The 121,896-nt window shown below is 54.9% G+C and overlaps 4 protein-coding genes across 27 annotated transcripts; 3 read left to right on the top strand and 1 right to left on the bottom strand.

Annotated features, from left to right (window-relative positions):
• Window positions 1-230: 230 nt before the first annotated feature.
• Window positions 231-56,056, top strand: PLA2G6 (phospholipase A2 group VI). Of its 21 annotated transcripts, XM_070253970.1 has the most exons (20): window positions 231-400; window positions 9,391-9,423; window positions 9,524-9,777; window positions 24,559-24,774; window positions 25,830-26,013; window positions 27,786-27,973; window positions 30,406-30,502; window positions 31,708-31,890; window positions 35,899-36,007; window positions 37,097-37,258; window positions 37,957-37,991; window positions 38,078-38,132; window positions 39,104-39,182; window positions 41,568-41,731; window positions 43,606-43,756; window positions 52,380-52,516; window positions 52,909-53,063; window positions 54,285-54,452; window positions 54,988-55,061; window positions 55,237-56,056. In XM_070253970.1, exons 3-20 carry the CDS (start codon window positions 9,569-9,571, stop codon window positions 55,379-55,381), a joined length of 2,511 nt encoding a protein of 836 aa, XP_070110071.1. In that variant the 5' UTR covers window positions 231-400; window positions 9,391-9,423; window positions 9,524-9,568; the 3' UTR covers window positions 55,382-56,056. The 21 variants fall into 21 exon arrangements, 20 of the variants coding, with proteins under 20 accessions (XP_070110071.1, XP_070110074.1, XP_023487369.1 ...); XM_023631601.2 differs by lacking the exon at window positions 9,391-9,423 and having other exon boundaries at window positions 270-400; XR_011433539.1 differs by having other exon boundaries at window positions 298-400; window positions 9,391-9,777; window positions 52,814-53,063.
• A 796-nt stretch (window positions 56,057-56,852) lies between these two features.
• On the top strand, window positions 56,853-84,389 carry BAIAP2L2 (BAR/IMD domain containing adaptor protein 2 like 2). The gene is made up of 14 exons (XM_023631605.2): window positions 56,853-57,060; window positions 58,207-58,282; window positions 59,179-59,265; window positions 59,770-59,831; window positions 71,398-71,469; window positions 71,697-71,813; window positions 72,638-72,784; window positions 79,193-79,345; window positions 79,638-79,776; window positions 79,940-80,159; window positions 82,522-82,608; window positions 82,904-83,111; window positions 83,679-83,722; window positions 83,895-84,389. The coding sequence occupies exons 1-14, from the start codon at window positions 57,010-57,012 to the stop codon at window positions 83,968-83,970; spliced, it is 1,539 nt and encodes a 512-aa protein (XP_023487373.1). The 5' UTR covers window positions 56,853-57,009; the 3' UTR covers window positions 83,971-84,389.
• Window positions 84,390-86,413: 2,024 nt separating this feature from the next.
• Window positions 86,414-90,989, top strand: SLC16A8 (solute carrier family 16 member 8). The gene is made up of 4 exons (XM_023631052.2): window positions 86,414-86,636; window positions 87,385-87,528; window positions 87,750-88,577; window positions 90,417-90,989. The coding sequence occupies exons 1-4, from the start codon at window positions 86,423-86,425 to the stop codon at window positions 90,746-90,748; spliced, it is 1,518 nt and encodes a 505-aa protein (XP_023486820.1). The 5' UTR covers window positions 86,414-86,422; the 3' UTR covers window positions 90,749-90,989.
• A 2,021-nt stretch (window positions 90,990-93,010) lies between these two features.
• On the bottom strand, window positions 93,011-114,742 carry PICK1 (protein interacting with PRKCA 1). Of its 4 annotated transcripts, XM_070253786.1 has the most exons (14): window positions 114,574-114,742; window positions 112,047-112,174; window positions 111,647-111,744; window positions 110,443-110,554; window positions 103,926-104,054; window positions 101,719-101,785; window positions 100,408-100,497; window positions 97,907-97,960; window positions 97,326-97,388; window positions 96,474-96,607; window positions 95,991-96,083; window positions 95,109-95,159; window positions 94,350-94,494; window positions 93,011-93,850 (listed from the first exon to the last, which is right to left on the bottom strand). In XM_070253786.1, the coding sequence occupies exons 3-14, from the start codon at window positions 111,685-111,687 to the stop codon at window positions 93,576-93,578; spliced, it is 1,254 nt and encodes a 417-aa protein (XP_070109887.1). In that variant the 5' UTR covers window positions 111,688-111,744; window positions 112,047-112,174; window positions 114,574-114,742; the 3' UTR covers window positions 93,011-93,575. The 4 variants fall into 4 exon arrangements, with proteins under 4 accessions (XP_070109887.1, XP_001501339.1, XP_005606682.1 ...); XM_001501289.6 differs by lacking the exon at window positions 114,574-114,742 and having other exon boundaries at window positions 112,047-112,356; XM_005606625.4 differs by lacking the exon at window positions 114,574-114,742 and having other exon boundaries at window positions 111,994-112,107.
• Between the last annotated feature and the right edge of the window lie 7,154 nt (window positions 114,743-121,896).

The following is a 121,896-nucleotide window of genomic DNA, read 5'->3' as shown; positions in this document are numbered from 1 at the left end:
CATTAACAATAGGTTCAGACATCAGGCTTCGACCATTTCAGGAGGCGGAGGGCGAAGAAGGGTGTCTCCTGCCCCGCATCAACATGTCTGCCAACGAGCCGTCACCGGGCCCTTTTCCGCCCCGCACCGACATGGCCGCGCTCCGCTGCAGAGGATTGGCTCCAGCCCGAAGCCCAGGCCCCCTCGGCCGTGGGAGCCCCTTCCATTGGGCAGTTGTGAAAGACGGCGGCGCCCCGCCCCGCCTTCCTCGTGCGCAGGGCTCGCGGCGCGGGGGCGGGGCTGCCGCCGCGGCCTGGGCTTCGGGCTTCGGTGATTGGCGGAGAGAGGGGGAGCCATCACGTGGCCCGGGGCCCGTTTGTTGGCGGAAGTAGAAGGAAGTAGAAGTGCTGAGTAGGCTGAGGTGAGTGACGCCGTAGGGGAGGCGGGGCCTGGGGGGCCCTTCCCAAACCTCTTCCCCGCCCCAGGCGCTGTGGTCTCCACCCGGCCCCTCGTTCGGATCTATCCCGTGTTCCCGTTCCTGAGGCATGTCTTCCGTGGCCCCGTGTGTAACCCCTGAGTACCCCTAGTTTTCTCCCTTTGGTCCCCCAGCGTCCCCAACTCCCATCCCGTGACCGCTGTTGTCTGCTGTCGAACTTGTAGCCCCAGGGACCTCAGCTTCGACCCTGGGGCCTCCTCAGTACCCCAGCCTCCCCTGTGTGTCTCCCCTCTATCCCTCACTTCCTGGGTGGCCCCCCTCGTCGTTTCCCCCATCTCTCAGTGCCTCTTGGTACCCCCAGCTTTCACTCTGGGCCGCATTGATTGTCCCCACCTTCCTTCCTGTGCCTTTCTTAGTGCTGCCGACTTTTCTGCCTCTGTATTCCCACTCGACCCCCCACGTCGCCTGTCTCCCTTCTGCGTTTCTCCATTTGTCTCCGCTGTTCTCCATTTTACTGTTTCTAACTCCTTTTCTGACTCCCTGCTTCTCCCTGCTTATTGTCTCTCCTGCGCGTGCAGATTTCGTCTGCGCCTGCTCCCTCCTTCCCCACAGCCTCATTACCCCAGAGTCTGCCAACCCCCAATCCTGTGTCCACCTCCTGCGCCCACAGGTGACCTGGAAGCTGGTGACAGGGAGCGTGTGACCCGTGTGGCCATGTGACTGGGACGGGCAGGCCCGTGAGTGTGGGACAGGGAGGGCACAGGGCTCAGGGATCTGTGCCCGTTTTTTTAATGGACTATTCACATGACCCCAAACAAATACCTTCCCTTAGCACGTGGGTCTTTCCCTCACCTGCCCTCTTCCCCGCCGGCAGGATGTTGGGCAGGTTTGGTTTGGCAACACAGATGCCCCACCCTTGGGCTGAGTGCAGTGTTTTTGTTATTGTCTCTGCCTTAAAATGTTCCTGGAGCTGGGTCCAAGTCTCAGTTTCCTCATCTGTGACAGGGTGATTGTATTTCCTGCCCCTCCTAAGGCTGCCATGGGGTTCAAAATGGGAGAAAATGTAGAAGGCAAACCTTTGTAACCAGTGTGGTCCTGTACAAAGGTGTGGTCTTGCTGCTGTGTCGTAGGTGGGAAAGCGAAAGGGATGGAATGAAAAATCAAGGAGGGAAAGACAAGGAGAAGGTCCATTGCCTTTCCTTGAGCATTTGTTTGTATTTATTGATCATCTGTGAGTCAGGCTCTTTCATATGTTATCCTTACTGTTCCTTCCTTCCTCATTTGTTTAACAAACACTAACGGACTGTTTACTGCCTTGTGGACTACCCTTGATGTAGCCAATGTTATTCTCATTTAACATAAGGAAGAGAGGGCGGAATGAGTTGCCTGAGGTTACGAGGATTGGTGAGTTGGAGCTGGAATCTGAACACAGTACTTTGTGACACCACAGCCTGTGTCATTGCCTGCTGAGAAAGGGTCATTACTGTTGTCTCGGGGCCCAGGGCGCTTTTTCTCCTTTTCACGGTTACTGTCTCGTTAGATGACAGTATCCCCCAAAGGGCATTTCCTTCTCACTCAGCACAGTGACATCACTAAGAGACAGAGGAAGGAGGAATTTAAATGCTGTGTGTGTGTGTGTGTCTGCACATACGTACCAGGTGTGTGTGTAGGGGGGTGAGGGGCTGTACCTAAGGGGAGACCCTGTGTTATGGGCTTCACTTCGTACTGGGTGGTTCCAGGGAGAACATTTTAATAGGTCTGTGCCTTAAATGCCTCTCCTCTTTTTTTATCCATTCTCGTTTTTTTTGGTGATCTCATCCAGCTCATAGCTTTAAGTACCGTCTCTATTCTGACAACTCCCGAATTTATCTGTCCAGTCCAGTCTGGACCTTCCTCTGAATGACAGACTCACGTATATAGTTGCTTGCTCAGCACCTCAATCTCAGGCATTTCAAACTTAAAGTATTTAGAATTAAGCTCTCGCTATGTAGCTCCTTCATCCCTTCCCCCACCCTCCTCCCAAATCTCTCCGTCCCTCTCACTTTCCCATCTTTAGGAAATGGCAGTATTCTTCTTTCCGTTGCTCAGGCCAAAGCTGTGAGATTCTCCTTGATGCCTCTCTACACCCTGCATCCAGCAGAGTGGTCTGTTAATGTCGCCTCTTTGCTTCAAGCCCTGCCATGGCTTCCCCTCTCACTATCCATGCCTGACCCCCTGTTACCTCTCTGACCTCATTGGCTTCCTTGCTGTTCCTGGCATTCACCAGGCATGCTCCAGCCCCAGGGCCTTTGCGCTTGCTCTTCCCTCTACCTGGGAAACTCTTCACCTAGATATCCGTACAACTTTTGCCCTCATTTCCTTTAAGTCTGTATTCAAGATCAAGTTCTTGGTGAGGACTTCCATGTTCACCCTATCTGAAATTTCCCTTTCCACCTGGACACTTCCTGTCTCCCTTCTCTGGTTTATCTTTCTCCTCAGCACCTAATCAGCATCTAGAACCTATGGATATGTTTTGCCTGTTTATCTTCTCTGTTGTCCCCTCTCGTATTAAAATATGAGTTCTCGGAGGGCAGAGGTTTTGTCTGTTTTGTTCACTAATCTGTTCTCAGCAGTTGGAACAATGCCAGCCGCAGAATAGGTCCTTGATAAATATTTGTAGAATGAATCATAACATGAGCCACCCTGTACCAAGCCACCGGCCCACAGATCTCGTCAAGTTCCTGGCGTCTCCCAGTGTCCTTGGGAGCTCAGCAACACTTCCGGAGCGGTCTGCCCCCAGCTGCAGTCCAGCTAGGCGGAGGGAATGAAAGAGACACCTTTTCCTTTCTCAAAAGGGCGTGTGCCTCTGGCTCGTGCGAACGGCAGTACCTTTTAGATGAGGGCCTTAGCTTTTCGAGTACAGGAGACTGAAAATCAAGCCTCGCTCAGCCACTTTCCGTTCAGGCTTTCTCCTGAAGCCAGTTGGAGGATTACGAGCCGGTGCTCTGAATTCCAACTATTTGGCTTCAGATCCTGGAAACTTATAGACCCTCCTGTGCCTCAGTTTCCTGAGTGTGATATGGGAGAAGTAGTGTTCTATCTTCTCGTACGCGTGTTTTGAGGATTAAATGTGATGGGTACCTCAAACACTTGGCGAGGGGCCTGGTGCGCGGTAGGGGCTGGATGAATGCGGTGGTGGTGTTGGGGAGGAGGTGACGGGAGTGGGCCCTTCCTCATTCCTCACTCGCTGACGGAGGAGTTTGGGGTGAGCTGTAGAGTGAATGTCTGGAGGGATGTTTTGTTTTGGAGGCGGCCTTGGAGGTCCAGATGGGATCAGATCCGATGGGAGATGGAAATGACATTGGACTTGACCTCTACTTAGATGCACTCTTTCCTCACACGCTAGTTGAGTGCCTACTGTGTGCAGGCCCTCTCCCTGGTGCTAGTCAGGAGTTTGAGGAAGAAGGCACAAGTCCAGCTGCCAGGCAACACTTCCCATTTCCTCTCTCTGGGCCTCAGTTTCCCCATATGCCAAACAGGGATAATGATCGCACTGTCCGTATCTCATGGGCATTTTCGAGCTTCAAGGCAGCTAACAGATGTGAAAAGCCTTTGCCAACCATAAAGCGCGGTGGCCTTGTGGGAGGATGGAGGCCAGTGTGTGGTGACACCCTCACGTGCTGAGGTGCAGGTGGCAAGAGCTGCAGGAAGGAAGTCTGTGTGGTCAGCACGGTGCTCTGATCGGACCCCGTGTTCTCAGCCCATCCTGCCAGGGCAGTGGGTGGGGGAGCCATCAGTTGCACCGGAGCGTCACTGTCCTGTGCCAGTTGTTCCAATCATGGGACATCCTGTTGTAAGCAGCCAGGGCTCCTGAAGCCTGACTTCCGAGAGCAGTTGTGCGTGTGTCCCAGAATCCCTCATGTGGCCGTTCCCGTGAGATCAGCTTCCTGGCCCGGCTGCTGGGGCTCCTGTCACGCACCTCCCAGCCGCTGTCCTGCCCCTCCAGCCGGGCTTCGGCAGGAAGGATGCAGAGCACTTGAAAGCTTCTCTGCTCGGAGTGTGAATGAACTCAGCTTCGAGCACCTGGGCGGTATCTAAAGCCAAACTTTCCAAACCAAAGCCCGGTGCCACCCCCGATGCCATGAACGTTCCCCCGGTGCAGGAGCAGGAGCCTCTGAACACTTCCATCATGTGACCTGCTGGGGCAGCTGAGTGGGCGGGGGCAGGGGGTGCGATCTGTTATCACCCTCGAGGGGAGAAGGGAGGGGATGTCTCAGAGGTGCCGGCCCTGGGGGCTTCTAGTTGGTTAATTCCCCAAACATTTATTAAATGCCCACTGTGAGTGCGGAAGAGCATGCTAGGTGGGGGCTGGGCAACCCACACCAGCAGATCCACTGTCATCGTCACAGGCTGGGGCTCCGGTGGGGGGCGCACTGGACACTGGGGTACAGAGGAAGGAGCACGTATACCTGGGGCCAAGCGGGGGAGGCCCAGGGTGTGACTCTTGGAGGAGGTGGCACATGAACCGAGTCTTGAAGGACAAGAAGGGGCTTATTCATTTGCCTAATGGGCCTTTCTTGGGTGTATGCTCTGAGGCAAGTGGAGAAACTGGGGAAGACAGTGTAGGCGGGGGTACACTGAGGCACGATGTGGCATGCTCCAGGGGTGTCGCTGGTGCAGCATGGCTGGAGTGGCAGTGCAGGAGGTCGGCTGGAAGGGTGGGCCGGGCCAGGGCACATGGACGCTGGCATCCCTGCTCTGGGGCATGAGCTTTCTCTGGGAGGTGGCGGGGAGCCACTGTAAGTAAGCAGCCAGTCCGATTTGCATCCTGCAAGTCCAATTTGCATCCTGCGGTAGGCGGGGAGCAGGTGCGGGATGGAGGATGGACCTGGCCCTTGCCCTTGGGTGTGTGTCTGGAAAGGGTGCAAGCTGGAAGGGAGGTGTCGCAGGAGGGGTGGATCTGGTGCTGTGAGCCATCACAGGGGCCGCTGGGCCTTGAAGGACGAGCAGAGGCTTTGGCAGGAATGGGGGCGGAGGGGGGTGCCTTCCGGGTAGGACAGACCAGGATGTTTGAAAGCCCGGGGTCCCTCTCTCTCTGGAAGAGAGAACCGTCCAGAGCAGGAGAGAGGACGGGGCCCAGGGCCCAGGGCTTTGCACTTCCTCTCTTGCCTGAGACCTGCCTCAGGTCCTTCAGGGAATTTGTGGCTGAGGAGGAACCAGGTATTTGGGGACTGAGTTCTCCCTAAGCGCCTCCATAACTGACCCCCATGCTCCCCCAGCCTCCACCGCACTTCTAGAGCTTTCCTGGTCTGTAAATGAGCAGTAAAGAAGCTACTTCACAGGGTGGCTGTGAGCATGGCTGGCATAGCAGAGGCTGGACAGATGGCTCCGTGGTGGCCAGAGTTCATGTTGTCACAACAGTAACCATAGTCCCCTTTCTGTGCTGCCCAGTCCTCATGAAAACACTCGTCCCGGGTGGATCACGCAGGCTCCTGTCCCCCGCCTGCCCACCGTTCTCGTCTGCTCCATCTGCCGGGAAGGCCTCTCTCCCCCGGCCCCACTTCAGAGTTCGGCTCAACACCACCGCCTCCCGCTGTCCTTTCCTGTCTCTTCCCCCCACGGGACTGTGTACTCTTTGAGATAGGCGCTGGGCTTGGGTCCCCCTCTGAAGACTCATTTTATGGACCCAACTAGCCGCTTCTAGAAACTCACCAAAGAGTCTGTGTGTCGGGTCCGGTCTCCTCTGATCCTAGTAAGGGGTTTTGTTTGTTTGTTTTCTTCTTTGGTGGAAATCAATACGTCCCACTTTAATTTGCCCTTTGAACACCCACAGTCTGAGGCCTCTCTGGGCCTCAGTTTCTTTATCTCTAAAATGGGGGCAACAGTGCTTGTCCTTCCTGCCTCACTCCTCCTCCAGGGGCGCCTCACACCCAGCGGACACTGTACGTCTTCCCTGAAGGAACCCAGCAGGCAGGCTGGGCCTTTGACAGGGGACGGGCGAGCAAGGATAAGAACAGGCCCCAAATATCCAGCCTCACTGGAGGGGAGACCAAGTTGACACCTGGAGTGGATAGGCAGACTTGTTGCCGTCACTGTGCCCGCAGAAGCTCTTGGGTTTGTGTCTTACTGCTTGTGGCATTTGAGAGAGTGGCCTGAAGCAGCCTAAGGTGCCCAGGAGTGTATGGTCCCTATCGGGGGACCCTGGTGTCACCTACATCCAGGGAGCGAGCTCAGGCCAGGAGCCCTAGAGAACACTTGTCAGTCCTGAAAGCCCCGTGGGGAGGTCAGAGGGCAGGCAGCTGTGAGAAGGGAGGGGGAGAGGGAGGGAGGGGTGAGGGGCTATGCAGGGCAGGCGAGTGGGGAGGGCCCACCTCTGACCCGCAGCCCTCCCCCGGCCCGCATCCTCCCACAGCTGCAGCTGTGCGGGATAGAGCCTGAGGGCAGGGGTGTGGGACAGGAGGAGGAGAGAAAGGAGTCATGAGCCTTCCGGGTGCTTTCCCTGTCCAGGATGTGGCCCGGTGGCTTGAATTTCCTTTCTTCACCTCGTGACAACAGTGGTCACTATTTGTGTGCCTGCAGTGGGCCAGCGTCCTGGACACTTTCCCTCCACTCTGTCCTTTCATCCTCACACCTACCCTGGCAGGTGGGAAGGGAGCCTGCCTGTCCTGTCCCTGGCCGCGCTGCTGTCCGTCCCGGGGCCCTGAGGAGGGTGGCTCCCCTGTGGGGAAGGGTGTCTTCCTTCCATCCAGCTGGACCCCTGGGTGACTCTCCTCCCTAACCCAGGTGGGCTTGTGGGTGCTGGCTGCTGCCCACTCCCCTGCTTCCTGGGAGCGCCGCCCCCTGTGGCCTCTCCTCTCCCCAGCTGCAGCCCCCAGGGGCTCAGCCTACACTCCTGCTTTCTTTAAAACATATAATCATTTTCCATACCCCTTGGAACATGGGGAAAAGAAAAAAAATTCCACATAAACCCAATACCCTCATCTCTCCCAATACCCTCATTTACCCTTAGTATTTTGCTATATTTTCTATCAGTCTTTTTTCTTTTGCTGCGCATAATTTTTACTCAGTTAAATTGCATAAATTGTGTCTTAACAAGCTTTCCTTGGGCCAAGCTTTGTGCTCCGGGTAGGTGTACAAGAGGCAGCAGCTGCCCTTAAGACGCTCCACGCTCCGACTGCAGAGTCAGCCCATCCGGGCTCCAGTCCTTTCTCTTCCACCTGCCGCAGGCCTGGACCAGGTTCCCACACGCTTTTCCTGAGTTGTTAGAACTGTCACGGTCACAGCTTTTAATGACCACATGATGTTTCTGGGGTAAATGTATGAAAATTTACAATTCCTCTGACGCTGGATAAATTGAAGCTGCTTCTGTGTCTGTGCCAAAATGAAAGTTGTTATAACGCACGTTGATGCGCACACCGTGTCTTCCATTTTGGGAGGTTCTCCTGGGACCAATTGCCACACCTTCCCTTGGGTTCCCCCCCTCTCACCTGGCTAGGGGAAGGGGTGCAGGCCCCCAGCTCCTCCATCCTTAAGTTCCCGAGTGCAGAAGGAAGAAGGAAGTTGACGCAGGTCCAAGCATCCTCAGATCATCCGCATTTAATCCTCACAATGCAAGGGAGGTGAGCACTGTCCTCATTTTAAGGGAGAAACTGAGGCTCGTGGTCTGCTCCCACCACATCTTATTACCAATCCTAAAAGGAAGGACATTGCAAAGCTTTGGGGCATTTTCAAAGCTCTGCAGTCATGGTTCTCTGAGCCGCAGATTCCTTATCTGGAAAAGGGGAGTGATTGAAGTAAAGAGGCTAATAATGTTTATTGAGCATTCACTATCTGCCGGCTTCTATTGTTGGGCACTGTTACGGTCCCCATGTTACAGATGAGGTAACTGAGACACAGAGAGGGTAAGTAACTTGCCCAAGGTCACACAGCCGGTAACTGGTGAGCCCAGGACTTGAATGCAGTCTTGCTGCAGAGCTGTGTGCTCAGTGCCTCTGCCTCATGCGGTTTTGTGAGGATTAAATGAGATGGTCACGTGAAGCACTTAGCTCGGGGCCTGCTGCCTCGTTAGTGCTCAGTAATCGTCTCTTGGTGTAATTCTCATTGTTGACCCTACTCCCTCTCTAGATGATTCTTTGTAGGCCTCTTGCTCTTCCATTTATCCCTAAAGTTGATCCCCTCCTCAACATGTAGGCCAGGGTGTGAACTAATGTCCACTCAGATGTCCATTATCCCCTGGGTGCCTGTACACTCTGTCCTCAGTGTCTGACCCCCTCTCTTGGCAGTGAAATCCTAGCACAGAAGCAAGGGCGGCCTCCAGCTGATTGTCACCAGGCTTTGGTGGCACTGCCTTAGGAAGGCAGTGTGCTTTCTGGGACCCAGGAAATAATGAGACATCTACTTCTGTCATCCAAACTGGGGACAATTTCCACAGCAGAAACCGTGACCCTGTGAATATGAAACAGAGAATTTCCTCCCAAACACGTGTTCACTGTTTCTAAGTCTCTGCATTCACTCTCCTTTCCGAGGAGCTGTGCTCTCTCAGAGCTCCCTGGGAAACCAGTGGTGGCAGGCACCAAAGGTTTTAGACAGATGCTCACAGACCCCCTGTCCCCTTGATGGAGAGCAAGACGATCCTGGTCCCCTTGCCATCTGGTAGATAGGGGACTCTGGTTTTGTTGGTGGAATTGAAATGACCCGCGCCAAGCTCTCTGAGTTCCAGAAAGTCGACTCTGTATTTGTGGTGAGCAGCGGGGGCCCCCCCCCCCCCGACCCCATCAGCCCGAGGCGGGATCGCCAGTCATGGGCGTTCACAGCTGTCTCTCCTTTGATCAGTGCGGCTCCGCACTCAAGATGAGGAAACTGAGTTTCTGGGGGAAACTGGGTCAGGGAGCAGGACACTTCTGGTCACCTTTGCACAGTGGCAGCTCTGTGACTTCCCACCAGACCTTCTTGCCCCCCGCTCAGTGCTGTTTCTCTTTCTTTCTCCTCCTTTGCAGGTCCCTCCAGGCCCAGAATCGGGAACAGCGCCGGTGGGGTGCCATCTGGGTGTCTGTGCAGGAACCCGCTGCACCTGGTGAGGTGGGCATGGGAGACCGGGCACAGCTGACCAGAGACCCCGTTTTCTTCCAGACTGAGGGGGAAGGCGGTGGGGCCTCCGCACCTGCCCCGCGGAAGATGCAGTTTTTCGGCCGCCTGGTCAATACCCTCAATAGCGTCAGCAACTTGTTCTCAAACCCATTCCGGGTGAAGGAGGTGGCTGTGGCCGACTACTCCTCGAGCAGCCGGGTCCGGGAGGAAGGGCAGCTGATTCTGTTCCAGAATACTTTGCACCGCACCTGGGACTGCGTCCTGGTCAACCCCAGGAACTCGAAGAGTGGATTCCGGTGGGTAATGGTCAGCTGTGACACACACTTCTTTCCTTCGACTCCTCCCAGAAATCAGACTGGAGGTGCCTTGGAGAAGCAGCTTCTTTGGGTCTACATGTGAGGGGTCTGGAGAGGGGTGGCGGAGGGGGACTGCTTCCAGAATGGAGGGAGGAGCTTCCTAGACCCCGCACCTTATGCCCATCGGGGCCCTGCAGCAGGCAGGGTGTGGGGATGGAAGACTGGGCTGTCCTGCCTCAAGGCTTGGCTCACGCAGGTGGAGTGGGGAGGAAGGACGCGCGTGCTGAGAAGGGTCAGGTCAGGTAAGGCCCAGGGGTCACCAGTAGCCCTGATCTTTAAAGGCAAGATGGTCTTGGTAGGGGTTGGCCAAGGTTTGGTCAGGAAAGCCTGTAAGGGGTGGACAGCTGTCACTCCCCAGGGCATGCTGGATCTCCCATGGGCTAGAGGAAAGAGTAGGAAGCCAGGACAGCACTGAGGGTACTGAGCCAGCTGCAGGGCTGGCTAAGAAAAGGGGAGGGGAGTGGCCAAGGACCCCAAAGGCAGGGTCCAGAGGAGCTTGGCGGACTGTGTTGACTTGGGTTAGTACTGAGAGCCCATCCTCCACTCGTCTGTCCAGCTGGCTTTTCCTGTCCTCCATCCATTCAGCAGGCCTCCAGCACCTCCAGTGTGTCCGGAGCCCCAGCCCTGGGCTAGCCCCAGCTGGGCTGTGAGATGACAGAACATGCTCTGTGCCTTCAAGGAATGTGCAGTCCTTGGGGAGAGGCCACCTGCCAACCAGGCGTTATAATACCATGTGAGGAACAGTGGGGACACCAGGAGGTGATGGCTTCCTGATGGGCTGCTCCGTGCCTGGAGAAAGAGTAGGAGTGTGTCTGGCAGGACAAAGTGGATAAGGTCATTGCAGACCTGAGAGGCATGGAGGGGAACCTGCAGGCAGCTGGCTCTGGCTGCATCCCGGGTGCGTCCAGGGCTCTGGGGAGAGGCGGGGCTGGAGGGAACCTCCAGGGTTCATTCTGATGGAGGAGGCGTGGCAGCAGGAGTCTCAGAAAGTGGTGAGCTGGCAGTCAGTGTCCAGCCACCAGGAGAAGAGCAAGGCAGGGGATCAGGGCCCCAGCCAGTTGGGAGAATTTAGGGCCTGGCTCCAAAAGGAAACTGAGGCAGAGGTGCCTACAGTGGGCAGTTGGGCAAAGAACACAACTCCATGGCCAGGCGAGGTACAGTTTTGACACAGCAGGACTAGTCCAGACTCTGGGCACAGACAGACCTGAGCGGCTGGCCCTCCGCCTGGCCTTGGTCAGGATGGGGTGGGCTTCCACCTGCAGCGCCAGAAGCCCTGCACAGGCCTGCAGCTGAGGGCTGCTGTTTGGACTGCGCAGCTGGCCAGGCTGTGGGTCCACTCTGGGGATGGCCATTTGTCCTTAGGTTTGAGGTGCCCTGCCCTGGGGGCTTCACCACCATCCACGTTCACATCATCTCTGAGTCACTTGCAGTTATCCTTTGACAGGATTTCCGATTCGTCTCAGTGAGCTTGAGCCCTACTGCAGGCAGACTTCCATCCCAGGGGGTTAAACCCTCTGCCAGCAGTTTATTAGCTACACCTGCACTATTGCACCCTTGATTGGCTGGCACTTTGTAGTTTACAGGCTTTCGCATGTGGTCCGTTAGCACACCCTCCAACGGCCCGTTGAGGTACGGAGGGCAGTGTCGCATCTTATGGGGATGGATGAGAAAACCGAGGCTCGAGGGTGAGAAGTGATCCATCCCGGCTAGCACAGGAAGCCGTGAAGAAACGGAATCTGTGTCTTCTGGTTCCTAATCCATTTCTCTTTCTGTGCCGCTGTGTGTTTTCGTGTATTTAGACCAAATAAAGAGCATTACTGGGTGGGGCTTCGAGTTAAACACAGGTCTCCTCTCAGAGTTCCTGACGTCCCTCACTTGCCTCTGGAGGCTTTTTCTTTTTCTTTCCAACCTGCTGTCCGCCCTCCCTCACCCCTTCAGCATTTGCGTTTCAGCAAATGGCATCACCATCCATGTACGTGGTTGCACAATCCAGAAACCTGGGAGTGATCTTGAGTCCTCGGACTCCCTCACCCCCAGATCCAGGTCACAAGTGTATCTTGGGTCTGCTTCTTCTTCTCTATTAACTATGCTTAGGTTCAGCGTGAGTGATAGAAAGCCCAACGTAATAGTTGTTGAACAGGATAGAATTTTAACTCTCTCCTAAGTGGCAGCCACGGCAGGTAGGGCTGGTGTGGCTCCTCTGCTCCTCGAAGTCCTTAGGGGCCCAGGCTCCTTCCGTCTTGTTGCTCCACCATGTGTGACCTCCATTCTCTAGGTCTCCATGTGGTCCCAGGTGGCCACACCAGATCCAGCCATCACATCCAACACTTTAGCCAGCAGGATGGTGGAAGGGCGGGGTAAGAAGGACTCTTTCCTTCTTTTTAGGGACACTTCTCAGAAGTTGCACACGTGCCTTCCACCTAAATCCCATTGGCCAGGACTTAGTCACATGGCCACAACTAACTGCACAGGAGGCTGGGAGGCGTAGCTTGTATTCCGGCCATGTGTCAACCCAAAATCAGGGATCCTCTTACTCTCCATTTTGCCGCCAGCTCTCCCCAGGCCATGGTGGGCAGCCCGTGGACTCCTACTGCACCTGCCTCCCAGCCCGTGGCCCCGCCTGCCGTCTTGCTCTCTTCCCCTCCTGGTCCAAGGTGCTATCAGAATGATCTTTCCGGAGGGCGAATCTGATTGCTCTCTCCTGTTTAACTCCTCAAGGGCTTCCTATTTCCTTAACAAATCAGGTGCTTATCGTGGCCTAAAAGGGCTCCTCATGGGGCCTCGCCTCTCCCTCTGGTCTTGGCTCTTGCCACCCTGTGCTCCTGGCCTTTGCCCTGACTCTTACCTCAGCCTAGAACACTTTCCCCTTCTTTGCTGGCCTCACTTCTGTCTGCCTTCCTGGCCTTCAGGCAGGAGCAGATGCTTCTGCTGTGTGTCCCCAAAGCACCGCATCCCTGTGCCCAGTAGAACGCCATCCTGGTAGACCATAACCCCTGAGGGTGGGGGCTGGGTCTGCCTCGTTCACCCCCTGTGATTCCCCCGCACCCAGTAGGGTGCCTGGCACATATATCAGGTTTGTGAGATGAATGACGTATTGCTTCAGCTTTAACAGTATTTACTGAGGGCCCCTGTGTGCCAGGCTCTCTGTCCCAGGGGGCTGGGAGACTGGGATTCTGGGCCGTCAAGGGAGTGAGCTGAGAAGCAGGAGTGGAAGTTGGAGGGTAGGATGCTGGAGATGAGGTTATGAGGAGTTGCAGAAATGGTAATGCCAAGCAAGGCCTAGGGTGTGACCCAGAGAGGGCTGTGGTGGGCGGGGGCGGGGCGCTGTGCCAGGGCCCAGGGGTTCTCACAGGGGTGCTCACCGCAGGGGTCACCCCACTGCTCTGAACACCCTGCAGTTTGTAGAGAGAAGACTCGGTACAGTAGACTTGCTTAGTGTCTTCTCCTTTATTTGCTAGAGGGCTTTGGACTATCCCCAAAGTAGTTAAGTGTGTTAGAGGTGGTTGTCACGGTCCTGCTTCCAGCCTCAGGCTCCAGGTACAGGTGTTCCTGTTGTTTGTGGCTGCTGTCATCTGGCAGGCATAGCTTCAGGTCAGGGAGGGAATCAGCATCTTCTCAATCCTCAGGTTTTATTGCCTAAGGCCTGGGAGGCCCACAGAATCCCTGCTGGGTGGAGAGTGGGACCCGGCTGATGCCGATGGCATCAAGAGCACCAGTGACGTCTGCGTCCTGTTAGTGCATACCACGTGTGAGGCACTGAGGTCTCCATATTAAGTCCTTTTATCCTCACAGCAGTCCCAGCAGGTGGGGGTGTTATTGACCCCATCTCACAGAGGAGGAAACACGGCTCAAAGAATTTAAGTCACTTGCCGAGGGTCACACAGCTGGTCAGTAGCAGAGCTGGGTTCAGACCCAGGCATTCTGGCTCCAGAATCTGCCTCCTCCTCCTCCTGCACCAGGGCCGCCTTGCAGGGTGGCCAGATGGGCGGGCTCAGCTTGCCTGGGCCCATCCTGCGTCCCCCTTGACATATGGTCCAGGGCCCTGGCCCTTCTGGGGTGAGCCCTGGAGGGGTCACTGGGAGCATTGCTGTGTACATCGTGGTAACGTCCATACTTCTGTTCCTGATGCCGATTAATCATTTACTGTTGACATTTCCTCGTGGCATATGATGTTTGACGAACCCTGCAGCTCCTCACTGGTATCTCAGCAGAAGCGGGCTGCGCGTCCCAGGAATCCTGGGAAGAAGGATCAGAGCGTGTGCGACATGTGGTCTTTGCTTCTCGAAAGGGGTCTGCCTTTGAGGCCCTCTGCACTTCTGCAGTGGGACTGTGCCGTGAAACTGCTCGTCAGGAAACCTCAGATGGGCTGGGTGGCCTGTGTCCTGGCCACATACCTGTGACTTGCTCGTTCACCCATTTGTGCAGCGCACAGCCCATCTTCACCAAGCAGAGCTGGATGCGGCAGGTCTCTGCCCTCATGGAGCTGAGGCAGTGGCCACAAAGGTGGCTCTGAACCCGGCCTCCGGTGGGATAAGTGTTGTAACGGGCTCGTATAAAGCTCTTAGGTTCTGAGACAGACCTCACCCCGCTCCACTGCTGTCTTTGCCCTCTCTCGTCCCTCTGCTAAGAATGCTGTCCCCCTCCTTGGCCCACCTCCCTGGGGCCCGTGCCTGAGCCTGTCCTCAGCCCGGTTCTCCCTCAGCACTGTCCGTGCTTCCCCAGCGCCTCTCGCCTTGGATGGCCACATGTCTGCATATCTGCCTCCCCCACTAGACCACAGAGCTCCTAAGGGACAGCGCCCAGGTCTGAGTCGTTTCTCCTGCCGGGGATGGCCAGGTCCTCAGGAGGTGCGCGGTAGAGATCTGTGGCCTGGACGAATGAATCCGTGGCACTGAGGTAAAAGTGTGCTTGACAGGAGGAATCGCAGAGGCTTCTCTGGGGTGCTTGGGTTGGAGATGGACCCTAAAAGGTGAGGAAGATTGCAGCAGGAGAAGGCATGAGAGGGAGGACGCTGCAGGGGGTGGGGACATCACACCCAAAGGCATGGAGGGGCAGATGGAGGGACGGACCAACGGATGGACAGAGGAGCACTTTGGAGAAGCAGTGAGGAAGGGCTTGTGCTCGGCTTTGAAACTGGAGAGTGAGAACTCCTCTAACCTAATGGCACTTGGCTATTATTTTTGGTCCAGGACCCACTGGAGAGTCCAGGGGACCCTCTCCTCCCCCAAATGCACATCCACATGTTTGCACACAATTTCACGAGGTTCACAGGCCCCTGAGGCTTATCCACAGGCCACTCCTACCAAGGCTGAGGCTCCCCAGAGCTGACGCCAGGTGGCTTTACTCTGGGGGCTCAGTTCTGGAAGAGAGAGACACAGCCCCATGAGTCCTCTAGATCCTCAGCCTTCTCTCTGCGGGGTCACCTCCTTGCTCTAACCCAAACCGCGCTCTGCCCTGAGGACACTCTTCCCCTGCAGGCCTCTCCAGAGTTCCTCTCCCTGTCTGTCTCCCACTGGGCCTGGAGGTGGGACAGGGTCCTCCTTGCCCCTCAAGCTTCAGGCTCACATCATCCTATGCTACCACCCACTCTCTCTGCTGGTGGCAGGCATCTGCGACCATGGGGCGCTCCTCACATCCTCAGAGATAGGCGCCCTGGCTCAGAGCTCCCCATCGCCATCACTACTCCTGTCTTGACTCTTGGTGATGGTAATACTCATGGGGTTCCCCTCCTCACACCCAGGGCTCTTGGTGCCTGACCCCTCCTGGTCCACGTGGCCGTTCCCTGGACCTTGTCATCACCAGTAACAGCAGCTCTTCCTTAAATACGAGTTTCAAGCACCCCCCGCTTTCCGCTCTCTGCTTCCTGTCTGTCCAGCTCCTCCTCTCTCGTCCTCTGGATGCCCAGTTCCTCTACCCCTGCAGACGGGGCTGCTCCTCCCACCTTCCCAGTCCCCCTCCCTTTCCTGGACTTCACTTCTTCCCCAGCGTGAACGCCATGGCCCATCGGTGTGATTACACGCTTGCACACACTCTCTGCCCTCCTCTTGCTCCCTCTCTCCATCACATTTGCTTGGGGAAACCCTGGCACCAGTTAATCCCAGTTCTCCGCCGTGGCTGGAGGAAGAGCCCTCCACGCCACCGGGCTGCACTCTCAAATCACGACGTGAGTTGCTGGGGCCGTTCTCCCTCCAGGTCCCCACCATCTCTCATCCTCTTCAGGGCGTCGTTTCAGCAGTTCTTTCCTCTTTGCTCCATAATTTCCCCTCTTTGCTAGATATTTTCCATTCCTGTACAAATGTGCTGGGGTTTTTTCTTTTTAAAAATAGTCTCTTTCTTGCCTCCACTTGACCCTCAGGCACTGCCTGTATTCAGCGATCTTCCATTCCTGTCCTCCTGTTCTCTTTAAACTTTTCAAAGATAGTGACGTGTAATACCCACATGGGAAAGCACAGCTTCGTGCTTTCTCGCAGATACCTCTGCAGCCACCGTCCTGTCAAGAATGGGACTCTGCAGCAGCCTGGAAGCCCTCCTTTTTGTCCCCTTCCCCCGAGGAAACGTAACGAGCAACTTGACTTTTATGGTAATTGCCGTTGTGTCTGGCTGCTTTGCTCGTTATTTTGTCTGTGAGGTTTGCACGTTTTCGTGTGCAGCTGTGCCACTCGTTTTCAGTGCAGTGGCGTTCCACTGGGCAACCACGTCGCAACTTTATTCATTCATTCTAGTGTTGATGGGAACTAGGTTGCATCTAGTTTTCATGGTGCGTATCTGCCTGCATATCTGTTAGGCATCTGTCTAGGAGCAGAATTGCTGGGTCAAGCCCTACGGATCCTCAGCTTTAGCGGGTCGTGCCCACGTGTTTTCCTACCCGGAGCAAATGAGGTTTCTTCTTACTTCACATCCTCTGATACTTGGTGTCGCCAGTTTTAAAAAACTGTCGATGGGGCCGGCCTGGTGGTGCAGCGGTTAAGTGCGCACGTTCTGCTTCAGCGGCCCGAGGTTTGCTGGTTCGGATCCCGGGTGTGGACCTGGCACTGCTTAGCAAGCTGTGCTGTGGCAGGCGTCCTACATATAAGGTGGAGGAAGACGGGCACGGATGTTAGCTCAGGGCCAGTCTTTCTTAGCAAAAAGAGAAGGATTGGCAGCAGATGCTAGATCAGGGCTAATCTTCCTCAAAAAAAAAAAAAGCGTTTTTTCCCACTGCTCTAGAAGGCCACCTTGGTCATAAATCAGGTGTCCCTCTATGAATAGATGCGTTTCTCGTCGCTGTTCTATTTTTCTTTTCTCGCACCAATACTATGCTGTCTTAATTCGTGTAACTTGATAGTAGATCTGGATATCTGGTAGAACGAGTTTTGCACCTTGTTCTTCAAGATCACTTTGACTATTCTTAGCTCTTTGCATTTTTACCAGAAAAAAGAGCCACACATAAAACAAGTGAGCAAGCAAGCAAACAAAAAATTAAACCTTTGGTCTTGAGATTTTGATTGGGATTGCATTGACTCAGTTTGGTGAAAATTGACAACTTCATATTATTTAGTCTTCAGTCTACGAACCTAGAAGATCCTCCCGTTTCTTGAGATTTTCTTTAATTTCTCTCAATAATGCTTTGTAGTTTTTTGCAGAGGAGTTTTATTTTATTATTTATTTATTTATTTATTTGAGGACGATTAGCCCTGAGCTAACATCTGCTGCCAATCCTCCTCTCCTTGCTGAGGAAGACTGGCCCTGAGCTAATATCCATGCCCATCTTCCTCTATTTTATGTGGGACGCCTTCCACAGCATGGCTTGCCAAGCGGTGCCATGTCCACACCCGGGATCCGAACCAGCGAAGCCCGGGCCACCGAAGTGGAACGTGAGTGCTTAACCGCTGCACTGCTGGGCGGACCCTGCGCAGAAGTTTTAGACATATTTTGTTAGATTTATTCCTAGCGTTTGAAATTTTTGATGTTATTACATTTAATAAATATTTATTAAAATTTAGTTTTCTGTTTGTTTCTGTATATAGTCATGGAATTGATTTTTGTATATTCATGTTGTATTCAGCAACCTTGCTAAACGCATTTATTAGTTTTTTGTTTTTATTTTTTCTTCATTTGTTCTGGTCAACTCTTTTATTTCTTTCTTTCTTTATTTTTTGCTGAGGAATATTGGCCCTGAGCTAACATCCACTGCCAATCTTCCTCTTTTTGCTTGAGGAAGATTGTTGCTGAGCTAACATCTGTGTCAGTCTTCCTCTATTTTATGTGGGATGCTGCCACAGCATGGCCTGACAAGTGGTGCTAGGTCCGTACCCAGCATCTGAACCTCTGAACCCCAGGCTGCTGAAGCGGAGTGCGCAAACTTAACCGCTATGCCACCAGGCCAGCCCCAGGAATGGTGTTTTGTATATGGCTGTTGGGTCAAATTTACTAATTATTCTGTATCCAATAGGGATTTTCTTTCGGTCTGATTGTTGTGTAAGTCACTAGTGGAGGATATTAAAATATCTCACGTGATTGTGGATTTATCTAGTTCTCTTAATTATGTCAAGTTCGACTTTTTTATTTTGGAGCTTTATTATTAGGTACATATTAATTTATAATTATCATATTTTCCTAGTGAATTGAAACTTATCATTATGATTTATCCCTCTTTTTTCTGGTAATGCTTTTTGCCTTAAATTCTACTTTGTCTAATATTAATATAGCTTCACCAACTTTCTTTTCATTAGTATTTGTGTAATATATTTCCTTATATCTTTAATCTTGGAAAGAGTATATGGTTGTCTTTTTCTTCTATTAGCCTGTCTGTTATTCCTTATGTTTATTTGGAACATTTAGTCTGTTTATATTTAATGTAATTCTGATATATTTGGGTTTAAATCTGCCATCTTGCTGTTTGCTTTCTTTTTTTTGTTCCACTTGCTTTATTTTCTTTATTCCTTTCTTTCTTGTCTTCTTTGCATTTATTTTTATTTTTTGTTTCACTTTAGTTAGCTTTATTGAAATACAACTTATGGAAAATTAAAATTTACCAAGTGTATCATTTGATGAGTTTTGGTGAAGGTGCACACCCATGTAACCGTTGCACAGTCAAGATCTAGGACATTTCTGTCACCCCCAAACTTCCTCCTGCACCTTCACAGTGGGTCCTCTGCACCCCCCGCAGCCCTGGCAAACGCTGCTTTTCTTTCTATCACTGGAGTCTTGCCTTTTAATTATACAACATGTATTCTTATGAGTCTGACTCTTTTTTTTCACTTAGCATGCTTTTGCAACTCATTATTGAGTGTTTGCTTATCGTTCCATTTTTTCCTCCTCTCTCTTAGCTTGGAAGTTATTTACTCTGCTATTATCTTTTAGTGATAACTGTTGGGAGACAGTTCTCCAGGGGTCTCTCATGTTTCCGTACATCTTGCGAGCAGAGACACTGACTACCTTTGTTCCAGGCTATCTTTACAAGGATGTTTGTATAATATACAGCTTTGGAAGATAGAGCTCGGGTCTCCCTCTAGAGCAGAAGATAGGTTTGCTTGCTCTCCCGTATAATAAAGATACTGTCTTCCTCCAGAGCAGAGCTTAGATAGATTTGCTTATTGACAATATAAAAGACTCAAATTCCCTTCACTCAGGGTTTCTCTGTTTGAATGCAACACGAGTAGGTGTCACCTGACCCTCTTCATGTCACCCTTTGGGAACTGGCTCCCAGGGAATTGGCACAAATGCTGATTCTCTGGCTACTGCTCTTGCTGTGAGTAATAAATTGCCCTTTGTCTTTGATCCAGGAATCTTGTGTCTTCGGCCAGCATCCATGAAACTGTGTCAGGCCAACTTGTTAGTTTGCAAGTAGGGTAAAATCTGAAACCCCTCACAGTTCTCGATACAACCTAGAGATTGTAACACACATCCTTGGCTTTACTGAAGGATAATTGGTACTTTAGCCTCTTTCAGAACAATGGAAGGGTCTTAGAACCCTTTAACTTTGTTTACCCCCCTCCAGGCTTCTATGCCGTGTGTTGTTTTTAAGTAACATTTTTACTTTAAACCCAACAAGATATTGTACTGTCAATATCTATTTAGATTCACATACCTATTTACCATTTTCATGGGGCTTCATTTTTTTTCCTGCGTATTTGACCATCAATCTGGAATTAGGTTCCTTCTACCTGAAAAAATCTTTTTATATTTCCTGTTGTTGAGGTCTGCTAGTGACAAAGGCTCTCTCTCTTTCTCCTTTGTTTTTTTGTTTGTGTGACTAATGAAATGTTTTAATTTTAACTTCATACTTGAAGGGAAGTATGCTGGGTATAGAATTCTCATTGGCATTTATTTTCTTTTCGCTCTTTAAGGATATCATTCCATTATCTCTGGCTTCCATTGGTTCTTTTTCTTTTTTCTTTTTGTGAGGAAGATTGGCCCTGAGCTAACATTTGTTTCCAATCTTCCTCTTTTTGCTTGAGGAAGACTGTCCCTGGGCTAATATCTGTGCCAATCTTCCTTTGTCTTTTATATGTGGGATGCTACCACAGCATGGCTTGATGAGCAGTGCTAGGTCTGCACCCAGGATCTGAACCTGTGGACCCTGGGCCACCAAAGTGGAGTGTGGCAGCTTAACTACTATGCTACCAGGCTGACCCTCTGGCTTCCATTGTTGAGAAGCCAGCTGTCGGTCTAACGACTACCCTTTGAAGATAGCTTTTTTCCCTCGCTATCTTTAATATATTCTCTTTGCATTTTGTTTGCGAGAGTTGTAGTATGGCACATGTGTCAGTTATTGCTGTTTTATAATATGTTGACCAATATGTGTCATTCTCAGTTATTGCTATGTAACAAACTACCAAACTTAGTGGCTTAAAACACATTTGTGGGCTTATTTAGCCCACAAATCTGCAATTTGAGCAGAGCTCAGTAGGAAAGCCTCAATACTACTTTACATGACATTACCTGGGGTGGCTTGTTTGCAGAATCCACTCGTAGGATGATTTACTCATAAGTGGCAAGTTGGTGCTGGCTGTTGGCTGTTCATCCAGGGCTAAGGGTCCACAGCTGAGTCATCTCCATGGGTTGCTTCAGCTTCCCCATGGCATGATGGTGGGTCCCAAGAGAAAAGAGATAGAAGCTTCCAGTCTCTTAAGGCCTTAGTCCAGAAACTTGCGTAGCATCGCTTCTGCCATATTCTATGTAAAGCAGTTACAGAGCCAGATTATAGGGTAAAGAGACAGATTCCCACTGCTCAGTGGGAGGAATGTCAGAGAATTTGAGGGCCGTGTTTTAAAACTTCCACAGGGTCTCTAAGTGTGGATTTCTACTTATTTTTCTTTTGAGGGGGAGGGCTCAAAGGTATTTTAAATCAGTAGAATAATGTTTTTCATCAATTTTGGAAAGTTCAGAGACATTAACTCTTCAAATATGGCTTCTGTCCAGTTCTTTTCCTATTCTGTTTTTTGTACCTCCACTTATATGTATGTTAGCTTTTTCATTATATATTCCATGTCTCTTATCTACTTTCCTATACTCTCCATTCTTTGTCCTTCCATGCTTTCTTCGGTTTGCTCTTTTCAGACCTATCTTTCTGTTCACTGGTTTTCTCTTCAGCAGTATCCAGTCTGCTACTGTACCTAGCCATGGAGTTCCTAACTTTGGGAGTTGTATTGTTTAATTCCGTAATTTCCATTTGTTTCTTTTTTTTTCCCCCAAGGAAGATTAACCCTGAGCTAACATCGGTTACCAATCTTCCTCTTTTTATGCTTGAGGAAGATTAGCCCTGAGCTAACATCTGTGCCAATCTTCCCCCACTTTCTATGTGGGTTGCTGCCACAACATGGCTGACAGGTGGTGTAGGACTGCGCCTGGGATCCAAACCCATGAACCTGGGCCACCAAAGTGAAATGTGCCAAACTTAACCACTACGCCACAAGCCGACCCCTGTTTGTCTTCTTTTGTAGTTTAAAGTTCTTTGCCAAAATTCTAAATCTTTTTTTTTAAAGATTTTATTTCTTCCCTTTTTTTCCCCCAAAGCCCCCTGGTACATATTTGTATATTCTTAGTTGTGGGTCCTTCTAGTTGTGGCATGTGGGATGCCGCCTCAGCATGGCCTGATGCCATGTCCGCAGGCAGAATCCGAACCGGCGAAACCCTGGGCCGCTGAAGCGGAGTGCATGAACTTAACCACTTGGCCACGGGGCTGGCCCCTAAATCTTCTATTTTATCCCCTTTAGTATTATCACAGTTAAAGTTTATGTCAGATAACTTCAATATTTGCAGCCCCCCACTTGTAGATCTGTTTCTGTTGTATGTTGTTTCTGTTAGTTTTCTTTCATATGGTCTTACCTCCTTGTGTGCCTGGTGAGTTTGGATTATGTGCTTGACCTTGGATTTGCAAACATGCTTGTAGAAATAATTTGAAGCTTAGCTTGATGTTTCCTTTGTATTTGCTTCTCCCAGGTACCTGGGAACGCTCTCAGTGAGGATACCTCAGTCCAGTTTCTGGAACTGAAATTATTTGAGGCTGAGCTGCAGTCCCTGTAAGGGTCCATGTACCTGTGGCTTGCTCTTATCCCTGGGGTGTAGTTCTTCAGGATCCCAACCCGGAGTAAGAGGTGGTCACCAGGGCTCTCACCTTGCAGACCCCTGGCCTCCATTTCCTGTCCCCTGAGTCCGTGAGGTTGTTAATGCTACTGTGTATCCCTCCAGCCTCTGAAATGACAGCAGCCCTAAATGCCAGGCTCAGTCCCTGGGTTTCCATGATTCCTTCCAGCCTGGCAGTTTGTCACTATCTGATTAGGTATCCATTGCCTCAAACAGATGCTTTTTATCTTTTGTCCAGCATTTCTGGTTGTCCCCAGTAGGCAATCTGGTTCCCGTTACCTAGTCTGCCATTAACACAAGTGGAAGTCCTCAGAGAGATCCCATTTTCTTTTGGTTTATTCCCATCAGCATTCAAATGCCTGATTGCTCTTTCCCCATTAGCTGTCTTTATTTGTCCCCCTCTACAGCAAAACTCCTCAAAAATATCATTTGTACTTGCGGTCTCCAATTTCTCACGTCCCATTCTTGCTGAAACCCATTCCAGTCAGGCTTCGGTTCCCGCCACTCCAACAAAAGTATTCCCGTCAAGGTCACTCCTGCCTCAGTGACACCGAGTCTGATGATCAGTTTTCGGTTGTCCTTATATGTGACATAGCAGCAGTATTTAATGTGGAGCACTTCACTGTTAAGAGGTTGAGGAGATGAAGCCAAAACCAGCCACGGCGAGTGAGGAGTGGCCCTTCCTTTTCCTCTTTTCCTGCCTTGTCTTTTCTGTAGCGCTTGTTGTCTGGTGGTCTAGTTAACATACTTGCTTATTTTGATTTTGACCTGACTCAGCTGCTCGATCTCCCCTGTAGAACACAGGCTCTGGGAGAGCAGGGCCCGTTGTCTGTTTTGTTCACGAATTTGCCCCTCTGTTTAGAACAGTGTCTGGCACAGCTCAGGCCATCAGTAGATGTTTGCTGAGCAGCTGCTCTCTGGGAAGGAGCAGGCGGGCCCTGTTGAGCCAGCACTCTGAGCACTGCCTCCGCTGGACCCTGTGGCCACTGGGCTTGTAGAGGACTGTGGGACAGAACCTCTGGTGTCAAAAGCCCTGGACAGAACTTTGAGTAACCGTCACTGACAAGTAATTGTTACAGTTTTTAAAGTGCTTTTACATCGCTATCTCATCTGATCCTCACAGCACCTCTGTGACGTAGGTGGGACAGGTACAATTAGTCTCATGTTTCACATGGGGCTCAGAGACAGAAGGGCTTTTTCCAAGGGCACAGAGCCACTTAATAGCAGACCTTGGACTCAAATACAACTCTTGAAAAATGAACAAAACTTTTTTTTCCTGATTATAAAAATTATATAGATGCATTGTAGAAAATTTAGAACCTACAGAAATGGATAAAGAGGAACATTTAAATTATTATACTACCATGCACATTTTTACATAGTTCTTTCCAATCATTTTTGTTTACACAGTTTAGATCAGATTGTATCATACAAACTTTGTATCCTGCTTTTTTTTTGGTGAGGAAGATTGGCCCTGAGCTAACATCCATGCCAATCTTCCTTTCTTTTGTATGTGGGGCACTGCCACAACCTGGATTGATGAGTGATGCATAGGTCTGTGCCTGGGATCCAAACCCATGTACCCCAGACCACCGAAGTGGAGCATGTGAACTTAACCCCTATGCCACTAGGCTGGCCCCTGTATCCTGCTTTTTTAACCTACCATTACAAAATAAACATTTCCCTGCTTTTTTGACATCTCGTTTTAATGGCTGCATAATATTCCACCACCTAAATGTACCATAATTTATATAATATTTGATTGCTGGGCATTTAAGTTAAACAACACTTATTTACTTCCTACTATGTGTGAGGTGCTGGGGACTTGAGATGTGACAGTCAAATTAGAAAGTGGATATATGACAGGGCTTTGGTAAAATAAAATATGAAAGCATCACATGATGATATTTAACAAAAAAGAAAGAAAAAATCTTTTCAAATAAAAGGAAAGTCCCAGCTCCATTTAGATGTGTGTAGGTATGTGAGGGGCGGGTCGGGGGGTGGGAAGGGAGTCTGGCTGGAGCGGGTCAGTCGCAGCCAGGGGCAGGCAGTGACCCATTTATGGGCACTAAGGCTTCTGATTCTGGCAGGGGTGTGGGCCGACAGTCCTGCCCGACTCCTTTCCATGTCTTCCTCCTCCATCCCGGCTTCCAGACTCTTCCAGCTGGAGGTGGAGGCCGATGCCCTGGTGAACTTCCAGCAGTATTCTTCCCTGTTGCCGCCCTTCTATGAGAGCTCCAGCCAAGTCCTGCACGCCGAGGTCCTGCAGCAGCTGAGCGACCTCATCCGCAGCCACCCCAGCTGGTCGGTGGCCCACTTGGCAGTGGAGTTGGGGATCCGAGAGTGCTTCCATCACAGCCGCGTCATCAGGTGGGTGGGGGGGACCTTGCCAGGACGGGCAGGAGGACAAGACCATTGGGACAGGGTGTGCACCTGTGTGTGCGGATGGGTGGGGCCATGGGGAGTCTCTCGGTCCTGCCTCAGTTCCTCTCCATAAGGTCAAAAGTTGCCAGAATGTTTGACTTCAGAAAGGGCGGCCTTGCCTCGAGGTTAGAGCGGAGGAATGCTGACCACAGTCAGGAGGAGAAATGTAGCATTTCCGCAGTGCCTCCCAGGCGCCAGGCCCGTGGTAGCTGTTTTATATCCACCATGCACTTGAATCCTCCCAGCGCCCCCATGAAGGATCGTCATCCCAGTGAGGTTGTGTGACCTGTGCAAGGCCGCTCAGCTGGAGAGGGCTGAAGAGGCTTCAGATCCTTGCCGTCTCCTTCCAGAGAGCTGGTTGCCCTTCTGGAAGCTGGAGCGCTTCCTTCTGTGTGTCCGTCCGCCAGCACTGATATCAGTGGAGGCCCCCTGGTGACGGCGCGGTGCTGGCTCAGGACTGCAGCCTGCCCTCTTGCCCGGAGGCAGCCATACCTCTGGTTCTCTGCCCTGAAAGCTCAGTTCAGCTCCCAGGCCCTGAGCTCAGAAACATTCACTACCCTTGCCAGTTTATAGGCGTCTTCTTGGACATCGTGGCGTTTGATCCCACAGCAGTTCTGTCCATTTCCTGGGGCAGGCACGGCAGGTATTGTTTTTATTTTTGTGTAGATGAGGGTGTTGAAGCCTAGAAAGGTTAGTGAACTGCCCGAGGTTGGTGAGATTTCCGCCTTCTGCAGTCCTTTCTATGTCGGCTCACTGCCTGCTGCAGGCTGGTGTGACCCTAGGGCACATCTCTCATACAGGTGTGCAAACAACTAAAAACTGATACGGATCACATCAGATGCAAATGAATTGTGACTCAGCCCTTGGTTTGAACCCGCCAGCTCAAGCATGGCGTGGATGCTCTTGCGCTCTCGGCCCCCTTCCCTCTCCTGCACTTGGGTTTCTCAGAGCCCCGCCCACCTGGTGCCATGCCCTCTCACCTGCCCGACCCTCACCCACAGCTGCGCCAATAGTGTGGAGAATGAGGGGGGCTGCACCCCCCTGCACCTGGCCTGCCGCAAGGGTGACGGGGAGATCCTGGTGGAGCTGGTACAATACTGCCACGCCCAGATGGACGTCACCGATAACAGCGGAGAGACTGCCTTCCATTATGCTGTCCGGGGTGACAATTCCCAGGTGCTACAGGTGAGCAGGGCTGGGGACACCTCACTGGGTTCAGGTGTCACTCTGGGCCCCTCACTGTCCCCCCTTGGTCCGTGAGGCCTGAGCTCCCTCATGGAGGGTGCACCCCTCCTCTCCCTCCCCACACTTGTCAAGGAGAGACATCCTTGGGCCACTTTGCTCTGACAACCTGGGCAAAGTCCTCCAATGCAACAAACTAAACTCTAGGCCCAGTCCAGTCCGTCCATTTAGTTCCGCTTTTCCTGAGCACCTGCTGGGAGCCGGACCCCTGGGCCGGGTGAATTCATCTCAGCCCGTGCCTAGAGGCGCTCATGGTCCATTGGGAGCTGAGCTTAACTTTTTACGGGAACTCAAAGCAAAACAAAACAAAATGTGGATTCATATCTATGATTCGTGCTCTCAGCGGAGGGAACTCTACTTCCGTTGTGGAACTCCACTGTCACTGAGAACCCAGTGCCTGGCGCAGTGGCACGTAGAGCCTGCCTCGATGTGCACAGGGGGCAAGTGCACTCTCTTATCAAGAGTCATGTACAACTGTGGCTGTCCTTTATTGCATGCTTGTCTTGTGCCTACCCTGTACTGAGTGTCATATGTGTTCTAGTTAATTCTCAAAATACCATTTGTTGGGTAGGGGTCATTATCCTCTCCTCACCAGAGAAACCGAGGCTCAGTGAAGTTAAGAAATGTGCCCAGGGAGGGCCACTGAGCTGTCAGTGGTGGGGCTGGCCCTTGAATCCAGCCTCCCCACTGTGGCCTCACCCTGCCAATAGGCCTAGCTGGTCACACAGGTACACAGGGGTCATAGTGAGCCTATGGAGACAGCATTCAGCCACAAGTGAGGCAATAAAAGCCTCTTGGCTCTCTTTTTATTTTATTTTATTTATTTATTTATTTATTTATTTATTTTTTTGAGGAAGATTAGCCCTGAGCTAACATCTGCCAATCCTCCTCTTTTTGCTGAGGAAGACTGCTCCTGAGCTAACATCCGTGCTCATCTTCCTCTACTTTATACGTGGGACGCCTACCACAGCATGGCTTGCCAAGCGGTGCCATGTCCACACCTGGGATCCAAACCAGCGAACCCTGGGCCGCCGAAGCAGAACGTGCACGCTAACCGCTGCACCACCGGGCCGGCCCCTTGGCTCTCTTTTTAATACCAGTAGTTTTTTAAATTGAAAACATACTACCTGCGCATAGCAAAAAAATTCAAGCAAGACAGAGGGTATGCAGTGGGAAGCAAGAATCACTCCCACCAAGGCCCCAGTACCCATCCCTGGATACAGCTTCCTGTTAAGTTTCTCTTTTTTTTTTTTAAAGATTTTATTTTTTTTCCTTTTTCTCCCCAAATCCCCCCAGTACATAGTTGTATGTTCTTCGTTGTGGGTCCTTCTAGTTGTGGCATGTGGGACACTGCCTCAGCGTGGCTTGATGAGCAGTGCCATGTCCGCGCCCAGGATTCGAACCAACGAAACACTGGGCCGCCTGCAGCGGAGCGCGCGAACTTAACCACTCGGCCACGGGGCCAGCCCCTAAGTTTCTTGATTCAGAAATTTTTCCTGCATGGCATAGTGATGCCACACCAGCCCCCAGCCAACGCTGGCACCGCTGGTGTCTTTTTTCCCTCCAAGCCTCCTCTCTCTGTTGCTTCCCTTGAAGTTCCTATCAGTGCTCTCGTGGAGTCAAACTTCCCTCCCCCTGAGTCCCCAGAGAGAGAGAATGTCACGGTGGGTGTGAGGGAAGCACCGTGCTCCTGCCCACCCCATGTCATGTGTCAGCTCCTAGGGAAGAATGCCTCAGCTGGCCTGAACCAGGCCAATAACCAAGGGCAGACGCCGCTGCACCTGGCCTGCCAGCTGGGGAAGCAGGAGATGGTCCGTGTGCTCCTGCTGTGCAATGCTCGCTGCAACATCATGGGGCCCGGCGGCTGCCCCATCCACACAGCCATGAAGTTCTCCCAGAAGGGGTAAGCCTCCCTCGCCCCCCTGCCCCACCCCATCCCGCCCCGCCCGGTCAGCTGGGCCTCCAGCTCTCGCCTGGCCAGTCCTCACGCCCAGGTGAGCAGTGGCCTCCACAGGCTTGTTAGATGTTTATCAGGTCCTGGCGCCAAGGGCTGGCCTGGCTCAAAGAAGGTGCGTGATGGATGTGTAGTGGGACTTTATCTCGGTTCACAAACTCCACTGGGGAAAGAATAGAACATTTTTAGTTGTTCTATAATGCACCTTAATTTCTGACCATTAACTTCCCTCTCCTAAAGTGGAGAAAACCAGTCTCAATATTTCCCGGGGTCCCCCCTTGCCACCTCCTCCAGCTGGTGCTCCAGGGCTGGTGTCTCATGCAACCCCAAGTCTTGGAGGGGCCCACCCAACCTGGGTCCCCTTCCCCCCGAGCCCACCAGCCTGATCTGAACCCTGCATGGCTGCAGTGCTCTGTGGCTTCTGTGCCCAGTTCGAAGCCCAGGAATGCTTGGCAAGGTAGCCCAGGGCCCCATCTGTTTAGATGTGTCTGTTCTTCCTGGCTGGTGGCACTGCTGGGACACAGGTGCCAGGCCCATGTCTTAGGGAGGTCCAGACCACTGTGTCATTTCTTCCCTTTTCCCCAGACCTGAGAAACCCTGGTTTCCAGAAAATTCTTCTCCATGTGGAGTATGTGCATGTGTATGTATGTGTGTGCTCGTGTGTGTGTGGCTGGGGGGGATGTTAAAGAGATGACTATCTCAAAATATTACCCAGTGGACACAGCATCTAGAGTGAATGAATGAATGAATGATTCAGTCAGTCCCTCAGTCCCGGGCACCGTGCTAAGCGCTGGCCTTACAGAGATGGATAAGGGAACAGCTCTGGGACAGGGACAGAGAAGTCACCTAGTACCTTCCATGGCTGCCTGCTAGACAGGCAGCCAGAAGAGAGCACAGAGGGCTGCACTCAGGTCGGGGGACAGGCACTCTCGCCCTCCTTCAGGTTTTCCTTCCTCTGGGGTCTGCACCCACCTTGCTGGCCCCCTGGCACTGCCATCCCCTCGAAGGTCTGGTCCAAGCTTGGGCAAACCCTCCTTTCCTTGATTCTCCCTAGCACAACCAAGATGAGCTAGAACTTTCAGAAAGGCTTGGCCAAATGGTTGGGGATGGTACCAACACCGTGCTCACCCCCAGGGGTCAGGTTCCACAGCTGCAGGTTGCGACCTGAATGGACACTAGTGACGGGGGCTGCTCCTCTATACCCGCGGGCTGGCATGGCAGCCCTGCTCTTGCTGGCTCCAGCTGCCCTAAGCTTGCCTGTCCAGGGCCTGGAATTCTGGGTTCTCCCTCCTCAGGCACCCTCAGCCATGTTCCCTCTCTGCCCCACCCAGGCCTCTCGGGTCAGCTCCGATCATGAGAGGATCATTGGACATCACTTGACACAAGTCGTCTCATGCTGTGGGCAGTGGGCGTGCCCTCCTGCTGCACAGTCACATTCCTCGCAGGGCCCCTGAGGGGCCGTCCCTCTGCCCCCATGTGTTAGCCAGCACAGCTGTACTCTGAGAATCACAGAGTGATTTGGGTGACTGAGACTGCTTCCGGCCCAGCTCCAACCTGGGAGCCCCTCTGCTGTTTGTGTCAACTCGGCTGACATTCACAGAGAGCCAGGGTGGGGCCTGGGACTCCAGTTTCACTGAGCATAATGTCCTCAAGGTTCATTGGTGTTGCGGTACGTATCAGAACTTCCTTTTTAAGGCAGAATAACGCTCCATTGTGTGCATGGGCCACATTCTGCTTATCCATTCATTGGTCAGTGGACACTTGGGTTGCTTCCACCTTTGGGTGGCTGTGCATAATGCTGCTGTGAGCATGGGCTACAAATATCTGTCCAGGCCCCTGCTTTCAGTCCCGTTGGTTTTATACCTCAGAGAGGAAAGCAGCTGCCCTCTGAGCTGCCCTGCCTGCTGCTTCCTGCAGGATGCAAGTCCCCGCATGGGACACCAGCAGTGGAGGGGCAGGGGAGAGAGGGCGGCTGTGTGCCAGGCACAGAACCAGGTGCTGAAATGTCTCGTCTCCTTTAATCTCTCCCCCGGCCTGTTAGGACTGTCCCCACATTGCAGACCAGCTCAGCCACTTGCAGAGGTCACCAGTGAGGGAGCTGGGCTTGACCTCAAGCCTGTCTGACTGTAAAGCCAGCACCAGTGCGAGAGATCATTGCTCATTGGAGTCATCAGGGAAAGCTGCCTGGAGGAGGGGACATGAGCTGGGCCTTGAGGGGCTCAGTGTACCCCTGACATACCATGGTATACATGTTGGTTGGTTTTGTTGCAATTTCATTTGCAGAAACTCCCTAACCAAGAGGTGTAGCCCCGAGTCTGGCCTCTTCCTGCACCAGGCCGCCCCCGACCTTCCTCACTACCCTGCGGCTCCTCTCTCCCCAGGTGTGCTGAAATGATCATCAGCATGGACAGTAACCAGATCCACAGCAAAGACCCCCACTATGGAGCCAGCCCCCTCCACTGGGCCAAGAACGCGGAGGTAGGTGGAGTCTGAGGGTGCCCAGCGGGTGGGAGCGGGGCAGGGCCCCGGTCCTTTGTTCCTCAGCTCCCACAGGCAGGGGTTCCGAGAGGACTCCGAGGGTGGCACGTGGGTGGTTGACCTCATAGTGGGCCCCCAGGCAGGTGAGCCCAAGTTGAGATGACATCCTGGCATTGCCCTGCTGCTCGCTGGCATGGTGACGATGTCCCCTCTGCAGTTTCTTCCTGTACGAATGGGGAGTCCTATGGCCTGCCTTTGGTGGTGTTGTGAAGTCAGCGAGTAGTATGTGAGGAAATTCTTCATAAATTGTCAGATGCCTCGCAAACATAAGGTGATGGGTGACGATGATGGTGGCTCCAGCTGCATCCACAGAGCATCTGGCTGGGCGTCTCCTCTGAGACCTGTCCCGGAGCCATGCTCCGCACCCCGGGAGGGTGGAGGCCTCTGGTCTCTTGTCTCCAGGAAGCACAGCTCGGCAGTGCTCCGGGTGCCCCCAAAGAGCATGGCTTGCTCGTCAGCCTGGTGGGCCTGGAGGGAGGAGATTACACCTCTGCTGGGCACCTTCTTCGTGCCAGGAGCTAGACACCAGTCAGGCCCTTTCGTGTATGTTTCCTCATTCACTGTCACCCACTCTGTGAGGTGGGGACTTGCATCCCCATTTCACAGCAGAGAAAACTGAGGTGCAGTGACCCAGCCAGGCTCAGACAACTGCGATGAAGTGGGGCTGAGCTTTGGGCTCCAAAGTCCAGGCTCTTGAGCATGGCCCCAGGCCCCCCGGGGCTGCTGGGTGAGCAAGGGTGTGTGCTGCTTAAGGCCCAGGGAGGGGTCATACCTGTGCTGGGTCCCAGGGAGGGTCACAGGGAGTGGGGCACTTCTGGGACAGGGCCCAGAGGAATGCTTGTAGGGAGAGATGGGGTCCTGTGCGCTCCAGGAAAGGACCCAGAAGCTTCTTAAAACAGTCAGCACATCCTCAGCTTTTTGTCCCCTAGTTCCTGCGGTGCTGATGGAGTGGGAGCCAAGGTCTAGGGCCACCCCCAGACCTGGGGCCTGCCTCCTCGGTTCTTCTTGTTGCTAGAGCTTTCCAGAGGCCCGGTACCTGAAGGCGTGTCAGGGAGGAAGTGGCAGTGCCCCGATGCTGCCAGGTGCTGCAGGTCGCAGCTGCTCCCGGTGCCCCACTGACTCGGGCCTGACCCTGCCTCCCACAGATGGCCCGCATGCTGCTGAAACGGGGCTGCGACGTGAACAACACCAGCTCTGCAGGGAACACAGCCTTGCATGTGGCCGTGATGCGCAACCGCTTCGACTGCGTCATGGTGTTGCTGACCCACGGGGCCCACGCCGATGCCCGCGGAGAGCACGGCAACACACCGCTGCACCTGGCCATGTCGGTGAGCCCGAGCCCTGCCGTCCTCCCACGCACGGCCCCAGCTGAGTGCACATGTGGTGGGGATGCCTGAGGACCGGCAGGGCTGGAGCCCTCCCACGCTGCCCTTGTCCTCAGCTGCTTAGAATCTTCTTACCTTCTGAGACTCAGTTCAGACCCTGCCTCCTCCCTCAGGAAGCCTTCCGTGTATCCCAGTCAGCCCAAAATCACGTCTCCTTCCTCTGCGCTCTGGTACCCCTCACTCTCGTGCCTGCCACTTGACACTTGCGTGGTGTGAGAGGGAAAGTACAGCTCTGGCTCCTGCCTGTGACCTTGGGTAACTCACGTCACCTCTGTCGGCCTTGATTCCCTCCTCTGGAAAGGGGAGGTGCAGGGACCCGGGTGGCAGAGTGAGGGGAGTAAACGGTAGACGGCTGGTCTGAGGAATGTCTAATAACACGCAGCTCCTGGCGCGGAGTGAGCCTCCCACGGATGTTCCTCCTTCCCGGCACCGTTAGGGGAAGACGTCCATCTGCATGTTGTTCTTGCCTGCCCGGTGGACCGTGGCTGCTGGAGGGCAGGGCTTGCTTGAACATCTCGGTAGCCCATGGGAGGTGTTGGCCACGTTTTTTGGTTTGTTGTAGAACACGGTCCCTGCCCTTAGAGCCCCTGCCATCTGGCTAGACGACTACGGCACGAACATGGTAAATGCGGGGAGGGAGTGTCACTGCGTTACAGGCAGGGTGTGTGTGTGTGTGTGTGTGTGCTATAGCAATGTCACATGCACACCAGTCTCGGAGGGATAGAATCGGAGAGACTCTGGGACTCTAAAAGAAGTAGATTTATGACAAATTCTATGACATCTTGCTTTATACCAAAGGCCATAACCATGGAGGAGATACTGTTGCCCAAGAGGCGGAAACTAGAAATGAAACCGTGGACGTTTTTTGCACTGAGTGGGCCCTTAGAATGATCTGGTTCAGCAGCTCTCGAACTTTTTGGTCTATGTGGTCCCTTTATGCTCTTAAAGATACCGAGGGGGGCTGGCCCCGTGGCCGAGTGGTTAAGTCTGTGCGCTCCGCTGCAGGCGGCCCAGTGTTTTGTTGGTTCGAATCCTGGGCGCGGACATGGCACTACTCATCAAACCACGCTGAGGCGGCGTCCCACATGCCACAACTAGAAGGACCCACAACGAAGAATATACAACTACGTACCGGGGGGCTTTGGGGAGAAGAAGGAAAAAAATAAAATCTTTAAAAAAAAAACAAAAAAAATTACCGAGGATCCCAAAGAGTTTTTGTTTATATGGATTTTTGTGTGTCTGTATTTACCATATTAGAAATTAAAAGTGAGACATTTTCAAAATACTTATTAATTCATTTAAAAATAATAATGAACCAATCACATGCTAACATAAGTAACATTTTTTTATGAAAAACAACTTTATTTTCCAAAACAAAAAATAACCGGCTGAGAAGAGTTGGCGTCGTTTTACATTTTGGCGAATCTTTTGAGTGCCTGGCCTCGGAGAAGATGTTGATTCTCCCATCTTCTACTACGTTCATTCTGTTGCTATATGTTGTTGAATGTGTGCTGAAGAACGTGAAGAAAATCTGGCCTCGCCTAGATACGTAGTTGGACAAGATGTGTAGCTGCGCCTTTTCAGATCCTCGAGAATGTTCTTCCTCGCTATTACACTGAAACTGGATGGGGGGTAGTTTCTGACAGGTTGGTACCAGTGGGCGCTCTAAAACCATCTCCGTGACTTTTCACACTTTGTTACCTTGAAATCCTTTGGCATCTCTTGCGCTTTGCATGGATCTTTCTACCCATGCACGATTTCGTGTCGTCCTTGGAAAATACTGGTTCACCAGGTACGCATGGCTTCCAAATGTTGACTCATTTCCTTATACAGTTTCAAAACCCCACATCTGTAAATATCACCACCGATCTCATCAGAAAAGTCTTTCAGTTTTGGGAAACTGTCAAGCCCATCACGTCACATACAAGTTTTCCGGAATTCCAATTTTTGTTTGAAAGCTGGGGTTTTATCATTGGCACAAAATACTGCCGGTTGTTTTTCTTGAGGTGACACACTCACTGCATTCGCTTTTGGGAAATTCTCCTAAATACCCGAGGCTGAACAATGGTGGTCTGTCTGTCGGCTGTTCTCTCAAGTAGAGACGGTGTTCCGTGGGAAGAAGCAGCTAGTTCTGCTCGCAACTCAAACAATCGCACGAGTGCTCTTTCTCAGGACAACGTCATGCGTGGGTACACCACAGAAAGCTTTGTCCATGCTCTCCACGTTATGACACTGAACACGCAGTGTCGCAGTTGAAATAATTAACAATTCTTACTGCTTCATCAAGGGCATTCTTAAGTGGCTGGCTTTTTAATTAATTTCTTTGTCTTTTACTGTGAGCGCGTGGCAGAGAGGAAACCATGATGACTGTTGGTTTGGCGCCACTGCCTTGCTTGGTGCTAGGCACCAGCAGTTTTATCCACCATTGTTTTTACATCATAGGTGCAAAAGGCAAGCAACATCTTTTTTTTTTCTTTTGAGGAAGATTAGCCCTGAGCTAACTGCTGCCAATCCTCCTCTTTTTGCTGAGGAAGACTGGCCCTGAGCTAACATCCATGCCCGACTTCCTCTACTTTATATGTGGGATGCTGCCACAGCATGGTTTGCCAAGTGGTGCCATGTCCGTGCCTGGGATCCGAACCGGTGAACCCCAGGCCGCAGAAGCGGAACGTGTGCACTTAACTGCTGCGCCACCAGGCCAGCCCTGGCAAGCAGCATCTTGATATTTTTATGAAGACAGTTTTAGTCTGGCAAACCCTTTGAAGAGTCTCATGCATCCACGGGTCCACGGATCTTACTTTGAGAACTGCTGGTGTGGTTCATGGTTTCTCATTCTTCAGTCACTTGCATACCATTTTCACAGTTTTTGGCACATTCATGAACCACTTTTATAATTATGTACTTAATCATTTCTTTAAGTCGGCTTGCTTTTAAACTTACTTAAATTTATTTTGAAGGAAATGTTATACAGTCACGTGCTGCATAACAAAATTTCCGTCAATGATAGACCGAGTATATGACGGTGGTCCCATAAGATTAGTCCCAGAGAGCCTAGGTGTGTAGTAGGCTGTACCTTCTAGGTTTGTGTAAGCACACGCGATGATGTTCACACAAAGACATCGCCTAACAACGCAGCTCTCAGAATGTGTCCCCGTCGTTAAGCGATGCAGGACTTTATCACTACCGTAAGCTGTAAACTGGTGCCACAAATAGAAGGTAGCTAGAAATAAAGTGCATAACTCATGATTAAAATGCACATATTTAGCTGTGCCCATATAAATCCTCGCGGTGCATAAACAACTGTTTGGAAAACTCCATTCCATCTCTTCATTCTCCGGGCAAGGGAGTCAGGCCCCGAGAAGAGGGAGGTGGTAAGACCAGAGCTCAGGCCTCCAGCAGCCAGTCAGTTGGTTTGTCCTGGGAGCCATGCCCTGCCCTGCCGCCCAGCCTCCAAATGTCCACTGCCCAGTGCTGTGTGGAGGGGAGCGTGCCTCAGGGCTGCCACTGGGGGACTTGTACTTGGTTACCCCCTCAGAACTGGCACCCTGGACCGGATGGGTCCAGCCTTCTCTTTGCTCACTCACCCTCTCCCTGCTACTCCTGAAAGCGATCAGCAGCTGACCCTTCAATCTCCCCATGGCTCCTGGGTCAGGGGTCATAGATGCATTGCTTCCTTCAAGGAGGAGCTGGTGGGGTGGGGACTGGGGTGGGTCACTTCCAGTTCCTGCCAGGGTTGATAAACCCTCTCCTGGGGATGCTCGTAAGCCTGTTTGTCAGGGCACCACCTTCAAGCGTAGACCTTGGAGGGGCTCAGGTCAAAGGGTTGCAGTGTCTCCCTGTGCTGATGAGAGCCCCACCGGGCTGATGGGTAGAGTGGAAGAGGCCGAGGGTCCTTTTTCTCTTCATTTCTCTGAGCTGTGGCTTATTTTCCCCTTACTCCATCCTTAACAGAAAGACAACGTGGAGATGGTCAAGGCCCTCATTGTGTTTGGAGCAGAGGTGGACACCCCAAATGACTCTGGGGAGACTCCTGCCTTACTAGCCTCCAAGATCAGCAAACGTATGTGCTCTGCCCTCTGGGACCAGGTTAGGGGCGGGGGTGTGTGCAGGGACTAGGGAGGAGGGAAGTCCCAGGCTTCGGGTGCCAGCGTCCTGTCCAGGACCCGCCCCCAGTTGCTCCCTGCACTGAGTGGCTGGGGGGCTGAGAGGGGAAGCCTGCTCTGCCAAGAACAGGGGTCCTGACCGGTAGAAGGAGCCCGCCAAGGAGCTTGCCAAACCAGTATCCTCTTCTGTGGGGCCCCCATCCCACCTCAGGGTGCCGGGACCCCCAGGGCGGGGGGATAGGCAGCAGCAACAGCCCTCTTCCCCGCTCCTGGGAATTCACTAATAGGACCACTTGCAAGAACAACCATGGGTCGACGCGTGCGCTGCACTTTGCAAGTACGTGTGCATGCCCTCGTGCACACAGGCATGCTGCACGCACTGCATGCTCGCTCGGCGAGCCTTGGCTTCAGGGCTGGAACAAGCAGATCCCCCTCCTTAGAAGACTGGAACCCCCTCTGGAGGTCTTCAGGGAGCTGTGGAGGTTCCTGTGGGTATTTGCCTGATAGTGTGTGTGAGCGTGCATGTGCGTGCATACAAGCGTGCATGTGCGTGCATGTGCGCACTACTTTCTGTGGCATCCTTTTCAGTTATCCCATCCGTCAGATGGGAGGAAATGCCCACTGGCCAGCTGGTTAGTCCCTTTCCAGTTCTGAAAGGGACTCTCCATTCAGCAGTTGTGAAAATTGCTGACCATGGAGGTGGGAGTCCTGCTTTCTTGACTGGAGTCAAAGGGGAAGAGGGAATTCCCAAAATACCCGGGCAGGGCCACACCGACCTCCTTCTTCCCTTTGCCCTGGTTGAGCCCCGGTGCCTTCTCTGGCCCTAGAAGCTGCGTGTGCCCCAGGAAGCTGCTTTGGTTGTAACAGACCAGAGTCAGCACACCTGTCGGGGTGGGGTCAGGCCTCCAGGGCACCCCGGTTCCCCCATGTCCCCAGGCATCCTGGTGGATAGGAGAGGGGACGTGTGTGGAAGGAGTGGCCTCTCACTTGTATGTTGACATCGTTTCTGATCCTGTGTGATCTCCCCCTCCCCACACCATGAGAAGTTGTCACTAGGAAGGCGCTCTTAACTCTGCTGAGAACTGTAGGGGCCGACTGCCAGTTGCCACTCGTCTCGGTGGTCCCCGTGCAGCAGGGCTCCGCGGCAGCACACCACCGTGTCTCCCTGGAAAGATCTCAGCCCCCACCGATCAGCTTAAATAACCTAGGTAGGCCTCTGCCCTGTCACGGTCCCTCCTGTCCTGCTGTCCAGCTGGTTCTCAGGCACTTGGGGAGAGCAGTCCTGATCAGAAGGAAACAGGCCCCAGGGCAGAAGTCGCTGAAGGGAGCTAGGGAGGGTGGGGCGGGATCTGTAGCCTCTGGAGGCAGCCAGCAGCCCACAGAGCCCTGAGGCCGGCGGTGGGGGGGGGGGGGGGGGGTCCCTGGCTCATGGCCCACAGTCCATCTTCCCTGAGAGGATGTCCTGGACACAGGTCTCAGGTCTGGGCATCCCCATGGCATCCATGAGGTGGGCGCTTCTGTGGCCTCTCGGTGTCCCCTGGGAGCTCAGGGTGGGCGGTGAGGAGCGCTGTCGCTGGCCCTCTGGCTTCAATGAGGAGTGTTTCTGCCACACTGCTGAGTCTCCGTCAGGCCTGAGGCCCGCGTGCTCCCCCGTCAGCCCCTTCAGTGACCTACAGGCTTTTGACTGTGGCCAGACAATCGGCAGTCTGCTGTGTGCATCATTACTGCCTGTGCAAACGGCCCCTTAGGAGTCGGGGGGCCTTTCTCTGGGCTTTCTGTGGGCTGGCCCACCCAGGGCCCTAGATTGTTTGGGAGCAGGGTCCCCTGAATAGGGCAGTCAGGAGCTGACCCTTGGCAAGCCAGCTTTTTTTTTTTTTTTTTTTTTTTTTTGCTGTTGGCGAAGCAGACTCCAGCACCTCTGGACAGGACAGCCCAGCCACAGTCAGTCCTTCTGGCTCTGCCTCTCTCTGCCCCTTGCCCATCCACTTCCAGGACCTGCCCCCAATCTTTATCTCTCAATTTTACAGGCAGTCAGTCACCCAAACCAGGCTGGATGGTGGGCCTGGGCACGGCATCAGATGGGTAATGCCCTGGCCCTAGAGGGCCGCAGAGCCTGGCCACACCCGCTAGCTGTAGCTCTGCTTCCCTCTTCTTCTCTTTCTCAGCTGCACACCCAGACACATGCTCCCTTCCTTACCGCCTTCTCCCCGCACTCGGTCCACTGCCTCTCCCGGCTGGTCGCCTGCTTATCTGGTCCACTCTCTGGCCACTTGCCCTGGTTGAGGGGACCCCGCCTTGCAGCCTGCCTTCCTGCTTTGCTGCTTTCTGCTCCATGCACAGTGGTGGGGAGGGTCCGACAGAATCTGGATGATGTGGCATCGCTGGGCCAGGCACCTGGGGCTGGGCTGCTTGTCACGAGGGCAGCTACTCCATTGGGTGGACCTTGGGCACAGGGGAAAACGTGAACAGAGTGGACGGGTACATCCTAGGCCGCTGAGGAAATTTCCAGACCTGGGATCAGGACCGGGGGCATCTGAAGAATGGTCGGGGTATCTCCCTTCATTCATGGAGTTAAACCCCGAGGAACGTCCTGACTCAGCCATTTTGTCTAAATGACCTTGGACGAGTCAAGTAACCTGTTTGAGCCTCGTCTGTGGGTTGGGAATGATGCTTCTGGTGATGGCGGGTGTCGGCAGTGCCGGCCCAATGCATGAGCGTTCTGTGAACTGCGAGGCGCAGGACATGACAGGGGCGCTTGTGCTTCAGGGCTTTGGGAGGACGGCGTTGAGGAGAAGCCGGGGGGGCCGGGCAGGGGGGCCCCTTCCCAGAGCAGTGGGCTCCCCTTTGCGTTCCAGCCCGTTTCTCCCTGAGGGGCCTGTGGGCTCTGGATTAGCTGTATCCTGGGACAAAGAGCCCTTCCTGGGGGCAGGAGGCAGATGCTCCTGCTAGGGGAAGTGGTGGGAGGGCGCAGCTCCAGTTCGCTCTCAGGACCCTCGGGGTGGCAGGGACCGGCCCCTGCCTGGCCCCAGCCCACCCTGCCCTGTGCCTCGCAGAACTGCAGGACCTCATGCACATCTCCCGGGCCCGGAAGCCGACATTCATCCTGAGCTCCATGCGGGACGAGAAGCGGACGTAAGTGGAGGGGGGAGGGGGCCCCACAGGGGGCTCGGGCTCCTGTCTAGTCGTCACCACAGCCCTGCGTGGGAGCTCACATCTTCAGTAGCTCACAGCCAAGAGACTGAGTCTTTAGAGAGCCTGGGCCTGCTGCTTCACCAGTGACTGTGCAGGCTCTGGGTCACACAGTAAAGCTGGCTGCAGTCCTGTCCCTGCCCTCTGTGGCCCTGTCGTGGTTTGTCCAGGGAGATGGCCCCGATGCCCCTGGAGAGAGACCTCCGTTGCTGAAGTGCTGAGCCTACTTGCCTCTGAGTCCACCCCACTCTGGACCCCTCCTCCCTCCACAGAGCTAGTGGGGTGGACTGGTTTCCCAAGCACCCGCTGGATACGCAGGCCCATCCTGGCAGGCAGGCCTGGGTGATGGGCACAAAGAGAAGAAACCCAAGCGCTGTCCTGGAGGACCTTCCCTGGCGCCCAGAATCAGTGCCTGCCGGCTCGGCAAATTACCAGGACAAACGTGTTTCCCACTGACTATGCTTTGCCCGCCCCGCCCTTCGTAAGACAGTTGGCTTCTTCTCTGTTTATTGCTATCCCGTGTTCCTCACAGCCCTCCTGGGGGGTATTAGTAGCTTTGTTTTACAAATGCAGAACATGAGTCCCCGAGAGATTAAGTGCTTCCCTCAAGGTCACACAGAGTGAGTGTCCAGGTCTTTGAGTCCGTGCCCTTTCTGTGACTGCAGCCTCTGTTCCGGCTGTGTCCCTGGTCCAGCCCTGCAGGGAAAATTCCCTCCCGGAAGCAGATGCAGCCCCTCTCCGTGGGCCAGGCAGCCGCACCTCGCCACTCTGCTTCTCCTCTCCTGAAGGAGCCGCCTCAGTTGGCATATCCCACTTGTTTCACGGCCGCCCTGTAATATGTGCCCTGGGGGTGACTGCCCATCAGCGTTCTCACCCTTGCCTCCCACTGCACATGCTGTGCACACCCACACGTCTGTGCAGGGATTAGGAGGGTCCCAGAGGGATTGGAGGAGAGGACGCAGATTTCCCACCAAGACCCAGGGAGTCTGCCTGAGCCTGAGCACCCTCCCTGGAGGTGGGGCTGAGGCGAGAGTCAGGACACCCCTGTGGGGACCGCAGCACGCGGGTCTCTGAGTTACATAGCTCAGCCCTGCTCCCTGGGTCAATCCCTCTATTGCCAGCCCCGCGTGCTCGGAAGGGCTCTTGCATGTTTGCTCTTGCCCCCCTGGCCAGGGGCCCTGCAGGCCTCCAGTGACAGCACAGCCTCCCCTGCCACCCTCTGGGCTTGCTGTAGAGCTGGGCAGCTTGTCCAGGAAAAGACGAAGGAACCTGGAGGCGGGCCACACTGGCCGCCTTCATTCACCAGCTGCCTATTGGGCACGTCCCATGCACACTGGATCCGTAGCATTGCACAGAGCAGAGCTGGTCCCTGCCCTCAGGGCGCTTCCAGCCCAGCTGGGGAGAAAGACAGTAAACAAGAGGACAAGAAATGGTTCCTTATGGAAGTGAAAAGTGCTTTACCCTGAGGAGGTGGCTGAGGCAGCAGCGAGCGGAGCTGGAGGGTCCTGACTGCGTCAGGGCAGGCTTCTTCCAGCAGTGACATTTAAGATGAGGAGGAGACCGACAGGAAGCTTCCGGCTCTGAGCACAGACTGTGGAGGGCTTCCCCTGGGGCAAGGAGCTGGGCATGGCAGGACCCAGGGAGGCATGTCAGGGCATATTGGAGAGTGGGGGACTCAGGAGTCAGCAGCCCCAGGTCCAGATCCCGCAACATCACTTAGCACCCGTGTGACTCTGGTCGGCCACCTAACCTCAGCTTCGTTCCTTCATTCCTGCACAGACATGTGCGGGTTAACAGGCAGTGCCTGCCTCAGTGGGGTTTGGGACATTTAAATGAATTCATACTGGTGGAAGCCCCTCACAGCCTCATAGCTCCTGGCACATAGAGGGTCCTTTCTCTTCCCTCCCCTGCTGCTCCCCTCCACCCATGGAGGGTCCTGACCCTGCTCCTCTGCCCATTCCTGGCCAGCTGTAGGATACCAGCCTGTTGAAATCAGACTTTTGTCTGGCGTCGGCTCCTGGTACTGGGAATCTAGACCTGTCCCCAGGGAGCTCCCTGTCCAGAGTTGGGGGACAGACCCAGGGTTCTGCTGAAGTGGCGCCTGGCCAGTGAGGCCTTCCCTGCACCTGCCCCCCTCACCCTCCTCTGTCGCATTTTTCACTGCCCCCCCCCCTCCCCCGCCGTGTCACACACAGGCTGTGAGGGCTTGGTCTTCACATGCTCACGTGGCTGCAGCTGCCACAGTGCAGATGCTCAGGGACATGGGCTCAAGTGCGGGAGCCGGGCTGTAGTGAAACCCGCTCTTTCCCACTGCTGTCCCCACTGCAGCCATGACCACTTGCTCTGCCTGGACGGCGGGGGTGTGAAAGGCCTGGTCATCATCCAGCTCCTCATCGCCATCGAGAAGGCCTCAGGCATCGCCACCAAGGACCTCTTTGACTGGGTGGCAGGGACCAGCACCGGGGGCATCCTGGCCCTGGCCATTCTGCACAGTGAGGGCAGCCCCCTGGGCAGTGGGGGCGGGGCAGGGTGGGGTGTGTAGACCAGCCCTTGGAGCGGGCTGAGTGTATCTCAGATCCTTGCCCAGAGGGCCGTGGGGGAGGGCAGCACTTCTAAGCCCTTTGTGGGGCGCCTGAGGGTGTTGGGGTCTAGGGCTGGCAGGAGAAGGGCTGGGGGGTTGGGCTGGGGTTTGATGCCCCCGCCCAGCCGTGGAGAACAGAACCAGGTGCCCTTCCTTTCAGTGTAGGAAGCATTTTTGTATCCGTTGCATCAGCGGCTCCTCCCCATGCCCCTGCGAGCCAGGCACCACAGGGCCTTGAAACCTGCTGGAAATAAGGCAAACTATTCTGATGGCAGGTGGAGCAGATGGTCTCAGGGGTGAAGAGCCACTAAGTCACAGAATGTCAGAGACCTAGTCTGCACGCTTCATTTACCCGCTGGGAAATTGAGGCCGTAGTGGAGAGAAGTGACCCAGAGTCACAGAGGCCATCTGAGGGGTTGCTGGGACTGGGCCAGCCCCCTAGACTCCCAGCCCAGCTCTTCCCAAGGCCACAGGCCACTGGTGCAGTGTGCTTTCACTGCAGCTTCACGAAGGTGACAGGGCACTTCACTTACTGGACAGACTTCTGAGTGGGCCTTGTCTTGACTCAAGTGGGGTCTCCTTTATGGAGCTCTCGGGGCTGTGAGAGTCTGCCCTTGGGGGCCCCTCCCAGAAGAGGGCCCAGCCCCACCCCGGCAGGAGTCGTCCTCCGCCTCAGCCCCCCTGACCAGCAATCCCTGCCCTGGTTGCGGTTGGGTTCCATGCTCTCCAGTATGTCTTCCAGACCTGAAGGCACCAGGAGAGGGACCCCCTGCTTCGGGGACAGCAGTGCCTGCCAGCCAGGACTGTGCTGGGTGCTAGGGACATGGGGCTGAGCCAGGCGCATGGTCAGGTCGGGGAGGCCCAGGCATCTGGGGCTCACCTTGGAAGGAGGCCATGGCCCGGCAGTCCAGGGTGTGCAGGGACGTGGGGCAGAGCCAGGCCAGGTGGCTGCCGGGAGCAGCGTCCCGTGGGCCTCTGGGAAGTGGAGGGTCTTCGGTGAGCAGGTTGCCAGGACTTGTTGCCCAGCAGTTTACTTCATTTTGATGGTTCTCCCCATAGCCCTGTGAGGCTATAGTTGGGGAAACTGAGGACCAGAGAGGGTCACCCAGTGAGTCAGAGCAGAGCCAGGACCAGGTCTCTCCCTTGGCCTCAGGGGCCCCATGGCCCCTCTCTGGTCTTTGTTCCTGTCTTCCTGAGAGGCGCCATCTCAGGGGCCTGCCTGCGCCCCATGGGGCAGGGCACAGTGGGCAGAGGTTCTAGCCTCTCCTCCACGGTGCGTCCCTCCCTTCTGCAGGGGACGTTTGTCCCCCTTCCAGGGCTATGGGAGGGATCTGAGAGGCCACCTGGTGCAGCCTCCCATGGGCAGAAGGCCCCTCTCCCCAGCCCCCTGCTGCCACCTTTGGCCGGTGAGGCCCACAGCCTGCCCCTTTGACCCTGTCTGTCCCCGGAGCCTCAGAGGACAGGGCAGGCCCTTCTGTTCCTCGACAAACAGTGGAACTAGATGTGGAAGCTTTTTCACTTTCAGGGCCCTTTTTAAAGGAAAACAGTACAAAATTATGAATGCAAAATTAAGGACAGAGCCTTGGGGCTGCTGAAGGGGGGCTTCTGCCTGTGTGGGAGGTGGCAAAGAGGGCCCGGGAGCTCCAGCTGGCTTAATCCGCCCCTCTCTGGCCTCCTCCGGCCACCACTGGCCTCTGGTGCCCGCAGCTGGCCTGGGCCCAGGCCCTCGGTCAGGGGCGTGGCCCTCGTGTCACCCCCGCCTCCGGCCGACCCCCTTGTTCCTAGGCAAGTCCATGGCCTACATGCGGTGCTTGTACTTCCGCATGAAGGATGAGGTGTTCCGGGGCTCGCGGCCCTACGAGTCGGGGCCCCTGGAGGAGTTCCTGAAGCGGGAGTTTGGAGAGCACACCAAGATGACGGACGTCAAGAAGCCCAAGTAAGCCTCCTGGGCGGGAGCCGGGCGCCCCTGCGCGGTTCCCTGGGGACAGGACTCCCTGCCTGGTCTGACCAAAGCTGGGGGTGGTGGAGGGCAGCTGCTTCCTTGTCAGCCGGGCTTCTCCCTGAGAGCACGGGTGCAGAACACCTCCACCTGTGTGTCATGCTTTTCCACCCAAACTGCACATCCCTGGGTCAGAAGGGTCGGTTCTGGTCCACCACACTCGGGATCTTCGTGTTGAGCACAGCTCTGCCCCAGGCACTGTGTGTGCGCGTGGCGGTGATGCACGTGACCAGCAGGTGGGAAGGCTCCCGGTCCGGTTGGGAGATAAATCACCTGAGATGTGGCAGGCCTGCAAGGCAGCGTGCCCTCAAGAGCTTCCAGAAGAGCCTACAGCATGGCTACTTCTTTGTAGTCCTCCCTTCCCCAGAATGACTTTGTTGTCTGTCTGATGCCCATCTCATCTGCCAGACCGTGAGCTCCCTGAAGCAGGAACATGAACACCTTGTTTGTCCTGTAGCCCCAGCATCTAGCCCACGGCCTGCCGCAGCGCAGGCCATTGAAAAGTGTTCATCAACTGACCAACCATCAATGGGAGCAAGAGGGAGAAATGACTGAGGAGGAGGTAGTCAGGGAGGGCTCCCTGGAGGAAGTGAAGTACGAATGAGGCCTGGAGGGTTGGGGAAGATTTTTTTCATATTAAAGCTTGTTTTTTTTTCATTTTAAGAATAATATATAGTCTTTTAAGAAAACTGGGAAAATACAGAGAGTAAAAAGAAGAGGAATGTGTCATCCATGATATATTAACCATAAGATAATATTTTGGAAACATTTTTGTATATTTCATCCTAGACATTTTTTTCTTTTTTTAATGGTGACATAGAACATACGTTTAGAAAAGTACATAAACCAGCTCAATGAATAATTAGAAAACAAACACCCACTTGACCACCAGCCAAGTTGGTAAGCCCCTCAAGCGTGTTCCCCCCGCCCCCTCAGGGTAGCCCCTCTCCTGACCCGTGTGAAGCAGGTTTCCCGGCTGTTCCGTGCAGTTCCACTACCTGCGCGTGGAACTCTGAACAGCATGGTTTTGGCCTTGCGTGTCCCTGGGTGTGGACAGAATCGTTTGGCGTGTTCTCTCTTCTTTCCGTCAGTGTACGTCTGTCATCGTGCTCTCTGCTGTTGGGTGAGGCTGTGCTTGGTTCGTTCTCGCTACTATGCAGGGTTCCGTCCTGTGACTACACCCCACGGTTTATTTCCCCGAATGCCTTCGATGGACCCTTGGGGAGTTGGGAGCTCCTACAGAGCGCGGTGGTGGACATCTGGGGACATGTTTTCTGACCCACACGTGTCCCAGCCTCCCTGGAGTCCACGCCTAGGAGGAGAGTTGCCGAGTCTCAGGACGCGTGGCCTCAGCGCCTACATTCCGCCCAGCTGTCTTCCAAAGTGGCGGCCTCTGTTTTCACCCCCATCAGCCGGGTCGAGAGGCCTGTTGCTCTGCATCCTGGCCAGCGTTTGATTGTCCTCAAATGTTTTTATCTTTACAAATCTTTGAGGGAGTAAGATGGTGTCTCTGCTGGTTTGAATTTTCATTTTCATGATTACTGGGGAGGTTGAACACCTTTTCCAATATTTAAAGGCCGTTTGAATTTCTTCTTTTGTAAAGTTCCTCTTCAAATGTTTTGCCTATTTTTGGCAAAATTGGGTTGTGTGATTTTGGAGTTAGGAGTCTTCTCTTAATAATCTTTTTTATATTTTGAAAACTAGTCCTTTGATGAGTATATAGATTTGAAATCTTTCCTCCCACTCCCTGCCTTGTCTTTTCACTCTCTGTGGCGTTTTGTAATAAGAGGATGTTCTTGAAGTGATAGAGTTTAGAAATGTTTCCATCTTGTAGTTTGTACTTTTCACGTCCGTCCATTCAAGAACCCTTCCCTATCCTGGGGCAGGAGCCATTTTCCTGTGTCAGGTCCGAAAGCTCTCCGGATCTGCCTTTCCTGTTTCGGTCTTTTATCAACCTCGAATTGGTTTTTGTATCAGGAGCGATCCAATTTCATGTTTCCACCTGAATAACCGGTCTCCCAGCCTCATCTGTGAAGTCTGGCTCTCCCTCGCCGCCTGGAGGCCTCCCTCCCTCACGGTGGGTCAAGGGCCCTTGCTCGGGTCTCTTGCTGGCTGAGCTCTGTTCCGTGGGCTGGACGTCTGTGCCTGTGCCCAGAGCCCGGAGCCCTAACTCCACAGCGTTCCAGTAAGTCCTGGTGTCGGGGGCAGCCGGGCCTCCCACCTTGTCCTCCTCCACGAGGACCATGGCTAATCTTGGAGGCCCTGTAGAGGAGTGGTTAAGAGCATGCACCCTGTAGCCTTTTCTTCTCGAAAGTGGGAATAATATACCACCTGCTCCCTGGGGTTTTCGTGAGGAGTAAAAAAATTATTATTTACAAAGCACCTAAAAGGCTTCCATATAAATTGTAGAATCAGATGTCAAATTCTACAGAAAATCAAATCCTGGTGGGATTTTGGTTGAGATTACATTGAATCTGTCAGTTTATTTGGGGGAGAACTGACATCTGAAAACACTGAATCTTCAATTAGAGAACTTAGTAAAATATCCCATTTGTTCAGAGTTTCTCAGTACAGTTTTATGGTTTTATCTGTAGAGATCTTACGCATCTGTTGTTTTTATCTGTTTAGGTATTTCATATGTTTTGTGCTACTGTAAATAATACATTTTTAAACATTTTGTTTTCTAACTGTAGCTGGTGTTTAGAAATACCATTTGTTTATTTACTTTAAAATTTTTAATTGCGGTAAAATACACATCACATGAAATTTACCATCTTAACCTTTTTTTTGGTGAGGAAGATTGTCCCTGAGCTAACGTCTGTGCCAGTTTTCCTCTTTTTGTATGTGGGACACTGCCACGGCGTGGCTTGATTAGCAGTATGTAGGTCCGCGCCCAGGATCTGCACCTGCAAACCCCGAGCCGCCGAAGCAGAGTGCGAACTTGACCACTCCGCCCCGGGCCAGCCCCCCATCTTAACCATTTGTAAGTGTACGATTTAGTGGCGATAACTGTATTTACACTGGTGTGTAAGTGATCTCCTGAACTCTTCCATCTTGCAGAACTGAAACTCTTGCACCCGTTAGACAACTCCCCATCCCCTCCCCACAGCCCCCGGCGACCGCCATCCTACTTTCTGTCTCTGAGTTTGACTGCACTGAGCACCTCATGGAAGTGGAATCGGACAGTGTCTGTCTTTGTGTCTGGCTCCTTTCACTGAGCATAATGTCCTCAAGGTTCATCTGGGTTGTAGCACGTGTCAGAAGTTCCTTCCTTTTTAAGGCCGAAGAATATTCCATTATATGTCTGTACCACACTGTGTCTATCCCTTCGTCTGTCGATGGACGTGTGCACCGTTTCCACCTTTTGGCTGCTGTGCACATGAGTGCACGACGTCTGCTCGAGTCCCTGCTGTCCGTTCCGGGTGCCTCTGCAGAGAGAATTCTGATGGGCTCAGTTTGCTAAGATCTAGTGCAGGATTTTGCATCCATGCTCATGAGTGAGCTTGATCTTTGTTTCCCCATTTGGGGATTGCTGGGTTTTGGTTTTGGGGGAGTATTTCCTCTTTTGGTGTTTTCTGGAAGAGTTAGTATAATAGTGAGTTTGCTTTTTCCTTGGATTTTTGGAGAGTCTGCCAGTGAAGTGCTCTCCGCCTGGCGTCTGCTTGAGGGACGGTTTTCGATGATGGGATTAATTTCTTTGACAGTTCTAAGACTGTTAGGGTTTCTAAGTGTCTTTTTGAGTTGGTTTTGGTTTTGTTTCTCTGGGAACGTGTCCATTTGATCAGATCTTCAAATTCACTCGCGTAGAGTCGTCGGCAATATTCTCTTACTCTGTCCCAGCGTCTGCAGCATCGCTTGTCATGCCCCTTTTCATTCCCCGTATTTCCGCCGCCTGTTTTCTTCCTGATCAGTCTAGTCACAGACTTCTCAATTGGGTTAGTCTTTCAGAAAACCAGTCAGCTCTCTATTGTATGTATTCTGTTTCATTAAATTTCTGCTCTTATCTTTATTCCTTCTTGTACTTTCTTTGGGTTTACTTGGCTGTTCTTTTTTAAACTTGTTGAAATAAATGTTTTGCTCATTGATTTTCAGCCTTTTTTCTGTTCTACTGGATATGTGTATATATTATATATGCACGTAGCTGTATGTGTGGGTAATCTAAACATTTTCCTCTCCGTACTGCTTTAATTATATCCTGTAAGCAGATTTATGATTGTTTGTTTCAAAATATTTTCTAATTTTCATTATAACTTTTTAAACTATAGGTTATTAAAGTGCATTTCTCAGTTTCTAAACTTAGGGGATTTTCTAGTTATATTTTTCTTATTAATTGCTTTGTGGCCAAAGGACATGCTCTATATGATTTTGGTCCTTTAAAATTTGTCAGGACCTGGTTTTTGGCCTTTACAGTCAGTTTTTGTGCATGCCCCATGTGTAATTTAGAAGAATATGGATTCCACATTTGTTGGGTGCCAAGTTCTATACATGTCGATTAAGGCGTATTGGCTAGGAATGTTGTTTAAAATTTCCAAATCGTCCATATCCTTACTAGTTTTTGTCGACTTCTGTCAATTATTGAGAGTGATAGGTTGAAATCTCCTACTCTGGGAATTTTTGCCTTTTCGCCCTTTAGTTCTGTCAATTTTTCTTTTAATATTTTGACACCATGCTAATAAGTGCATAGAAATTTACGTTTTTGTGTTTTTTTCTGGTGACTGGAATCTTCTATTATTAGGAAGCAGCCCTCTTTGTCTCTAGGGATGCTTTTTGTTTTAAAGCCTGTTTGTCTGATATTAATGGAGTCATCCCAGCTTTCTTTGGTTCTATTTCCATGGTATATCGGTACTTGTTTTTTCATCCCAGCTTCTGGAATCCTGTGTTTTAGATGTATCTCTCATAAATAGCCCATAGTTGGATTTGTTCTTTGTCTAATCTGTCACTTTTTCTTTTTACCTGGAGCATTTAGTCCATTTATAGATTTTTAATGTGTAGTAATATATTCATTTAATTTAACTACTTAGTTAAGTCTGGTTTAGCTGATTGGTTTGACTCCAGAACCTAGTTAGTCTAATAGTTTATATGGCTGGTCCATTTATATTTACGTAATTACTGGTATATTTGGGATGATATATGCCATCCTATTTTGTTCTGCATTTCTTTTTCTCTTTCTCACCTTCTTTTGGAATTACTGAATAGTTTTAATCATTACATCCCACCTCCCCCCCCCCCCAGTAGTTTGAACTCTATGCACTCATTTCTTTTTTTTAGTGCATGCTTAACTTATAACAGCCTAAATTTAATTGATACCATTATCTTCCCCTCAGATGATAAAGGATTTTAAAATACTTTAATTCCATATTTCTTTCCCATCTTATCTATAACTGTTTTCCCATATTTTAAATCAATCTTGTTTTTTAAGCCTCACAAGACATTATTTTATTTATTTATTTTTTTGAGGAAGATTAGCCCTGAGCTAACATCCATGCCCATCTTCCTCTACTTTATATGTGGGGCGCCTACCACAGCATGGCTTGCCAAGCAGTGCCATGTCCACACCCAGGATCCAAACCGGCGAACCCCCGGCCGCCTAAGCAGAACGTGTGAACTTAACCACTGCGCCACCAGCTGGCCCTCTTATTATTTTTTGAAGTTGGCTTTCGTTTAGTTTTAGCCAGTGGTGTGCTGGTAAACCAGATCTTGAGGGGAAGAAGCCCAGATTTGTAGTGTTTGCCAATTCCCATGGCATAAATACTTCCACCATGGTCGGTTTTAAGCTACCAACAGCTTAACAACCAGCTCTGAGATTTAGCAATAGGTTCTTAAGGCCAGTCTGAGCTGGCTGCAGCACACCATTGGGTATGGATGTGTGTGTGTGTGTATATGTGCACACGGATGCATATGCGTATGTGTATGTATATGTGTGTATCACCTCTTTGCTCTGCGTTCTTTCTTGCATCTCAGACTTTCATCTCTGACCACTTTCCTTCTCCCAAAGGACATTCTTTTGACTTTCCCTTAGAGAAGGTCTGCTGATGGTGAATTCTCCACCAGCAGAATTGTTTGAAAATAGTTTTATTTTACTCTTATTCTTGCTGGGTATAGAATTCTAGGCTGGTGATTTTCTTACAGGACATGCAAGATATCATGCTATCATCTTTTAGCTTCCATTGTTGCACTTGCAAAGTCACTTTCAATCTGTTACTCCTTCGAAAGCAAAGGGTCTTTTTTCTCTGGATGTTTTTGTTTATTTGTTCCTTTGTTTTTGGTGCTCTACAGTTGTCCTATGATATATCTAGATGTGAGTTCCTTCTAATTTATCCTGCTTGGGAATTGGTGGTCTTCTTAAGTGTTTAGATTGGTGCCTTTCTTCTGTTCTGGAAACCTGAGTCATTATCTCTTCAACCCTTGCCTCTTCCTAATTTCCTCTCACCTCTCTTCTGGACCATTAAACATATGTTAGATTTTGTGTATCTTCCATGTCTTTTAACTTCTCCTGTATGTTCTCTCATTTTCTCTCTCTGTGGTTGCATTCTGGTTAATTTCTTCTTACTTGTTTTCCAGTTCACTAATTCTCTCTTTAGCTTTATCTAATTTTTCCTTTTAACCCATCCATTGAGTTTCTTATTCTCTTGTATTTTTAAAAAAATCCTAGAAGTACTCTTTGGTTCTTCTTCAAATCTTCTAGGTCATTGCTTATAGTTCCCTATTCCCTGAAGATATTATCAAGCTTGCCTTTGATGTCGTTACACATTGTAAGCACAGCTGTTTTATAATCTTTGTTTGAGGATTCAGCTATGTGCAGTCTGTGTAGGTATGTTTTGCTGTTTATGTTGGTTTAAGCTGGTTCTCGTTCATGGTGTTTTATTTCATTGTGTGTGCCCCAACACTTTTCTTCTGAACTGTGTAGTGGTGTTCCTCAGTGTTGAAAAATAATATGCGCAGTTTCTGTGAGGCCCAGAATGACAGTATCTTTCTTCAGAGTGTCTTGTGTTGTCTCTTCTGGGTACCTAGGCACACTGCCATCTGGGGCCACTGTAACTGAGTTCTTGGCATGAAGGTTTTGAAACTCCCCCCAGGTGATGTGAAATTAGACTGAAAATTCACTGGAGGGTTAGTTTGTGGTTATACATTTTCAGGGATTTTTTTTTCTACCTCCTTTGTCCAGTGGCAATTTTCCTTGCAGCCTCTAGGGGTAGGAAAGGGGCAGGTTTATTTCTGGTTCACCCTTATCCAAGAGTGTAGCTCTTAGGGGTCCCAATCTAATGTGGGGGTCACCCATTAGACCCTAACATTGGCTGGGCCCGGGGCTTTGACTTTTCCCCCCGGTCCCTTGAGGCCATCAGCACTGAGGTTCAGATTTCCTGAGTTTGGTGTCTGCCTTCAGGTCCCAGCAGGGTCTGTGTTCCATTTACCCCTCTGGGTTCTTCCTTATCCTTAGGGTTTACCCTCATCTGTCCTTTCTGTCTTGGCAGGTTTCTATGCTTTTAAAAATATTTTTTAAAAGATTTTTTCCAGCATTTAATTTTTGGTTCAGTGGGAAAGTTGTTGAAATAACCTCTCCGCAATATTCCCAGAAGTGGAAAACTAATCTTTTTTCCCTAGGTTGAGTGTTTTGTTCCCTTTCTTTTATATTTTTCTTGATGACATCACAAATACATTTCTGTGTTGCTCTGAAGTCCTTGCCAGCATAACTTTGAAAGGCTGCAAAACATCCCATTGTTTCCTTACCCCTTCTGTTCTTGCCATTTAGATGGGTTCATTTTTCACTATAATAAATTACACTGCAACAAATAGCCTTGTACAAGAAGCTTCCAGTTGTAGCTAAGATTATTCCTTTAGGACAGATTTTCCGAAATGGAATTCCCAGATCAGGGAGCCAGGGTCTTAATACATACTAGTTTCTGAGGGGGCTGTGCCCATCTCCACTCCCCGCAGTATTTGAGGATGTTGCATCTCTCAAGACAAGTAGGAGTCGTCTTTAATAGGTTTGTAGACGGACAGGTGGAACACTGAAGACGTATCAAGGTGACACGGTAGAAAGTCTCTTCCACTCCTGTCCCGGGGCTGCAGCCCCCAGCGGCCCCCGCCGCAGAGGCAGCGCAATGTTGCAGGTGCTGCCGGGGCCCTTCCAGAGCTAGCCTCTGACCAAGCAGATGGGTACACAGGTTTCTTCGGGTTTTGTTTTTAAATAAATGGGGGCATACGAAACACCGAACCGTGCTTTTCCACTTAGCCATGGGTCTTGGTGCTCGCTGCCTGTCAGTCCCTGCAGCCTTCCTCGGTCGTTCTCACACAGACTGCTGTTGGGGAGCCGCGCTGCGAGGGCCCGTCCACGGCGGGCGTGTCAGTTGTCTCCAGTCGTTTGCTTTAACAGCCGATGCTGCTCAGCCTGTGCATGCCCACCCCCCCGCGTGTGAGAGCGTCTTAGGACGAGTTCCCAGAAGTGGGATCACTGGGTCTAAGGATCAGGCCACTGGCAGTTTGAATGAAGATTGCCAGAGGTGGGCTGCGAGGGGGGTCGGGGAGTGACCTCAGCCGTCTGCTCTTTGTTTTTCCCCAGGGTGATGCTGACGGGGACGCTGTCGGACCGGCAGCCCGCTGAACTTCACCTCTTCCGGAATTACGAGGCTCCGGAGTGTGTCCGGGAGCCTCGGTTCAGCCAGAATATTAACCTGAAGCCTCCAACGCAGCCCTCAGGTTAAACCACGTTTGATGATCTGTGGGAAGCGATTGGCCGAGAGGCTGCGGGGGGGCAGGGGACGTCGTGGGCTTGCCACCAGGCACACCCTGCCCACCACCATCCCACCCACTGGCCTGATCTTCTCTCGGGAGTCTTTATCAGCTGAGGGAGGCAGCGCTGGGGAGCTGTCAGGGCTCAGGCTGGCCCGAGGAGCCTCAGCCACACCCTGCCGTCCACCAGGCCAGCGGGGCCAGATGGCATGGCCTTGTCGGTCCTGCTGCTGAGCAGTTCTGAGCCTCTCCCTCTTCCCGCAGACCCGCCCCCCGACACACACACACCGAGATGTGAAGCATGCGGGTTTCATACCAGTCCCTTGTGCCACTGGGCCACCCTCCTCCCCCACCCCCAGACCAGCTGGTGTGGCGGGCAGCCCGAAGCAGTGGGGCAGCCCCCACCTACTTCCGGCCCAACGGGCGCTTCCTGGACGGCGGGCTGCTAGCCAACAACCCCACGCTGGATGCCATGACCGAGATCCATGAGTACAACCAGGACCTGATCCGCAAGGTGAGAGCCACCTCAGGTCAGAGGGGATGTGAGTGCCCACTGCAGCCACCCCTGTTTCAGCAAATGTTCCTAAGGATTGACTCCAGTTTATGTGTTTATTCATTTGTGCACTCACAGCAATTTTACCTCACTCTTGACCCTGCTTGATTGGCGGCGTCTGCCTGAAGCACTGTGCTAAGAGGGATTCTGAGGCCCAATGTAGACTGAGTGGTGAAGAGTGTTATGGTCACTTAACAGTGTCTGCTGTGAGTGGGGAGGGCAGCACGTGTACCAGTACATGCCAGTCCCAGTGTTAACCCCTGTGCCCAGCCTGGGCACACACGCCTGCCCTTAAGGAGCTCACATCCAGGGCAGACAGTCTGTGCACAAGGACATGCCCCTCCAAGTGCCTCGGGTGCTATGACAGAGGACTGGGCAGGGGCCCAGGAGGTGGATCACCTCTGCTGAGCGGCCGGGGGCTCAGAAAGGGCTCACAGAGGAGGGGACCCCATCCTGCGGCCTCTGGGGAGAGGGCAGTGCAGAGTCCATGATCTAGAGGAAGAGAAGTGGCCCTCAGCCCGAGGAGCTTAGCGCAGAGGCGGCTGAGGCCCCACATGCTGGGAGAGGCAGTGCAGTGCAGTGGTGTGAGCTCGGGCCCAGGAGCAACTTGGCCTCCGGGTTTGGGTCCTGGCCCTGCCTGGGCTTTGCTTCAGCCCCTGCAGGGGTTGCCGACGCTGCCTGCCTGGGGCCCCTTGTGAGGCTCCCACGCGCTCTTATCTGTATGGGGTTAGGGTCAGTGCCTGCCCCCAAGCATGCTGTGAGCTTGCTGGCTGTCCTTATCACTGTGGTCATCATGAAGCCCCAGATGCAGGGGCTCGGCAGTGGGAGAGGCGAGTGCCCTCTAGGGGCCAGATGGGGCACGGTGGGCTGCCTGGAGGAGGAGGGACGTGGTGAGAGACTGGGATGGGGACGGCTCCTGGGAAGATACAAGCCACCTCCCCTTGTGGATGCGGAGCCCGGGTAGGAGTGGCTCACCAAGGTCGTCCAACAGATTGGCAGCAGAGCATGTTCTGGAGCAAAGGGGAGAGGCAGCGCAGGCTGTGCTCCTGCCCCAGGAGGCCTGTCCCCCCATCACGCTCCCCCAGGGCCCCAACCAGCGGCTCTCACCCCTGGGTGCCCCTAACCATGGAAAGGTCCACCCAGGGGAAGGTTCTCCAACCACCCCTGTCCTGTTCCCAACAGGGCCAGGACAGCAAGGTGAAGAAGCTCTCAGTTGTCGTCTCTCTGGGGACAGGGAGGTCCCCGCAGGTGCCCGTGACCTGTGTGGATGTCTTCCGTCCCAGCAACCCCTGGGAACTGGCCAAGACTGTTTTTGGGGCCAAGGAACTGGGCAAGATGGTGGTGGACTGTGTGAGTCTGGGCCCCTCCCCAGGCCCCCTTCCCTCAGGGTCTCAGCCCCAGGGTGACACCTTCATCCTCTTTCTGGGGGCCCCTGGCTGTCGAGGAGGCTCTGTAAAGCCTCTTCAGCCAACTCAGTGCGGGGGGGGGGGGGTCCCTGATTCAGTCTCAGTGCTGGCAGGGACCCTACAGCAGGGCATTTCAAGTGTCTTGTACCTATGGATCCCTTCCTTCAAACACAGCCCCATGTGGAAGCCCAGAAGGTCAGATGGACAAGAGCTGCAGGGGGCGGGGGACGCGGGGGCCTATCCACTCAGCCCCGCCCCCCCATGCTCAGTGACCCTGAACGGGCACTGCTGAGCCACCGGTGAAAACCATAGACTGTGCCCCTCTGATTGCACAGCTGGGACATCGCCGCAGCCCAAGGAGGGGACTCGCCCAGTCTCTCTGCTGCTGGGTGGCTAAGCCAGACTAGACCCTGGGGATCCCAGGAAGGGACCGTGGGTGCCGTGGGTGCTGGGTGCTCACAGGGGCTACTTCTCGCCAGTGCACAGATCCAGATGGGCGGGCCGTGGACCGCGCCCGGGCCTGGTGCGAGATGGTCGGCATCCAGTACTTCAGGTGAGGGCTTGGCCAACACTGGCCCCCGGGCCCCAGCCCCACACCCTGGCCTGACCGGACCTGGCGACCTTCCCCACCTCAGCCCAGGGCATGGCCTTCCCTTCCCCAAGTCCTAGCTCTTGTCTTCTGCCTGGGCCTAGCATCTTGGGTGACCCCTCCTCCTTGACCTGGACAGATTGAACCCCCAGCTGGGGACGGATATCATGCTGGACGAGATCAACGACTCGGTGCTGGTCAACGCCCTCTGGGAGACGGAGGTCTACATCTATGAGCACCGGGAGCAGTTCCAGAAGCTCATCCAGCTGCTGCTCTCGCCGTGAGGCCACCAAGCCCCCAGCCGCCCCCACCCCACCCACCTGCCCAGCCCCTGCTGGGGAGGCCTGGCGAGCTGGTCAGGGCTGAGCCCAGGCAGCTCCATGTCCACAGACCGGCCTCAGAGGGGCCAGGCTTCCTGCCCGAGGCTGCTCCTGAGGCCTCTCTCCCCTCTGTCCCCACCTTCTGGCACTTTTTGTCATTCCAGGCTTACAAAGCCTAGAGCCTCACTCTGGCCTCTCCCTGACTGCCAAGGACAACTGACTCTCAGGCCCGTTGCCCTGTCGGCTCTAACAGTAAGGGCACCCGGGCGTGTCCCCAGCCCTGCCTTGCCCCAGCCCGGCCTCCCAGAGGGCCCTGGGCTCTTCTAGATCCCCGGGGGAGTGCAGCGACCCCTGCCACCCTCTGCCCTCTTCCCTGGGAGCAGGGCTGAAGCAGGGGCTGTCGCCCACCCCGTCAGCAGGGAAAACCCAGGCTCCAGGAGTTGGAGCCCCATTCGACTTTGCTCCTCAACACACGCCCAGCCACCTGCACCCCTCAGAGCTGCCCCACCCCGCGAGCTCTCCTCAGCTCTCAAAGGTCACTCCTATGACTTAAGTTATTTTTCCCGACAGGACGTGGTTTATGATGGGGAGGGGCGCCAGGGGCTGCCTGCAAACTGTGAAATAAACTGTCTGATCCCAGGTCGCCTGTGTTGTGTGCACTGTTGTGTGAGTGCCCGCTCCCTCCCACCAGCACCCTCAGCCTTGACCTTCAGCCTTGACTGTCATCCTCCTGTGCCCCCTCGCACAGATGCTGTTTCTTGGGCTCCCCGGAGTGGGGACACCTCTTCTCTTCTCCAGGCCTCCCCAAATCAGGCCTGTGAGGGTGTTCAGAGGTGGCAGCCAGGCCCACCTGGCCCACGGTGTGGGGCAAGGGAGAGCCCCATTTGCCGAGGGAGAGCCCCATTTGCCGAGGGAGAGGACAAGACCCAGAGAGGGCAGGCTGCTCAGGCCAACCACACAGCAAGTGAGCAGGGCCAAGGTTTGCCCCCAGGTCTGTGTGACTCCAGGGTTTGTGCTGTCCCCTCTCCGGCAGGCGGAGGAGCTGGGCGGGCAGCAGCGGACATGGGCACCTTGGCCCTCAAGGTGCAGGGCTGAAGGGCTCAGGGTAGAGAGAGGCCTGAGCAGAGTGACGACCCGCCTGTGCACCTGGCCTCCAGGGGCTGGGTCTGTCAGGGAGGGTCCTGGAGGAGGGCGCTGAGCAGCTCTGGTCCCATAGGGTGGGCAGTGCCCAGCGCAGTACTGGCAGGGAGGGGTCCTGGCTGGCCTGGGGAAGCCTCGTCCTTGAGGAGGAGGTAACCTAGGAGAGTGGCCCATCCACGCGTGCTCAGAGGGGTAAATAATTGAAGGGCAGGTCACATGAACCCACCCGCGTCACAGGATGCTTCCCCCTGGGTCTGGTTACGCCCCAGATCGCCTTCTGACATCCCGGGCTGGTGAATAATTAAGCTGCCACCTCCTCCTCGGCCGGCCCTCCATCTCTGGGTCCCACACTGCAGCCTCCTTCACCCTGCTCCCAGAGGTGCCAACCTCCAGTGCTCCCGGCCCCGCCAGCACCACCAGCCTCCCGCTCAGCGCCCGGGTGCAGCCCGCTCATGGCCCCCGAGATGGACCAGTTCTACAGGTCCACCGTGGCCATCTACAAGGTGAGCAGTGTGCGGCCCAGAGCACGAAGGCCGGGCCTGCTCTGGAGGACAGAGGGTGAGCACGGCTGCGGCGTGTCCTGAGAAGGAAGGCCCGGAGCCAGGCTGGCTGAGCTGTGGGCGTGGGGCTGGGGCTCCCCGGGGGCAGCCAGCCAGCCCAGCCCCAGCTTGAGGCTCCCAGGGCAGGAGTTTGTCCACAGTCCTCCAGTGGGGGACAGGCCTGCTGAGATGGCACTCAGCAGGAGCCCCAACTCTCAGACGCTGGGCAGGCAGGACAAGGCCCAGGGTGGCTGTAGCTGCGAGCAGGGGGCCCGAAGAGCCATGTGGCCCAGGAGTGGGGAGTTTCTCTTCATCTCTGTCTCCCTCTCGTTTCTGAGCCTCTCACTCAGACGTCCTCTTCCCCTGCAGAGGGGTGGCCGCAGTCTCCCTAGACATTTGTGGAGCCCCTCCTGTGTGCGGGACCCTTTTACCCATAAGCCTCACAACACCCCCCTGTGGGGAAGAAAATAATCACCCCATTTGACAGATGAGAAAACCAAGGCCAGAGAGGGAGACAGCATCTTCAAGGTCACCAAGGGGGGAAGAGGGGCTGCTGGGGTTTGAACCAAGACCCAGTCTAAGTCCAAGCCCAGGGCTGTCCTCACGTCCTGGGGGCCTCCAGCTGGCCACGGCCAGGCGTGCCCAGGTGACCCAGCACAACATCACTCCCAAGGGGCTCTTCTTCGAGGAGGGCAGGACCTGCCTGCACCCCTGAGGGGACTGTCAGCAGCCCGCATGTCCAGCCCGGTGAGGCTGGGCTCGGGGCAGGGATGAGCCACCCAGCAGGGGCTGCGATAGACACAGGCTTCAACCAGTGGGAGGAGGAGAAGCTTCCGGGTGCATTGTTTTAGAAGCAAGGTCCTGCCGGGGCACCTGTGTGAGCAGGAGCTGGCCAAGGGGACCTGGCCTGGAACAGGGCCCCAGGAGATGGCCTCTGAGGCCCCCGCAGCCGAGAGCCTGGGTTCTGGGTGACTCCAGGCTTCTAGGTGGCTCCCCCTGAGTCAGGCTTCTCAGGCGGGCTGGGGACACCCTGCTGCTGAGGCCTGGTGACGTGCGTCTGTCATCATTCTTTCTTCCTCTCCCCCTGCTCCCATTGCCCTTGGGGTCCAGAGCATCATGGAGCAGTTTAACCCCGCCCTGGAGAACCTGGTGTACCTGGGCAACAACTACCTCCGGGCCTTCCATGGTGAGTGCCGGCTGTGGGAGCCCCTCCACCTGGCCCCTCAGAGCAGACAAGGCACCCCAACCCGTATTCTCTGCATCCACACCAGAAACTCCGCTCATCCTCATCCCCACACACTCCTACCCACCACCCTCACCCTCACCCCCGTGCGGCCCGAGACCCCTCACACAGCCACACGCTCCTGTGCCTGCTCCTTCAGGTGCCCCCTAGATGCTCCCAGAGAAGCAGTGCCAGGCCCCGCAGGCCTCAACCCCAACTACACACACCTCTACATGTCACCTCGATGCTGCCCAGAGAGCCCACCGCCAGCCCCAGGCCCGCCTCTGCACCCCCAGCCTCACGCCACGCTGTTCGTCCTCACCCTGACCGGCCCCCATCCACACACCTGAGCCAAACCTCACCGCTCGCTCAGGGCCCGTGCAGACCCTAGCTCGGCCCCTTCCCACAACACCCCTCCACCGGCGCTAATCACCAGGGGTGGCGAGCCCTCTATGGGATGGACAGGCCAGGGATCCCCGCCCCCAACCCCGGGAGCTGAGTGTGCCTAACCCCTCCCTGCCTTTTAGGACTTCAGAGTCAAAGCCTGCCTCCCCTACTCCAGCTCCACCCCGCGCCCTCCACCTGCGCCTCACGGCACACCTGTCCACACCCGCCTTATGGGCACACACCTGCTCAGCGCCAGGCCCCGCCCCCGCAGGGAGAGCCCACCCGAATCCTACAGCCTCCTCTCCTCTGGCCACTGCAAATGTCCACACGCACAGCCAGGGCACCCCTCCTCTCACACAGCCTCACGCCACGTCCCGCAGTGTCCCCTCCACACACTCTCTCCTGACGGAAGGAGGGGTGGGGGCAGATGGAGGAGGGGGCCGGGGCTGCACCCATCTCTCCTCCCCACGCAGCGCTGTCCGAGGCGGCCGAGGTGTACTTCAGCGCCATCCAGAAGATCGGGGAGCAGGCCCTGCAGAGCCCCACCTCACAGATCCTGGGTAAGCCGCTCCCCCTGCCACTACCTCCCCCACCTTCTTGGGCTTTGAGGGGCACTCCTCCTAGCCTCGCCTCCACCCCAGGCTGCCTCCTGCGTCCACGTACCAGGCCCCTCTGCCTGTCTCCCTGGTGCCTCTCCTCATGCCCGGGGCCTGTCTTGCCCACCATCCTGGGGGCCCAGAGGGGGCTCCTTTTAGGTTCTTACCTTTCCAGGAAGTGCGCCCCGCTCCCCTCCCCCACCCCCGACATCCCCCCAAGACACAGGCCTTCAGCCCAAGGCCCAGAGGCCAGACTCTTGTTCTGGAGCCCAAGCCCCTCCCCACCACTCCCCACACGGCTGTTCCAGGGCTGGGACAAGCGCTCCCAGAGTCCCGGAGCCCTGTGGGAAATCCCTGGACCTTGGTCCCGAGATCCAGGTTTGAGCAGCCCCTCTGGCAGCTTCTCTGGGGGAAGAAGGCAGGTGGGGCAGGCACCCCCACCGCAGCCACGGCTCTCTGTGCCTCCAGGTGAGATCTTGGTGCAGATGTCCGACACCCAGCGACACTTGAACTCCGACCTGGAGGTGGTGGTGAGTGTCAGACTCTGTGTTCGGAGGGGTCACTCAGGAGAATGGGCTGTGTCCCAAGGAGGAGGAGAGCCCACCCCCCCATCGTTTCTCAGGGAGGCCTTCCTGGTCCCTTAGTGACATGACAGTGACTGCCCTTGTGGGCACCTGCCAGAGCCAGGCTCTGCTGGGCACATGTACCCGCAACGTTCTGTTCCAGCCTCCAGCGCCCCTGGGAGGCGGCTGCCATTTCTATCTCCATTTCACAGAGAAGGAAACTGAGTCTCAGAGATCTAGTCACTCGCCCAAGACACCAAAGCGAGTGGAGGAGCTAGGAAGAGAAAGGACCGTAGTCAGGCGCATCAGGTCCAAGTCCCTATTCCCCGTCAGCCTCCCGGCCCCGCCCTCCACTCTCCCAGGGAGCAGCGGGGATCTGACCTTGTCACACCCATGGGAAAAATCCTTCCACGCCCCTGCCGGCCGCAGCGCTAAACCCAGGCTCCTCCGCCAGCATTCCCGGCCCTGCCGACTCAGCAGCCTCGGTGTGGCGCCAGCCCAGCCAGCCAGCCGAGCTGCCCGCGCAGACCCGGCCGGGTTCCAGCCCCGCGCTGCTGTCATGCTGCCCTCGCAGCCTAGAACCACGCCCCAGCCCCGCGTCCAGCACAGTCGCCCCTCCTCCATGAAGCCCCCCCCCGATCCCTATGGGGTTCGGTCACACCTCCCTGTGGACTCCACAGACATTCTGCTCGTTCTTGGCACATGGCAGTTCAGAGAGTGAGCTCTGCCGCCAGAGGTCCTGTGTTCAGAGCCCAGCTCCACCAGTTACTGGCTTTGTGACCTTGCACAAGCTCTTTAACCTCTCTGTGCCTTCGAGTATCTGTCTGTGAAATGGAGACAATCATAATAACTGCCCTGTAGGGTTCTTGTGAGGATTAAGTGCATTCACAAAGATACACTGTTTACCTGGCCCCCGTAGCCCTCCGCGTATCTGAGCGATGCGAATTAGAAGTAGAACCGACTTCCTTGTCTGTATCTCTGCTGAGACTCGGAGCTCCGAAGGGCTGCGACGGGGTCTTCTTTCTGTAGCTCCAGGGCCTGGGGCGGGCATGGCACTGTGGAAGGAGAGAATGAGTTTGAAAAGGGAGGGGGCTTGGCCAGATGGAGAGGAGAGTGGGCGTTCCGTGGGGGTCCTGTGGGCCGAGTGTGTGCGGAGTGTGGCATGGAGCGGACGTGGGCCAGAGTTGGGGAGCTGGAGCAGAGGGGGAGAAGCAGGGGGGCCCGGTTGGGGGGGGGGCGCTTTGGAAGGTTGCAAAAGAAATTTCAACTAATTGTGACAGTGGCTGGATCTCAAACGTGTGTGTAGGGGAACCCCTGGAAGTCAGGGTGCTCTTTGGGGACACCATAAAATACTCATCAGTTTGGGTGCCATGTCGAAATGGGGAACAATTTGACCAGCAGAACATGTGCGTCCACCTACACACGATAAAACCTCGCCCCTGGGCCTGTCTCCTGGACACTCTGAGCCCAGCACTAAGCCTGTGCCTCCTCCTGGACCCCAGGCAGGGGGTTAGGGAGCACAGCACACGCTGTCAGCCTGTGACTTCCTGTCCGGGTGTTTGATGGCTCTCCATGTCACCTGTGGCACACCTGGGCTGGACAGGGGTGAGTGCCACCCAGGCCTGCTCTGTAAGGGGAGCTGCCCTCTCTGGGCACCGGTGTCTTGGCTGTGACAACCAGGCTGGGCCCTTGGCCAGGGCTGTCCTGGCCGAACACACCAGAGGCCACCTCCCCCTCGGGCTCATTCATTCAACAGCTATTTACTGCCATGTGCCTGGCGCTACTGGTGGCACTGGGGACACAGCAGAGAAAATCCCTGCCTTCCCAAAGAGGGAGCCAGACAAAGCCCAGGATAAATCGTGAGCATGCATGTGACAAGTCGCATGCAAAGTATGCTGCAGAGAAAGATAGAGAAGGAGGGGACAGGAAGTGTTGGAGGGACACAGTTTGTAACAGATGCTCAAGGAAAACACCACTAGGGAGGTGACATTGAGAGAAGGCCTGAGGGACGTGAGAGAGTGAGCCAGGAAGACTCACCTGGAACAGAGTTCTGGGCAGAGGAACAGCACGTGGAGAGGCTGGAGGAGCTGAGGCCGCGAGGGTGAGTGTGGAGGAGGCGATCGGCCTGGTCGGGGCGACTCTGGCCACTCGTCCGTGAAAGGGGCACATTACAGGCCGTTGAGGAAAAGAATGACAGGATCTGAGGTTTTTTTAAAAAAACCACCTTTTTTATTGTAAACTAAAACAGATACTGAAAATCTCACTGAGCAAATTGGAGCTTATTGAATCACTTCATTATAAGGCAAACCACCCTTGAAACTGCCGCCCGGGTCAAGAACTTTGCCAGCCTCGCCAGAGGCTCCTCCATGTGCCCCCTCAAAGTCACAGCCCCTCCCTCCAAAAGGGACCCCTGCTCCGAGGCCTCCTTCTGTGCCTTCGTGGTCGAGCACCCACACTTGTGTCCCCAGACACTAGGGTTTGGTCTTACTCTCTCTCTCTTTTTTTTTTTCCTATGTCTGAGGCTCTTAATCTGCTGGTTCCGCTCTATCCTTTTCTTTTCCATACATCAAAGGCCCTGGGGCCTTTTGACAGCTTGGTTTTCCCAGAGTCTGTGGGGTGCTGATGGCACACTCCTGGTGCAGTTCAGCTTGTTCCCCTGTCCTCTGGATCCAGAGGCCTGATCAGACTCAGCTTCCATCCCCTTGGAAGGACTAGAGAGGTGCTCGGTCCTTCCACCGGGAGATGCGCCGTGGCTGTTGCCATGTGACATTAACAGCAGTGGAGGCTCAGTGTGTCTAGATCCATTCACACGCACACTTGTTTTGGTTGTTAGCGCCAGTCGAGTTGATTCTGGCTCCCGGCAAGCCTGTGGACAGCAGTGCAGACCCCTGCCCTGTATTTTGGCACCATCTTACCTTCTGCCGCTGTATCAGACAATGCTCTGTTGCTATTCATATGGTTTTCATGGCCAATTTTTTTGGAAGTGGCAGGCCAGGTCCTTCTTCCTCATCTGTCTTCGTCTAGAAGCTCTGCTGAAACCTGTCCACCATGGGTCACCCTGCGGGTGTTTGAAATCCCACTGGCATAGCTTTCGGCATCACAGCAACACGCAGCTGCCACAGTATGACAACCGACAGACGGGTCGTGTGGTTCCCTGACCGGAAATGAACCCGGCCGCAGCGGTGAGAGCTCCGAATCTGAACCGCTCGACACCAGGGCCGGCTGTCCCTACACTGGGAGTTCCAGACTGCTGCTGTCCCAGCGCTCTTTCGTGTGTTAACTGGAGTGTTTCCGCCAGGGTAGCTTGTCCTCATCTGCTCGTTGTTTCACACGGGAAAGGCAGATAGAGGGTTCTTTGTTCCCTTTGCTTATCCTGTCTTCCTCTGAAGGTGATCAATTAGCTTTATTTTTCACTATCACCATTGTTGTAGTATGGCTTAGTATCTTCAGTATCACAGATTTCCATATACTCGATGTGTTTCAATCATTTGCAATTGTTATCTCTATTCAAAGTTGAAGATGTCCTCTCTTTGGCCAGTAGAAGCCTTTTCAGTCTGGCTCCTGGGGCCTCTTGGCGTGACCCTCATGGTTTGACGGCTTCCTTGTTACCTAGTCTGACAAGACGTTCCAGCCTCATCTGGAACCTTTTCTGCTCTACACATGGAATCAGCCATCTCCCCACGAAACCCTGTCGGTATTTTCTGTGTTTAGTGGGAAGTGGTATTTCAAGACCATAATTTGGGCACTTGGGGTGTTCACTGCTGCAGGGTCGACCGCCGTTCCCAGGCCTTTTCGGTGGCCAGCGCTACACATGCACACATATGGACGTATAGTACAGATGCGCGTACACACATAGATGCATGCATAGGTACACACCATGTACATGCAGACAGTGTATATACTTAAAGGTAAAATACTTCACAAGTTCATGCCCATACTTCCAGTTCAGACTCGGCACTGCACGATTTTTCCTTAGCCTCTTCCATACCCCAGATTCTTCTTTGTTCCACATCAAGAATCCTGATTCTCAAGGATGCAGAGAATGAAAGAATTGGAATAGCCCATAATTACCCCTTTGCTTTCTCTCCCGTACGTAGGCAACAGTCTCTGAACAACATTACTAATTCTACCCCCACCGATGTGGTTTCTACAAAATGAGTTTTGTGTTTGCTTTCCTCATTCTCCTGCACTTTTAAAGTAGCTGGCTGTGTCTGCTTTGTCAGAGCACAGAGCTGTCACACACCTTACCCGCCCTGCTTCAGCCTCCCTGACCTTTGTTTACACGCATTTACGTGTGTAAGGTGCACCATCAGTCCTTCCGTCAATGTCCCACTGGTCCTTTTGGTCATCTGAAACTCGTTCTCAACAGGCCGCACAGGACAGGCTCATGTGAACAACCGTCTCTGGGTTCTGACTTGGCGATAATAGTTTCTCTCTTCATACTTGAAAGTCAGTTTTGCTGGATATAAAATCCTTGACTCACATTTTCCTTCCTTCCTTCCTTCCCTCTTTCCTTCCTTCTCTCTCTCTCTGTTTCTCTCTTTCTTTCTTTCATTTCTGAGTGTCTTAAATATATTTTTCTTCTGACGTAAAACATTGGACATTGCTATTGAAAAGCCTGATTATCTATTATTTTCCATTGTAAATCACTTAGGTTTTTTGCCTAGATGCCCAAAAGACTTCTTTTCTTTTTCTTAAGCCTAGTAATTTTTCTAGAATGTGTCTTGATGTGGGTCAGTCTGAGCCAATATTCTCAGTTGTGTGGTGTCCTCTTTCAATACGTAGTTTCAAATCATTGTTTTAGTTTCAGGAAAAGTTATCTTGAATTAAAGTTTCTAGAATTTTTTTTGTTACCGTTCTTGGCATTTTTTCTCCAGGGGCTCCCATTATCTGTATATTAGATCTTCATAGCCTGTCTTTAATATCTGTCTCTTCTTCTTGGATGTTTTTACTTTTGTCTTCACTTTTTTTTTCCTCTACTTTCAAACATTATGGTTTAATATCTGGAGTGAGAGTGGAGTCCACAGCCCTATGGTGAGAACAGGAGCCCTATCATGGAGATACATATATATCAGCTTTACTGACATATAATTCACATGCTGTGAAATTCACCTTTTTAAATTGTACAGTTCAGAGGATTTTAGTATATTCACAGACTTTTGAAACTATCCCCACTATCTAGTTGTAAAATATTTTCATCACCCCCCCGAAAATACTCTATACCCATTCATTAGCAGTCATTCCCCATTTCTTTGTTTCTTTCCCTTTTTTTCCCCAAAGATTGGCACCTGCAGGGGCCGGCCCGGTGGTGCAGTAGTTAAGTGTGCATGTTCTGCTTCGGCAGCCCGGGGTTCGCCAGTTCAGATCCCAGGTGTGGACATGGTGCCGCTTGGCAAGCCATGCGGTGGCAGGCATCCCACATAGAAAGTAGAGGAAGATGGGCACAGATGTTAGCTCAGGGCCAGTCTTCCTCAGCAAAAAGAGGAGGATTGGCAGCAGATGTTAGCTCAGGGCTAATCTTCCTCAAAAAAAAAAAATACACTGGCACCTGCACTAACAACTGTTGCCAATCTTCTTTTTTTTCCTGCTTTTTCTCCCCAAATCACCCTAGTACATAGTTGCATGTTTTTTAGTTGTGGGTCCTAGTTGTGGCATGTGGGACGCCACCTCAGCATGGCCTGATAAGCAGTGCCCTATCTGCGCCCAGGATCTGAACTGGTGAAACCCTGGGCCGCCACAGCGGAGCGCACCAACTTAACCACTCGGCCACGGGGCCGGCCCCCCTGTTTCTTTTTTATTTTAACTAGTTTCTTCCTTTTTATTTTATATTTCTCTTAAGATATTATTTGTTGTCTTTACTCTCTTGTATTCCTTATAGTTTGGCCTTTATTATTAAACTTATGTTTGTCATTTTAAATTTCTAATTCTTTCCTGAATTCTGTCACCTCATTTCTGAATTTTTCTAATTCACAGTCACGTTGTTTCTTTCCTGCTTGTATCGTTTTCTTAGCATCTTTCAGTTCACATTTAAACTGTAGATTACAGTTTCCTTCTGTTTTGTGTCCCCATCTTTCTGGTGTGCTTTCCTTGTAGGAATGTTATTTTGTTCTTTATTTTCTTTTTTCTCATAAGGATTTTCTATTGGACTTAACTTCAAAGGTTTTCTGTTGCCCATTTTTATGTGAATTAGTTTTTATCAAGGTAAAATTTACATGCAATAAAACACCCAGTTCTTAGGTGCTGAGTTTTTTGACACTTGTCTACACTGCAGCCACCACGCTAAACAAGATTTAGAACGTCTCCATCAGCCCAGAAAGTTCCCTTGGGTCCCTTTCCAGTCAGTCTCGCCCCTAGAGGCAGCCACTTTCTGATTTCTATCTAAGAGATTAATCTTGCCTGTTCTAGAACTCCGTCTGAATGGAGTTGTACAATATGTATTCCTCGGTGTCCTGCGTCCGTGACTCAGCATAACATCTGCGCGATGAACTCACGCTGTTGTGTGTATCGACGCCTTGTTCCATCTGATTGCCCAGCATTCCCCTGGATGAACAGGCCACAAGTGGTTTATCCATTTCGCTGTTGACGGTCATTTGGATTGTCTCCATTTGGGGGCAGTTATGAGCAGGGCTGCTGTGAGCATTCTTGTGCAAGTCTTTGTGTGGATATGTGTTTCCATTTCTCTTGGGTAAACACCTAGGAGTGGAATTTACGGTCTTACGGTTGATATATCTTTCACTTTATAAGAAACTGCCAAGGAGTTCCCCAAAGTTCTCGAGCTAGCCTGCACTCCTGCTAGCAATGTGTGAAGGCTGCTGTTGCCCTGCATCCTTGCCAACGTCCGATGTTGTCAGTCTTTTTTATTCTAGCCGTTCTAGTGGGTGTGGAATGGTACCTCACCGCCGCTTTATTTTGCATATCCTGATGACTAAAGACTTTCAACGGGCTTATGGGACATTTGTATATCTTCTTCCGTAAGGTGTTTGTTTAGTCTTTTGCCTATTTTATATCAGGTTACACCTATTATTGACTTATAGGAGCTCTGTAGATAGCCAAGATGTGAGTCGTTTGTCAGATATATGTACACTGAATGTTTTTTCGTAATCTTTAGCTTGTCTATTCATTCATTTAATAATGTCTTTGATGAGCAGAAATTTTAAATTTTTATGAAGCCCAATTTGGCTATTTCACTTTATTTTTTTTTTCATTTTACAAAAGGTGGAATCTGTTTAAACTCAATAAACTACCTTACAATTCATGGGGCTAATGCTATAACAACAAGAAAAGCCAAAAGGGCGCCTGTGGGTTCTGCCTCTGCTAATTTAGAAATTTAAAAAAATGGTTTGTGCTTGAGTCCTACGCAGGAAACCTTTGCCTACCCCGATGGCAAAGATATTCTCTTAAGTTTTCTTGTAGAAGCTCCATGCTCTGGGTTTTACATTTTTTCTATGATCCATCTCAAGTTTACATTTGTGTGTGAAGTGAGAGGGGGTCAGGGTTCATTTTCCCCTATGCAGACACTAGGTGTTCCAGCACCATTCAGAAAAGATTTCTCTTTCCCCATTGAATTGACTTGGTGTCTTGGTCAAAAATTGATTTGTCATATAGGTGTGGGTCTATTTCTGAATAGGCCCACTTTCAGAACTTTGTGTTCTGTTCCATTGATATATTTGTCTATCCTTACGCCGATACCACACTATTAATTATTGTAGCTTTATGGTAAGTCTTGCAATCAAGTAGTCTAAGAATCTTGTTCTTCTTTTTGAACGTTGTTTTGCCCTTTCAAGATCCTTTGCATTTCTGTATAAATTATAGGATCGGCTTGTCAATTTCTTCAAGAAAGCCTGCTGGAATTTTGATAGGGATTGCATTCATCTCTAAATCAGTGATCATCTTGACAAGACTGAATCTTCTCATCCATGAACATGGTATATCTCCCCAGTAGTTTATTTCTCAGGGCAGTGTTTCATCATCTTCAGTGTAGCAGTCTTACACGTCCTTTGGTAGATTTACTCCCAGGTATTTGAATTTTTGAAGCTATTATAAATGGCATTTTTCATTTCATTTTTCAGTTGTTCACTGCTTGCCTTGTATTTTAGTAGAATTGTACTGAGAACAAAGTACCAGGCGTGGTGGGAAAGAGCAGGAGCAGAAGACCAGTCAGGAGGCTGTCGTGGTGATCTAGGGGAGGCATGACGTGGCCTGGGAGAGCGTGGCTGCAGTGTGGTGTTGAGAAGAGAGCAGATTGAAGGCAGTGCCAATAGGATTTTCTGATGTGTTGGATGTCAGTTGCCAAAGACAGAGGGAAGTCAAGGTAATGCCAAGGTTTTAGCCTGACCAACTGGAAAGGTGGAGCTGCCATGAGTTGAAGTGGGAAGAATTGAGTGTGGAGAAGTTTGGGTGGAGGGGAGAGATCGGGGCTCAGTTTAGGACGCGGTAAGTTTGAGATGCTGATTAGAAAACCAACAGAGATGTGGAATCATCAGTTGTACATATGAGACTAGAGTTTGCGGGCGGGGTCTCAGCTGGGATATGCTCCTGGGCGTCGTCAGCTTATGGACTTCGTGGGCTCACCAGGGGAGTGGGTGTAGATAGAGAAGGGAAGAGGTCCAAGGCCTGACCCTGGGCAACACACCCTTAGGGGATCAAGGAGATGAGGGGGAATCAGGAGAGGACAGAGAGGAGGCAGCCAAGGGGTGCGAGGAAAACCAGGAGAGGGTGGTCGCCTGGACGCTGAGGGAGGAAGGTGTCTCAGGAGGAGGGAGTGGTCACCCGTGTCCGATGGTGGAGACGGGACGAATCGGATGACTCCTGAGAATTGACTTAGCAATGTGGCATCTCAGTGATTTTGACAAAAACTCTTGTTGGCGTGATGGGGTAATGGCCTGACTCAAGGTGGTTCAAGAGCAAATGGGAGGAGCTGGGGTCAGCCCACAGAGACAGTTCTTTCAAGAGGGTTTCCCTGTATAGATGGCAAAAGAATTTCTCGAGAGTTCCTGGAATAACTCAATCCGTAGAGTTTGCAGCGCATGTTCTCAACAGTGGGTCTGCCCTCAGCTTCTGCATGAGGCCCTACAGGACCCTAGTGAAGCGCGTGCCCCGGAAGGGGGAGCAGGGGACGGCCGCCTCCGTCCTGACCTGCTGGGAGCTCCTCAGCCTGCCCCAGGGCTGGGGACTTCCTTGTTTCAGAAGCCACCTGCTAATTATAGACAGTCCTCTGGCTCCCTTACAGCAGGAGCTCAAAGGTCACTTAAGTATCAACCATCTTAGTGGACCCATTTCTTCAGGAGCTTGATGCAGACTTTCCATGAACCTGGGGGTGCCTGGGCCCCGTCTGACTGGGGCATCCCGGGTCTGTGTCCTCTGCCCCGTCGGCAATCACAGCCTCACCGTGGTGACGGGCAGAACTGTGATCCAGCCGTCCCACTCTAACAGACATTCCCACGGTGGGACTCAGTTCGTCCTCCACTGGAAGAAGGAGTGATGGCTTACGCCCTGGAAGGTGTTTGTTCATAAGCGAGGTTTCCTAGGCCAGAGGAGTGGGAGTGGGGAAACAGGATTAGGGGGAAGGGGAGAGCCCCCAACTCATCAGTATTCTAAGAACATTTTGAAAGAGTTCCTGTGCCCAGGCCTCCCTGGGGAGAGCACTCCCAGGGCTCTCAGCTGGGCAGGTGGCCCTGCCTCCCAGGCGCTCCTGCGTGACAGCCCCACTTCCTCCTGCATTGTCGCGCATGGCAGCTCTGCGGTAATTAAGGCGTAGCCGGCATGTCCGTTCTGTTGGTTTTACGCATTTGAAGTATTTCCTGCGGCCTTTGATGTGGTCCGAGTTGGTCTCCCCGGGTACCATTTGGCATCTTCATCAGTGCTCTGGGTGCAGAGTGGCCTGGCTGCTGAGGGTCTGCCCCAGGCCCGCATCTCCCAGAAGCCCTGTTGTGGATATTGCGCGATTTTGCAGGAGGTGGGGATTCTCAAGAACTCATGTTTTGTGTTCCAGCAGAAATCTTGGACCATCTCTTCGATGGGAGGCAGGGCCAGGAGGGGGGAGGCAAGTGCGCCAGGAGGCCCTCACCGGGAGGTCCCGCGGGTGCAGGTGGGGAAGGCTCGCTCCTCACTTCCCGGATCCAGCAGAAAAGGGCCTCGTCCGGCAGGAACTCAGACTCATGCGTGCACGCACACACACACATACTCTCACACTCACACACTCACACTGACAGCCACAGCTCAGGGGTTCAAGTCCCAAGGAGGCCACACTCAAGCTCCCTTATAGACTGGCAGTTACCAAGTTTTCAGAAACGAGGGTGGGAGAAAAACTTAAAATTTAGAACTTTTATAATTTATGGTTTTTCCTGCATCCTGGGAGGAGATCCTCAGCATTCCTTCTCTGGGCAATGCCCTACCCCAAGGACAGAGCTCCCGCAGCTCAGCGTGGGGCCCCTGAGGCAGGAGGCAGGAGCCGCTGAGCAGGGGCGGCCAGGGAAGGGCTGTGTGACAGCAGGCCGAGGGGCGGTGGGAGGGGCCCCAGAGGAGGCGGTGGCAGCCGGATGGGAGACGCTCCTCTTTGCTCCTGTGCGGCCTGAACCCAAGGGCACAGAGTGCAGCCCGGAGGATTTAGGTCCGATACCCCAACAGTGCAGAGTGACCCAGAGGATGCTGACAGGGCTCAAGGGGGACGTGCGGGTGACCACCGGGCCCACAGAATCAATTCTGTGGGTTTATAGGGCTGGACCTTAGAGTGCATCTGGCCAAGCCTTTCCTATTACAGATGGGGAAACTGAGGCTCAGAGAGGGGCAGCAACTTGTCCAAAGTTACAGAGCAAATTGGAGGCAGCACTGGAACTACTAGAATGAAGCTCTTCTGAGCCTGAGCTCCGGCCTCCTGGTCACCTAAGTGCTCAGCCGCCTCCTTCCTGTCTGTCATGGGAACCCGCCACCCCCCAGCTAAGGCCTCAACAGTTCTGAGCGCTTTCGCTGGGCCAGGCCCTGCCCACAGTGCCGGGGACACAGAGACGGGTCAGACTTGGTTCACGCCCACAGTGGCTCACTGCTTGTCCCAAGGGGCTACGCCCAGGGGCCCGGCAAGAAGTCCTGTCCTGTGGCTGGAGGAGTGAACAACAAACGAGCAAAGGTCTACACACTCCAGAAGCAAATTGAGAGAGCAATGGCCTCTGCCGGGGGCAGCAGAAAGGCCTCCCAGCAGAGGGAGCAGGGAAGCTGGTGTTTGGAGATGGGTAGGGAACTCCAGGCAGAGGGAAAGGCATCATGAGAGCACAGACTGAGGCTAAGAACCAGAAGACGTGGACACTTTTATCAAGGGTGCGTTTCAAGCCAGATACTGCACTAAATGTTTCACATGTCTGACTGTTTAGTCCTCCCTCCAACCAAGGGCTCTCATTATGCCCATTTCTCTGACGACTAGGCAGGGGCCTGGTGTGTTAGGAACGCGGTGGGCAATGGATCTGAGTAGGCCGTACAAGCGATCTTAGGGCCTGGGAATGATAAGGCCGCCCTGATCATCCCCATCCTGCACTCCACACAGGTGCAGACATTCCATGGAGACCTGCTGCAGCACATGGAGAAGAACACCAAGTTGGACATGCAATTCATCAAAGTGAGTCTGGCCATCCCACCTTGGGCCCCTGCCCATCACAGGCAGGACTGCCTCTCCCATCTGACAGACGGACACCCTGAGGCCTGCACTGCACATTGACTGGCCCCACGTTATACACATTGCCAGCTGAACACCCTGCCCCCTGCCCCTGTCCCGTGCTCTGACCCATGGGCTGGGTGTCTTGAGCTCTCTGACATGAGGTCTCCATGCTCTCTCGACACCCCAAGGACAGCCGCCAGCACTATGAGATTGAGTACCGCCACCGAGCCGCCAACCTGGAGAAGTGCATGTCCGAGCTGTGGCACATGGAGCGCAAGAGGGACAAGAATGCACGGGAGATGAAGGTACAAGGGCTGGGGGCAAGGCTCTGGGGGGACCCCCTGACACCCTCCTGAGCTCCCCGGCCAGCGCCGGCCCAACTCCAGGAGTGGGGCTCACCCCACCCTCTGTGGGGAGCGCAGCTGGAGAGGTCAGGCCGCCCCTGGTGGGGGGGGCATCCCTGGCCCTCAGGAACACGTTCAGAACTGCTCCTCGCCTGTCACTCCCTGGCCCTCCCCAGGTCACCCGGGCCTCCCCCCTTCTGCTGAGAAAACCTGAGGCCATCCGTCATCATGCTGCTCCTGGTCACGGTGGCACCGGTGTAATCCACCAGCAGCCCCAGCATCCTCTCCCTCCCTCCTGCCCCGGCAGTGGAGTCCTGCTCCCGATAAGGCCAGCCCTCCTCCCGAGCTCAGCACTCCATCCCTGGCCCCTTCTCCTTTCCTGTCTCCTCTAATAAACTCCTCTCTCTCCTCTTCAGAATCTTTTCTTCCAAGCAGGGGGTGATTAATCAGCTTATTCACATTTCCATTCAACCAACCAACCTCCCTGGGCCCCACCTCTGTGCTCAGCCCTGTGCTGGGTGCTGGGGGTGGAAGGATGGCTCAGACACTGGTCCTGCCTGTGAGAAGTGCCCAGGCTGGGAGCACGTACGGCCCAGGCTCCTGAGGATGAGGATGCCCCTGAGAGGGAGGCCTGAGAGCTAGGATGGGCTGGGTGCTCAGGGGAGGCCTCCAGGAGGAGGCGGCTGGCTCAGACAGGACAGGGAGGCCCCAGACAGGTGGCACTTTTCCTGGGGGGGATGAGGCACTCACCCCCTGCCTGCAGCCAGAGTCCCCTCTCCCCTCAGGAGAGCGTGAACCGGCTGCACGCGCAGATGCAGGCCTTCGTGTCCGAGAGTCAGCGGGCCGCAGAGCTGGAGGAGAAGCGGCGCTACCGGTTCCTGGCGGAGAAGCACCTGCTGCTTTCCAACACCTTCCTGCAGTTTTTCGGCCGGGTGAGCCGGGCAGGGGGGCGGGGGCAGCGACGGAGCGCCGCCGGCTGTGTCTCTGCGAGCTGGCCGCACCGCCTTTCCCTCCTTCCTTCCTCTCTGGCCATAGTTATTTTATTTATTTGCTCTCTCCATCTGTTTCTGTGTTTATGTGTATCATCGAATATTCAGTCATTTATTCATTCATGATTTTGTTTAGTCTCACATTCATTCACTAATTCATGCATTTATTCATTCACGTGTGAACCATTTATTCTTTCATTCCTGGACGCATATACTCACCATTCACAAGTTCATTAATTCATGGGTTTATTCAGTTATTGTGTATTAATTTTATCATATTATTTAAATCCTCTATGCTCTTGCTTTGTTCTATCTGCTGGATCAATCAGGTTCTTTCATTTCTCATTGGGTTTCAAATGGATTTTGCTTTCTATGTTTGGCTGCCATGTTGTTTATTGCTGTTGGGTTTATGAGTATTACACCTTCTCTGTAAGTATTGCCATTTATAACGTCTCTCATAACCCAATCTGATGCTTTAAGTTCCGCTTTGTCTAAGGTTAATATTTGCTCTTCCTACTTTCTTCTCTTATCTTTTTGGTGTTTTTTTTTTTTTTTTGAGGAAGATTAGCCCTGAGCTAACATCTGCTGCCAATCCTCCTCTTTTTGCTGAGGAAGGCTGACCCTGAGCTAACATCCGTGCCCATCTTCCTCTACTTTATATGTGGGACGCCTACCACAGCATGGCTTGCCAAGCGGTGCCATGTCTGCACCCGGGATCTGAACCGGCGAACCCCGGGCCGCGGAAGCAGAAAGTGCGCACCTAACCGCTGTGCCACCGGGCGGGCCCCTCTTATCTCTTTGTTTTAAGTGTGTTTTCTGTTACTAAGACGTAGCTCAGTTTTGACTTTTGACCGTCTCACAGGCTCTGTCTTCTAATAGAGGAATTCAGTCCATTCCCGTTTAACCTACCGGCTAATATACCTCTTTTGTCCTTTCTGGGTAACTTGAGTTAACTGTATTTACTGTGTCATTTCCTCTTTTTCTCCATTCTTGTTCTGGTCAGTTTGGCTGAGTTACTGTACATCCCCTCTTCTCCTTTGTTCATGTGGGAATCCTGCTGTTCCTTTCCTCTGTACTCGTCTGACGTCACTTTGTGACCTTCATAATCACATATTCATCTATTATCTTTCCCAAAAAATGCTGGCACCCCAACAGTACTCGATCCATTGCTCCCCCCGCCCCAGAAGATGAGACCTTGAGACCTTTCCTGCGCTCCCCGCTACTCTAAGATGAGACTTCTGGAACGTTTTTACTCCTCCCCTCAGCCTCCCCGACCCCCACCTCTTGGTTTTGCCAACAAACTTCAGGACTTTTAGTTCCAGACCCTCACTGGCCATTTCCTTGCGTCATGACCTGTCTACTTCAAGAACCTTTACTTAGGGGCCGGCCCGGTTGCGCATCGGTTAAGTGTGCACATTCCGCTTTGGCGGCCCGGGGTTTGCCCCTTCGGACCCCAGGTGTGGACATGGCACCGTTTGGCATGCTATGCTGTGGCAGGCGTCCCACATATAAAGTAGAGGAAGATGGGCATGGATGTTAGCTCAGGGCCAGTCTTCCTCAGCAAAAAGAGGAGGATTTGCAGCAGATGTTAGCTCAGGGCTAATCTTCCTAAAAAAAAAAAAAAAAAAAAAACGAAGCAGCAGCTTTACTTAGATTATGCATATCACCATTGCCCAGGGCACTGTCAGCATCCATGAGAACCTCACGCGCGTGTGGCCGGGACCCTGCTCGCACTGCTCGCACTCCTTCCTCTCTCCCACAGTCTTGAGCTTTCTGCTTTGATTAACCGGTGTGGCTAGAGAACTTTCAGGAGTATTTTCGGCAGATACGCCCTCTGAATCCTTGCCCATCCGCCAGTGTCTCCCTTTCCCCCTGACTGGTGAGTGACAGTGGCCGAAGGACCCCAGAGCTGCAGGCTTTCTCCCTCGTGGTCCCAGACGGAGCTCTCCTGTTTTCTCGCTCTGTGTTGCAGACACTGAGCTGGGTGCTGGTCTGGCTCCCTTCCCTTTTAAGTAACTGGCTCTTTCTCTATGGGTGCTGGGAGGTTTTCTTTGAGTCCTTGGGGCTCAGGTACTGTCTGGGCACCGCCCAGATGCGGGCCTGTCGGCGCCCCTTCAGTCACGATCTCCCGCCTTTCTTCAGGCTGGGGGAGCTGCTTCCTCTTCTGTTTCGTTATCGTCTCTCCTTTCTCATTCCTTTTTCTCCTTCTGGAACTCCAATCATTTGGGCCTCCGCGTCTTTGCCTTCTCCTTCACCGTGTCTCTCTCATTTATTCTTGCTCTGTATTTTGAGATATTTCTCCCCCTTGACCTGTCAGGCCACGGTGCTTTTCTCAACAGGACTGTTCTCTTTCCGTTCATCTGTTCAGTTTTAAATCTTACATTCGCACTTCACTGGAGCGAGAGGGTCTGTGGACGCCCAAGTGTTCTTATCAAGTCCTGGTTAAGCTTATCTCCCCTTCTCTCAGCTGCCTGGGTGGTCTGCTGGGTTCCCTCCCTGACCGCTGGGTCCTCGAGGTACCTTGTTTCTTTCATTTGCCTCTTGATGGTCCTGTTCCCACTCTGAATTGAGCTGACCTGCAAGGGCTCAGGCAGAGGTGCTGGCAAACGTTGGGGGGTGGGGGAGTGGAGCAAGCTCTACCCTAGTGGGGCCCTACTCTGCCCCGGGTCTTCCTGTTACAAGCATCAGCTCTCACTCAGCCTCAGGGATGGGGATTCATTCAATCTACTCATGTGGAGAAACCACTGCAGACAGGGCTGCTAGGGAAGGTTGTGCAGGTTGTGCACTGCACAAGGGTGCCTGGTTGAGAGTAGGGGCTGTGCTGTGCTCTCTAGGCTGAACACACTGGTGCAGGCTGTGTTTGCCTAGAGAAAGGAGCATCTTTTTCTTTGCATAAAGAGGCCGTTTTCTCACCAAATGTGTGCCCACCAGGCTCTATCCATCCAGAGGGGACACCTGTTTATAAATTATGCAGAGGTACCTTATGGGCTAGCAGCAGCCCAAGCCTATGGACCCCTGGAACTCAGGAAAGACAGCAGTTATTCCCAGACCACACTCCAGAGAGACACTCGACGCTGCCTTGCCAGGTGTATCTGTGGGCTACACTGCCCAGGACTCCAGTCCTGGTCCTTGCCCGGCGGCCCCTCCAGCCAGCAGTGCTCAGCGTTCTGTCCTGCTCTCCTCTGTAAAGGGCCCACAGGGACCAAGGACCCACACTGCCCTCCTGGCTTGCAGACTTGCCCACCTGCCTGCCTGTCCCAGCTGTGACCCCTCTGGGTAGGAGGCTGACGGCATTTGCAGGAGGAGGAGGGGCCAGGGACACGGGGACACCGTCTTCCCACCACGCCCTCATAAATCGAAGACTTTGCCCCTGCGTTCTTCCAACACCATTCATTCATTCACTCATTTCTTCAACAAACACTGTTTGAGCCCAGAGGGCGCGGCAGGCCCTGGCTCTACTTCATGTATGAGAGACAGCGGGTCCCCAACCCAGCCAGCCAGCCTCTCTCTCCTGAGGCCACACGCGGGCTCCTCCGCCCGCCTCAGTCTCCTGGCTCTTTCCATTACTTTCTATTTCTTTCTAGTCTTATTTACTTCCCCAACCACTGTGTCCTGGCTGTGAATTCTAGCAAATGATTTCCTTTCCTTTCTCGGAGCCTCACTTTCTCACCTGGCAAAGGAGGGAAATGACCCCCACCTCACATGATGGAGCCGGCAGTGGGTTCAGCCTGGCCCTGCTCTCTCCCCCAGAGGCGCAAACCAAAGCTGCCATCCAGGAGGCGTGTCCCTGGCGGTCAGCTGCCCCCAGCCGCGCGCCTCCGCCTCCTGCACCCCCGGCCCTCCCCACCCTAGTCCTCACCCCGCAGGCCCCTCCCCGAGTCTCTATCTGAAGCCAGGGACCCCCTGGTGCTGAGCAGAGGTGGGAGATCCAGTGACCGACCTCAGCGGACATTCCCCCAGTGTCACGGCCACCCCAGCCCCAGGCCCCCGCCTCCCCCTCCTCTCTCCCACTGCCTGAGCCTCCAGGGAGGGATTCCTGCTGCCTCCTCTTTTAAGCAGTTTTTTGGAGCCACAATTCAAGTTACCGAAAGGAGCCCTCTCTTGGTGATGAGTTGCAAATATTTCCCCGATTTGTCATTCATCCTTTGACTTTGCTCATAGTCAGTCTTGCCGTGTAAAAAAGAAATTATTTTTACTTAGTCAAATTTATCAGTCTTTTCTTTTATAGATGATGGGGTTAGTATCAAACTTAGATTGGCTTTTCCACTCCATAAATGTTTTCAAATTCTCCCACGGTCTCCTCCTGGGTTTGAAACCCATTCGTGTTTCTTCCCAACCACTGGCTAAAGCGCCGGGAGGCAGGGCCGGGGGAGCCAGTGAAGCTGAGTGCTGTCCAGGCTGGGGCTCGGCGCCTCGGCCATCACTCCCAGAGCCCCCAGGCACCCCGGCAGGTGCGCACCACTGAATGTTCTCGAACTGGACAAAACCCCCTTTTAAAGTATAGTGTGCGGAACCTAATGCTCTCGCTTTGCTCCTGCCTCTGAACGAAATGCATAGAGACCTTTGTCTTCGTGCTGTTTCACTAAGTAATTATGCAAGGAAACAGAGGAGCGTCCACCTAGTGACCAGCTGGACTAGGTGCTCCTGTGACGTGAGGCCCTCACCTTTCTGTCATTGCCGCCTGAGGTGGCCGTGAGGTCTTCAGCAGCTAGGCCAGACTGAAGGGAGAAATCATGGAAAGACTAGCACAGGCCACTCCACTGCTTCCTGGATGTGAGACCTTGAGCCAGTCATTAACTCTCTGACCCTCGGCATCTTCTTCTATAAAACAGAGATAATAGTTGCACCCACCTCCTGGGGCTATCGCGAGAATCAAGTAAGATAATAGCGGTAAAGCCTTTAACACCGGGCCTGGCACAGAGTGAACGCTCAGCCAGGGGAAGCTTGGATCATTCCTAAGGCCACAGTCTCGAGCTGGGCCTCGGGGGCGGGCTGTTTCAATGGAAAAGGAGCGAGCTGTACGCTGGAGTGCACAGGCTTGGACTGTACCTGGGATTGAATTCGTACAGGTGGCTGAGTGACAACACAGAGAGGCCGTGCCATTGAGAGACGTTTTATTGCAGACTACAGCCCCCAAGAGAAGGGGTCACTCCGTGCCACACAGCACCAGGGCTGGGTCAGGAGGCAGCAGGAGGCCCAGGACCATTGCACGGTTTCCACGGGAAGGAACGGGCAAAGCGGGGCAGGGCGTTTAAGTGAGTTTAGGATTGGAGGGTTTGAATAATTCCAGCGGGCTCTCTGCTGCGTGTTCTCTGCACATGTGTGACCTGGCTCCGGGGTGATTTATGGTAGGGGAAAGACTAAATAAAGGAGGTGGTGGGGGATATGGGTTTGGATTGGCTGGTTTGCACTTGAAAGGTGTGCCCACAGGCCAGTTGGTTACTATCTCTAAGAACTATCCAGCCCCGAGAGGGGCAGTCTCTCCTGGAGTAGCAAAGCAAAGTAGCAGCATAAAATACAGAAAATTTAAAACATCATTAATACACACAGCAGCTCTAACATTTAAAGTCCTCCCCTCCCCAAGTTCTTATGGACTCTGTGGTCAGCTGCTGAGTTTCCTGTCCTTGAAAGTATTCAAGTAGAGTTTGATGCCCGTGTAGTGGGGATACTACAAAAGGAGTGCTTATAGAGACTACAGGAATGGACTGGAAAAACTGTATTCAAAAGGCCTCTTTTAGAAAACTACTCAAACTGGCTTAAACAGAAAAGGTATTTATTACTTTAGTTACTGGGAAGGATTTCAGGTATAGCTGGATCCAGGGGCACACAAGGTGTCATCAGAAATTTGCTACTGTCTGTTGCTTAGTTGTAGTTTTCTGTGTTGGCTTCCTCTACCTATTTAGCAAACCCTGTGAGGGGAAAAAATATGCTTTTCCAGATTTTTCCAGGGTAAGTACTGGGATTAGGTTCTTCAGCCCCAGTTTTTGGGTAAGTGCCCTGCCTGAGTCCACCACTGGAGCCAGGAGGATGGAGCAACCTGAGTGGCCAGGCCTGGGTTCTAGTCCTCCCCCTGTATTCGGCAGTGGCAGAGCCTTCAAAGCGCACAGACTGAGAGAGGGGGCAGGGGAAGCTCCTGAAGGAAAACTGAGGGCCTTGGACAAAAGCGGGGGAGGGGTGGGCGGTGGGCGAACCCAAAGCGACACCATAGAGATCTTCGGCTCCTTCCGGCTAGAAAATGGTCATCCTCAGCTTGCAGGGCCCGAGTTTCCAGGTCGGGGGCGCCACTTTTGAGTCCCCAGGATTCCAGGGGCTGCTCAGATCTGGCTGACGCCTGTGTCCCCACCCGGCCAGGCCCGGGGGATGCTGCAGAACCGCGTGCTGCTGTGGAAGGAGCAGTCGGAGGCCAGCCGCAGCCCGTCGCGCGCCCACTCCCCGGGCCTGCTGGGCCCCGTGCTGGGGCCGCCCTACCCCTCGGGCCGCCTGACGCCCACCCGCCTGGACATGGTGAGGCCCTGGGCGCCCCCGCCGCCGTTCGCGCCCCCGCCGCCCCCGGCACCCTCCGCGGGGCCCTGGGGCCTGCGGCCCTGCGCCTGGAGCCTCCTGCCCCCCGGGGTCCCGTTCTACGTGGCGCCCCCGGGCCGGCCCTTCCGTCCCGGCGCGGCCTCGGCGCCCCCGTGGTGGCTCGGCCGCAGGCCCGCGAACCCCTACGCCAACGCCTGGGACTGGGGGTGGGGGCAGGACTAGGGCGCCGCCCCCCCTCCCCGCCCCACCCTCCCCTGCCCGTCTCCCCTCGCAGCCCCCGAGGCCTCTGGGAGAGTTCGGCTCCCCCCGCAGCCGGCACGGCTCCGGCTCCTACGGCCCCGAGCCCACTGACGCGAGGTCCGCGTCCCAGCTGGAGCCAGATCGCCGGTCCCTGCCCCGGACGCCGTCTGCCTGTGAGTGCCCCCGACCCCCGCAGCGCAGAGCGAGGCCGGGGACCCAGGCCAGGGACCCGGGGACAGGGAGGAGGGCCTGAGGTTGCGCTGCAGCAGGAGGGATGGAGAGTAGACGCGAGGGCGAACTTCCCGCCCACGTGCGCCGCGCCCTCCCGCCCTGCAGCCTCGCTCTACGCCGGCAGCGCCCAGCCCTCGCGCTCCAACTCCTTCGGCGAGCGCCCGGGCGGCGGCGGCGGGGGCGCCAGGAAGGTCCGCGCCCTCGTCTCCCACTCGGAGGGCGCCAACCACACGCTGCTGCGCTTCTCGGCCGGAGACGTCGTGGAGGTGCTGGTGCCCCAGGCCAAGAACGGCTGGCTCTACGGCAAGCTGGAGGGCTCGTCCACGTGAGTGCGCGCCCGGGGCCCAGGGGGTGGAGGGGGACCCGGAGGCCTGGGCTCCAGCTCTGACTGGGGCTTCTCCCGCCCCCCTGGGGCCTCAGACGACTCTCCCGTCCGCCTGCCCCCTCCGCCCCCACCCCGGTTTCCTCGTCCCTTCCGCGGGGGTAGGAAGGGCCTCCTTTCCGAGTTCAGGCTGGTGGCCCTGCAGAGTGTGGTAGACGAGGGGGACGGGAAGGCGCGAACATTACAGAAACCCTGCTGCTTGCACACCTACTGTGCGCCTGACACTGAGCGGGGAGGGAGCTTCCCCTCAGGACCCTGAGAGAGGCAGCCCAGCTCCGATGGAAGGGAGGGTCTCGGACGGGCCCCCCAGCCAGGCGCAGAGGCGGTGCTGGGACCTGCGGGCTGAGTGTGCGCACCTCCTTGCGGTCATGCGCAGTGGAAGTCCTTGAACAACCCGAACCCGGGCTGTTTCTAGCCAGGAGCGGGAGGGGGTGATAGGGAGGTACCCCATGGTGGCCCCGCGCCTGGAGAGCAGTGGGTGGCAGCCAAGAAAGGGAGTGTGCAGGGATCGCTCTTTCTGCTGGAGGAAATGGGCGAGGTGGGAGCTTGCTGGAGCCAGGCAGTGTCCCCCACAGGGCTTTACGGGCGGGGGACTGTGTGGTGCCCACTCCCGCTCACGCTCAGGGAGAAGGAAGGAAGGACACGAATAGGGGCAAGAATGAATGGGTGCATAGACGGAGGAGTCAGCGGGTGCATGCGAGGGCGCCTGCGAGGGTGGTCGTGTGGGTAAGTAGATGGGGGACAGGCAGAGGGTGGGTGAGCCAGTGGTCCTAGGGGGCAGGTGGATGTATGCTGTGTGAGTGGATGGGTAGATGGGTGGGTAGGTGGGGGCATGGGAGGATGCCCGGATGTGGGGTGCGTGCGTAGACTGATGGGTGATTGGAGAAGTATGTGGGTAGGCTGATGCAGGGGCAGGCAGGCAGGTGGGCAAGTGCCGATGGGAGGGTTAGTGGGTTGGTTGTCCACTGGTGGTTGCCCATGTGGATCATGGATGCGATGATGTGTGGATAGACGGGTGGGTGGCAGGTAACTACAGTCATGTGCCGCATAACGACATTTCAGTCAACGACGGACTGCATATGCCACAGTGGTCCCGTAAGGTTAGTACCATGGAGCCTAGGTGTGTAGTATGCTACACCATCCAGGTTTGTGTAAGTGCACTCGAGGATGTTTGCACACCACCACAATCACGTAGCAGCACATTTCTCAGAACGTGTCCCCATCGTTAAGCGACTCATGACTGTCCATGGATCAGAATGGAAGGGCGGGCCGGTAGGTAGACGGGTTCCTGAGAACACGAATGGCGAAACGGCCTGCTGTGCAGTCCCAGAGGGCAGCGGGGGTGCCGCCCTGAGAGTCCCCGCCACAGGGCCGGAGCCCCCTTCCTGGGGACCCAATTCTGAAACCACCTAGATGGGTGCTCTCAAACCGCGTTCCTGGGATGTCCGCGTTCTTTCTGTGACTCGTAGGTTAGGGAAAACGATGGCAAGTTTTACCGTCAGTCGGCACTTGATGGTGAAAACAGAACTGAGAGGTAGTGAAATGGTTTTATGCTCAGTGTGAGTTGCAGTAGCTTCCGGTCACCTTTAGGTGAGAACGCTGTTGATGGGCTGCTGGAGAACTTTTCCAGTTGTTCTGCGGGAATCTGATGGATTCCGTGGAGTCTGAAAAGGCTCAGCAACGTGGACCACTGCCCCCACCCCGCTGCTCTGCAGTACAGTAACGGCCTCGAGCCAGGCAAAGGCGCCCAGAGCAGGGGGCCTGGGCTCACGGGAACCAGAGCACCTAGGGCGGAGGGAAGCGGTGGGCCGAGGAGGAAAGCGCTGGGTTGGGAGGCAGGCACCCTGGGCTCGGTGCCCCTTCCTCTGGGCTCCTCTAGTTGTCTGTGGTCCCCCGCCCCTTCCCCTTGGCTGTCGCCCTTGTGAGCATCTGCTTGCAGGTCTACCTCCTTGCCAGGCGGGGAGCCTCCGGGAGGAGGAACCGTGTCTGGCTTTCTGGGGGCCCTCCCGTGGTTGGTGCTCAAGGAGTAGAGAATGCAGCCGGTCACCACATGTCCTTGGACACATTGCTCTCCACTTCCTCCTCTCTACGGTGCCCCACCCCCTGGTGGGACATGAGGCTGGAGAGGTGGCCTTGAATGTCGGGAAAGACCTCCTTCCAGGGATCAGATGAGTTACTCCTGGCAAAGCCGAGAGCGAGGCCGGCACACAGCAGTGCCCAGCGACGGTCTGCTGCTCTTAGGGGAGTTATTCTGACCACTGTTGTTGGGCCTTTTGCTTATGGGACCCTCGGTTCCGCCCCGCAGGAGCGGCTGGTTCCCCGAGGCCTATGTGAAGCCTTTGGAGGAGATGCCCATGAACCCCCTGAACCCTATGAATGAGCTACCTGCCAGGTACCTGGGTGGGCAGGGGTGGGGACTTCAGTGGGGGGTGGCCCCACCCAGCAGGGGGCAGCTGTGAGTTGCCGTCCTGAGCCCCCTTCTGCCCCTCAAGACAGGGCAGCAGCATCGCCCATGTGAAGCCTGTGTCCGTCCCTCTGCCCCTGGCAGCACTGCCTTAAGCCAGCAGTCTCCTGCACGCGGCGGCAGGGCAGGACGCTGTAGGATGCCCAGGAGCCCAGCACACAGGGTCGGGGGCAGCAGGGCCTGCCCCCGACCCCCTCCCCTCCCCACCTTTCTCTGGACTCAGGTCCTACCCGCTCCGGGGCAGCCACAGCCTTGATGACCTCCTGGACCGGCCGGGCAACTCCACAGCGTCCTCTGAGCACTGGGATGGCCAGTCCCGCTCCCGAACCCCGAGCCGGGTCCCGAGCCGCGCCCCCAGCCCTGCACCCACACCCTTGCCTGGGAGCCGCCGAAGCAGCATGGGCAACATGGGGGTGACCAGTGACGTCAAGGTGAGCCCCTCCCCCCAGCCTGTCCTCAACCCTGGGGTCGTCCAGTGGGCAGGGGTGCTGGAGACCAGGTAACCGTCCCTGCTCTGCCACGGGCTGTATGGCAGGGGACCCTCCCGCCCTGGCCTGTCTGCCTGTCTGTGCAGGGATGCGGGAGATGAGCTTCTGAGTCTGGGGTGGTGGGTGAGGGAAAGCATTCCTCTCGGGGACTGGAGCTCCGGGTGGACCTGCCCCCTACCCTAGAGAGGCCAGGCCCAGGGTCCTGGATCAGAGCCTGGGCTGGGGCTGGCCTGGGCAGGACAGGGGTGGGGCGGGGAGAGCTCGTCCCATGGGTCACCCCGGTCTTGTCCTGCGGGTGGTGGTCAGCCCCGGGAGATGGTGCTCTGGTCCAGAGGCTTCTCAGGTCGGAAACCCACCCCATTCTGGGCTTCGGAATGCTGGGGCCTCATTTTCCAGCACTTCGGGGCCTCTGGTCCAGTCCTCTGTCCTCCTGGAGTGGGGGGAGGGAGGGCAGGGGCTCGCTTGTCCCTCTCCCCATCAAACCCAGGCCTTCCTCCATCCCCCCTGCAGAAACTTACATCCTGGGAGCAGCCGCCCCCAGAGCTCTTCCCTCGGTGAGTCCTCAGGCAGGGGTCAGAGGGGACCGGCTCAGTGGAGGGCTGTGGGGGGTATAAGCTCGGGGCCAGTGGAGCTGACCCAGTGGGGGCAGGACGGAGGGGTGGGCACCTGGCTCAGGTGCCCGGCTGCCTTCCCTGGACCCCTCTCACCCCACCTCTCCCCCTCCAGGGGCACGAACCCCTTTGCCACCGTAAAGCTGCGTCCCACCGTCACCAATGACCGTTCAGCACCGCTCATCCGCTGAGGCACCTTCCTCTGTCAGGGGTCTGAGGTCGTCCCCCCGCACACCTGCCCAGGGGCTGCCCAGAGCTGGCGGCGGCAGCAGCAGCAGCAGCAGCAGCAGTGGGTCCAAGAGGCCGGGGGCCCTGATACGGGGGGTGGCTGCCTTTCCCCAGCCGCACCCCCAGCCTGAGCAGCTCCGAGGGCACTGGCCTGGGGTCTGGGGCCTTCAAACAAAGCAGGCGGAACTGGGCGACAGAACCATTTCTTCCCCTCCAGAGGCCCCAGGACTCTCCCTGGGGGGCCTGGCTCGTGCCCCCCAACCTCCTTCCTCCTCTGCCCCAGTGGGGAGGAGCCCCTTGCTCATCCCCTCCCTTCCCCACACATGTCCCTCTGTTTCACTTTTGTAAACGGTGAGGAATAAAGCAAGTGGACATGGCAGCAGGACCGGTGGTGTCTGATTTGGGGGACAGGGCGGGGGGTTGGGGATGGCGACCTCCCCTGGAGGATGGAGTCCAGGAGGCCGTGAAGGTCCCTGGCTGTTCCCTGTGAGGGCTTGCTCATCCCCAGCCCCGCAGGTCCCTCATTTTAAGGGAGTCCTTGGGTCTGCCCTGAATCCTTCAACCTGTCTTCCCCCATGGCTGGCCCAGTCTCATTTCAGCAGGGGGTCACCCAGGAAACAGTGGCCTCTCCAGAGGAGGAAGGGGGGCAGTAGCTGAGGTCTGGGACCACCGGCAAGTCCCCCTCAGGCGGCCTGGGACACAGCCACCTTTGTTCTGGCCCCTCACTGCCCCCTCAGTCCCAGGCTATCCGGCTGGATTAGCCTTATCCAGGGGAAAGCCACCGAGGCCCCTGCTGGAATGTGGCCTGGGGGTGGGAGGCAGGCGAGGAGCGGAGGTGATTAGGCTGGTGGGGTCTCTCCAGGGCAGGGCCGTGCCCCCAGCCACACCAGGACCACCCTGGGCAGGGCTCTATGTGTCTTCTGCCCGAGGTGCCTGGGCTCCGGGAGGTGGAGGGGTCTCCCCATCCCTCTAGCCCCCCTTGGAGGGGCCTGGGACTGGGAGCCCCACCATGGGGCCCGGCCTGAGGTAGCTCAGGGAAAAGCCTCTTAGAGGGGGCGGGTTGGGTGGCGGAACACTAAGCCCCAGGCATGGGGCAGCGAGCCGTGGGGTGAGTCCAAGGCTGGTCTGCAGGCAAGCCTGGGAGTCGCCAGCTGTGCCCCCCCCCCCCCCCCCCCAGCTAGGCTCCCCGGGGACCCGGTGGGGCAGCCCTCCCTGCAGGCCTCAGGAGATGTGAGGCTGGACACCCAAACCCACAGGCCGGCACAGGTGAGCGTGGGGCTCGGGCTGCCAGGGCCACCCTCTTGTCGGGGTCCTCAAGTGGCTGCCGTTGTGAGGGGACGACAGGCAGGAAAAGCCAGACCCTGTCCTGGTGGGGGAGGGGCGGAATCCGAGATGCCCGCAGGGCCCCTGGCACTGCCCAGCGCGGGCAGGGAGACCCCCAGCACCCAGGGGCCTCCGAGGGAGGGAGGTTCGGTCGGCCGCAGCTGTGGTCTGGCCCATCCTGCCTGGGAGGCCCACCCTCCTGTCTGTTACGGGGGCGCACGGGGCTGCTGTGTGAACCCCTGGGGGGAGCTCCAGGAGCCAGAGAGACTTCTCCTTGTGGGGGTACTGGGGGGCTGCTAGGGGTCTGGAAGGTAGAAGTTCTCTTTCCCAGGGCCCCTTTGAAGCTCCCCACCTGTCCAGTGGGAGCCACAGCTCCGACGGTGCCCCCCCCCAAGATTCCCTGCTGGCCTGGGGTAATCACTCACCCATCTCACAGGTGGGAAAACTGAGGCTCAGTGAGGGGCACGGAGCAAATGCAGGGCCAGGCTGGGATAAACTGCAACTCTGCCCCCTTGGCTTCTGAGACAAGGCTAATGTTGTTTTAACCTGTTTTGGGTTATTTTTTTCCAAAATGTTCTGATGACAATAGTCATTCCTGACTTTTGAAAAAAATTACGAACGTACCACAAGGCCAGGGAGGAAAAGAAACCCCCATTTTGCAGTCGGCGCCTGTCTCCTCCCCTCCCCCCATTTGCTCCTTTGTCCTGAGACCCTCGCAGGTGCACACTGGGGTCCCCACGCACGTCCCTGGGCACACACCGGCTGCCTGGCTCTCCCGCTCACCACCCCGTCCTGCCACCACTAGGTCCTCAGGGGCAAGGAGTGTCCTCGAGAGGGGTCTTCCTGAAGTCGACTCAGGTGGGAACAACTCTAGCATCCTCCCCTCACCCTTCGCACGCCCCTTGGAGGAGGGGAGAATCGGGGTGAGGTCCTACCTCGGTTTCCCCTCCTGGCTCCGTTCCCTGAGCAAGGCTCTCGTGGGTAGCCCCATAACTCAGTTTCCCCACGCTGGGTCTCCATCCCCCTTCCTTGTCTAGGCTACAGACCCTGGCCGCTCCCTCCTGACCCCCTCCTCCAGCAGAGGCAGCCGCGATGGGCGCTGGCGGCCCCCGGCCGGGCGCGGGCCCCCCAGACGGCGGCTGGGGCTGGGCGGTGCTGGGCGCCTGCTTCGTGGTCACCGGCTTCGCCTACGGCTTCCCCAAGGCCGTGAGCGTCTTCTTCCGCGCGCTCATGCGCGACTTCGGCGCGGGCTACAGCGACACGGCCTGGGTGTCCTCCATCATGCTCGCCATGCTCTACGGCACCGGTCAGCGCCCCCTCGCGGATCCCTGCCCCCCTCCGGGGCCCAAGATTGAGGGTCTGGGGTCAGGACCCAGGAGACACCCGACACCCCGCCCCCGGGCATCCCCCGGGCCCCTCGGGGCGGGGCGCGGAAGCCTCTTCCTGCCCGTGGAAACGCTGGCACCAGAGAGAGGGGAGGAGAGGGCAGGAAGCGGCTGGAGGTGGATCCCGCGCCCGAGTGGCTGACCCAGCAAATCTGGCCAGCAGGCAGGGTCCCTGCATTCCTGCCAAAAGACCCACACCCGCCTACGTTACAGGTGGGGAAACTGAGGTCAAAGTAAGATTCCCGCTCCCCGAAGCCCTAGCCACCTCTGCGGATAGGGGAGATGCTGCAGTTTTCCTGGCCAAGCAGCGAGGGGTGTAAGGATGAGGGTGGGGCAGCCTGGGGAGAAGCGCAGCCCAAGCAGGATTCCAGCTGTGAAGATACAAAGGGAGTAGGGCCCACCCCTTCCGCTCTGGGTTCTGTGTTCTCAGGAGGGTTGGGGATGGCGGCTCTGGACCAGGACAGGTCCCTCCACTTCGTACCCTGGAGGACGCACAGCCTTGGTCTATCCCAGCCAAGCTGTGTGACCTTGGCCAGACACTGCCCTCTCTGAACCGGCGGTGACCGTATCCCCTTGAGCCGTCTTCCACGGCGGGGAGGTGCAAAGTCTGGAGTGTCCACTGGAGAGGAGATTGGTCCAGCCGGAGCGGTGACCCTGCCCTGCCCACAGGCCCAGTGTCCAGCATCCTCGTGACCCGCTTTGGCTGTCGCCCGGTGATGCTGGTGGGTGGGCTGTTGGCCTCGGCTGGCATGGTCCTAGCATCCTTCGCCACGCGCCTTGTGGAGTTATACCTGACGGCTGGGGTGCTCACAGGTGAGGGCGCCCATGGCTCTCCTCCCTGCGGGGGGTGGCGGCGGGGACGGGAGCCCTTGTTGCAAGACCTCCTGTCCTCGGTTTCCCCATGAGGGTCGTCCTCGAGGTCCCTCTGCTCAGTTCCCGGGGGTCTGCCCGCCCCGTCGCCCTCCCCGCTCCAGCTGGCGGCTAGGCGGGTGGGGCGCCCTCGGGAGCCTGGCACAGCGCCGCCTCGCCCGCAGGCCTGGGCCTGGCCCTCAACTTCCAGCCGTCGCTCATCATGCTGGGGCTGTACTTCGAGCGCCGGCGGCCTCTGGCCAACGGGCTGGCGGCGGCGGGCAGCCCGGTGTTCCTGTCGGCGCTGTCGCCGCTCGGCCAGCAGCTGCTCGAGCGCTTCGGCTGGCGCGGCGGCTTCCTGCTGCTCGGCGGCCTCCTGCTGCACTGCTGCGCGTGCGGCGCCGTCATGCGGCCGCCCCCGGGGCCTGGGCCGCGGCCGCGCGGGGACAGCGCGGGCGAGGCCCCCGGGGAGGCGGACACGGACGGCGCGGGGCTGCGCCTGCGCCAGGCACCCCCCGGCGGCCGGCCCCGGCGGCGCCTGCTGGACGTGGCCGTGTGCGCCGACCGCGCCTTCGCGGTGTACGCCGTCACCAAGTTCCTGATGGCGCTCGGGCTCTTCGTGCCCGCCATCCTGTTGGTGAACTACGCCAAGGACGCGGGCGTGCCCGACGCGGACGCCGCCTTCCTGCTCTCCATCGTGGGCTTCGTGGACATCGTGGCGCGGCCGGCGTGCGGCGCCCTGGCCGGCCTGGCGCGCCTGCGCCCGCACGTCGCCTACCTCTTCAGCCTGGCCCTGATGGCCAACGGGCTCACGGACCTGAGCAGCGCGCGCGCGCGCTCCTACGGCGCCCTCGTCGCCTTCTGCGTCGCCTTCGGCCTCTCCTACGGCATGGTGGGCGCGCTGCAGTTCGAGGTGCTCATGGCGGCCGTGGGCGCGCACCGCTTCCCCAGTGCGCTGGGCCTGGTGCTTCTCGTCGAGGCCGTGGCTGTGCTCATCGGACCGCCCTCTGCCGGTGCGCCCCGCGGGAGGAGAGGGGGCCGCGGCCTAGGGCCCCAAAGTCCGAGGGCAACCCCCTCCCTGTACCAGATGGTACATCCGGGGATGTACCATGGGTGGAGACAGCCTGGGGGGACGCCCCTTCCCGTGGCCAATTAGCCCCTGCTCCAAGCCGGTACCCCTAGCTCTGGGTGAGGACGGAGAAGCCAGGAAAGGTGCCAGGAAGGACCCAACACTGCCAGCGGGTGGCTCACTAGGTCTCCGGCAGGTGGCCCAGGTGCTTACTCTCCTTTTGCAGATGGGGGAACTGAGGCACAGAGGCCTAGTTTAAGTTGCAGTCCCAGAATTAGATGGAAGCCCCACCCGGTGCTGAAGGCCTGTACCTTTGAAACACTGCGTCTGGGCACCTTAGTCTCCCCAGCCTCTGAGGGTGACTGGAATAGGGACAGCGTCTTGGGGAACCAGGAGCAGAGTGGGGGTGCTCCGTGTGCTCATGGGGAGAGGCACAGAGGTCTCCCAGTGTGCACATCTACTGGGCACCCTACATACATCATGTCTTGGGGAGTCATCTCGAGGAGGGTGGTCCGGGAGGGCTTCCTGCAGGGGCTGGCGTGAAGAAGCCCACAGGAGAGGTCGTGTTTGGGGACAGTGTTCCTATACAAGTGAGGCAGGAGGCAGGATGGGAAAGGTGGGGGTGGGGGGATATTAGAGTCTTCCTGGGTTGTTAGGTTTTCCAGAAACGGCAGGAAGCCTGCGTGTGAGCAAGAGAGAGCTGAGGTCAGGCTGCGGGAGGGAGCAATGACAGGGGGAGGCCACCTTGGCTGGGGGCCCAGGAGGCACCTGTGGTGGGGTGAGCTGCACGTCCTTCCAGGGTGGGCTAGCTGAGTGCCCCTCATCTCACCGACCCAGCGGGAACCACCAAGCTCCTGAACCTGTCCGGGCCCTGTGTGTGGGCAGCCCGCAAGCCCACCACCAAAAGCCACACCACCAGCCCCCCAGATGCTCAGGGAGCCATCCTCCATTTTCTTGTGTGACCCTGGGGTGGATGTAAGAGGCGGAGAAGGCTCATGGGGTGAGAAGGTGAAGGACCCTACAGGGCTGCGTGTGGGAGGGACAGGGACAGCACTGGCTGGCTGGGTGGGGACCAGGAAAGCAAGGTTGGGGGAGCACTGCTCAGGGGCTCAGCTGGGCAGCCGGCTCGGGGGACACCAGGGAACCTCCCCAAGACCACAGAGATGCAGACCGAGGGGTCACAGCCAGGTGTGGACACAAGAATGCCCCTGAGAGAGGGGCAGCCCACAGAGGAACCACGCTTTAGGGGAAAATACTTGGAATTAAAAGATTTTCCTGAGTTTGAAAGTAAGATTTGCCTGTGATAGGAAACTTGAAAAATACAGAGGAGGAAATAGGAGTTACCGACCCATAAGCCCTGCCCCCAGCCCGTGCCCGACAGTTCAGTCTGGGGTCCCCGGGGCCTCCTGGGAGGGCGGGGGGAGGTCTTGGGGGGTGGAGGGGAGAGCTGAGCCAGGCTCCTGAAGACCAGGGGGGTTGAGTGGAAAGGGCAAGAGTTGGGGGCTCCCAGGAGAGCAGGGCTGAGCCCAGTGCCCCCTCCCACTCCCACCCAAATATCCCCAGCTGGCAAGTCACGGGGTGCGTGTGGGGCTTGAATCCAGGGTGCAGGAGGTGCCTTGTAAACTGTAAAGTGCGGCCTCACCGAAGGCCCCGTATTACTTCAGAAATTGAGGTCCAGGGAGGCGAAGTGACAGTTTTAAGGCCTCAAATGGCAGAACTTGTGGAGGGTTTTGCGTCTGTAAAATGGGGTCCCCGCAGGCCCTTACCACCCGGTCCCCCGCAGGCCGCCTGGTGGACGCACTGAAGAACTACGAGATCATCTTCTACCTGGCCGGCTCTGAGGTGGTCCTCGCAGGGGTCTTCATGGCTGTGGCCACCAACTGTTGCCTGCAGCGCTCTCAGGACGCCCCACCCAGCCCAGGCACGGACGGTGGGGCCAGTGACACCGAGGACGCTGAGGTCGAGGACGCAGAGGCCCGAGGGGACTCTGAGCCCCTGCCCGCCTGCGCTGAGGAGCCCAGCGGCCTCGAGGTCGTGGAGGTGCCAAGCCCAGGGTCTGGGCCCTCGGAGCCCGAGGTGGAGGCAGAGCCAGGAGTGGACCCCGAGCATGTATAGAGCGGGGGAATTAGGTGGAGTGGCTGGTGACTTTCCCCCTCAGAGTCCTGGCTGCCCCGAGGGCCTGGCACACTGGAGGCTGCTTTGGGGTGGTCACCCTGGGGTCCACGCGGGGAGTTGCTTCCCTCTTCTGCCCGTTGGGCCATGGCCAGGCCCTCCTCCCGCTCGGTGAAGCTGCTGTGTGCGGACTGGGTCTGGGCCTGTGTGAAACTAAAGGTCATAAAGCTCAGCTGAAAACAGGAGCTGGACGGAGGGCTCAGTTTCTGCGCCTCCGCTTGGCCCTGGCTGCTCCCTGGCGGGATGGCGTAGGAGGGAGTCTGAGAGGCTCTTCCCCGGACCCTCTGACCAGGCGGGGGCTGGGGGAGGAAGTGGCAGAGATGGAGGATGGGTGGGAGAAGGTGTTCCCAGGCTGAGTGGCAGTAGGGGTGGCCCCGTGGCTCAGAGCTGTGCACAGAAGCCCGGCTGGCAGCACCTGGCGCTGGAGGGGCCCAGAGCAGTCTGAGAAAGAATGCAGGTCCCAGAGTCCGGGCTGGGATGAAGCCTGGCCCTGAGCCTCGGAGATTGACAGTAAATGACTTATCCTGTGACACACCCTTAGAGTGTGGGGCCAGCACCTGCCCTGCTGCCTTCTGCAAGGCATGCCTGTCCCCTCGCCTTCCTGAGGGACCCTCACCCAGCCAAGCTCCGGTCTCTGCTATGTAGGAGATAAACTCAGGTCCTGGGGGCTTTGCTCTGGACCCGTGTCCCTGTGGACATCACCGTGGCTCTGTGAGCAGCCCAGTCCACCCACTGACCCTGGCATCTGCTTCCCCGTAGGGGGTCTCGGGGACATCTCCTCTCTTGCATTTGATCCAAGCACAGGGAGCTCCAGGGTCAGGCTGGCTGAGCAGACTGGGGGATCTATTTTCTCCATGTATTCTCGTCCCACAGATTTGACACTCCTGTCCTTGCCTCCCTTCCTCCAATCAGGAGCGTGGTGACCAGGCCCCAGCGGAGGAAGTGGCCTTCCCCCCGCAGACCCCTGCTCCGTCCAGCCAAGCTCCTCAGGAGGGCCCATCCCCCTGGTGACCCCTCCCTGTTGGCCTCCTTTCCGCCCGGGCCCCAGGAGGGTGCGGGGAGCCCTTGCGGGTGACCTGCGCTGCGTGCGTCTGCCTTCTCCCCCGGGCGTTAGAGTAGTGACCACAGCTTTATTTTATTCAACAAATACCCACGGAGTGCTGCCGCTATGCCCGGCACGGTTCTGAGCCCTTTACAAATGTTAACTCATCTAATCCTCATGACGACCCAGTGAGGTAGGTACCATTATCAGCCACACTCACAAACAGGGACACTGAGGCACAGGGAGGTTAGGAAGTAGCCCAGGGTCAGAGGCTGTGCCCTTGGCCTCCACGCTGGCTGGCCCCTCAGAGAGGTGGTGCAGTCTGGCAGCTCGAGGGGACCCACGTGGACTCCCGGTGACAGCCCATCCCTCCCTCATGCTCCCAGTCCTGCCTGAGAACCCCACTCAGCTTTCTGCCCAGGGCCCGCATACTCAAAGCGAACAAGCAGAAAACTTTGCTCCCGCATTGGGACTCTCCCACCCCTCGCACCCTCTTGTACCCCTCCCTTTCTCAGGATGACCATCTAATTCATTGTGCAAACAGGCCCACTTTGAGAGTGAAAAGGGCCTCTAGTAACAGTTATACGAGGTGTGGCCTGGGACTGTCCAGAGGAAGCAGGACGCACGGCCACCCTGTGTGAGCCACTTTGCAAAGACGTGGAGTACTGGCGTGGTGCTGTCCGCTGGGCTGCTCCTCACGGCCCTGGCAGACCAGGTGCACCTGGAGTGGCTGGAGCACCCAGAACATTCTCTCCCCTATTTGGGGCCTCGGGTCCTGACCCAGTGTCTGGCCTGCCCCTCCCCAAATAAAGGCTTAGTTCATGGCCAGAAGCACTGAAGGATCAAAGCTCAGGGAGGATGGCAGATGCTCCACAGAGCAGGAAGCTCGGAGGTAGGGAGAGTCCAGTCATTTGGACCTGACAGATCTGAGTCCAAATTCCACTCTATCCTTGTACCTGGTATGGCCTTGAGCAAGATTATTCTGAGCCTCAGTTTCCCATCTGTAAATGGGGAGAGTAGTGCTAATCCACAGAGCCGCGGTAAGGAACAGGTGATGTATATAAAGGGAATGTCAGTAAGCCTTGTCGCCCCCTCCATTGTGACCAGGGAGGCAGAGGGCTGTCGAGGAGAGGAAGGTCTGAGGCCACTGCGAAGAGCCCGGCTCCATCTGGGTTTGTGTTTATTCAATACAGGCCCAGCACCCAGCCCTCCCCCTGGGAAGGGGCTGAGCTAGGGGAATAAATAAATAAAGGCCGCCGAGGTGTGAGTGTGGACTGGGGCGGGGCCGGCCCGGGGCCTGTGAGGGGGCACATGACACATGGCCCCAACCTCAGCTGGCCATCCTGGGCCCCCGCTCCCAGGAGGCTCCAGGTGGGGCCAGTGGAGGTGCCCATGAGGAACGGGTCCTGGACTTCCTGCCACCTCCAACCCCTCCTCCTCTCTGCCCTCTCTCTAATTCCTAAGGCAGGTCCCGAGACCAAGCTCTCCATCTGGCCAGGGAGGCAGGGAAGGGAGAGGGGGCCGGTGTCCAGGTGCCAGGCCACAGCCCCCATGCCATTCCTGGGCAGGAGCCCGGGCTCATTGTGCTAGGACAGAGTAGCAGGGAGGCAGGCGCCCCAAGCCAGCAGGCCTTTATGCGCCACCCTGTCGTGCGGTGGCCCTGCCCCCGCTCCCAGGCTGACGTCCTCCCACGCCCCTACCCCCCAGATCGGCACCCCTCGGGGGCACTCAGGAGTCACACCAGCTCCCACCCTTGTCCAAGGGCCCGGCAGCCCCTTGTGCATCCCTGGACGGCTCCCCAGGTGCTGTGTCCTCATCGTCTTCGTCCTCCTCGTCCTCCCCATCGGTGAACTCGTCCTGGTTGAGGCCGTAGGCCAGCGTGGTGTGGGCCAGGTCCACCTCGATGGGGAAGACGTCAGCGTCACGCAGCACCGCGTAGCAGTCGTTGTAGTACTTGGACATGGTGGACACGAAGCGCTGCAGCTGGAACACGATGTCCTGGACTGGGGCAGGAGGGCCGGCAGACGCACAGTGGCCGCGGCTGCCTGCCACGCAGAGAAGACCCTCCAAGGCTGCCTGGGCCCGCCTCCCTCCCCTGGGCTTTCCATCATGCACCTCACTGACCCGTCCCGTCCCAGGAGCGGGCAAGGCCAGGACTGCCTGGCCCAACACAGAACCAGGTCTCCCAGCTTCTAGTTCAGGGACTGGAGGAGCCCTGCCAGGGTGGGTGGACTGCGGACTGCACAGGGCATGGAGCAGGCCCACCCAGGCCGGGCTCCAGGAAGGTGGGTGGCTCCTGCCAGGGCGTTCCACCTCAGGTCTGACTCAAAGCTCTGCCATGGCCTGCCCGGGGACCCCAGGTAAGTACTTCACCTGCCTGGGCTGCAGTTTTCCAAGCTCTGAGATGGGGAGAAGATGGTACCCACCAACCACACCAGGATAGTACAGGGACTGACTGAGGTAGCGCGTGCCCCTCAGGCCCCCAGTGCCTACATCCCTCACCGTGCTTCTGGTCCAGCAGCTCCATCTTCTCCAGCACGTCCTTGCGCATCTGGGAGAAGCGGGCGCGGGCCTCCTGGCGGCAGCGCAGGATCAGGCGGTACTCGTAGTTGCCTGTGCTCACGCGGTACAGGGGCTCCCCTAGGGCCTGGGGCAGGAAGGAGCACATCAGGGACCCTAGGCCGGGCAGAAGGCTGCCCTGGGACAGATGGGAGCAGGGGGGCTACAGAGCCCGCCCACCAGCTCGTACCCTGCCACCACCCAGCCCTTTTCAAAGCTCCCGGGGCTCCCGGTGTCTGAGCCGCCAGGGATTGCTGGAAGCACCTAGTAAGAGATTTGCGAGGACAGAAGCCAAGCCCTCGCCTCACTAAATAAATGGACGTTTAGTCATGAGATGGATCCTGACATCAAAAATATTAAAAATTAAAAATGCCTCTTAGGAGTGAGGAAAATCGTTTTTCCCCGCAAAGGCCTCACAAAGGCGGTGGGGGCGGCCGGTCTGGGCGCGGCCTGGGAGCAGTCCCACAGCAGGCTGGCCCGCACTCCGATGCCCAGAGGGGCTGGGGGTGGGGATGGACAGCCCCCAGTCTCCAGAAACAAGGGCCCGGCCCAGTCCCCCCGGCCTCTCCTGGGCTGGCCCGACCCAACTGGTGTCCTCAGCAGACCCAGGACGTTTTTGGGGCTCTGTGAGGCAGCCAGGGGAAGTTTGTACCCCGAGCCCTGCCAGCACCAGGGCTGCGCCCCCACCCCTGTGACACTCACGATGCAGCTGTATTCCTCATCGTCCATCTCCTTCACCTTCAGGCAGTATGACTGAGGAACAGGTGAGGCCAGGCTGTCAGTCACTGCACCTCCTGGATGCCCACCCTGATGTCCCTAGTCCCTCCCACACCAGTCTCCTAGGCCACCCAGAGGAGCTGCCATGCCCAGCCTCCTGGGCCCTGCAAACCCCCAGCTTGGATCAGCTGAGACACAGCAGGGAGAGGCTGGCACCTCAGTAGACTGGCCCCTGCTTGGGGAGGCCCAGGGCAGAGTGGCTGCGGGCAGGAAGGGCCCTCAGCTGGGAGGGTGGGGAGGACCCGAGAGACAGCCCAGCATTTATCAAACTCAAGCCCCAAGGGATGCTCAGGGGAGAAAAGGGTCCCACGGTCAAAAGAGCTTGGGAAGGCCCTTGAAGACTCAGATTGCACTCAGCCCTCTCAAAGGCTCTGAGAAGTCCTGCAGCAAAAGAGCTTTGGCTTGCTTAGTGGAGCATTTTTCCTCAACTCCTTTGATCACAGAATTATTACATAAACATAAAACTCATTAACCTCCCTTGGCACCCACTTTATAACCACTGACCTAGTTTAACCCATTGTTAAAAGTGACCAAAAACTCCCAAGGGGTCAGAGAGGGCTGTGCCCACCCCAGGCTCCCAGCCTCCCAGAGGCTCCTCTGGGCAGTGGGGGTGGGGTCTAGGCTGCTGCTGGAGTCCCCAGCACCTCCCCAGACCCCTGGTCCTACATCCTCAATCAGACGTGACAGAGGCCCTGGCCCCTCCTGCTGGATATCCTGTGGCCGACTGAGGGGGGAGGGGCCACCCCCAGGTGGGCTCTCAGCCCAGCAGGCCAGACGCGGCCCTCCCCAGAGCTGGAGAGCACCCACCAGGTACTCAAACTTCACGTCCAGGTACTTCTTGATGGTGAGGCGAGTGTCCGGGATGGCTTTGTTGAGATACGTGTTCAGGTCCGTCAGCATCTGGGAGGGGAAGACGGGACGGACACTTAGGCCCCCATGGGCACGGGGGTCCAGGGTGACAAAGAATGGCACTGATGCATCAATCCTTCCAGCGGACTCAGGTGTCAGAGCCAAAGGACGCCCCCAGATGGCCTTGTCCATCTCAAAGATGAGAAGACAGGCCGGGCCAAGGGCAAGCCGAGACTCAGTGGTGGAGCCAGGACCAGAAACCAGCTGGAGGTCAACGCCGAGGCTGAGGAAGCAGAGTGACTTACCCACAGTCAGCTGTGTAGGCGACCAAGCAGAACCTGCAGCCAGGCGTGGCGACTCCAGTGCAGGACCCTTGCTGCATGCCACACTGTCCCCTCACTGCCCTCACCTGCTGACACACGTGCACTCGACATGACCTACCGGCTTGATGGTTTTCAGCAGCCGGATGCCGAACTTCTCAATGCTGCGGTGGGCATCGGCGAACTTCACAAAAGCCTCGCTCGCGGCCGGCTGTGGCTCCCGCACCCCGATCACAGAGAACACGTCCCCGAAGGCTGCACGACAAGTTTGCCCTGAAGGCCGCCCCTAATCGACCCTTAACAGGGAAGCCAGGGATTTGACGGGTAGAAGCAGGGTGGGGGGCATGGCAGGCTGGAGGCCAAGGTCTGCACAAGGGAGCTGGGTCTGCACCTCAAGGGAGCTGGGTCTACACCACAGGGAGCTGGCCCTCATTCCCCAGAGTGACCAGACCCTGGGAGAAGGCCAGGTCAAGGTTGGGGGAGGTGTTGTCTGAGGGCAGTGCACTGGTCTTGGAATCTGGACGCTTGGGTCCTAAGGCCACTCTGCCCCTAAGGAGCCATGTGACCATTTCTTCTGTCGGGGCTTCAATTTCCCAACTGTAAAACGGGGTGAACCGTAGCCGTCCTGCCCCGCTAACAGACCTGGGGGAAATGAGACCATGAATAAGGCAGGGCTCCTATGCTGTAAGTGGCAGTGCAGACACGTGGGACGGGGCTGGATGGGTGACTGCACCCCAAGAAGACGAGCTGGTCTAGATGCTTGCCACTGGCCCCCGTTATTGCTACCTCCCAGCATCTAGACAATGCCCAGCCCGAACCTGGCCCGAGCTCAGATGCTGTGGTGTCTGTCTGAGCACAGGCGTGAGGGAGCTCCAGGGAGGAGCTGGCCACACCCTCACTGGATGGGGGCGCCGAGCCCAGAGCACGGCAAGGGCTTTCCCAGGGTCACACGGCAGGTTTGGGGCGCCCTTACCCCGGTGTGTCTGCGACAGCTCATAAAAAGCCCGTAGAAGGTTCTTGGTGTGTTCTGTCATCCCTGTAGGAGAGACACGACCAAGGAGGATGTGGGCACATGGTGGGGACCACACGGGCCCACAACATGGCCTCCAACCCCACCAGAGGCCCTCACTGTTACTGGGTTCACCGACTTTTCCCACAGCCCCACTGGGGCTCAGCCCCACCGTGAGGAGCCCCCATCAGACAGCGGAGCCGAGACTTCACGGGGCAGAGGGTGAGCAAGGCCTCCGACAGCCTCACGCCTCGGCAGAGTGCGGTTCTGGGGGCTCCCCGATGTTTACGTGTGCTATTATTTGAATTTTTATGAGTCCCTAGAACTTTTATAATCAGAAAAAGTATGTCTTAAGACTTTTTTCCCCTTAATAATTCTTAATGGCTATGGTCCTAGAATCTTGTAGGCTGGCACTCCTGCCCCCTATTGCCACCATCTTCAGAGCAGGGCTCTCAAGCTCCACCCCCAGGCAGAGCAGTGCCGGGCATCTCTGGACGAGGTCACCCCTACCCACCACCAGGTGCCAGTGTGGTGTGCCTGCCCACCTTTATACAGCTCAGCCGTCCGCTCCAGCTCCTCGAGCCTCTTGACAAGCCCATCTGTGGGGGTCGGAGAGAAGGGGCGGTCAGTCGGTCTTGGCGAGCCAGGGGTGAGGAACGAGAGCCAGGAGAGGCTGAGCCCGGCTTGAGAGGGGAGAGGCAGCCCCCAGAGGAGAGCCAGGATCAGCACCGAATGGGGCTCAGGGAGGGGGTGGCACCTCAGGGTCAGCTGGGCTCAGAGGCATTGTGTAAACAGCCCAGCATAGGCAAACAAGAGGCAAGTGGGGGACAGGCAGGCCGCCTCAGGATGCTCCTGAAATAAGCCCCTTGCAGCCTGGGCACACTGAAGGGGTAGAGAGGGGAGGACATGGGTGCTTCCAAAAGGCACGAGTGAGAAACAGTCGGGCCCTCCCCAAGGCCACACCTGTGCTGGCCCCACAGCCTGGCAGTAAAGGCCCCCCGCACTTCTAACACTGCTGTCAGCTAAGGAGGAGGGCAGTCAGAGAGAGGAGAGCCAAGACGTGTGGACAACGACTCTGAGGCAGGCTCAGTGCAGCCCCTGCCATGGGAGGTGCAAGTGTGACGGCTCAGAAGGGAGAACAACTCGGGGGCGGCGGGGGGGTGGAATTCAGGAAGGGCTTCGAGAAGAGCTCACATCGGAGGACCGCGCCTTGGTGACCACCTTCATTTGCTTAACGGGTGTTTATCAAGTACCTACTGCGTGCAGACACCTACTGTGTTAGGCCAACACAGGCCAGCAGAGGAGACAGCAGCCAGGCACTGACTGGCAGTGACAGGAAGGACTGTAACTGAGGGGCAGGGGCGGCTGCCTCACCTGGAGGGCTAGAAATGAGAAGGACTGCATTGCCAGGGACGGCGCGGGCATTCCAGACTGGGGTGGGGCAGGGGGCGTGCAGGGAGCTCAGGACACAGCTAAGGGCCAGGGCAGTGAGGAGCTAGAACATTCAGGGCTCCCTTCAGCAGTGAGCGCCACCCTCCTCTGCTCCGATGGGGAGGAGGTCTGCACCCACCTGCCCACCGGGAGCAGCAACTGCTGGGGAGGGGCCCCATGTCAGTGGCTTCCTTGCCCGGCCACCCCCCAGGGCAGGGCCTGGCCTTCCTGAGGGACTGTGCTGAGAGCAGGACCACTCAAGGCTCCCTCCACAGAGCTCAGTCCTTCCTCCAATTGAGCCTTTGGGGCTGGGAGAAAACTGAAGGACAGAGAGGTAAAGCAACTTGCCCAGGGGCACACAGCTGGGTGCTGTCTGAGCTGGGGTGCTTTCTGCCTCCCCACACCCCCGTCTCCTGTGTTGACCTGGGTCAGGTTTTCTGAGCAGAAGGGGAGAGCGGGAGTAGCAGAGGCTGAGTCTGCGCCTTTCTCTGGGCAGGGAAGGCAGCTGTGTGTCAGGCCGGCTGGGAGGAAGGCTCGGGCTCCAGCGAAAGCAGGAAGCCCCTCGGAGGTCTTCAGGAGGCTTCGGCTGCCCAACTGGCCTCCAGGGCTGGCTCCCCGGAGCCTTGGCCCCCGGCCAGCCTGGCAGGGAAGGGGCCGCGTAAGCACCGTGCTGCTGTTTTTAGCTGGGTCATGGGACATCATGACAGCTTCAATTTTAGAAACCCTATTTAAGGCTGGGGAAATTGCAAGGTTTAGGGGGAAAAAACACAACAACCAGTTCTAATTTCATCTCGACGCATGGTAACTACAGTAACAGGGATTTATAGACACCAAGAGGCTGAAAATAGCAGCCACCACTTTTGTACACCACTTGGAACAAGCTCAGAGCCCACCCCCACGTCCCAGCCAAGAAAGCCAGTGTGCCCAGTGGAGCCTACAGTTTGTATAGGTATTTTTATCCACTCCCCACACACACGGCAGAGCTACTGCTATTTATACACTCAGGCTGGTGATGGTGGGAGCAGGACCAAGCGTTCTACCGGCTGCCCTAGGGAGAGAGCATGTGTGCACACGCATGTGTGGGTGTGAATGTGCGTGTACATGGCTTTCCCCCTGCCTGAGGCAGCAGCCACCTCCAGCCCTGGGCAGGAAGAGCGGAGACAAGGACAGCAGCGCCACCTCCTGGAGAAAGGCCCGGGCTGAGGCGGGCAGTGTGGGCGCGTGTGCTGGGGCAGGGGGTGAGATGAGGGGCGCATGGTGGAATAAGGGCGGGGCTCAGGCCTGGCTACATGAGAGCAGCTGGGGGCGGCGGCACCGGAAGGAGACGTCTCTGCACCATGAGTCTGTCTCCGCCTGTGACCTGTGCCTGTGAATCCCTGCCTGGGGGTGGGGGACACTGGCTGCAAGATGGCTTAGCTGACTGCCGTGTATGCTCTCTGGCTGCTGGAGAGGCTTCCAGGGATGCAAAGAGACGGTGGGGATCGGCCCCACAGGGAGAGGGTAGGCCAGGCCAGCGGACCCACATCAGCTTGGTGCATAGCTGGGATGCCCCTCCCCCTGGAAGCCTGGGCCTGAGCTCCCCAGCGCCCAAGCTGGGTGGGAGGAGGGAGCTCACCATTGCACAAGATGGCCCGGCTCAGGCCCAGGGCGTCCGCAGTCCCCGAGCTCATGTTCTCCACCAGCCGATGCTTGACCTTCTTCAACACTGGGAGCGGAGGAGAAAGGTACTGAGCGAGGTGGAGTCTGCAGCTGGGCTCCCAGGCCATCCCTGCCCCCAGCCTCATCCTGACTCCCTGGGAGCAGCACCAGGGGCAGAAGGCGCTGGACTGGGATGTCGGGTGGGGAGTGTCCAGTGGGCCCCATGCCCTGTTCATTCTCTACTTCAGGGAGGTGTTGGGAGCCTGGAGGGAGGTTAAAATGTAAAGTGTGTGACCAAAAGCCTGGTACACTACGTTGCTGCCCGGGCCACTGGCTGTCATAGCACGCCCCAACTGCCCCAGGCTCCATGCTGGTGGACGGTAAAGCAGGGAGAGCCTCCTTGCCTCCCCTCTTCCACAGCTGGACCTGGGGGTCCCGCACGAGGGGAGCAGAGACACCACCAATGACAACCGACCTCGGACCCAGACTCAGTCGTAGCAGACATGGTTACATACTTAGTCCCTGGAAGGGGACCAGGATGGGACCAAAGGGTTTTAGAGGAAGAACCTCCAGGACAGACCCCATCTGCTCTCAGCCTCTTTCCTTAAAAACCAGGAGCTGGCTCTGGCCCTGGCTGTTGGAAAAGGATGCTGGACTTGATTGCGGAGAGATCTGGGTGTGCGGTCGCCCAGGGAACACAGAGCCCACTCTGGGTCTCAGGCCCAATCTGGAATGGGGTGGCTGGTCCAGGGGACCTCAAAGCTACTGTCCAGCTCTTAAGTCTTGAAGCTTCTATAGAGCCAAGGTCTGGCGTCTCCAGCAGGAGGCAACTTGTCCCAGGGCATGCTGCGGCCAGAGGGCTGGCCTGTGACCCTCTGCCCAAGGCCTGAGGTCCAGCTCAGACCTAGAACCTTCCCGGGAGGAGGTGGTGGCGGAAGAGGCCAGGGCTGAGTGACACGTGCATGAGGCGCAGGCCAGGGCTGCACTGCCCTCCCTCTCGGAAGGGCGAGGGCCTGGGCTGCGGAAAGCGGAGGGGCTGGCCTACAAAGGACAACCCTAGAGCAGCAAAGTCCAAGAGGAGGTGGCAGGGGGCATGACAAACCAGGGACGGGCTCCTGGGAACAGCTGCAGGGAGAGCGCCCCTGGGCCTCCCAGGCCCTTGGGATCAGCTTCACTAGAAAAGTCAGAGACCACAGCCCCGTGGCTATTGACACACAGTCATAAGGAGACAGAACAGGGGCTGGGGGCCTGTGGGGCCACCGGACGGCACTGCTCTGGCCCAGCTTACCAATGTCCAGGGACATGCCCTGCTTGGGGTCCGCCTGCAGCTTGTTGTAGTGGATAGTCACCTCCCCCTAGAAAAGCAAGACAGGCAGGGTTGCAACAGAATCTCCTGGACCCCAAACCCCTTCCCCGGGGAGGCCTGTTTGCCCCAGCAGCTCTGGTCAGGAGAGATCCTGAGTCCCAGGAAGGAGCCGGAGTAACTATGAATTCAGGCCTGCCGGCCCGAGGGCTGGAACAGGGCCCTGTGTTGTGACCAGTCTGCTCCCAGGTCCCTCCCTTCTGTCACTATGTGCCAGGCCCTGAGGAATCAGCAGGGACAAGAGCAGACATGGTCCCTGCTGTCACAGAGCTCACAGCCTGGCGGTCTCTGATGTCCTATACTCCAGCCAGATCAGGTGCCCCAGCCCTCCCCATCAGGCCACACTCCAAACCTTTGCTATGTCATTTTTCCCACACAGAGTACCTTCTCCTGTGCTCTAAATCACCCCCATCCTCAGGAGTCCCTCCTTCCACTCAACCAACATTTCCGAGCACTTTCTCTGTGCCAGGGGCTGGGTGCCAAGGTGCGGGGGCAGGGGCAGCCCCAGCCCCGAAGGCCCAAGGCCAGCAAGGGAGACGGATGCAAAGCAGGGAATTACACAAATCGCATTCTAGTGACGGGGAGAGAGGAGCCGGCTTCTCCCGAGAAGCCTTCCCAGCCCACGTGAGGCCACCACAGTCACTCTCGTCCTTGCAATCCTAAGACCCTTGAACTTGGGACTGAATCCATTCAAATACAAAAGAGGATTTCAAAACTGAGTTCTGAAGGGAACCAAAATAGCCCGACGCAGTCAGAGTCAGATGCACAGAGCTCTCTCAGGCGGCAGCACACCTGCCCGGGGGACCACCCAGAGCCGCTGGGGGGTCGAGGAAGGGCACTCCGTGGGAGGCAGACCTGGTTCTGGTCCAGCTGTGAGACCACAAGCAATTCCTCCCTCCCTCTGGGCACCAGTAAAATGGGGACAGTAACCCCTGCCCGGCACCCAGACATGGGAGCTGTGCACACACATGAAGAGCTCTGGTCCTCATGGGCAATGTGAGGGCTGGCGGGAGACAGGCCACAGAGGACGAGGGTTCTGAGGGGCAGAGACGGTGAGGTGGCGAGCAAGGGGATCCAGAAGGGGCACACACACCCCCATTCTGTACCAGAGTGAAACACAGTCACCTGCTTTCCATGGTGAGCTCCTCTGCCCAAGAGGAAATGCCCGGGGCAGTAAACCCAGAGCAGCTGGAGCAGAGGAGGAGAAGGAAGGGGAGAAGGGGAGAAGCCGCTGGCCCTGGGCTAAGGTGAGAAAGAGGGACTGTAAGGGACGCTGGCACCAGGTCTTTAAGACGCAGAGGATGGACGGGGTGAGGAGAGGTTTGGGTGGATGAGGTGGGGGAGCTAAAGCACAGCCGAGCTCAGTTACAGGCGCGGCCCCTGACTCCAAGCCTTTTAAATCCTCCTCTGGCTTTGCACCTCCTTCACTGTTTTGGTTTCCCAGGAGTTACAAGCAGCAGAATCTAGGAAATGGCAATAGAACTGCGCTTGCTTCCAGCTGGGCGCTGCCTGCGCTCAGGGAGGGAGACACCCTGTGGGGAGAGGCCTTGGTCTGGAGTAGCTGGTGGCGGGGGGAGCAGGGAACAGGAGATTGCGGTCTGAAGAGAAGACTGGCCGCCAGCCTGGGAGCTGCCCCAGAGCCCAGGAGGGTCCCTCAGGGTCTGTGAGCCCAGGAAGACCCACTGGACTGAAAGTTCCTATAAGGATGGGGAAGGGGGCTCCTCTTTCCCTCTTACGCTCTCCAAGGCCCAGCATGGCCCAGCTGCCATTGACTGGGTGTCACTCACCCAGGAAGGTTGGCCTGGGGCTTCTAGCTTCAGTTCCAGCCCAGATGGGGACACACTGGCTCACCCTGAGGCGTGGCTCTGACTCTGACAGCTCCCCTGGGAGCTCAAGGACGGGGACCCACTCTGTCACCAAGGCCCAGCACAAGTCCTGGAGCATATCGGTATTTATGCCATGAAGGCAGGAGAAACTGAGGGAGGCTGGAGTGTGGCCCGGGCCCTGATGCGCCGAGGCAGGGACCAGTGAGAGGGCCAGGCCCCTTCCAGGCCTGCTGGGGCCTCCGAAGGCTGGAGGTCTCTGAAGTGGCCTGGCGGCCTCTGTGTCCCCACTCCCACAGCAGCCCTTACCTTCACCTCCTGAATCATCTTTGCCACCTCCACCTTAGTTTTTCCTTTGATCGACCTGCCATTGACACCGGTGATCTCATCGCCAGCTGCCACCGTGCCGTCCAGGGCTGCTGGAGTATTGTCAAACACCTGTGGAGGCACAAGGAGGGCGGCGGGGGGAGAATAGGGAGAAGTGAGAAGAGACCTGGCAGGAGACGGTCGTTCCTTCCACCCCAACCCATACTGGCTCCAACCTCTTTCGTGGTGCGAGAGAAGGGCAAGGGCACACGGCGCCGGAACAGATGGCAATGACCACCCCACTTTCTTAGGGGCACGGGAAGGAGGACAGAAGGCAAATTCAAACTGATGAGATTTCCTTTTCTAACATCAGATACACCAAACCTCACACACCCATCTGGGTGTTTCCTTCTCCGAAGTCATTTCTTTAATAGATTTTCCCAAAAAGGCCGCTCTGAGCTGACTCGGAGCCCCAAAGCGCCTCTTGCCCATTCCTGCACTCTCCTCAGGCCCGGAGAGCAAGGGCCCTGCCGAGCCCAGGAGCCCCTTTCCAAGCGACCCTTTCAACCGGGTCTGCGGTCACTGGCTGTGTGAGGCCAGTGTGTCTGTCAAAGGTCAGACGCGTGAGTGAGACTCGGGGGCAGGGAAGTGGGCTCCCTGAGTGGGTACACAGATGGACACAGAACACCAACATCAGATCCAGAAAAACCACCAGGAGAGACACCCAAACTCTTAGCAGTGGCCGTCTGATGCTGCCTCCCCTCCAGCTCAGCTTCAGTTTCCACATTTTCTACACAAAGCATGTGGGAAGAACACTTCATAATGTTTCATATAGATAAGATTACGAGGAAAAAAATGAAACAAATAAGATAAATGCCTGATACCTTCCAGAAGTACACTAAAAACACAATAATGAATGGTCAGGGAGACCACAACGAGAGATGTTTAACTGTTTTTGGAAGACGGAACGGTGGGAATCCAAGGGCGTGCACAGGGGGGTTAACAAGGGGGATCTAATCTTTGCTAGAAACTGCCAGAAGGTCAGGAAGTGGACCTCTGGAAACAGCTGCGAGGGTGGGTGGAGGGCAAGGTGTAAAAGCAGGGGGATGGACTCAACTGCAGTCCTCCTCCCGCCCACACAGCCCCCACTGCTCCTTCTCGAGGGGAAGATGGGGGCTTATTTCCCGGAGAAGCTCCTGACTCTGGGGCCCGGGACCGAAGGAGGCAGAAGTGAGGCCCTGGACTGAAGGGGTTAGGGGTTACGAGATGGGAGATGAAGAGTGAGTCTCAAAGCCCTTTAACCCCAGCGGGGTCTCCAGAGTGCCAGCAACCAGACCTACTGCCCCTCTCAGGAGACTGGAGGACCCCACTCTGAATGGCTCCATTGGAAAGGCTCCATGTGGGGACCCTGGGAGATGCCCCACAGCTCATCTGATGCCTGACTGCCCCACAGGGAAACCCCTCGCTGGTGCGGCCTGAACACAGAACTTCCCAACACTGCAGTGAGCGTGAGGCCCCCTCTTAAATCCAGACGGGAGAGGATTACTGGGCACTTGAACAAAGGCTCCCACAGGAAAAACACCAAGCAGGAAAAGGAGCCACAGGAAAGAGAAACAAAGCAGGAACGACACAAAAACAAAAGAAAGCCATAATTAACATCTTCACAGTGATCAGAAAAACAAGAATAGGGTGATGTAAAAGGATCGATTTGAAAATAGGAAAGATCTCTTAGAAATGCAGAATATAATTGAAATTAAAAATGCCAAAGAAGCCATGGAAACCAAGCAGAGGAAAGTGAAAAAGAGATGGACAATCAGAAAAAAAGAAAAAGAATATTAGAAGATCGATTCAGGAAGCCCAACATTCCACCAACAGGAGTTCCACAGAGGGAACTGTGCAAAGCAGGACGTCATGAGAGATACTATATGAGACTTTGACGGAAGACAAAGACACAGGGTCCCCAGGGAACCTGCCCTGAGGCTCCAGCACAAGGGACAGAAAAAGATCCGTGCCAAGAGCCATCATCGTAACTCTTCAGAATGCCAGGGACAAGAAGAAGTTCCTAAGAAAGAATACAACACATGACAAATTCAGGATCGCAAACAAGAACGCCATCATCAGACACAGCGACAGTGCTGACGGCAGAAGATAATGAAAGGACGGCATTGAATTTCTCAGTGACAAGTATTTTCAAATTTGACATTCATTTTGAATGTGACCTGCCCAAGTGTCAACTGAAAGGAATATGAGAATGACAGAATAATGGCACTTTCAGAGACACGAGGTCTCAAAAAATTTACCTCCCATGCAGCCTTTCTCAGAACACTACAGCAGGATGTGCTCCACCAAACGGGGAAGGGGAAGCTCAAGGAGAAAAGACCACAGGGGGAAACAGAGAGATGATGGGAAATGTTTGACTGAGGAAAATATACTGAAAATAAAGGGAAAAAACCAACAAATTACTTTAAAGAAAAAAGAAAAGAAAAGACTGAGTTAAGAAAAGAAACAGAGGTTCCTCAAAATAACAAACCACCTCAACATAATAAAGGCCATATATGACAAACCCACAGCCCACATCATACTCACTGGGGAAAAACTGAACACCATCCCTCAGAGAACAGGAACAAGACAATGACACTCACTCTCACCACTCTTATGCAACACAGTACTGGAGGTTTTGGCCAGAGCAATTAGGCAGGAAAAAGAAATAAAAGGAATCCAAATAGGGAGTGAAGAAGTGAAACTCTCGCTGTTAGCAGACAACATGATCTTATATATAGAAAACCCTAAAAAACCCATCAGAAAGCTACTAGAAGTAATCAATAATTACAGCAAAGTTGGATGGTACAAAATCAACTTACATAAGTCAGTAGCATTTCTACACTCTAGTAATGAACTAACAGAAGGAGAACTCAAGAACACAATGCCATTCACGATCGCAACAAATAGAATAAAATATCTTGGAATAAATTTAACCAAGGAAGTGAAGGACCTATACAATGAAAACTGCAAGACTGTCCCGAAAGAAACTGATGACGACATAAAGAGATGGAAAGACATTCTGTGCACGTGGATTGGAAGAATAAACATAGTTAAAACGTCCATACTACCTAAAGCAATCTACAGATTCAACACCATCCCAATCAGAATCCCAATGATATTCTTCACAGAAATAGAACAAAGAATGCTAAAATTCACATGGGGCAACAAAAGACCCCAAATTGCTAAAGCAATCCTGAGAAAAAAGAACAAAGTTGGAGGCATCACAATCCCTGACTTCAAAACATACTACAAAGCTACAGTAATCAAAACAGCATGGTACTGGTACAAAAACAGGTGCACAGATCAATGGAACAGAATTGAAAGCCCAGAAATAAAACCACACATCTAAGGACAGCTAATCTTCGACAAAGGAGCTGAGAATATACAATGGAGAAAACAAAGTCTTTTCAACAAATGGTGCTGAGAAAACTGGAAAGCCACATGTAAAAGAATGAAAATTGACCATTCTTTTTCACCATCCACAAAAATAAACTCAAAATGGATCAAAGACCTAAAGGTAAGACCTGAAACCATAGGGCTTCTAGAAGAAAATATAGGCAGTACACTCTTTGACATCAGTCTTAAAAGGATCTTTTTGGACACCATGTCTTCCCAGACAAGGGACACAATAGAAAGAATAAACAAATGGGACTTCATCAGACTAAAGAGCTTCTTCAAAGCAAGGGAAAACAGGATTGAAACAAAAACACAACCCACCAACTGGGAAAACATATTTGCAAATCATATATCCTAAAAAGGGTTAATCTCTCTAATATATAAAGACCTCACACAACTCAACAACAAAAAATCAAACAACCTGATCAAAAAATGGGCAGGAGACATGAACAGACATTTCTCCAAAGAAGATACACGGACGGCCAATAGGCACATGAAAAGACGCTCATCATCACTGATCGTCAGGGAAATGCAAATCAAAACTACACTAAGATATCTCCTTACACCCATTAGAATGGCTAAAATAACAAAAACAAATGTTGGAGAGGTTGCAGAGAAAAAGGAACCCTCATACACTGCTGGTGGGAACGCAAACTTGTGCAGCCACTATGGAAAACAGTATGGAGATTCCTCAAAAAACTAAAAATAGAACTACCATATAACCCAGCAATCCCACTACTGGGTATTTATCCAAACAACTTGAAATCAGCAATTCAAAGAGACCCATGCACCCCTATGTTCATTGCAGCATTATTCACAATAGCCAAGACATGGAAGCAACCTAAGCGCCCATCGACTGATAAATGGATAAAGAAGATGTGGTATAGGGGCCGGCCCCGTGGCCGAGTGGTTAAGTTCGCGCGCTCCGCTGCAGGCGGCCCAGTGTTTCGTTGGTTCGAATCCTGGGCGCGGACATGGCACTGCTCATCAAGCCACGCTGAGGCAGCGTCCCACATGCCGCAACTAGAAGGACCTACAACGAAGAATATACAACTATGTACTGGGGGGCTTTGGGGAGAAAAAGGAAAAAAAATTTAAAAAAAAAAAGAAGACATGGTATATATATACAATGGAATACTACTCAGCCATAAAAAAAGACAAAATCGTCCCATTTGCAACAACATGGATGACCTGGAGGGTATTATGTTAAGCGAAATAAGCCAGACAGAGAAAAAGAAACACAGTATGATTTCACTCATACGTGGAAGATAAACACATGGACAAAGAGAACGGATTAGCGGTTACCAGGGGAAGGGGGTTGGGAGGTGGCATAAGGGGTAAGGGGGCACATATGTATAGTGACTGACAAATAATAATGTGCAACTGAAATTTCACAATGTTATAAACTATTATGACCTTAATTAAAAAAAGAAAAGCACAACCATAGAGCACGCTAAGCTCGGTGTGTAAAGCAGCATGCTACCATCCTCCTACACTGAGCTCTGCGAGGCTGGGTCTGTGTTTTTTACTTCCTTATCCCTAGGGCCTGGCCAGGCCCTCAGCAGACATGTCCTGGACAAAATATCCTGCACTCTAGCTGCACTGACACTGAGAGCCAGAAATCACACAATCACTATGCTGGGAAGATGGAGTGAGAGGAAGCAGAACGGTTTCAGAAGAGAGCTGAATTCTCATCTACTGGACTGGGAAAAGTCAATGGACATTTACAAGTGACAGATCGAGAACTAACAGGATAAGTGTCTTACGGAGAAAAAAGGAAGTTCACAGCTGAAGAAACAGCTAAGAGCATAAAGTGGTGGTGCTGCTGGGAGGGGGTGAGGAGGGGTGGAGCAGCGGATTGCTACCATGTGACAGAGGCCTTCGCGTGCTCTCGACTTGTTCAAGCAAGTCAGAAAGTCTTTGACAAAAATTAAATCGAATTTTTAAAAAGCAATTCTATTCTTTTATAATCGTGGTTCATGCTAAGCAAACCTGGCCCCAACAGGTGAGGAGGGGAGGCGGCAGAGACTGAGCAGGACCATGACATGGCAGGGAAGCCGGGCCTGGGGGAGGCCCCCAACACCCCCAGGGTCAGAGGAGGCCAAATGGCTCGGGAAGGCAGCCCCTGAGGCAAGACCAGATCCTGGGAACGTCTGTCTTCACGGCCTAGAAGTGACTCTTTTGCAAGATCCTCAGAGAGACTGCATTTTCCCATCTGCCACCACTGGCTACTCGCTGAGAGGTCAGAACAGGGTAGAACCCAGGTCAAGTTTACGTCGGAGGTGGCAAGCGTCCTTCCAAGCCTGTAGAAAGGCCCCTACTCCGACCAGCCACAAGGGGAAGAAAACTGTCACCACGCCTGACACGGCTGGCAGAGCATCACCGGGGCAGCTGCTTCCACAAGGGCCACAAACTCGTACCTTACCGCTGGCAGATCACCTGGGAAAGTGAACAACCGCCATAAAGACAACAGCAGCTACGATTTAGTAGCGCCAGGCCTCGTGCTATGTCGTTTTGTATGGTCTTCCCAACAACCCAAAGATGCTCACATCTCCGTATTTTACATCTCCACTTTCCAGGTGAGGAAACTGAGGCCCAGAGAGGGTAAGCAACTTGCTAACAAGCAGGGAAACTTGTATTTAAGTTAGTCCATTATTATTTCACAGCTTGTCTTTCTACTATACTTCCCTTGTGCTAGCAACCAAGGCTGATGGTTTTGTTGATTAAAGACACTTTTACTGAAGGTCCACTCTACGCCAGGCATTGTACTAGGTGCTGACCGCAATGGACGAGCGAACCGCGATCCTGCCCTCATATTGCGAAGACTCTGGAAAAGTAGCGAGATATACACCAACCAGTGAGCAAAGCCATGATTACAGATGCTGATAAATGCTGAGACGGAAAAGAATAGACTGAAATGAAGAGAAAAACAAGGGCAGACCTACTGAGAGGGGATCATCGTCAAGAATGAAAAGAAGCCAGCTCTGCAGACTGGAGAAATGAACCTGCCTGTGTCACGCCCAAGTAGGGAGGTGGCTCGCCCCTCCCAGGCCCTTCCTCCCGCCTCCAAAGCGCCCAATACCTGGACGATATAGAGGCAGGGGCAGTACTGGGCTCCTCCTCCAATGCTGATCCCGATGAGGTTCTGAGCATCCTTCTGCAGGGTCACCTTCCCAGGCACAGTGGGGATTCCGCTAAAAAGAGAAGCACAGGAAGCTGAATGTCCCGAGGAAGACGAGTGGAGGAAACGGGGCAGGAGACAGGTCATCCACAATCCCTGAGAGACTGCAAACGCCGCACAGCCTTTTCTCGTTCTCACCTGGCCAAAAAGACGGCATTTTGTGCTGGGACGTGCACAGCTCTTAGAGTCACCCAGATGTGGGGTCAAATCCCAGCCGCGTCATTTATCAGCCACGGGACTTGGATAAGTCACCCTCGCTGCATCTCAGCTTCCTCATTCACAAAATGGTATGGATAAAAACGGCTGCTTTATCAAAGTTCTTGTAAGAAAGTGCATGGAAGGCACTTACCACCAACGCAGCCCAGAGCAGGCACCCCATAAAAATAGGTCCCCTCCAGTTTCCTTCATTCTACCTCTGAGATTTGAGTCAGACTCTGTCCTTGTCACCTTCTCAGGCACGTATGGAATATCATGGCCACCTCCTCCAGGAAGCCTTCTCCTGTTAAACTATCTGTCATCCATGTCTCAATTGCTCTACTCAATTACCTCTCAGTTTTCACTATAAATTAGCACTTATTTATGTTTTGTGGTAAATATTCTCATTTATTCCCTTATTCATTCAGCAAACATTCGCTAACAACCTATTGATGTCGAGCACCTTTCTGAGTCCTGAGGACACAGAAAAACATTGGACCCCATCCTTGCTCTGAGGGAGAATATATTCTAATGAGACTAACTTGATTTTTGAAAATCTGTCCCACTAATCATCGATACTGGGGAGGAAGGTATGTTTATGATATCCCTATCCATCCTTCAGAACCTGGCTCAATTGCTGCCTCCTCTGTGAAGCCTTCCCTGAACACCCGAGCAGAGGCACTGCTCCATCTGCTCTGCTCTCCCTGCAGCCAGGTGGTTCTCCATAGCGCCCTTACGGCCCTGAATTGTAATCATCTGTCAACCCACCCAGAGCCCCCTGCAGACAGTGAGCTCCTGGAAGGTCAGGGTCCATTTCTGCTGGTACAAGACCTAATTCCCCGCTGAGAAGCAACAGTCTGGGGACCTGGGGCTCTTGCACTCTTGGGACTTGGGGGAACAAAATACTCACAGTTTATCCTCTTCGATATCATAGTCCAAGTCTGCAAACATGGTTCCGAGAGTTGAGGTGGGCTGGATAACTGTCCAGCTCGGCAGAGGAATGGGGAACTGGATCCGCGAGAGAAAAGAGCGCAGGGTTTAGGGAGCCGAAGTGCCTGGATGCCAACCCCAGCCCCGGCGACTTGGGAGAGCGGGCCCTCCCCGTCCCCCGTGGAGGATGGAGGAGTCCCGGGGTGGGGGCGTGGGGAGGTGATTCTTACTAGGTACAGGGGGGAGCTCCACGCCAGGGCGGTGGGCTCAGGTTCCAGAGCCCGCCCCAGGGGTCTCAGGCCCTTGGGAGCTGCCTCTGTCGCTCACCGGAAGCGTCGGTCCCCCTGCCAGGTCCCGGCCAGGCTGGCACCTGAACCCACCTGCCGTTCCACCTGTCGGCGGCCGCGACTGTGGCGTCACTTCCGGCAGGACACGGAAGTCCCGCCTTCCCCGCCTGGGTATTTGCCCCAATCCCTGCAGGCAATTCCTCTCTCCCCGGCTCCCGGAGCTCCCAGAACCAGGAAAGAGAACAAGTATTAACGGAAGCTCGCCGTTAGCATGAAAAAGCGGAAACAGAGGAAAGGTCTGGACAGGAGACAACGCTCAACCCCGCCTCTTGCCCTGTGGCCGCCGCCATCTTGGTAAGGGCAGGGTTTTTCCCAGCTTCCTCAGCGGGACGCTGGAGACCACGCCGGCTGGGCGGTTACCGTGGCAACGGAAGCATCTTTGGCCCTCTGGCGAAGTTCGGTGAACTACAAACACCGAGACCTTCCCTTTCACGTTTACAGCACCCCGTCCTTGGGTGCTGTGACTCGTCTACTAAAATGACAGTGTCAGAGCTGGAAGGACCCTTCGAGATGTCAGCCTAACCCTACTTTTGCAGAGCAGGAAACTAAGTGCCAGAGAGGGAACGGATTTTGTCCAGAGCTACCCATAGTTGGTATAAGATCCAGATCTTGACCCTGAGACTCCTGCCGCCTAGGCCAGTGCCCTTTCAACGCTTGCACACTTGTGTTCAGTGGCTCTGCTGTTAACGACAGATTGGTGCCTCCTTTCCCCGCCTGCAAACTAAGAGCATCGAGGCAGATGCTTTCTATGGTATTTGCTGAAAGACTCCTTACACCCCATCCCCCTCCTTAGTCCTGAGGAGCAGCTCCCCTGGAGTACAGACCCCGCATACCTGAGGCTCAGGAAATGCCATCAGTGCCTCCCTGCCGAGGAGTCCAAATCTCGTCTCCCTGCCAACCTCTGCTGCCTCTGCTATTGTGTAAAGTGGGTTCCCTGGAGGGGGTTAGTGCTCCCAGAGCCACAGCCCTGGCATCCACCTCATGCAGGTAGCATGAGCCCAGGCCTGTCCAGCTTCTTCTCTAGCTGCCCCCAGGGGCAGCTGAGGAAGGAAAGATGCAGAAAGATGATTATCTACATATTCCAGAGCCTGATGGGAGTCCCATCCCACTCCCTCCTTAGGGAGCTAATCTGAGTCTCAGTAGATGTGCAGAATGCCACAAGAGCAACGACTTTCCCATGTACCCACTGTGCTGTGGTTCGGATCACTTTCACAGGATTTTAAAGTTCACCACAAGCCTGTGGGAGGAGAACAAGTCTTGGCAGCCACATTGTGCAGCTAAGGAAACTGAGGCTCAGAAAAGCAGTTTCCTCTTGTCTCAGAGGTTTTTGGTGGCAGAGCGAGGGCCGGAGCCTCCATCCCTGTTTGCGAGCCAGGATCTCAGTTTTGTAAAGTACAGCCTCCAAACCCAGATACTTTAACATGGCCTGTGGCTCTTCCACCCCACGAGAGTCCTCCCTCAGGCCCAGATTCTGCCATTTTGTAGCTGGGTGATCTTGGGCAAGTCACTGGCTGACTCTGAACTTCAGGTATCTATAGACTGGGGACAGTGATCCTCCTGACAGGTACTTGTGAAGGTCAAGAGCAAACGGAGAAACGGGGGCTGGCCCCGTGGCCGAGTGGTTAAGTTGGCGTGCTCCACTTCGGTGGCCCAGGGTTTCTTTGGTTCAGATCCTGGGCACAGACCCCATACTGTTCATCAAACCACGCTGAGGCAGGGTCCTACATAGCACAACCAGAAGGACCTACAACTAGAATATACAGCTATGTATGGGGAGGTTTGGGGAGAAGAAGGAAAGGGGAAAAAAGATTGGCAACAGGTGTTAGCTCAGGACCAATCTTTAAAAAAAATAAAAAGGAGAAACAGGTGTGAGTGCCTTGTAAGGAATTTACATGGCCAGATGTCGCATGAGGCTCCTGACCCCCAGCCCACTCTGGTCTCTCCTCCCAGGTGACGGCAAGACGCCTAGACCCTCTTTTCTGCCTTGTCCTCCCCATCTTCTAGGCCCAGCTCTAATTCGTCCTTTCCAGGCAGCTTGCCCAGACAATCCCAGCTCACAAATTTTGCCCTTTTTTTCTGAGCTCCTAAAACAGTTGTTATTTGAATCATTCATTTGGAATTAATTATGTATTGCCTTGTGAAATCCCTTCATGGCTTGCCTGAGCCAATTCTGTGTTAATTAACTTACTACATGATTGTATTTTGTCTGGGGAGGTTTCTTCCCCTTTAAAATTGGGGCTTAGGGCTCATATCTTGACAAATTGTAAATGGCTTCTCCTTGTTTCTCTTCTTCCTGAGTTCCTTTCTGTACTGACTTTTTAATCCCCGGCACTCCCCCCTTCCAGAGGATGCTAGGAATCCATCGACAGGTGTCACAGTGACAAACAAGAAAAAGAAAATCGGATTACTTTGTAATGTCTGTGAAAATATTATGACTCACTTTATATGTGCCAGTGGAGGGGGTCTCCTGGGGCAGCCCACACAGCATGGGAACCTGTTCCAGTCAATTAAAGGAGTGAGGTTAGGACCATTTATTTGGGGGGAAAGAAAGTTCAAGTACCTTGTGCCATCACCAAAGTAAGCTCTTCGTGTCTTCCCACCAGACAGGAACCCCTGGGGCAGGTCTTGCCCTTCTCTGTCTCCCACAGAGCCTGGCACAATACCCAGCCGCGGATAAAGTGCCGTAGAAATAGCTGTGGCTTTATATGAGACGGGATGTCCTCTGGGCCCTGGAGGAGAGGATGTGGATGGACAGAGAGGGAAAGAGATGATGAGGACCTGAACCTGGACAGTGCCAGTGGCCTGAGCTTCCTCCACGGGGCTGGAATCACCAGACCGAGTATAGGACCTGAATTTTGGAATTTCAGTTTTTAGCAAGCAGCAAGCTCCAGACCCAGAAGCTTCAACAGAGATGGCAGCTCTCCCACCTCAGGACGGCCCCAGATCGAATCTGAGCTCGCTGTTTTGTAGCGGCGGGATCTCGGGCAAAGCTACCCTTTGCCCCTGAGCCTCGGGTGTCTGCAGAATGGGGATGGTGATCCCTCCCAAGACAGAAGTTCTGCAGACGACGACAAAAAGGAGAGATGAGTGTGAACGTGCCTTGGGAGTGATTCACGTGGCACAGATGCCAGAGGTTTTTCCTGTCATTCCTCATTATAATCATTTTGCCCGAGTCCTTCAGAGGGCAGTGCTGATGGCACACTAAAGGGCCATACAATGCTCGGCCCCCAGCATCAGACTCATCTGGGAGTGTCTCACATGCAGACTCCTGGGCTCATCTCAGACCTATCAGATCAGAGTCCCTGGGGAAGGGGGGATCTTGGAGGCTGCATTTTCACAAAGCGCCACAGGTAGCTTCAAGGACTGCTGCGGCTTGAGGACCACTGTGTCACAGGCTCAGAGGGCACAGTGTCTGTGCACACTCGGGGTGGGCCCATTCAGGTCCACCAACAATCCTGGCCTCAGAGACCTCACCATCCAGGAGGAGCCCAGGGTGTTATGTGGGCCCAGGGGTGGGGCTTCTGGCCAGGCCAAAGGCAGGGAAGTCTTCCTGGAGGAAGCGACATCTCAGCTGCGTCCTGAAGGAGGTGCTGGTGGGACCCAGGCCCAGAAGAGGGGCAGGATGACACAGGCAGAGGACACAGCTGGTGCAGGCGGCGGGGGGTACAAGGCACAGTCCCTGTCCTCTCGGAGTGACTGTGCTGGAGGAGACAGACAGTGGGGGCAGTGACAGGTATGATGAGGCCACCATCAAGTCCTTGTGGGAACATGGAGAGAACTGCCCCTTCGGCCCGAGTCATGGATGAGAGGGGTCAGCAAGGGCCTCGGAGGGGAGCTTTGAGCACCCTCCTCAAGGATGGGTAGGATTCCGGGGGTTGAAATTGGGGTGACGACATGCACCCACTTCTGGAGGCTGAGCCAGGGCTGGTGCTCAGACCCTCATTCTCCAAGCTTGCTCTTCCCTCTCCTTCCTCTTCTGCTCCTGGGTCCTGGGTCCGTCCAGGCAGGCGGGCAGCCTCTCACCTGGCTCAGCCCTGCCACCGAAAGCTGTGTGACCCCAGGCGGGCCCCAGCCCCTCCCTGGGCCTGGGTCCTCTCTAAGATTCCCTCAGCTTTCCTGAGCATCAGATTCAATGAGGAAAAAGCTTGTGGGTCCCCTGCAACCAAATTCCTGGGGAAGTGCTGCCTCCCAGTGGCCCTCGGGAGAAACAGCTCCTGGAGCACCAGAGCAGTGGCTAGAGTCCCCCCACCTTTCCACTCCTGTCACTGTCACCACCGGGCCCGCTCAGGGCTGGCTGGGGAGACCATGAGTCTTTATAGTCCATGGGCCACGGGGTAGGCTGGTCATGCACATGCCGTGCTGTGCCCGCCGTGCCTGCCCCTCAGGGCTGCTGTGGCCCCAGCCCGAGGCCTGACTCCTCGCTGACTCACCACTGGCTTCCCAGGCCCCTGGAAAGGTCAAGAAATCAGGGGTAGGCGGGCAGATTGGGCTCAATTCATCATCAGCACAGAGAGTTAGAGCGTGGGCTTTAAAATCAGACAGATCACTATGGCAATATCAGCAGCAGACTCTTACCGGGCATCTCCTGGGTGCTGGGCCCTGGCGAGGACTCCATTCGCTCTCCCATGTGACCCTCACAGTGGCCCTTAGAGGTGCTGTCATTAGCTTACACACTCATTCATTCAGTAAGTATGTATGGAGCACCTATGTCTAGGCCACCAGCACACATGGGGGAACAGGAACAGCACGACCCGGCCCTGACAGAGCTTGCCTGAGTGGGCCCAAGTAATACCCCCCACTTCAGAGCGAGGCCCCAAATCAGAAGGGGACCCCGGGGGGAAGGGGCGTTATGGTGGACTCATGGGGAGCTGATGAGTGGGCTGGACAGAGAGTTAGCTCAGTGGCAGCTGTGTGACCCTAGAAAAGTCACTTGACCTCTCTGAGCCTTAGTCTCCATGGGTAAAATGGGTATCATGAGAGCCCGGGTGTTGGTTTTAAATTTGAGGCAGACCACGACATGCCGGGCTCAGACTCCTCCAACAGCTTCCCATCCCATGCAGGGTGGGCCCACGTCCTCAGCTAGAGGTCTGGGCCTGGCCGCCCCTCCAGCACGTGGCCCGCCACTCCTCTCTGTTCACATTCTGTTCCAGGGCCTCTGTCCACTTGCTGTTCCTGGAACACGCTGGAATGTTTCCACCTCAGGGCCTTGACTCTTGCAGCCCCCTCTGCGTGGAACATTCTGCCCGGGGTATGCCCACTCCCTCACTTCAGCCATGTCTCTACTCACACGTTGCCTCCTGAGGGAAGCCCTCCATGAGCAGCAGCTCGAGTACAGCCCTCGGCTGCTCTCCTGCAGAACGTCCTGCACGACATGCAGCACGGTCTGGGGTACACGTTTGTTTTCTTGTCACCCAGCTTCTTGTCTGTCTCCCCACCAACTGCGAGGTCCCCGGGGAAGGTACTGGCCCATTGGGGTCACACCTCGATCGCCAGCACCTAGCACAGCACCCCCATACCTGCTCACTGAATAACTGTCACTGAGAGCAGGAGCCCAGAGACTGGGCAGTGGTCAGAGATAGCCGAGGCCTCACATTTCACAGAATCAGGACCCCAGACTCTGTCTGGCTGGGGGAGCCACAGGAGAGTAGCAGGGCAGGGCCAGGGCCGTCAGCTCTGTGCGTTGGCTGGAGCCCACTGGCTACCAGGCTGGAGAGGCCCGTCGGCGGAGGCGGGGGCATTGTCTGAAGCAAGGTGGGAAAGCGGGCACAGGGGCTGCCTGACTGGGAGGCTGGGTTGGGGAGGCAGAACGGAGCCCCGGCCTGGTGGGCCAGCCCTGGGGATGATGGGTCTGTGGGGGCCAGACCCCCCTAGGGACAGGGAATACTCTCCCACTAGGGCAGGAGTGAGTGAGGAGGGGGATTAGTGTGGCTCAGAGATATTTGCATCCTTCCAGAAGCCCATTCCCAGCTCTGATGCAGCCATGGACCTCAATCCGTGGGCAGCTCTCGTCCCTCTTCTCAACCGCCTCCTCCAGTCAGCCTCCTCTGGCCAGAGGTGGGACGTGGGCTTCCGTGGGGCCCCGAGTCCCCCCACCACCCCCAAAGTGGCTCTATTCCTGGCTCTGCTTGGCATGTAATGAGCTGACCCCTGACCTCCCCCACCCCCCGTGCTCTGCCCCCTGGGTTAGGTCAGTGATGAAAGTCCGTGGGAGACTGTGGGTGGACGGAGAGAGACAGTGCCTGGCTGTTTCCGCCCCTGGCAGCACGGCCATGCTGGCGGCCCAGTGACTAGCTCTTTGCTCTCTCGCTTTCTCTCCCTTTTCCTCTCTCTCTCTCTGTCGTTCTGTCCCTTTCTCTTTCTCTAGGTCAGGAGTTCTCAAACTCAAGCAGGAAGTTAGGGACCATGCAGATGCCAGGACTGTCCCAGAGATTATGAAGCGGCAGATCCGGCCTGGGGGCCCACGGTTCAGACACCGGGCTGGGGACCCCGGTAGGACCCACTTTGGAAAGATCCAGAAGACCCCGGGCATCGCTGCCCTCTCTGGGCCTCCACCCAGTGTGAAACGTATCCTGGGATGTGAGGAGTCAAGCCAGCCCCAAGGGAGGGCTGTGAGGATGACATGTGACACAGATGTGACTGTCTTCTCCCTCCTTTCCCCTCAGATCTGCCACGGCCCCGCTCAGTACCCAGATGTGTCAGATCTGCGTCCGGCTCCCTGCTTCGTCCCATGGGTCCGGCGGGCCATCTTTGCACCAATAAACACCACACTGGCCTAATGAATTCGCTTCATAATAAGCCTTGGTTTTCGGTGGGGCGAATGCCTCCCTCTTCAGAGAGTCTCAGCTATTCTTAGGGCTTCGCTCTTTCTCACCGCTTTTAGAATCAGCTTGACAAGCTTCACCAAAACCCTGTGGGGGTTTGATTGGGACTGAATTGAACCTAGACATAAATTTGGGAAGATCTGACATCTTTATGATATTGAATCTCCCTATACACATTAGTGGCTGTCTCTCTGCATTTATTTAGGTCTCTTTCTTTTACTTTTTTTTTTTTTTTTGAGGAAGATTAGCCCTGAGCTAACTACTGCCAGTCCTCTTCTTTTTTTTGCTGAGGAAGACTGGCCCTGAGCTAACAACCTTGCCCATCTTCCTCTACTTTATATGTGGGACGCCTACCACAGCATGGCGTGCCAAGCGGTGCCATGTACATACCCGGGATCCGAACCAGTGAACCCCGGGCCGCCAAGAAGGGGAATGTGTGCACTTAACTGCTGCGCCACCGGGCCAGCCCCTCTTTTACTTTTTACTAAGAAAAATTTCAAATGTACAATAGAGACAAGAGGATAATGAGTCTCTTTTTACTCGACACCAAGCTTTACCATTTACGCCTCGTGGCTACTCGAGTCTCAGCCATAACCCTGTCCATTCCCGCCCCTTCTCCCATCCCAGCATTCATTATTTCGAAGCAAATCTTTGGGGTCTTTAATATCTTCCAATAATGTTTTTTGTCTTAATTTTCAAATAATTATAGATTGACAGGAAGTTGCAAAAGTAGTACACTTTCCCCCAATGGTGACATCTTACATAACCATAGGACTTCACCAAGACCGGGAAATTGACGGTGGTACCATCCACAGACCTTACTCTGATTTCACTAGTTTTAATGCATTCGTGTGTGTGTGTGTGTGTGTGTATAGTTCCAAGCAATTTCATCACCTGTGTGGATTCATATAATCACCACCACAATCAGGATTAGGAACTGTGCCACCGCTGCAAAGATTCTCTCGTGATGCTCATTTATAGCAACATCCATCTCCCTTCCCTTTCTCCTCCCCAATCCCTCCAGCCAGTAAGCGGTTCTCCATCTCTACAGTTTCGTCATTTTGAGGAGGTGACATTAATGAATCTCACAGCAGGTAACCTTTCAGACAGGCTTTTTTCCCTCAGCGTAATTCCCTTGCGCTCCATCCAGATGGCTACATGTGTCAGTTGTTAGTTTCTTTTATTGCTACATAGCGTCTGGAGCTTCTTATTTGTTTAATAACTCACTCACTGAAGGGCAATTAGGTTGTTTCCAATTTTTGACTATTACAAATTAGGCGGCTGGGCACAATTATGCATATTTCCTTGCGGGTGTGAGTTTTTGTTTCTCTGTAACAAACGCCCAAAAGCGTGGTTGCTGGGTCACCTGGTAAATGTACATTTAATTTTTTAAGAAATTGCCCAACCATTTTCCAGGATGGTTATACTACAGTAACGTTTTATCCTTTCCTCTGCAAATATTTTGTTAGATTTAATTTTTGTTATTATTGTAAATGAAGGATTTAACAAAATTACACTGTTTGCTCTGATATTTATAAATGCAGTTACTTTTTATTGAGACATAATTTACCCATATAAAATTCACCCCTTTAAAGTGTACAATTCAGTGGGTTTTAGTGCATTCACAAGCTTGCACAACCATCACCACTATCTAATTCCAGAACATTCTCATCACCCCAAAAAGAAACCTTTACCCATGAGCAGTCACTCCTCATTTTTTCCTTCCTCAGCCCCTGGCAACCGTTAATCTACTTTCTGTCTCTATGGAGCTGCCTATTCTAGAGATTTCCTATAAATGGAATCCTATAACATGTGGCCTTCTGTGTCTGGCTTCTTTCACTTAGCATAATATTTTCCAAGTTTATCCATATGTTGCGGCTGCAATTAGTTTTTGATATTGATTTGATATGGGAGTATCCTGTATCATCTCTGCTGGATTTTTTTCATAGTTCTGGTAATTCGTAGATTATTTGGGGTTTTCTGTGTAGACGATCATATCATCTTCAAATAATGCCAGTTTTCCTTCTTCCTTTCCAATCCTTCTCCCTTGCTGCTGTTTCGTTGTCTTACTGCCCCAGCTGGAGCCTTGGGTACGATGCTGAATAGACGCATGGATGAGGGCAAACACCCCTGATTCTAGAGAATGTGTCCACTGCTCCTTTAAGACCTGCGTGTGTGCTGGTGTTTGTAGATAATCTTCATGAGTCTACAGACATACCTTCTATCCCAAGTTTGCGAAAACATTTTTATCATAAGTAGATGTTGACATTTAGTGCTAGTGCTGAGACAATCATACGGCTTTGCTCCCTTAATTTATTAACGCGATGGATGGCACTCATAGGCTTTCCAGCGCTAACCCCCCCTTGCGTTTCTAGGGTAAACCCACTTTGGTCATCATGTATATGTCCTTTTTATTCATTGCTGGATTTGTTTTGCTAATATTTTATTTCGGGCTCTTGCATGGAATTTCACAAGCAGTACTGGTCTCTAATGTCCCTTTGAATGTCCTGTGTAAACTGAAGAGCCACCTCTGATCTAAAGCGTCTAAGCGTCTCTCTCGGAATGCCTCTGTCCCTGTCCCTGTCTCTCAGGGCCCCTCTCTGTCCCTCCCCAAATACACTGCTGTGGCTTGAGGGGTGCTCCCGTGGGTGGCCGAGGGTGAGAGGCACCAGCAGAGGATGGCAGCTGCAGGAGCGGGACCTCAGACTTCGGAAGGGCCGTAGAGCTGTGAGTCCCCCGCCAGCCGAGGGGGCCGTCGCTCCTGGGCCCCTCATTGAAGAGGGAGGTTATACAGGAATCGCCCCCTCCCTTCGCCTTGGGGAGGGGAGCCCTCCAGAGGAAATGGCTAGAAAGGGGCTGGGGTCAGGGGTTAATGACCCCATTGTGCTCAGGGCTGATGGATGGCCCAGCTTGTCAGTGGCTGTGGCAGAGCCAGCAGCCCCAGGGAGACCCCTTCTCCCTCCCTGCAGTCACCATCTGAGGGAGGGTCCCTGCTGGCCTTTGATAACCGCTGGGGGCCGCCCTCCCTGCTGTGCGGCGCCTGGCCAGCCTCTGTGGCGGGG

The sequence above is a fragment of the Equus caballus genome, chromosome 28, assembly GCF_041296265.1.
Source record: "Equus caballus isolate H_3958 breed thoroughbred chromosome 28, TB-T2T, whole genome shotgun sequence".
Classification (NCBI taxonomy): Eukaryota; Metazoa; Chordata; class Mammalia; order Perissodactyla; family Equidae; genus Equus; species Equus caballus.
This window is presented reverse-complemented; position numbering and strand designations above follow the sequence as displayed.

Coding starts and splice junctions, on each gene's coding strand:
- PLA2G6 (XM_023631598.2), top strand. CDS start 9,479: ATGGGAGACCGGGCACAGCTGACCAGAGACCCCGTTTTCTTCCAGACT. Junction 37,259..37,956: donor GATCAGCTTAAATAACCTAG/GTAGGCCTCTGC, acceptor TTGGCGAAGCAG/ACTCCAGCACCTCTGGACAG. Junction 41,732..43,605: donor GGCCCTGGCCATTCTGCACA/GTGAGGGCAGCC, acceptor CCTTGTTCCTAG/GCAAGTCCATGGCCTACATG.
- BAIAP2L2 (XM_023631605.2), top strand. CDS start 57,010: ATGGCCCCCGAGATGGACCAGTTCTACAGGTCCACCGTGGCCATCTAC. Junction 71,814..72,637: donor AGAATGCACGGGAGATGAAG/GTACAAGGGCTG, acceptor CTCTCCCCTCAG/GAGAGCGTGAACCGGCTGCA. Junction 82,609..82,903: donor ATGAATGAGCTACCTGCCAG/GTACCTGGGTGG, acceptor CTCTGGACTCAG/GTCCTACCCGCTCCGGGGCA.
- SLC16A8 (XM_023631052.2), top strand. CDS start 86,423: ATGGGCGCTGGCGGCCCCCGGCCGGGCGCGGGCCCCCCAGACGGCGGC. Junction 86,637..87,384: donor CGCCATGCTCTACGGCACCG/GTCAGCGCCCCC, acceptor CCCTGCCCACAG/GCCCAGTGTCCAGCATCCTC. Junction 88,578..90,416: donor CATCGGACCGCCCTCTGCCG/GTGCGCCCCGCG, acceptor GGTCCCCCGCAG/GCCGCCTGGTGGACGCACTG.
- PICK1 (XM_070253786.1), bottom strand. CDS start 111,687: ATGTTTGCAGACTTGGACTATGATATCGAAGAGGATAAACT. Junction 96,084..96,473: donor TGCTGAAAACCATCAAGCCG/GTAGGTCATGTC, acceptor TTCCCCTCCCAG/ATGCTGACGGACCTGAACAC. Junction 93,851..94,349: donor GCTGCTGGACCAGAAGCACG/GTGAGGGATGTA, acceptor CTCCTGCCCCAG/TCCAGGACATCGTGTTCCAG.